The 144,179-nt window shown below is 37.2% G+C and overlaps 6 protein-coding genes and 6 pseudogenes across 8 annotated transcripts in view; 6 read left to right on the forward strand and 6 right to left on the reverse strand.

The window, feature by feature from the left end:
* Window positions 1-8,383: 8,383 nt before the first annotated feature.
* LOC122360372 lies at window positions 8,384-11,613 on the forward strand (annotated as a pseudogene).
* A 119-nt stretch (window positions 11,614-11,732) lies between these two features.
* LOC122360373 lies at window positions 11,733-17,961 on the forward strand (annotated as a pseudogene).
* A 12,127-nt stretch (window positions 17,962-30,088) lies between these two features.
* On the reverse strand, window positions 30,089-33,815 carry LOC122360888 (annotated as a pseudogene).
* Window positions 33,816-35,264: 1,449 nt separating this feature from the next.
* LOC122360267 lies at window positions 35,265-37,679 on the reverse strand (annotated as a pseudogene).
* An 18,850-nt stretch (window positions 37,680-56,529) lies between these two features.
* On the reverse strand, window positions 56,530-60,057 carry LOC122360682 (annotated as a pseudogene).
* A 12,363-nt stretch (window positions 60,058-72,420) lies between these two features.
* Window positions 72,421-76,453, reverse strand: tmem176l.4 (transmembrane protein 176l.4). 2 transcript variants are annotated; one of them, XM_043261497.1, is made up of 7 exons: window positions 76,339-76,453; window positions 75,741-75,968; window positions 74,674-74,790; window positions 74,509-74,565; window positions 73,189-73,395; window positions 72,829-72,948; window positions 72,421-72,744 (listed from the first exon to the last, which is right to left on the reverse strand). In XM_043261497.1, the coding sequence occupies exons 2-7, from the start codon at window positions 75,912-75,914 to the stop codon at window positions 72,682-72,684; spliced, it is 738 nt and encodes a 245-aa protein (XP_043117432.1). In that variant the 5' UTR covers window positions 75,915-75,968; window positions 76,339-76,453; the 3' UTR covers window positions 72,421-72,681. The 2 variants fall into 2 exon arrangements, with proteins under 2 accessions (XP_043117432.1, XP_043117431.1); XM_043261496.1 differs by having other exon boundaries at window positions 76,350-76,450.
* Window positions 76,454-77,900: 1,447 nt separating this feature from the next.
* On the forward strand, window positions 77,901-83,217 carry ubqln4 (ubiquilin 4). The gene is given in 13 exon segments (XM_043261995.1): window positions 77,901-78,077; window positions 78,608-78,759; window positions 78,870-79,030; window positions 79,547-79,809; window positions 79,976-80,134; window positions 80,314-80,536; window positions 80,754-80,893; window positions 80,989-81,072; window positions 81,163-81,201; window positions 81,203-81,288; window positions 81,765-81,972; window positions 82,620-82,714; window positions 82,716-83,217. Coding segments are annotated over 13 exon segments (1,809 nt in total). The 5' UTR covers window positions 77,901-77,930; the 3' UTR covers window positions 82,768-83,217.
* A 1,872-nt stretch (window positions 83,218-85,089) lies between these two features.
* lamtor2 (late endosomal/lysosomal adaptor, MAPK and MTOR activator 2) lies at window positions 85,090-86,796 on the forward strand. Its single transcript, XM_043260192.1, has 4 exons — window positions 85,090-85,269; window positions 85,889-86,051; window positions 86,273-86,362; window positions 86,453-86,796. The coding sequence occupies exons 1-4, from the start codon at window positions 85,202-85,204 to the stop codon at window positions 86,507-86,509; spliced, it is 378 nt and encodes a 125-aa protein (XP_043116127.1). The 5' UTR covers window positions 85,090-85,201; the 3' UTR covers window positions 86,510-86,796.
* Window positions 86,797-87,865: 1,069 nt separating this feature from the next.
* Window positions 87,866-92,744, forward strand: rab25b (RAB25, member RAS oncogene family b). The gene is made up of 5 exons (XM_043261720.1): window positions 87,866-88,125; window positions 89,922-90,115; window positions 90,668-90,887; window positions 91,609-91,689; window positions 91,839-92,744. The coding sequence occupies exons 1-5, from the start codon at window positions 88,089-88,091 to the stop codon at window positions 91,964-91,966; spliced, it is 660 nt and encodes a 219-aa protein (XP_043117655.1). The 5' UTR covers window positions 87,866-88,088; the 3' UTR covers window positions 91,967-92,744.
* A 979-nt stretch (window positions 92,745-93,723) lies between these two features.
* On the forward strand, window positions 93,724-101,138 carry LOC122360487 (annotated as a pseudogene).
* A 7,628-nt stretch (window positions 101,139-108,766) lies between these two features.
* Window positions 108,767-115,444, reverse strand: mex3a (mex-3 RNA binding family member A). Its single transcript, XM_043261984.1, has 2 exons — window positions 114,777-115,444; window positions 108,767-111,954 (listed from the first exon to the last, which is right to left on the reverse strand). The coding sequence occupies exons 1-2, from the start codon at window positions 115,186-115,188 to the stop codon at window positions 110,828-110,830; spliced, it is 1,539 nt and encodes a 512-aa protein (XP_043117919.1). The 5' UTR covers window positions 115,189-115,444; the 3' UTR covers window positions 108,767-110,827.
* Window positions 115,445-142,134: 26,690 nt separating this feature from the next.
* zmp:0000000881 (leucine-rich repeat receptor-like protein kinase PXC2) overlaps window positions 142,135-144,179 on the reverse strand; it is a 4,568-nt gene continuing 2,523 nt past the window's right edge. For both annotated transcript variants that reach the window (XM_043260134.1, XM_043260133.1), the window contains exons 4-5: window positions 143,714-143,821; window positions 142,135-143,499 (exon numbers count right to left, since the gene is read on the reverse strand). In XM_043260134.1, coding sequence (XP_043116069.1) covers window positions 142,756-143,499; window positions 143,714-143,821 — 852 coding nt within the window. In that variant the 3' untranslated portion in view covers window positions 142,135-142,755. The remainder of the gene's footprint in view (window positions 143,500-143,713; window positions 143,822-144,179) is intronic.

Consider the following 144,179-nt stretch of genomic DNA (forward strand, 5'->3'; position numbering starts at 1 on the left):
ACATTTTGCAACTGCATCGCTTTGTTCATTATCATGTCTTGAAAAAATCATTTGTTCAGGTAGCTATTAGCTATCGGACTAAATAAATTTAAAATAGATTATTTTAACAATTTCTTTTCCTTTATGTACATTTATGTAAATTTTAAATGAAAAAAAACTGTTTAGAACTGTTTTGGACTGGTTTTGCTTGTAAACAATGCCTGATCTGTGTATACTTCTCTAAGACACTAGGACAAGATGACTTTTTCACCAGAGAAAGCAATATTATACAGGACTTATATTTTAGCTGGAAGCAATAGTTTGAAGTTAAATAGTTAAGTTAAAGTTAAGTTGGCTTTACAGCACGTTACCCGATGGACTGGAGTGATGTGGATTATTGTGATGTTTATATCGGCTGTTTTGGACTGTCACTCTGACGGCACCCATTCACTGTAGAGTCAATTGGCGAGCAAGGGATGCAATGCAAAACTTCTGATGAAGAAACAAACCGAGGGTGAGCACATTTTTTGCAATTTTCCTCTTTGGGTGAACTTTTCCTTTAAACGCATTAAACACTGTGTAAATTCAACCGCCATGTTTTCAAACTAAATGTTGACTATTTGTGCTTTATTACTGTGCATGTTCGCCTAATGTTATAATGTAGCTGATTGTCTATTTGAAAGCGTTCCCTTTAAACACAGTTTAGGCAGCAACCGTGCTTAATGTTGTGAAGTAATAAAATGCTTTGAAGTAATAAAAACTGTAGTAATACGAATGCATAGTATCGCAAAGAAAAGCGTTTCCCCATTTAGCCTGCATGATAATAACACGCATAGCTGTCAGTATCTGTTCCTCATCGGCCATAAAAAAAGCCCACGGCAAGACGTCTCAGGAAATGAATGCATGTCTTGCACAGCAGAGTGCGCATGATGTTAGACTAAAATAAACCCTTTAAAAATTCATGTCGGTTCAAGCTGAACTTAAACACCGCCAAGATACAACTGAGGTACATTGTTGACTGATTTAGCTGTTTTTCGAGATTATACCTAATAATAAATCTAATTTCATTTTCCTGTTTTGTATGAGATGTTTCGCATTAACGTGACTTACAAGCGATTGTTGACATTCATTGCTATTAACTCTCTGAAGTGGACACATATAGCACTCAAAGCCACGTCTAATTAAATTACTGCTTTTGTACGTAAGTCAGCAGTTTCTGGCCAGGGGCTGCAGAAATAGAGGGTGAGTAACCTTTTGCTGTTAATATACAGACGACGAGCGCCAGAGTGCTGTGATCAGCTCTCCAGATCCACTCATTAAGATCACTGAAGAGCGGAAAGAGGGAGCAATCCATCATTTAACACTCACAAAAGGGCCTTAAGTTAGAATGTGATTCTATTTTATGCTGCCGCTACAAAAATTATGTGTTTTTTTGGAAGGAAATCATAGGTTAGCTAATCAAAGACTCACGTTTTACTGTCTGGGACAAAAAAATAATAATAATAATAATTTATTGCATTCAAGATTTATTGCATTTCCATTCATTTTTACCATACAGTAAATAAATTGGGGTTAAAGTGCTCATGAAAATAAACAAACTTACAAAAACAAAAAAGGTTAAATTGTAATTGGAAATTGTTACATTTAAGAACTTTTCGTCCCATAGAGCTCTGAAAATAATGTTAATCAAAAACTATTGATTTATACCAGTGCTATTTTAGTATGGTATTATATTTTTCTTGATATTTTGAATAAATATATTATTATATTTGCTGCTTTCATATTAATTCTAGGTCAGGTTTTACTAATTTTGTTGTGTTTTGCCATTATTTGTTTTTTATTGTTTGTTAATTTTTTTCATGTCTTTATAGTTTTTATTTTTAGTTACTTTACTTTTACTTTTAGTTATTTTAGTACTTCTAATTAAGCTAAACAAAAATGTTGGCTAAGGAATATTTTATGTCATTTCAAGTAATGTGATTTTTCATGAGGAAAGCCCAGGTTTATTGCAAAATATTCAATATATATAAATACACAAGTACTTAAAGTACCCTACTTTGCTTAAGATTTAGGAAGGCATGTTTGCTTCTATATTATTTTGCAAATTTGAAGCTTTAATGTGAAGCTTCCAGTTATTTTACATATACAAAATATTGATCCATGTGGCCTCCATCTCTGACAATTATTATTACTATTAATTTAGTCTGTTACTGAATCAAAACATATGCATTTTATTTTCATATGACGTAGTGACAATACGGTTGAAATACTTTACTTTTTGCAATGAATAAAAATAAATATTGTTGTAGTTACGCACATTGTGCTGGCAGATGGCGCCAAAAACACTAATGATGTTTGATTTTACTAAACACTGCATAGTGAAGCACGGGACAAAAAGCTTCAAAGTCTTGCTATAGTTTTTTCTGTAGTTAACTCTATACTTTAACAGATACTTCACTACAAACTGCTCCTGGCTTTGTTGTTATATATTGAAAATAAAGGCCCTACCTTCTCCAGGAAAGTCAATATCAATATTTAATAAACCAATAAGTGATTTTATGAAGCCCAACATTATAGTACTGCCAGGGGCGGTGGATCAATCCCAGGATACCTCGCTCTGGCTGCATCTGCCAATCACAGCCTGAGCTAATGACATTACCTATTCATCAGAGTGGACCATCGACCGGCCTCCTGCCTTTAAGTGGGCCGATCTGATAAAAAAGCATTAAAACATTTGTACTGTGACACACACCAGCAGCCTCTGCGCTGGATTCATCCTTCTGATGTGTCTGACTGTGCCTTTAAAACCTGTGAATGTGTCGTTTTCTTCACCGAATGGTTATGCTAACATGCATTCCTTCTCCTAAGAAGCTGTATATAAATGCTCGGTAACCTCAAGCTCTGTCTCTGAGGACACGTCAGCCCTCTGGAATCTCTTTGTGTCTCAGTGTTTTCTCTCTGGTGGTGAGATAAGCTCAACTCCTCTGCTCTGTTGACTCTAAACAGCGCGAGCGTCTCCTCAGTACTGCAGTATATCAGGCTGGCGATAAACCTCCCTCCCTTCTGCCCGATCCATTCCCACAACACTTTCAACTTTGACAGGAAGCAACTGCTTTCTTCCACGATGAGAGTGTCGCTCTCATGAAAGTAATATAGATATAAAAACACAAGGTTTGAGAAAAATGTGACTTGAGAATCTACTTGAATGAATTGCATTGAAGATATAAACCATTTTTACTGATACTCACACCAGGTCTGCAGGTTGATGCCATCTAGTGGGTCTCAGCAGATAAACACCCAACCACAGCATTACAAAATCGGTCCTCAGAAGTAGATTTCTGAAATTAATTATATATTTTGATATGGGTATATCCCATATATACCCATTATGGGTAGTCAAAAATGTTTTTTATCTTCAATGTTAGTTTTTTTACACATACATATATACATATATACACACATATATACATATATACACACACACACATATATACATATACATATATATATATATATATATATATATATATATATATATATATATATATATATATATATATATATATACACACACACACACAATTCTTCAGAATTATGACTTCTTGAAATATGAAATATTTATAGCTTCTAAACCAGCTTTCAGACTGAATATAACTTTATGAAAATAACCAGTAATATGAGCACAGTACAGTACATTTATTCATGCAAAAATCACTTGCTGTGTACACAATAAGTATTTTTGCATAATTTCATTTACTTTTATGCAACAGCAAATGATGTCCCAAAGAACAATTCTGAATATAGGTTATACTGTATTAATTGTATCAATATTTCTTGTAGTCTTCAAACTGTAAAAATACTGAAAAAACAGATAACCAAATCACGTCGAGAAGTGATTCATCACGGTTGTGCTCCCTGTGGTTATTTATTTTGGGACGCAAGTTAAGTTTAATAATCTGAATGTGAAGGGTCAAGAGCATGGGAAAGTTGATGAAGGAAATGAACATCAACGCAATGTTGAACACAGGAGGAAACTGTCGGGATTAATAAACCGTAGAATAAAATGAACATTAAAGGAACTCTCTATGTACTGCAAAGGTTTTATTTAATGAAAAATACTTTGTAACCTATGGGTCCAAATAAAAATTCATCCAGAAAGAAGGCTGGTGTGTTAAAGCTGTAAGTGATGCATTGATCTTACTTTGGCAAACACGAATACAGACAGATGAATGTTTTATCATGGATTTCTCAACTCTACCACATTTCACAACACATGCAGATGTCTCGTACTAAATGTCCCTATGATGCTCTTTTATAATATCTGTAAATCAGACTACCACAAACAAACATACTGTATGCGAAATTCGAAACCGACTAGCCTTTTGGCTAAAGTACACAGCGAAAACTTGTCTGACAGGAACTGGTTAAACAAACGGGGTCATACGGGAGGAGTGGACAGGTCTGCTGTGGATTTCTGTGAACTTTATCTCTAGACTGGTTACGGTTTATTAACGACTTATATCAGTTAAATGATAACTTTTAAATAAATTTATCCTGGGCTGACTTCCAGATGCTCTTTATCTTTTTGTTAAAGGTTTAATGTTACGGATCAAAGATACTTAAATTATTTATATATTTATACAATGAAAATTTATTTTGTGTAATGGTTGACTGGTTTGGAGGGATTTTTGACCTGATGCTTAAATACTAAGTGATATTTAAGCAGCAGGCAATGAACTATCTGCTTTTTATAGCTTCTTTCCTGACAAAACCACAAGAGTCATCTGTAAAACACAGCCTTCCTCTAGTTTTCTATCTGTCTGTTGCAGTGCTGACAGTCTAACGTTCATGCCGATACACTTTATCTCCAAAGTGACCCTGCACTGCGATAAAACCCAAACAACGCGAATGACAATAAACGTCCTTCGGGCAACAACACTGGATTCACGTAACGATTTCTGTGCAAACGGTCCGACGTTACATTTTAAATTCACCAGTATGAGTCATCCGTCTCCCTGAGCGAGAGGACAACCAGAACGAAATGACAAATTAAGGTTAAATGACAAATGATCAGAAATTAACTCCGATGGCCTTCACGGGACAAACAGCCGTTCATTAATGAAGAACTGCAAAGCGGTGACCTTCTCTTTTCATCGCTGTCTGGGTTGTAATCACATTTCCCATTTGCATAAGGTTGAGGTTTTTAAAGGGCAGAGAGAGAGAGAGAGAGAGATGCTTTAGGAAACCTGACTGAAATCAATACAGATACACTTGAGGTCGGCCAAAACACTGCTGAACAAACTCACCATTAATTGGGATGGTCAAGATGGGAACTAAACAAATTGTTTTATCTGGTTTAGTGCATCCTGCTTTTATTCAGGTACCTTAAATATATATATATATATATATATATATATATATATATATATATATACGCATATATACATGTATGTATGTAAGTGGGTGTGATAATGAACAATCATAATTATTTATTATTATTAAATTCAAAACATGTACACTTGTGAATATATATTTGGTCTTGTGTATCGTGTATAGTGGTTTTGAAGGGATATTTTAAAAAGATGCATTAGCCCAGCTATCTTTTAAAGGAAAAAAATCTGGCATTATATGAGATTTTTACTGTAGTTGCTGTCATTTCCTCTGAAGCTTGTCCAGACCAGAGGAAGCATAGATGTCCTGTATTAAAGCAGCGTTCATCCTTTGCCTGAAGCAAAATGGCATGTTTTTCCATAATTCTCTGAAAGCTCTCTGGTCACGTCCTTCGATCCGGAAGCAGCTGTTCCCTGACACTGCTTGTTAGAGAAGGAAAGGATGGGCAAAGAATTAAACTCAACACAATATCTATCTATCTATCTATCTATCTATACATTACAGCTGCAAAAAATAATATGCAACAGTTCATTTGCATTGGATATTTCCTCATTCACAGACACGGTACACCTTGTTTCCTCTACATGATAGACGTTGGCACATTTATAGTGAAGCAGGCATTGAATTCATCCCAACAAAACATTCAGAATGTACTTCAATTTGGTAGCCAAGACAAACCGCATGATTACGTCTTGATGATTCATGAAAGATCTACCTGAATGTTTCAGTTAAGAGGACAAACCTGTCTGAATAATTTCAACTTAACAGTTAATCAGCATGGCCTGCAGCTAATTCCCACATAAAATAATTCCCACAATTAACTTAAGTAGGCATACCAATACTTGTTTACTTGTAGAAAACATCTTTAAAATCATTGAAAGGTTTACACACTATCATATTTTGCTTCATGTAAATAAGAAATCTATCTGAACCAAAGTGACATCTTGTGGCTGCATACATAAGCACTTCACTACTCACAGTAACATGACAGATTCTGAACATAAGATGCCCTAACTACCACATTTCCTAGACTTTACAAATAAATGTTTAAGATGAGGATGAGATCTACAAAAAAATAAATAAGTAAAAATGAAAAATAAATAGGAAAACATCATGCGGAAAAAGCTAATCTTGTTCTGGTGACTTCTGGGGCAAGCAACACTATTAATGTTGCTCGTATCTACTTTTCAAAACCCCTGAGCATAAGCAATAAGCTCGTGCTGTGCATATATCACATCTCAGATTTTTCATTTACTTCAATTCAACGCTCGTTCATAAATATTATTGATGATAAATTCATGCACTGAACTATGCCGCCCTTTCTTGCACACCTTGCATAACTGTCAATCTCACAGATTTGTTGTTGTTGTTCAGACCAAAGCAAAAACTTAATCCACTTTTTTATAACTTTATATCATGACTCATACTAAATTCGAAATAATGCATGGGCAGGGTTGTCAGATGCAGTAAAGGCCTATTCAGAAGACACACCTTAAAACACTACAAGATTGGTTCAGTCGATCATTCAAAATTTTAATATCTAATGCCTCTAATAGCGTTTGGACAACTCGTGCTTTAGACAAAGTAAACTTTAACAAATCAAACAATATGCTTACATTATCATTCATTTTCGGCCGTTGCTATGGTATTCTGGGTTGCTTCTAAGTTAATATTAAGTGAAAACTAATAGACATATGGGAATAGAAGATTATGTGTCATTTGATTGTGCTAAGTATTGATCTTAATCTGCCACATCATACTCCATGGCCCTTTTACCGTTTCTCATGCATGTGCACCAGCGATCACACCCTGCATTACTGTGTACGTCATTGTTTATTAGCAAAACTGATTTGCATAGTGCGAGATCTAACAGTGACATGAAGATTTAAAATGCTAAAGCCAGACCCTCTGTAATCCACAACAGCCCCCCACTGTTCTTCTACAGACGAGTCAATGCATGCCAGCGTGTCCCAGCGACCGCTTCAGCACAAAGGCTCTGGGTTTGTCCGCCTGCCATGCCGCAAACAGAAGAGTCTTTCTTTGGCATGTAAAGCAGGGTGACGGAAGTGACCTAGAAGCATCGGGCCCGCAAGGGCTGTTTTAACGCTAATTTCAAAACTACCATGTTGCTCACCAAAGTCTTCTAAAACAACAACGTGAAGACTACAGTTCATTTATTTGCATATAAAAAAAAATTTATTTAACCCATTGTGACCACCATTATTTGGGCCATATAGAATTTGATATTATATGCAAATTACATATAGATATATAGTTGGCATGCAATTCTGGTAGATCAGTTAAGGTTTTTATGACAACATAAAAATCTATGTTCAAATTGCAGTGGACAAATGTGCATTGGGAATAATTATATTCTTGTTTCAAAAAGGAAACAATTCATTTTTGTCATTTAATTAATTATGCATGAAAGGGTTTACATTATATATTTAAATGTTTTTAGGCTCACCAAGGCTGTGTTTATTTGATCAATATATATATATATATATATATATATATATATATATATTATATATACATAAAAAAATTAAAATATCATGGTATATTCTTACAATTTACAAAAACAAGTTGATTTCAGTTTATTTTAAGATTTTCTTTCATGAGCATGCAGGATGTTTCAAATGGAAAGACGCTTCTAAGCATTTCTGGCACTAAACCACTACATGCTGATTATTCTCAAAGAAGGCATGTTTACAGGATGTTATCTGTCTGTGTGCCTGTCCCTCGTCTCTTCTAGTGGGCTCAGAGGAATGCTGGCAGGGGATGGAGTTAATCTGAAGGGGGAGTGCCGCAGGAGAGAGTCTATATATACATGTGGACCCTGGGAGGCTGGTGCTTTTAGTTGGACTCTGTTGGAACACTAGAGAACACCTCTGAACATTTCACCAGACTAACGGTGAGTATCCTTTTTCTGGTCTTTGACCATTTCCATTTATCATCTTTTCCTTTCTCTTTTTTTCATCTTTTTTGTAATGTTATTGGCACAGCTTCAAACACTTTATAAAGCATTGATTAAAAAGTCACAATATACAAAATTATAAATAGCTGGCCTGTGATCTACGCTTTTTGTCATGAAGAGTTGGGGAAGACACTGTGGGAATCATTGTGATGTAGATGGCAGTCAATATTGACTTAAGCACAACATCCTGGCATATTATAAGCATGTAATACTGGATGTTGTTCTAAAGTCAATATACTGACTGCCACGAAGCTCTAAGCAGGATTTGGATAGAAATAAGGGATGTGGCTCTGAACTTGAACAGTTCCTCTTTTTTAGAATCAGTTGGTTGGTTCCTTTCCTTTTTTCCACTGACTAGAACCATCAGAATTGTGTTTTCTGATACAAACCATTAGACCGAATTTCTTTTCAACTTATTTTCCTACATTTTATGAAGTCCTTTCCCTCAAATCGGACACAACCTGGAATTTTAATTTCAAAGCCGTCTTAATTATTCTTACAAAGGAGGACTTGAAACAATCAGCATCATTGTATCGTTCAGTAAGTATTGTTTTGCTCCTAATTCCATTGAGATCAGAATGCTCTTTTAAAAGATGCATTGTTGAGTCATGAATTCCAAATACGAGCTCCACATGTTTATTATTCATAATAAAAGCTACTGCATTTCCATAATTGTTCACGTAATCCACTAAACCGTTACGTGAGACATAATCGCAACAGAGCCAAATTAAGTGTTTGATGTTTGAAATATGTTCATCAAATGTCAGGTTTAGTCTTGTATTTTTATTTGTGTTTACTTTGTATGTAAAAATCTGAGTCATATGGTGTAGAATATGGTTTCACCGCAGGACAAGTGTATTGGTTACAGATTTTCTCAGATCTGGGTGTGCCTTTTTTCTGTATATTGAGTCTTGGGAAATTAGATACGAGTGTGAGATCATCTCCCTTGTGTAATCGAAGTGCCCAGAAATGTCCTGAAATGCTTAACAGCTAAAGCCGTCAAATATATTCTCCCTGCAATCCCTCCAGAAAACATCTGCTTTACTATACATCTGGGTTTAAATGCTGAATTATTCCCCAGTGAAGGGGAGTGAGCAGCTCTCCAATTCATGATGAATGTATGCTCACAACGCTAATAATAAAGCGTGCTTTAAAGCACAAAAACTTTTAGTATGTTTGCTTTATTAATTCTGACAGTAGACACCTGATCTCACGGATCTGCTTTTATTGTTGTATAATTTGCCGAGACTTAGCTGGCGGGGTATAAGGTGGAACAGGACATGCCCGAACAAGACCAGAAATGTTTCTTTTTCTTTTTTCTTTCTTCAAATGGCTCGAGGCCATGGAAAAACATGTATAAATGTACAAACACTCTGGTATTTCTACCCCTGTGGTCTGGCTGTCCAATTCATCTCAGGTTACTGTTAAGGTCCCATCCTGAGCAAACAAATATGACCCTTAGAAATGTCTGCATTGATTTTAGTATTGATTTTTATGTTGTGGCTTCCACTTTATGATACATATGCCTTGATCTGTTACAGACAAGGGTAAGAAGGATAAGACGGCCTCTCTGATTTGAACCACAATGAATCGGGTGGAAGAATGGGTTTTGGAGAACAAGGAGAAGATCGAGAAAGGAGTGGAAATCATGGGACAAGGCTGCGAAGTTTTAGCAGCCACCGTGGGACAGTTCCACCCCATCCTGGAGGCTGTGTTTTTGGCCTCGGCCGAGCTCCTCGGTAACCCAGAAGGCAAAGAGGCCAAGTTCCTTGCTGAGCAGTTCGAAAAGATCAACCAGAAACTTGAAGGTATTCGAGATGAAATCGACCAAATCGCGTTGGAGTTGCAGCGTACGACCATGAATAAGCAGAACTTTGACTACGAGGCGAAGATAATCAGTCAATACGAGAAGTTTCAAGACTTTGTCAATGCTAAGCCCAAGTTCAAGGAGAAGAAGAAGGAGAAGTTTATAACCCAGTATGAGAACACCGGTCGTGACCTGAACATTGATTCCTTGTACAATGCTGTAACTGGTGAGAATATCTCTGGAGATGCCATGTTGGACACGGTGGTGACCACAGAGCAAAGGAGCAGGAGACCAGTGGAGGAGTTCTGTGCCAGACTGAAGAAGCTATTTGTCATGGGAATTATAGCAGTCATGGGTCACACCGCCCTGAAAGAGGGAGCGGTAGGCGAGGCCATGGTGAAGAAATGGCAGGATCGCATGGAAGAAGTAGAGACACGTATGAAAGCGGCTGTGGATGACTGCATTGAGAATTTCCCTGTGCAAGCCAAGACAGATGTGGAGCGACAACTTCTGGAGCGTCAAGCCAACGTTGACCCTGAGTTCACGGGATTTATACTGGATATCCTTGCAAAGAAATATTACTGGGTTTCCTGGTCAGTCAGGGTCTTCAACCACAGTGGCATATTCTTCTGGAATTGGCTCGCTGGCAAAAAGTACCATGGAAGTGGTGGAGGTGGCAACTTTTTTGATCTTCTGACCCCAAACAACATCAGAATTGTGGTGTCTTTCAGTGCAGACCGAAACCGATTAACAAGAGCCAGATTGTAGATCAGATAGAGACGCCAAAAGTTGAAGGGGAACATGCAGTCCGTGGCTCAGACGCTTTGGAAGATGCTTCCCAACACAGTGGTTCATGCCATTAGCTGCTATAAGAAAGTAGAAGAGAAAAACAACTTCCAGCCAGAATGTTTCTACTTTGGGAGTCACAAAAAGGCATACCTGTGCATTCATTCTGAATAGACATGTGAAAGATTGAATTGGCAATCAGCCGTTTACGTATATACTTCTGGTTTAGATATTGTGTTTGTATAAAATAGCTGAACATTATAAAGCAAACGATGACTTAATTGTTACTGTGCACCTACAATGGGAAAGTATATTATTGCCGGCTCACTTTTATTTTGGCATGTCAGTGCATAAAAGAACCAAAAAAGAAATTTATGTGTAAACAAACATAAATGCGTACAGTCTTAGATAAAAAACATTGTATGTTTTGTAATTTAGAATACATTTGAAAAGAAAAACTTAAACGACCAACAGATTCATAGGATTTCACTGTTAGTCGTTAAAAGGCATTTCATTTAAACTTTAGATTGTAGTACAAGTCTTTACTGGGGGGAAAAAATGCTATAATAAGCATTCGGTTAACTAGCTATATATTCTCTGTAACCCAAGAATCATGTCCGTTTCTTGTTTATGATTGTATGTAATCACAAATAAAACATCTATGATCTAGAAATTTGTTTCAAAGTATCAACAGCCATCCCAATGGACCTTATTCAAGATGTTTTTGATTTTTATTTTTAGTAAACTTACTGTATATGCCAATCCGTCACAGCTTTGTATTCATTTGCAAGGTTAATAATATAAGTTTCTTCATGTTTTAAAAGCAATGTATAGGAGACTCATAAAAGATATCTAGATATTTTAAATGATCTCCCCTTACAAAACTATGGAACCATATTGCAAAGAAGAATGGTACATTGTAAGGCGTAAAAGATAAGTAGTAATCTGGTGTAAACCATGGTACATTTAGTGCTTTTTATAGCCTACATTTTGCACCAGACACATAAAACATAAACTACATCGTATTTTGGTGGAAGCCATGTTGCAGCTGTATATTTGGTAATGGGTAAATTCCTTCAGAGTGTAGTTGAAGGGTGTGCCACGCGCTTTAGAGAAGAACCAGCGCGTGATCAGACGCTGCGCGAGACAGATCAGCGCCAACTTTACCTTTATTTTATTCACAGCTATTTGTGATCGATTGGAAGGTGAGTTTGGTTCGTAACAGTCCGTGTTTGTTCGCCAGACGTCGGTAACGCGGCGATTTCGTTGCTCTGCGCGCTGTAGTTTCAGTTTTTGCTCACGAAAAGTTTTGGGCGTTTCTCTTCACAGCGCTGGGTCTGTCCGCCTGTGACATTTTCTCCAGACGTCGATGTGTTTTAAACACGAGTGAGTTGCGTGACGGATAGATTATCCACGCAGAAATGAGCTACTTTGCAATTTAATCGCATTCGTTACCGTTCAGGGGTTCTAGGGTTTGACTAAAACCACGGTTCAGACGAAACCAGGAAGTGCTTTTTGTGTCAATAGGCATTGTGTGAACTTTTCCAGCCTAATCATCTGAAGAAAATCCTGGTTTAACGCGTTCGGTTCTTTTCGTAAGAGGTGTCGGTGGACTTGTGGCTAATCTGCATCTTGGGAAATAAATAACGTAAAGACTGATTAACCTACCTTTGCGTCAGTGGGGTGCAGGTATAGGGTGTTATTATCGCCAAATAAACCGCGACAGGAATAGGTCATGTCTCTCTGAAGCCGTTTATTTTGTGAAATGACCGACTATCATTATGACTTTACGCTGTCTCGTGCATTATACTTAGACTTGAACGGGTAATAAATAAAAATGCAAAATAGATCAATTAAAAATATTTGTAAAAACCGCAGTTTTCTGGACGTAGGTTGCCCTGGACAATATTTACCTGTGATATTCGACTTTAATGGAGCTAAATCACAAGCATTATCCCAGTTTTATATAAAAAAAGTATATATTTTGCTTTATAATCAGGCAAACGTGCTTGTAACTTATTTTCAGCTACATCAACTGAAGCTAAAATTGTAACAACATCATTTTTTTTATCACTGAAATTGTGCTATGTTGGATTGTAACCCATAAAGAGATCAAATTTTTTTTTTTATAATGTGTGTGTTATGAATTCAGTTGAGGCTATAAGCTAATGGGCCCACTTAGTGTATTAAATTAGTCATTCATTTTGTGTGATCCATGCCAAAAGATCTTTACAACGGTCAGCATTTCAAATAGGCATACAGGTCTGTTTGGGATGATTAGTGAACACCGTGAAATTAGTGAGATTTCATCTAGGAACACTGCAGTTCTGTAGCCACTGCCCAGTGAAAAAGGGCATGGTGTGGATTTCTGGAGAGAAGCTGACTTGGTGTTTTCCTTGACTTGTTTGCATGGTTACTGAGGTGCTTTGGAAAAAAAAAAAAAGGTTCTTGCTCAGCTTGTTGAACTAGCCTGTTAATCATTTCCACACCTGTGCTGGCTCCAGCCAGAAACGTTAATGGGAAATCATCAGCTGTTTATGTGCAATTTGTCATAATCGCATCATTATATGGTATATTGTATTTAGACATCCTGTGTAACAGAAAATGTTACACCAGTCAAAAGTTTTCACACCTACTCAAAACTTTATTTTTAAAAAATGACAAGGCATTGTCTAGATCACAAGACATTAAGTCAGTCAAGTATGTCCAAACTGGTAGTGCATATGATCGTCTAGGAAGTTTTAAAATGACCTAACACACTACTTTCTTCTCTTAACAAAAAACCAAAGCTTTGTATTGGCCTATTCTGTGTTGCATCATTAACATTTGGGAAAGGGGAAATCCATTTGAACTGTTTCCAATTGAAATGTCCTCTGTCCTCTGCATTTTCATGCATTGCGTAAGTGCTCAAACATTGTTTGACAATTCCTTTAGTACATGTTTGAGCTGAATGAATGCATCAGGCCCATTTATTTCATGAATGTAGGTGTGGTTGTTGGGGGAGAGAGCATCTGTTAGCATGTGTACATACACCTGGTGTGTATTGTTGCTGCTTTTATGGCTTGTATAACACATTTCTCATTTCTTTTATCTTTTTATAGCAAGCCCACCCTGACTCGCACTGACCATTTAGAAGTTGAGGGGAAACAAGGACTAATACATGCAAGTTTCTGTCTATATACCACTCTCAGAAGACAAAGGCCTCAATTACTAAAGCTGCCTTAGTTTTCAATTAAGAAAATAGCACGTTTGTCTATTTTTGCAAAATGCAATGCATTACATGGCTAACATTTGGTATTATTATGTAAAAGCCTCCTTTAAATATGCGTGTGGTTTTGGATATTTTGTAGTAAATCACCTGCAGTATGCCCTATACAATTTGTATATTAGTAGCCTTAGTATATCAGAGCCTTTGAGGAATAGTTCACCAAAAAGAAAAAGAAAGCTGGAAATGTACTTACATATGCCTTTCAAAATGTAAATAAGTGTTTCTTTATCAGAGCAGATCTGAAGTGTAGTATTTCATCAATTGGTACAGTGAATGGGTGCCGTCAGAATGAGAGTCCAAACAGCTGATAAAAACATCACAATAATCCACAAGTAACCCACACCACTCCAGTCTAATTAGTAATTAACATCTCATGAAGCAAAAAGCTGCATGTTCATAAGTAACAACTCCATAATTAATGTTTTGACTTCAAACCGTTGTTACCGGCTGAGTCATCTGAAGCCATCTTGTCTAAGTAAGAAGAGAAATATGCACATCTCAAGCATCATATACAAGTGAAAAGAAAACAACTCTAAGCAAAAAAATGTGTGTATTTGGTGCAATGCAATGTGTTTATGCAGTTTAAGGTGCAAAAAACACATTATTTCCTACTTACTGGCATCCACTGGGGACATAATTACTGATTATCATGACTAAGGTCTATGTTTTTACGTTTAGGTTTACATTGCATCACGCCTCGTAAACATAACACCATCTCTGCATTTGTGATCGGAGAAAGCGTCAAAAAAAGCACTAACTTTGTTTTTGATTTTGAAACGTTAATCTTTGCAACCTTCCAGGATCTTATCTATGCACTAACAGCTTGTAACACTCCAAAGAGAAATTAAAAACTTTAAATTGCATAAAATTTCACTCTTTTATCAGTTGTCCCATTCTGATGGCACCCATTCACTGCACTGGATCAATTGTCGTGCTTAATTTCTTCAAATCTATTCTGACAAAGAGACTAACTCATCTACATCTGGGACATTTTTGGCTGAACTATTCCTTTAAGCTAAAAACTCTCTGAAAATAAAATAATGGTGTACTTTATATAATGCTCTTATTTTGCACAGATACATTTTTTGCTTTTGAAACTGAAAGATGGCCGATCAGCTGCAGAAACTTGTTTCACAGAAGAAGGATGTCGTCGAGACCGTCATGGAAGTGTTTGAGCAGGGCGCAGAAGTGGTGGCCAGCATCGCTGGAGATCTGTTCCCCGTGTTCTCCATCGCAGCTCCGATCGTGAAGCTGGCGCTGGATAACGTGGAAAGCAAAGAGGCCGAGTACATGAAGGAGCAGTTCCAGAAAGTGCGAGATCGCCTGGAAGTCGTTTCTGAAGAAGTCCAGCAGATAAACCAGGAGATCAAGAAGAGCGGCATAGATGCAACCTACTTCTCCGTGGAGGAGAACCTGACCAACCAATTCCGCAAATTCATGGACGTCCTGAACGCCAAACCTAAATTCAGAGAAGTCCGCAAGAAAACTTTCCTGGACCACTTCAACAGGACAGGGGGTGATAAAAACCTGCACACACTTTATAACGCCGTAACTGGAGATAACTTCTCAGGAGAGTCTGTGCTGGAAATCACTCTGAATTACGAGCAGAAGAGCCGCAGAATGGTGGAGGATTTTTGCGCTACGCTCAAGAAACTGTTCTGCATCGGTTTGATCGCCTTACTGGGACAAGCAGCATTGAAAGGCGATGACGAGGAGGAGAAGCTGCTTCAAGATTGGGCGAAAGGATGAAAGTGGTGCAGGATAAAATGAACGTCGTGATTGAAGACTGCATCAACAGCTTTCCGACGCAGGCCGAGCTGGACACCAAACGCATAGTGAGAGACCAAGCGACAAAAGCAACCAGCAACTGGCCGACTTGCTGGTAGAGCACCTGAAAAGAAATACGACTGGGTTTGCTGGTCAGTCCGCGTCTTTAACTCCCCCACCGGCCTGTTCACCAACAAGAAAGACTTCCACGGTTTGACGGGAAAGAGTCGCTTTCAGGTGCCATCGTCAGATGACAAGCTAAACGTTGTGGTCTCCTACAGCGCCTCGCCTGAACCCATCGATAAAGCCCGGATACAGAGCCTGATTTCAGAGCAGAAGAAGGTAGCGATGGCGACGCCGTTGGCTGAACTGCTTTTTGAGACTATCCCTGTTAGTGTGGTTCACACAATCAAGACCTCATGCAAAGATCTGGGCTTCTCCAGCAGCTTCTCTGAAGAGCTGCACTTCTTTGAGGAGTTCAAGAGCTTCTGTGTCTTTCTTCATTCTGCTTAAATGAAGAGGAGAAGGTAAAGATTGAGCAGATGTTGTAGAATGATATTCAATTCGACAATTATATTTAGACAACTTAGTCCCTGACTTGTGACCAAAATATTGTTCTCTCCATTTTTTCTTTTTTCATCTTTTATACTTAGTATTTCCTTTATCTCTGCTTGTTTTAAAGCTGCAAATGAACACTTTAATATATCGAATTTGTATTTGTAATATAAAAAGTGTTTAGTTCTCTCTTATTAGTGCATTTGGGGGGTGATGGTAGGGATTTTAAGACTAGGCTGGTAAAAAAATGTAGTCTCGTTGGCACTGATATGGTATGATGTGGGTAGCGCTGACATACAGCACCATTGTGCTTTGGGGCGTCCCGTGTTCGAATCCCGTTTTGAGGACCTTTCCAGAACATACCCCGTTTTTCTCTCTCCCACTTCATTCCTTGTCATGTCTGATCTGTCCTGTCACAATAAAGCCAAAAATAAACATAAAAAAAAGTAGTCTCAGGATGTTCGCCAGCAAACCGTCCACTTTCACTGATTGTATGCAAAATATTAATATATAAGAACTAATTGCTAGCTTTCATAAAGTTTCCAGGTTTTTAACATCATATAACATCACATTTTTAACATATAGTATGATTTAGCGAGAATTGCAGCACCATTTATTTCAGCCATTTTTTTCCCCCTATTTTTGCAAATCCATTATTGTGCTTTAATCTGTTTCAGATATTTCTCACCCCTAAATGGCAGGTCAAAACAAAACTTTACCAGACAGGTGTCTTTCTGTCTTTGTAAGCGGTTTTTGAATGTAATTTACAAGTGAACCAGAACGTCTGCTGAAGTTACTCCGGGAACAATTTTCACTACCGTTAAAGGTTTAGACAAAAACCTGCACAAGTGACCACTGTAGATTCTGACTGAGCACAGAGTACGCTGTTGTTTATAAACTAAATACACGTAGTTAGCAACGATGCATGTAACTGATTAAAACTGACAGTTGAGAAATGTTGAATGTTAAATAAGATTTATATTTCTAACTATATTCATCAAATAATCAATTGCTGGTAATGTTTTTTAAGCAGCAAATCCGAATATTAAAATATTTCCATAAGGATCATGTAAAAGTGGAGATGCATCAAACCTAAAAAGCTTTGCATTGCAGGGATAAATTACAGCTATTTTAAATTGTAATAATATTTTTACAATATTACTGTTTTACTGTATTTTTGATCAAATAAATGCAGCCTTGATGAGCAGAAGAGACTTCTAAAAGACTGAGCATTCAAGTTGACATGAAATCAAAATTGACATTTATTTTACAATAACAGATGTTTCCAAATGAAACCCAAAAAATCTGGCTATCAAACATAAAGCAAAAAAAACAAATCTGCATTTTGTTCAAAATAAAGTTATTGCTGAATGAAGAAGTACGCAGCCTACATTTTCTGTTGAAACTTTAATAAACAAACAATTCATAAAACAGTCTTATCGTTTTTATATATCTGTGTTTACGTGTCTGTGTGTTTAACATCATCACTGTTCAAATTCTCATGGTCGAGATACAGAATCCCCTACCACCACGTTATTGGATTTGGACACTTCAAAGATTCTGTTACAGACTGTTTCAGAAGAAATCTGATAACTTGAGCTCTCGGTGAAAACATTTCCACACATGATCTCCTCTGCACGCCTTTGGAGGCAGGACTGTATTGATATTACTCAAACATTCTGCCTAAGGTTTGTTCTAACAAACTTCAGCAAAGCGCTTACGTAGATAACGCATAGAATTATCAGCATTAAAAATGTGACCAATAGAGTCATCATGACATTTGCATATCTGTGCATACTAAATAAGTGACAGTATTGTCTTACCTGTGTACTATTTATAGCCACCCCTTACACTGCACACTGCCTAATGATATGAAATATGAAATTGTAAATACATTTTTACCAAATGCATTTTTACACGACAAATTAGTCATTGCGGACAGATGCAATTTTATACGTCCTCCTTTCAGCTCCATGTTTCACTGGGCGCAGAAATAGATTTACTGAAACTCCCATCAAACCCTGTAATTATGCACAGGAGCCACAAACGCATCTATTATTATCTCAGGAATTGTCGCCTTCACGACAGCGGTCAAACACAAGCTTGGAATAGAAAACAAAAATGCCAATGCTTTGCATTTAAAAGCTAAGTCAATATTATAACTGAACACAACAGATTATGTGAATCACTGGGGTGGGGTGGGGTGGGGGTCATTAAAAAGACTAAATGTACTGTATAAGAAGGAGTTTATTTTTATTTTAAGTTGTTTTACCTGTATTTTGAATTTTGCATGACAGAAATGTCTGTGAAATTATTAGTACATTATTTATTTGCAGCGTATACAGCAAATAATTCAAAGTTGTAAGATTGTTGAAGGTTTACAAGAAAATATATTTCAGTCTTTCTACTTAAAAAAAATTAATGTGCTATTTGCCATTATAAATACAGCCCTCAACATTCGAGGTGGATCAAAAAAGTTTTGTCCTAAGACAAATACTGGTATTGTTTTGATTTTAGCATGTTTTCTAGCATCTTTGATGTTAGTTATTATGCACATTAACCCTCATTCAAAGGATGACGGCATTCAGAATTGCACAACTGTTTCATCGGTCACTAAGGAAGAAATCTGTGGCGTCTTGGTACTTTCCACAGCCAGCAGCTCCTCGTCGCTGCATCTGGGTAAATACTGCAGCAGCTGCGCTTGTGTCAGTAGTTTATTACGGCCAAAAGCCTTTAGTTTACATCACAGCTCAGCAAAACCACATCTGACGGACAAAAGCTACAAAGACACTTTCGAAATCAATAAATTCAATCCGTTTTCTTTGCAGCAAACCAACTGACAGTTGGAAAAGTGCAACTAAAACACACCAACAAACCATGATTGCTTGCTAGTAACAAGTCATTCAGTCTCTTCACAGATAATAAACAGTCGGATTTCTGTGGCGCTTAACTTAGCATGCTGCTAAGCTATCATCACATCGGCCTACTCTAGTAAGCATAAAAATACATAGCCCACACAAATATTGGGTAATGTAATAAAACTGAACTGTTACCTGTCCTATTTATTTAACTTCTCTCAATAACGTCATGAAGGTTATGAACAGTAACGTTAATAGAATGTTACGGTAACACTTTCTATGAAACCTGTATTTATAATGCATTATAAGGGCATTCTTAATGCATTATAATACATGTATAATGTCTTATAAACAACATTATAATATGTTATATCATCTTATAAATAATCATAACAACAGTTACAATACATTATAATACTTACCTATTTGTGCTTATAACTTTTATGAGAACAATGCATTATAACACCAGATGAAGCCTGCATTTATAAGACATCATAAGGGTATTCTTAATGCATTATTATGCATGCATAATGCCTTATAAACAACATTATAACGTGTCGTATCATCTGATAAATAATCATAAAAACAGTTACAATGCATCATAATACTTACCTATTTGTGCCTATAAATATTTAGTGTAACGAAGAGTGTGATGACTTATAACACACAATGAACATATTATGAGTGGTCTTTAACTGCTTAAAGTAAAGTGATGAAAACAAAGTCTTCTTTTAAACATCTAAAAAGCTTTATAACGTGGTATTAATATTTATAAGTGGTCCTTGTCTGCTTTAAGTAAAGTGAGAAATGTTAGGTATTCTTTTAAACATCCATAAGATATCATGAATGGGTTATGACACATTTGCTTTGAACTTAATTTTTTATTAGCTGTGAACATTTATATTGCAGTACATGTAACATAAAATGTGCACAAAAATCAACAAAACAATACTGTATTGTTTAAAATGTCAAGGCTTTCCAGTAAGCTAACTCTACGTAGGTCACACTGAAGTTCGCATTAACCTAATAGGAAACACTCAAATAGAAGCAAAGTAACAGCTCACCTAAAAGGCTAAACAACAGAACTGTAAACTATTTTTCTAACTCTCTGATTTGTCTTATGAGAATATGCAAAGTCACAAAATGCTTAGCTAAGCAAAAGACATGAGTGAAGCCAAACAAATGAACAGGCCACTCTAATGACATAACCCAGGCAGCCCTGTTCACATCTCCTAAAGGAAGTTTCAAAACCTGTCCATTTCTACACAACAGGACAGTTTAAGTTTACAAATAAATCAAGCAATAGGCAACAGATCTCCATCTGCTTTCATTTGAGTAATTTTTCTTTAATTTCAGTGGTCAGTGCAGAATGACATTTACCAATAAATCTGCTCAGTGTCTCTGTTTTGTCGTTCCACTGGCCCATGGTCTTCAAAACATCAGGTGCAGCCAGATGCAGCTCTGCAATAATTGCAGTTCTTGCAATTGTGTTTCTGTCCACTCAATAGCATCAAATGCAGCTTTCATGGATTTCACCTTCTAGAGTGTCAAGGTATCTGCGAATGATGCCTCTGGTGTTCCTCACTGAATAAAGAGAAATATTATTATATATTGTTACGCTACCAGTTACTTGTCAAAGGCAATTTCTATAATTCTCAAATTCTCTGCAATATTGGTTAATCTTTATCACAAAACCTAATCTTTTTAGGTATAAGTTTAATCTTCAACAGCTCTTTTCGCTGCATTTTATTTATTACTTAATTATATGGTACTGTATCTGCATTCTGAGCAGTTTTGAGGTATTGTGTTTTGCAGACCTTTGTACATAGAACCTTATATATATATATATATATATAAAGTCCCAAAATGTGCACACAAACACACACACAAAACCATCATATAATGTAAATAAGTTGTCACAGAATAAGTATATGTGAATAATGGAATTTTGTGAAAATGTCAGATAGAACCTTATAATTGCAAATTATTGGTTAATTAATGGTCATTTATCCACAATGTAACTTACTGCGTACGGTTGTGTCCAATAGCATCAGCTAGAGGTAGTGCTATTTTTTTGTGCTTGTGTTTTCTCTTCTTCACCTTGACCTCTTCAGGGAGGAGTCTGAAAGGCTTGAAGACTCATCAGAATCAATGACCTCCTCTGAACTAGAAATGGCAATCCGTGGAGATTTCTTTGATGCTTTTAGGCCTGTGTAAAATAAGTTCACGTGTTACATTATATTTGCATCCATGCATGTATATTTTCCCTGCTTAGCCAGCTACTATTCAAATTTTAAGTCATTTCAACTCAAATCATTTGGTCTCATTCACTAATAATTGAGAACTTCTCATGAAAAATCTCACAAAATGTCACAACATGTGTGTACACAAATTAATTTGTTCTTAACATTCGTCTTATCTTTTTTGAATTTGGAGTAATTCAAAAATAAGCAGCTATGTGCAAAAGGTTAGTAATTTACATAAAGCACACCCAACCCATCTCCATGTTTTCCTACATGCGGCTCTCTGTATGACAAAATGTAGCCTATATGATGAAATTTATAATGTATATGATGATATGTAAAAAGCCTTAATTTGTTTTATTTGACAATTTTATTATATAATTTTATATGTGGATTGAATACTACAATTAATACTATAAAAGTATTAAAAAATAAAGAATACTTTAATACTTTAATGTTGTGTTAAGTAGCAGTAAACAGCTTCTTAAGATGATTGTAAGGCTGTAATGGAGTAAATGTTTTTTCGTACATGTGGTTTCAGTTGTTCCTATATTTTATCGTAAAATTACAATAAGTTTTGGTGTGAAAGTTTTGGTGAATCGTGGCGTATTCTTAAAATTGTACATACAAACATTTTACACATAAATCTGTGTGTACATATGCTTAGTGAATGAGACTCAATGTTTTGTGTTCATGTATTTATTAAACAAACAGTCTTGTCATACAATGAAGCAGAGACGATAGGGCAGTTCATGGTAAATGTTTATTAATCAATATTAAAAAGAATAAGTACCTGGTTTTTCTTCTGGTTTTCTTTATCAGTTCCCTGATAAAGCTATCTTTCTTACCAACTCTTCTTGGAGGAACTGTTTATCAGTTTTCAGAATCGCAATGGTTTCATCTCTCAGGTCCCCTTTTTCTTTTTCAGCTTGAAGCTGTATTTTAAGTGTTGCAAGCTCATGTGTGTAAGTTGGAGCAGGTGTGTCTGAAAATTGACAAAATGTTACACACCATACAGCTGTTAGTTCTGGCCCTTTAATTAGATTGGCCAAACATTAATTCCAGAATGCAGATATTACATCAATGAAATGATTCAGTTTAATACATTTGCCTGGGTTTATACATCATCTCTGGTTTATACATCCCTGCCTCTGCTGAATTCTTTTTTATCCGGTGGGGATAAAAAAATCCCCGAACCAGATCTGAACCAAATGATTCGCGATACACGGTCGATTGGAACGTTTTTATTAAACTGTGATCACGTTAAATACATATTCCGTCGTATTAAAAACATTTCATACGTTTTCAAAAGCATCCCCCTCTGGTTTTTCACAAATCGCACCTGTATATATATATATATATATATATATATATATATATATATATATATATATATACATACATATATATATATATATATATATACATACATACATATATATATACATACATACATATATATATATATATATATATATATATATATATATATATATATATATATATAATATTATTTGACCTTTAACTGCATTCAACGTGCTACTGTTTGTACAGTCAGAGTTTAAGGATGGAATACTTCATTACAGGTAATCTGCTCACCGTTTTTCGTTGATGTTGAATCATCACCGGTGATATTGTCAGGGGAATTAACGTTAGTATCTTTCCGCACCGCTTTCGGCTCATATCTGTCGTAAAATCAATTATAAATGTTAAAAAAACAACAACAACAACAAAAACGTATGTATATCCATGCCTAAATCTATATGGATAAAAACGTTTTAGCTATTTTACAAACATTATTTGGATTACCCCACTTTATATGGGCCTAGTGAGCGATTTCTACAAATACTAGCATTTAACATTTACTTGTATTATGGTGCTTATATATTGTGTTTAAAGAAACTCACTTTAATCAGTCACGATGTTCGATGATTGTCCAGATTTGTCTCGTAGAGCATGACGGGTAATGCCGCTGCGTGCGCCAGATTGTGACGTGCCCGCGTCATTCTTCCGGGTTTTGGAGTGTTCAATTTCGATTCGACTCTGATTCTTTCATGTTTTCAAGGAGCCGATTCAGGTTTAATTTTCTCAATTCTTAAGAAACAACGAGATGCAAGTTAATAGTGTAACTACTCGAAGTATCGATTATTGAAAGTATGCATGAAAACACATCATTGTCATGCATGCCAATGGAATGAATTGCCATCATCTTTTGGAGTGGTCTTGTGATTCGAAGCGGAAAAGCCGATTCTTTTGAACGGATTTGGAGTGAGCCTGCACCATGAGTTTCTGGTTGAATTAAAATGTCCAGATTAGTGCAGGAACTTTTGTGTTTAATTCGAAAACCTAAAACCCTTTCGCACAAACGAAAGATTGTGTTGTGGATGCAGAAGAAGGGTCTTTTGCACCGGAGAATGCGATGCAAATGCAAAGAAAAATGAAACTTGAAAAACAGCCACGTCGAGATGGATATCATTGGTAAGTTACATGTTTTTCAAATTGCTAAAATATGTATGCAGACTAGTACTTTTTGGGATTTGTTAGTATGATTCTGATTTTCACCAGGGTTTGCAGACGATGCCGCAGGAGTTACGACAGTTCGTAAGAATACAATTTTCTACCAGTCCCGCAGATCATTGCAGAACCATGTAGAATTCATCTACAGGTATGTAACTTTCTGCAGTGTGAATTTGCTTTTAAATTGTAACATATTTCGATATCACGTTAGCATGTGCAGGGTTACGATGCATTAGCCAACATGTTAATACTGAAATGAATAGAAATATTTGGTAATTTAGTTGTTATAGCATAAATGACAAATATTGGGGTAAGATGGCCCTTATTGGGGTATGTTAGCCCCTACTTGGGACAAGAAACCCCTGGATAAACTTTACGGAATGTCTAAATGACTTTTGATTTGATTTTTAATTATTATTAATATTTATGTATTTTAAAGGTGTCTTTTAATGTTGCAAAAAACAGTCATCGGAAAGGTAAAATTATTATGCACTATGCTAGGTTTCTTTTCATTTATTTTTTAACAGATAGTAGTACAAATTACTTTTTTCCACCTAGAGGTAAACATACTATACATACTACAGTATATGTAATTAAAATGTCTAAAATCTAAAATCTGTAGTACATACATACTCAGAATATATCTGATTTAGTTGACAGATAAACAAGAGGAATAAAAACGGTGTGACAAGTGACATAAGTAGCCTATATATGCTGAGTTTCAGTTAAAGGGGTCATATGATGCAGTTTCAAATTTTTCTTTTCCAATCAGAGGACACCTCGCATTTTAGAAAGATGAGCTTCGCAAAAATCTACCCGTTTCTGAAAGGTGGGGCTTAGAAAAGTAGCAATAATGTACAGTATGAGGAAAATAATTTATTTAATTTATTTATAAACCACATAAGCACATTAGATTACACAAATACACAAAATAATGTTCTATTTAGCAATGTCATATGAAACCTTAAATTTTTGTGACATACTTAATTTGTTCACAGAAAGGACACTCAAATGTCTAAATTTCTCTGTCAAAAAATAACCACCAAATATGGAATCTTGAGATTCAGACCTTTCTGACAATATGTATTTTGTCAACATTCTGAAGAAATTTTGATTCTAAAAGACTGTAATACTTTTTGCTGGGGGTGTTCCAGCCCCCTTTCCTTGTTGGGCCTTTAGAATCGTCCTAACCTTCCCCCTCCGTTACTGTGCTCCTTGGGTACAAATATATGCATCGTTACTCTCTTACACTCCCTATATATATATATATTTACCTTTTTCATTTATTTTCCTCAGTTGTGTAGTTTTCACATTGAAAACTTACATCAGCAAAACATAATTTTAACATTTCTTTTGGTTTTCCTCAGTTTTCCAAGGTCTAAGAATGAGACCGATAGACCTGATGGAGGATGGTGTGGCTTCAAGCAGCAGAACTTTATCTCGAATGACTGTAGTAGTGAGAAAGGTACTGTATAAAGGAATAATGAAATTATGATTACAATAAATTTTTGGCTTGGCTTTACGCAGAAAAATTGACTTCCTTGCAATTTGTCTTGAATTATGATGGTAACAATTAAAATTAAATGCTAGTTTGCCACAAATACCTAGGTTTGTGAAGGCTTTAAATAGAAAGTATGGTCTATCCCAAAACCTAGTGAGCTGCACTGCTTCCACCTACCAACATGCTTTATGACACCGTGTCTACACCAGACGCCATCGTTGTCTCATAGCATCACACTGCACCGCAACAGATAAAATAGATAAACAGTCCAGTGTAGACAATATTACAGATTAGAATGGGTCCTATTGTCTTTTGAAGTGTTGCTTTGCATGTTATTAAAGGTCCAGAGGACCTCTTTTTAAATTAAAGGTTTAAATCATAAAGGAATAACACTTAAGAAAAAAATATAGTATACCAGATAAAAATATCACTTTATTTACTCATTTATTTACTTATATACTGAACTGAAAATAGCAAAACTAATATGGAAATATGCTTTTGCAAACATAACTTGTATCTCAGTAACTACCCTTATTTGATTCTCTACATACTGTGTGCATGTTGCTAGATGTCAGTTTATGTCCAGCTCAAAATCACTGACTATAAAGTTATATAAAGTTTTGTTCACAGTGCATTCTGGGATTTCCTACCTGAAACAGACATGTAATTTTTTTTTTTTTTTTTACTAAGGTCTGCATACGGGCAGTAAAGAAACTTGGCACCTAGGACAAATGAAAGTTGAGGTCATCACTGCTTTGTCCTCATAGATGAGAGCAAATTTTCACATAAGAGAAAGGTGCTGCAAATTCATCAGCAATCAATAAGTCTGTTGTAGTGGCAATTTGCAAGAATATTTAGAGGATTTAGGTTGCAGCAATTTTACAGTTGTACATTTGGACAATGTGTTAAACAATTAGTGTGATCTAACTCAATGAAGATTAGATGTATGTGTGATAAAAACTGTGTAGTACTGATTTCTACCATTTGTTTTACAGTACAACGTGGCAGATTTGGTTCTGCTTGGCGACGCAACAAAAAATGGGTTTTAGGCATACTAGAAGTTGAGCAGACAAGAAGAAAACCCATTCTCAAAGTGGTAAGAAGACGGGTCAAAAATGAACTCTTGCCAAATATTTTGAAGCATGTCCGGAGAGGCTCCAGTATAATTACTGATGAATGGCGAGCTTATCGCAGGGCTTTGACACAGGCAGGCTATGACCATCACACAGTGTGCCACAAGAGGAATTTTGTTGATCCAGTAACAAGAGCACATACACAACATTTGGAGCGTGCCTGGAAGACGTACAAAATGGATATATGGCGCCACCGTGGCAACAGGACAACTAAACTTTTGAAAGAGCACCTCAAGGTCATTGAATGGGAATACTGGCTTGCCAGGAACCATCCCCTCACACATTCTTGGCCGCCTTATACATGACATTAGAAAATACAACTTACATGAATGTAGTTAACCAGCCTGTAAAGAAACAGAACTTTGTGCACCGCCAACTGTTTATAACTCTTTATATTGGTTAATTAAATGTATGTGGTAAAACCTTGTAATTTTACAGTTTTAATGAATAAAACATGATTTGCATTGAAATATATTGTTTCTTTGTACTTTTCCACATTACTTTGATGTTACACATGAACATGATGTTTGATGTTCTTATAATGACTTCATGATATCTTATGGATGTTTATAAGAATACCCAACATTTCTCACTTTACTTAAAGCAGACAAGGACCTCTTATAAATGATAATACCATGTTTATAAAAGTACCTAACTTTTGTCACTTTACTTAAAGCAGACAAGGACTACTTATAAATATTAATACCACGTTTATAAAAGTACCTAACATTTCTCACTTTACTTAAAGCAGACAAGGACCACTTATAAATATTAATACCACGTTATAAAGCTTTTTAGATGTTTAAAAGAAGACTTTGTTTTCATCACTTTACTTTAAGCAGTTAAAGACCACTCATAATATGTTCATTGTGTGTTATAAGTCATCACACTCTTCGTTACACTAAATATTTATAGGCACAAATAGGTAAGTATTATGTCAGTATTATGTATTATATTTATCAGATGATACGACACGTTATAATGTTGTTTATAAGGCATTATGCATGCATAATAATGCATTAAGAATACCCTTATGATGTCTTATAAATGCAGGCTTCATCTGGTGTTATAATGCATTGTTCTCATAAAAGTTATAAGCACAAATAGGTAAGTATTATAATGTATTGTAACTGTTGTTATGATTATTTATAAGATGATATAACATATTATAATGTTGTTTATAAGACATTATACATGTATTATAATGCATTAAGAATGCCCTTATAATGCATTATAAATACAGGCTTCATAGAAAGTGTTACCGAATGTTCCTTTAAAGTTGTCTTTAATGTTATCAAAGTGTTCGCACAAAAACGTTAATTTATTACATTGTGGACGTGGAATATGTTTTAGTGTTGCTCTAATGTTTTCCAAGCGTCACTAGTTACTATTTTTCAGTGATACAAAGTAAAGCTTTTATAATGTTTGCAAAATCTATCAAATGTATGTTGTAGCATTCACATAACCATGAAGAAAAGTCTTAAATTACAGATTTTTTTTTCTTCAAGTATTCAGATACATTATTTTTATAACCTTATGGGAACGTTGGGGGAAAAAAGCATAGCTTAGAGTTAGAATGGAATAGAGCTACAGTTTTTTGCCTCTGTGTTTATTTAAAAAATGAATGCGTGCAGTTACTTTTTTGCCTTCAACTTCCTTTGGACTTTTGGTTCTCTGGTTTTATTCCTGTGTAGTCTTGCATCATGAGGCTTAGTAGGCTTAGTAAGCGTGACTTGTCGTTTTTAGGCTTTAATCCAACTCCACTGGCGAGGGCCTCAATATGACCTCTAGTGAAAGAACAACAGCAGGCCGCAGTATAAAAAGTTACATTCAAGGTTAATTTGACTCAAATAAGTGAGGTGATATTTTAAATAACAATAATATTTTTAAAATTTGCCTATTAGCAAAAGTCTTTCCTCTAGAAGAGCACCCAGCTTATCACAAAGAAAGTGCATTTTACCCAACCTCAGGAGGAGCATGAACTTCATCTCCTTGTAAATAGCTAAAGAAATTCTTTTAATCAGACCAAAATGGCTTTTCCATGAATATGATTTGGCCACAGTGCTTCGCATTGAGTCCGGCCCCATCAGGTGACCTCAGGAACGCAGAAAAACATCACGTGCGTCGGGACGGTTCAAGCGTGAGATGCAAAAATACATTGTGCAACCATTTATTCACTCAATGTTACCTTGGTTCCTCCTTAATGCAGTCTCCATTGAAATAATTTCATTTTGGGCCAATTTCAGCCTGAAAAAGATCCAATAAATGTTTATTAGGTGAGTGGCTCCAGTAACTCACAAGCTCACCCAACAGGATTGGATGCTGATGTGGAAAATCCTCAGTATACCGAGGTTCTTCCTGGTCTGACAAGCTGAAAATAAAAAGGATAAATGTCTCCATAACAGAGTAAGCTTGGTTTTTCTTGAGAGGAACCCGTGGCTCTTAGATCTGGAAATGACTGAACTCAAGGTAATATAATGTAGCATTTGGCATTTAATAATAAAAAAATGGCTTAATATGTAATCACTCTAAAAAAAAAAAGTGGTTCAGTGGTTCTTTGGAGATGTTAAGCTGCTACATAGCACTTTAATTTATAAAGAACTGGTAGAGCACTTGACTGGTTCTTCAACAGGTTTTTCATTGGTTCTTTGGGGTGGTAAAGGGCACCACTGCCATATAAAGAAACCATTAAGCCAGCCATCACATTTTTTAACTGTGTTTGCACTCGGATGGATACTTGCTTTTTATTTAATAGACAATAAATAAAATGTCTCTGTAGCGCCTACACTATTTCTGTGTTTATAATTGCTGTATAGTCCAAACGGTGACTCTTCTGGCACAAATGACAGATCAACTGAAAAGATGGCTTATGAAATCTTCTATCTTTACGCAAACCTTCAGCAACTTAAACTCCATCTGTACTGTACAAACAAGATCACAGAGCACACGGACAGTACAAATCATCGTATCATCACATACCTGTCAGAGTATCAGACAGATGTGAATAAACCGAACAATGCCACAGCGAGGATAAATGCCTTTGTATGCATATGAAAACACTTTGAAGCTCTGACTCTTGATGACTGTTTCAGCTGCTTTAAATTAGTGAACCCCCTGCGGGGAACAAAAGTGGCACTCGGCGCGTCGTCATCACTGTAATCACACTGAAGCTCAACCGCAGACACACCTGTGGAAAAAATACAAAAAATCTAAAAACATGTTTGTGACTGGTCAAGACAACTGACCTCCCAGTAACATTTTAACATAATTTCAACTCTTGTAAAAAGAAGGACAGTGAGACGAAAATTATAGCATAAAAAGTTTATTTCATGATGCTTTATAAGGTCATGTGACGCTATTCGCGATGCTATATAAGGTGCTGTAATCTTATCAGTGTCAGAAGTGACAGCAAACTTAGGTAAATGTAACCCTAGCCATCAAACGTTGCTTACATATACACCTGGCAACTCCACAGATATCTAGACAAAGAGAAAGAAAGATTGCATATGTAGATAATTATCTTATATGTTCTGAAATTGCGTTTTCATTTAAATGTTTAGAGTTTTTAGTGGTAATTGTGGTAATTCTTCCTCCTTTTGATAACACAACATTCTGTATGTAACTTTCAAAAACAAACGGTTTGCATAAAATCAAGCATCTTAACGCCATCTGGTGGAGGAACAGTGCAAATAGACACAGAATAAATCAAAAGACTTTGGGTATGCTTAAAAATAAGAAATTACTTTTACTACATTCAGGGTCAATAACATAAAGGTTAAGTCTTAAATTGTAGAACTTGGTTCACTCAAAAATGAAAATGTGCTTAAAGTTTAATCACCCAATGGCCGTTGAAGATGTACACGGGTATTCTTCATGGTGAAGATTTACTTGTATTTTGGCGGAAGCTACGGTTTAAAGTTAATATGTCTCGATGGATTTGTTTATTACACACGTGCAGCTGTTCACTTATCGAGACATTCATTGATGGACTGGACTGGAGTGGTGTGGATTACTGTGATGTTTTTATCAGCTGTTTGGACGGCACCCATTCACTCCAGAGGATCCACTGGGGAGCAAGCGCTAAGAAAAAAGTCTTGGATAGCCTGAGGGTGACTAAATGCTTAAATCATTTCTGGGTGTACTGTTGCTTTAAATGTCAGATTGGGGGTAAAAACCTGGTAAGAAGATAAATCATTTCAACTTTTACATTTCAGACCACAGTCAGGAAGTGCTATATTATATATAAAATGTAGGGAAGGTGCTGAAGTGCTTTGTTTACTAGCAGTAACAAACGTTTACAGAAAACGTGATGATGATGAAAAATCATTGTGGCATATTTTGCATCTTTAACATGCGGCACCAGCGGCGGCGTCTTCCAGCAGCGGCTTGTCAAGTTCTGGATCCTCCACCGACTGAAAAACCACAACAGACAATCATGAACACAGAAGAGTCCTCTGATCACGGTGGGTTTGACTGATTGATTGTTGTAATAGTGATGATGATGATGATGATGATGATGATGATACAGTACCTTTTCATCTTCCTCCTTCTTGCACAAAGCTTTCCCGGTCAAAACGCAGAAACTGATGCTCACGCAGATCTGAAGGACCGACAGCACTATCATCATGATATCTAGTCCTCCGAGGATCATCTAGAGGTGGGTAAAGATCACAGTGTCATTTGAGGAAAGTAATGGTCGATAAGGCCTATATTAAATACAGTACAAACATCCACTGTAATTCAATCTGAAATACAATTCAAGAGCCCTTTCAAGAACACACACACACACACACACACACACATCAAGAACAATACATACACAAATATATATATATATATATTTAAAAAAATACACACACATATATAACATATATATATACATATATATATACAATAAATAATAATAATTATTATATATATATATATATATATATATATATATATATATATATATATATATATATATATATATATATATATATATATATATATATATATATATATACACAAATAAAATATATAATAAATAAATATATATATATATATATTTAAAAAAGTATATATTACAAATAGTCATTTTAACCCACACAATCTAATAAATATATATATATATTATATATAAGTGTATATATATAGTATATATGTATATTAATATATATAGTATAAAAAAGTATATAATTACAAATAGTCATTTTAACCCACACAATCTAATAAATAAAATTAAATAAATAAAGATTACCTGATTGCGGTATTTGTACTCCATACAGATCTCAGTCCGTCTCTTCTGTTCAGGGAAGGCGTTACATCAGAGTTGTAAAGCGAGTTATAGCGGTGTCACAATATAGATGATTTCCGGTGGCCAGGTCCGCGCCGAACACATCACTATAGCTGTGATAGCCAGTCCAGCACTGACGACATTCAGAATCGCTGCGATGACCAGCTGTAAAACAAACCGTATAAACCGGCGACGCTCATCTTCGAAAAAGAGCGATCGTTTATTTAGATAGACACTTACTAGGACAGGACTGGGAAACTTGGCTGCAAGAACAGTCACGATTCGATTATAAGGATCTAAAAAAGATTTTAAAAAAATTAAACCTCAGTCATTGAAATGAAGAGTGCAAATGAGGTTTTTGACCCATCAGGAAAATCAAAACAATTAAAAAGTCCTAAACGCTAAGAAAACTTATATCAATACAATAACACAACATTTATTTGTTAATATGATCTATGCTCTTCATAAAAAATATAATTTTTTATGTTTTTGTGCCAATTCCTCAGATAATTTAAAATCAAACCATTCTACTAACAGAAAAAATTAATTAAATTAAAATTCATACACTCACATGTAAACAGTAAGGAAAATATTTTAGGTTTGTCCGTTTTTTTTTGCGTTTCTAAATTATAATTAACAAACGACACACGAATGCATTTAACGGCAAATTTCTCAATGATCATTCTTTCAAATTTGGTAATTATGCATTTAACATGTAGACTCGCCCATTCATCTTAAGAGTTTAGAAAAATACACAGAAGACTACAAATTCTTACCACTCCACCGATCCAGAACACAAGCCCGGATTCAGTCATGTTGTTCCAGATCCCAGAGCTTTTAACCAAAATCCCAAACACAAGATTGACGACTCCGAATATTATCTGCATAACCTATGGCATAAAAAAAAAAAAAAAAAGTTTTTTTTGTTCGTACATCAAAATGATAATGCAACTTAAAAATGACATTGCAATGTTTAATTCACCCCAAGAGCTGTGTTTGTGTTCCTCAGCTTCTTTTTCAGGCCCTGAGACACAGAATACACCGGACTGCAGCAGAGGAAACTCAAAACCTGACACAAAACGGGCCATTTGCTCTTCGGGTCCGAGGCGATGGCGATGACCGTCAAGCCTTCCCCTTGAGACACCGTCAGAGACATGCTGCAAACTTCAGCCTTCCTGCAGAAAGTCAAGCAAACTACTATTCCGGTGCATCACAGCCGGTAGAGATGCACCAAGACATCAAATCAAACTCTGGATATTGCGAAACGGAAAAAAAGACACCCAACAGTTAACAAACAGCGAGCCTATAAACTTAAAAGTCGACACATAACTATTCAGTTGCGACATTAAACGCACGTGACAGCATGCATTAAATCTGCATAAACTTAACAGGAGAATAGTTTGTAGAATAGTTTGGATAATTAATAGAGCGTCGATGGCGGACGTTTTCCTTTCGGCCAAAACAGAGAAAACCGAAGAGAACTAAACGTCTAAGTTTATATTTTATGCCGAGTTTATATTTTGGCAGTATTTCGCATTTCGGAAAGCTCTTAAGAAACGATTCTGACTTACCCTTCGGCTAACAGTACAGTGTGCAGTCGCTAGAGTTCAGAAAAACATCAAAAGTTTAAGAGCAGAGAAAGGAGCTATCGGTTCTGGGAAGCTGGAGGCCCAAAGCATCGGCGTCGGTTCGGTCTTTTGTTTCGGATATTTTCGAAGAATCGTTTAAAAGAATCATTTTTGAATCGGTTCGAGCAAAAGTGACTCGGTGAGCCGTCTTTACACGGTCTGCCTGATAGCAAAGAATTCCTGCATAATACCTTTTAGTGCAAACAAAAACCGTTACAGCTAAGAGATGTACATTCGTTTCAGCTCTGTGAATGCAGATTATACAGGGCTGGATGTCACGCGCGCGCGATGACGCAAGGGAATCGCTGAATCGATTTTGTGAACCGGTTCTTTAAAATTAACTATTTAAAAAAAAAAAAACCTTTTCCCATCATAAGGCGGAGCTGTTTTCCCGACATTGTTACGTACTTGAGCTCAAGCTTTTATGTGGCAAGATAGTAAAGAAAGATAGTAATTATTTATAAAAGGGCAAGGAAAAAAATTTAACTTCATGATTATGGTAGTACAGATGGTGACATTGTTTACAAATGAAAAAAATGGAATGCTACTACAAGCAAAATAGCTTTTTATTATTATTATTATAATTATTATGAATGTTCAGTAAACCCTATACACACGAGATCATCTCTAAAAGCTTTGTCCAGCTGTACACCCTATGCTTGTTTTTCAAATAACTACATATATATAATTTTTCCCCCTTGTTTTCAAGCTTTATTTTTAGCCTGTATTTAGGTAGGCCTGTGCCACTTGAATAGTTCAAAACAGCATAACCAACTCTATACTGTATGTCTATATAGACATTATGTTCAAAAATGAGCAAGCTTTACTCTGATAAACACTGTCTCCGATTTATACATAGATAAAAATTACTTAATTTTCTTGAGAGCTTTAGGGAAAGTTGTAATTTGGTATAATCCATGCTTAATTTTTGTATTTTTCCCAGACAGTAGCGTATCTCAGCCTTTAGCTGATCCTCTAGAATCCAAGCCTGATGTTTTGCTGTGAATCCTCCATTAAGGGCCAAGCTCTCATCAGTGAACAGTGATGTTAAAAAATTTACTTTTCGTTGTCCAGAGTTTGCATCTACCCCATTTAGCATATAAATATACAATAATTTGGTATGTTATTCTTACAGCAGCATTCAAGACACAAGACAGGAACTCCCATCTTCTTATATATAATATGCACAAGTGGGGTTTTTTCCTACCTCAGTGTTTTTCCCCTCAGGAACAGTTCCACAAGGATTTTTCTACAGCACCTGACTTGTATGTGATATAAGCCTATATTATATATAGGTCATATATATAATCATATATATGGTCTTACAAGCCACCTGGTAGTAAAATCATGCAAACGTTTCAGATATAAGTTATAGCCCTTATTTTTTGTATACATGTTATATAGTGTTGAGGCAAGACTATATACAGTGTGTATAAAGATGTAGACAGTGGAATTTATTTAAAGGAAAAGGCAATAATTAAAAATGTAGCTTGATCATTATGGTATTTGAGATATAATTTATGAATGAGAATGACAAAATGTAATTCCATTGCAAGCAAAAAGAATAGCTTTTTATTTTCATGTTTTTATATTTAGCACGCGGGAGAGAACATCTCTAAAAGCTCTGGTCATGTTCGCGCGGCTTGATTTTCAAACAACTAAATTAAAAAGCATGTAAGAAACAGAATTAGTCAGAAGCTCAGCACATCCGCTTCATAATCACATTAGAAATTGAACTCAGTGACCTTTCTGATCAAATCCAGGCCTGGAAAGTCCATGGCTATCACCCCAAAACAAGGCTTGGGATTGGTTTTCTTGGATTCTTCATCGAGATGATTATACAGCCACAAGTTGATATCCTTTGCCAAGCTTTTGGGGTTCTTATCTAGCCTATATCTAGGTAGGCCTGTGCCACTTGAATAGTTCAAAACAACATAACCAGCTCTATACTCTTCATCTTTACTGACATTCAGATGCGTAATAATTTTTTTTTTCCTTTTTTCAACATCAGTCACTATATAATCGTTACGTCCATCATTATGTCCATCGGCTGGGCGGCATTTTTCTTGACAAACACAATCTTTCCTCTCACTTCACCAATGCTTGGTATTGCTTCTTCAGTCCAGCTTTCGGGATAATTTTTAGCCATCTCTTTAACTAAATGTGTAACTTTTTCCTTAAAAAAGAACAGGTTTAACTCTGACCAACACTGTTTCGAGTTATATTTGGATAAAAAATTCTTAATTATCTCAATTGCATTTAAGTAAATTTGCGTATTGGTAAACAGGTCCGTGCATAATTAGCAATTCTTTCCCGAGTGGAAATACTCTGAAGTCAAAGTAGCGTATCCCTGCCTTTAGCTGATTCTCCAGAGACCAAGCCTGACATTCTGCCATGATTCCTCCAAAAAGGGCCGAGCTGTCATTAGTACCAGGTATAGTGATGTCAGAAATTAACTTGCTATCATCCAGACTTTCCATCCAGCCTACTGAATAATTTGCAGGGAGATGGAGATTTTGATTGTCATTGAAGGCCTGTTGCTGAATACTGTTGTGCAGTCTGTGGAATCAGAATCAGAACGTCAGATCAGCCTGTAAATACATAAATGTCTATATTATATATTGTGTTTTTGCTATTTTGTCCATTTGTATATTATTCCGTTTATTATATGTGTCCGGTCTTGTCGCTCTCATTTTGTTGCACTCTTCAAAAAATCCTTTTTGTGTAATGCATGTGTAAACACACCTGGCAATAGAGATAATTCTGATTCTGATTCTGAACAAAAATGTATTGCTCGAATGCACTGCATGTTGCTTTGGATGTGTCAAATAAATACATGCTAAGGAACTTTATCTAAACGTAATCAGGTTACTATTAAATGCGCATATGTGGAGATGTTGACATTAGTCAGAATTAATTTTACGTGCAATCCTAATTCATTTTACAGCATTAAAGTTGTAAAAATGAAGTGTGCACATGGAGTGAGCCTCAGCTACAGGGGCATAAAGACATCATGCTATCATCACCCTGCCCAAAGGAACATTTTTCCAAATTATTATTGTTATATTTTTATGTGAAACAAAGAGACTGAAAGCATAAAGGCACAGATGTGAACGCTTACAAAAATAGCTTTATATTAAATTCTTTATTCAGCCCTTGATCGACATTCAATACAAATAAATAGCACTCCCTTTGCTGTAGTCTTCTTTCTTAATGATAACTTTAGCGTATGCATGTGCAATTCGGCATTTTATACTCACAGCAGCATCAAGACACACAGCATTTTTCCAGGAACTCCCATCTTCTTCATTGCCTGAGGTTAGCGAGAAATGAAACAACACATTAGTACAAAACTGCATTTGCAAAGAGCTGGAAATACATTACAGAGGCAACATGGACGCGTTTCCATTCCACATTTTTGACAGCTACAAATTTGAACAAAAATAATTAGATAGATAAAATAAAATGTAGACTTCTCTTGGGGGCCCTCTGGTGAACACGGGGGTCCTAACAGTCCCTTACTATGCTTATTTTGTGAGAAACACATATAGTCTGGAATAGAGTTATTTTATTTTTTACATCAACACAGTTTTTAGCAACTATTTTTGTATTTTCAGCTGTGATTTTATTTGAAAATAATGGCGTGGGCTTTTGTAATTGTTTAGTTTTTCCTCTTTTTACATATTAGCCTACTATATACGTTTAATGTGTGTTTATTTATTAAATGGAGTTGCCCCTATCAATATTCAGCGACTACCAAAATGTCCCTAGCAATAATTTCGATAACAAAAATTAAACCTGTTTGTGTTTTTGTCATTTCTGACTCATCTGAAACATCGTAGCATTGTTAACACCCAGAAATTAAATATGTTAGAAAACACACATTTAATACATAATCTTCCGGCCTAGAATAAAGTCACTATGAACATTGGTAATAATTTGGGACAAATATATGATATTACGGAAAAGCATGGCTCTTTGGTCCCCACCAATATCAAAAGCAAACCTTCAGAATTCACTTAAACTTTGTTTATGCGAAACATTAAACATTTACAGATATTATTGTTCACAATTTCATCTTTAAAATGAGGCATAAGTATAAAAATAAATGCATGAGCAAATCAAATCAGGTCACTTTTATTTACATAGTGCTTTGTACAATAGCAAGCAATGATAAAAAAAAAATCAAGCAATGATGACAAAGCGCCAATGGTGCCTTAAATCATTTACGATGTATCCGTATTAGTTAAATTATTATTAAAAAATGTGTTCGATTGAAAGGAGAAAAGTCATTAAACCCAGGATGGCTTGGGGTGATTTTAACAAATAAAACATAACGGTGATGAACCTGTGAACCTCATAATCGGGTGCATTAACAACATAACTACGAAATTCAATTCTTAATGAGTAAGTGAGGAATTATTACTCATTGACAGCAAACTAGTTTGCACTCATGGCCTATAGCCGCAAACACTCGCAATGATAACCACAAAAAGTCCAACAAAAATAAAGCATGAAAAAGTCTTTCCCTTTACTAATAAAAACTGCCTGGTTTCAGTGGATACAGCAAATATTGATTCATGTAGTCCCACGTACGCCTGGAAAACTCCACATCGGGTTTAGAAAGGGAGAAGATGCAGGGGGGAAGACTTTGGGTTATTGGTAAACCGTTGAAGAAACAGCATGTGCTCGCGTCCCAGTCTTGTGTGTAGTTTCTGTTGTCTTTTTGTTTTAATTTCGAGTCCAATAAACACCCATGGCCACCTGTGTTCGAGTCTTTACCTGAAGTTATATCCTGTGTGAATGTTTGCTACATGTGACATTCACGGTCCCCAAAGATTTTCTAATTCAGAAATTCTTTAAGTAATTTAAAAAGCATTGTCATTCATGTCCAGTGACCACTTAGCATGTATCTGTCAACCATTTTGAATCAACAAGCGGCGGATCTCAAAGCAAGCGGCTCTTTTCTTACTCTTAAATGCAGAAGTGTTTATTTTTTCCCCCTCCGCAAGGCTTTTTCTCTTGAATTCTCTTTAAAGTCATGTGTCAATATAATACTGAAAATAATTTTATCAAATAAATCTTTAATTTTCCATAGGGTTCCATAGAAAAGGTAATCGACGGTAACATCGAAAAGCAGCGAATCAATCACAAACCGACTCTCATACAAATAAAGAGAAAGGCATTTTGTAGTACATTTGGAAAAGTTTACACACGTTCAGTATTTTTTGAAGGTTTGTTAAATGAATCAATCTCAGCTGTGAAATGTATGTCTGTAGGGCTATTCCATGATTTAAAAAAAAAAAGATAAACTACATGGAAACGGCGTATGGTGCAGGAATTCATAACAGCAATAGTCTTTTAAAATCTTTTAAAAGAAAATTAAAAGAAAGCATCATGAAAACGGGGGTCCGTTCTTCGTATCCTGCTAAATACATCTGAGATGATTTGAAAGACGCCAGATCTTCTAATCCTGATAACTGGATTAATTTGGTTCTTCAAACAAATTAGCGTATTGAATTAAAATATCTGGATTAAGTTGCCTAGGATTACTGCACGTTCCCTTCAAAAAGGGAAGATACTACGAAACCACGATCATGTCTGTCATATAAAAAAAAAAAACCTGACAAAAAAAACTTTCTAGACGTTTATAAGGAAACAAATGTACATAAATGGTATAATAGAGAACTGTGAAGCTGATGGCAGTTCTATGAAACTGCTTTGTTTATCCACCATTTTTGCTGCCTCTCCGCTATTGAGTTCAGGGCGAGATTTTGATTGTCGTGATTGTGGAAAATGTCACCATTGTTTGTCATTCATGCTGCATTGAGAATTCATGAGCACTTGCAGAAGAAGACGATCCTCTCAAAATGGCTTAAATTCACATTAACCGTAGATAAAGTAACTGCGCTCCGTTTTTATTTAATTTAAATGTTTTTAATGATTCCCATTTATTTATATTCACAATTTCTGGTATTCGAGCATGCTTTAATGCTGTAATAAGCAATGCATTTAATTTTCTGTATGAAACAGATTTGTTACGCAGCAGCATTAATCAAAGTTTCTTAAGGGTAAAGATCGTGTTATCTTTATCTCCCGCGCTCCGTAATATCTGTCACCACAAAGTAATGCACGGCTCAGATTAACTATAGCATGTGCGTAAGACTCCAATGCAGTTATAAAGTCATTGTTTTATCATGAATAAACCCGGCTGCGTCTATAGTCGGCTATTAGATTGCACAGCATTATTATATTAATTTTCAATACTTTTCATTTTTAATTACTGTCCCTGGATCAGTAGGATACTCTAAAGTAGCGGTGGCTGGGACACATTTGAAGCATTATTTTTGCTTAAAAAAGGTGTGATTAATCCCGTTTACGTAAAATAAGCCTACTTAGAAGAACCAAACAATACAAGATCAGGTGAAATCATCGATAAATCCAGCTAACCGAGTTAGCGACGTACGAAGAACGGACCCCGGGTGGAGGATGCTGAAGTCATTTATTTAAAAAAAAGTCTAGTCTAAAAGTTCCCTTTTTCCAGTGTTTTTAAGGAAAAGGCAAGACTGAAGATGTACCTTGCACATGACTATTTTACTGTAGTGACATTATTTCACTATTTAAATGATGGGCAATGGCATTCCATTGCAAGTAAAAAAAATATCTTTGTAAATCTGTGTGTTTATCTTTATCTGTGTCATGCAGCACCGGCAGTGTCTTCTTCCAGCAGCGGCTTGCAAAGTTCAGTCACAGACTGCAAAACCACAAACAGAGAGCAGTTCAGTGCGATGATGATCACGGTGGATTTGAAAGACCGATTTTTTTTACAATAGTGCTGATGATACAGTACCTTTTCATCTTCGTCCTCCTTCTTGAACAAAGCTTTCCCGGTCAAAACACAGAAACCGACGCTCACGCAGATCTGAAGGACCGACAGCGCTATCATCATGATATCTAGTCCTCCGAGGACCATCTAGGAGGTGGAAAAGTATCAGCGTACGCTTAAATAATAATGAAACGTGCAAGGAGAAAGTTAAATAAATCGTATCATTACCTGACTGAGATTCTTGTAGTAAAAACAGGACTCGAAGCTACTCTTTTTATGGCTGAGCAAGTCATTATTAGGTGAATAATAATGCTGTTCTGTGTAACAGCTTAAATTGCTTCCCATTGCTAGGTCCATTGAATAAAACCCAGCTGCTGTGAAAGCCAGCGCAGCACTGACTACATTCAGAATCACTGCGATGACCAGCTGTAAAACACAAACAATATAAATTAGTGTTGCTTAATGAATGAATGAATGAATAAAATGTGACCCTGGACCCCAAAACCATCTTAAGTAGCAGGGGTATATTTGTAGTAATAGCCAAAAATACATTGTATGGGAACATATTTAGTAATTTTCTTTTGATTAGTAATATGCTTTAAAGGGCAATTTTTTGCACCTCAGATTCCAGATACTCAAATACTTGCATATCAAAACATCCATCAATGAAAAGCTCATTTATGCAGCTTTCGGACGATGCATAAATCTCATTTTAAACCACTTGAGGCAAATGAGGGTTTTGTGGTCACAAATCAAAAAAAACCCTCTTGATTCACACCTACCAGCGCAGGATGGGAAACCTTCACTGCAACAACGCACATGATTCCAACAAGAAGGAACTAAAAATCAAAGCATACAAATAAATGCACGTGCTTGTTTAAACTGAAAGTGTAAACGCAAAGCACCATTATTCCGGCTCATTCTGATTATGATATGAAAATAATTATTAAAAATGCAACAGGTGTAGGGTATTCTCAAAGCAAAATCAGTGTCATAAATGATTAACTTTTTGAATGATGATATTGCGTGAACTAGATTAAAAGCATAATGGTGAGAATGATTAACAAGTCTTACCACACCGCCGATCCAAAAAGAAAAGATGAAGCCAAAACATCCCATGGTGATATTCATAACACCAATCATTATCTGCACAGTCTACGAAACAGGAGAACAATATTTGCCCTGGGTTTCAGATAATAATACATTAGTAAAAAACATTTCTTAATGCTGCTGATATAAAAAAAAATTAAATTGGACTCACCCCAAGTGCTGTGTGAAGGTCTGTTAGCTTATCTTTCATTTTCTGAAAAAAAAAAAAAAAACAATTGTACAAATCATAAAAGCACTCAGAATCTGAATCACAATAAGGAGCTTTTGTTCTTTAGGTTTTACACAAAACGTGTATTATTGTTGTTATCAGTCATTTAAACATCCGACGGCACCCATTCACTGCACTGAATCCTCCCAAAACGCTTAACTTCTTCAAATCTGGTCTGATCAAATAGAAACAAAATAGAAAGCAAAACTTAAATAGGCTAGAAATGCGCTCTCCTCCGGGTCATCCAAGATGCAGTTGAATCTTGAGTATATTTCTAGCCAATATGAGTATATTTCTAGCCGATTAAAATGTCTGAGTGAACTATTTTCGGGTGATAAGCGGTAAGTCAGTCCCTCACCTCAGGAGATTCAAGAGTCATGCTGCAGCTGGGACTAAGCGCAGGCAAATACTGGCTTATTCCACTTCTAGACGCTGGAGTTGTTTTTCATCTAACTGGAAAACACAGACAAACATAAACGCACAGAGAAACGGTCCGAAACCGTCACAATCACACTGAAAACAAAATAGCAATAAACGCTGCAGGGGGTGTAGCTAACAACAAGTTCCGTCGCCACTAACCTAAATACTTAGTAGTTCCGCTACTTTTAAAACATTGTAGCTTTTCCAGAAACGAAACGCTTTTATCAACAAGTAACGGTTTAAAGCAACCGAACGCTACATTCTTCATACTTTCGGACGAGTCACGAGCCTCTTCTTCTGACTAACGTTACATCACAAACTTTTTTTTTTTTTTTACCGCCATCTGTTGTTACTTTTGATATCACACATCTCACGCGTTACAGTCTGTCGACCGACAAGAGGTCGTCTGATTATTTAGCAAAAGATGTAAAGCCACTATCGTCTATAATTCATGCAAAACAAATATTAAAAAGCCCACGTCGAAACCTAAAGCACACGCAGGAGGTATTTAAACTGATCGATTTATCAGCATTGAACTTTATATAAATGCCTGTTTATTTTGTTCTTGCATCGAGGTCGGATAGTTTACACTTTTTGGCATAGAAATTACTTGGCTTAACTGAATTTAATCATGATTGCATTACAATATGTTGTCTTAAACCCCACATATCTTGCTTATAATTTAATTATATTGAACGTTTTTATTTTTTACAATTATTCATCAAGAATTATTCAGTTACCTGCAAATTAAACATATAATAATATAGGTTCATAATAATAATAATAATAATAATGATGAAAAAACGTTATTTGATGCAGCTATAGCTACTTTTTTGATAGTAACTTTTTCAGAAGGGTACGCAGCTTGTTGAGCTGCAGTTTTATAGTAGCTTCCCCAAACACTGAGGATAACAATACAGTGTTCACACCAACAGACGATAACGTTCCGTCTATTATAAGCACAACACTGTACCTTCTCGCTCCCGCTCTTCATGTGCAATGATTTTATAGTCAAAATAAAGAAAATGACGACCACACAGAGCTGAAGAACCGACAACACCTAGAAAAGAAAAGAAAAAGATCAGGGCATGCTTTTTTCGAATTGCACGTAAGAACGGTTCATTTTAACACACGTTAATTGAATAAGCCTGGGACATCATACAGCACAAGTTCATTTTACGGCAGGATTTAGAATCGTAAATAAAAACTGAATAAGTTAAGTCTTACCACATGGTTGATAGAAGTGACAGCAATAAAGAAAATGATGCCGATGCAACCCAACACGCGTTTCATGACTTCAACTCCCTTCTGTGCTCTCTATGAAATAACAGAACAATACCTGCTGATAACTGACGGACCTCCGGCTTTTAAACTCTATGTGCAAAATGTAATGATATCGAGATTTCAATCAGTGCAAGTCTCTCACTCACCCCAGTAACTTTCTGGGCGTCCGTCGGCCTCTCCTTCATGCCCTCAGATGGAAAACGCTCCGGGCCGTGGCACAGAGCACGCAGGATCTGACACAGTACGGGCCACTTGCTCTTTGGGTTTGAGGTGATGGTGATGACCACCATGCCCTCTCCCTGAGACACCTTCAGAGACATGCTGAAGATGGGAGCGAGGGATGGACTTCGACCTTAAACAAGATTTTAAAAAAAAGTTCGTGCATCAGAAAATCACAGTGACGCAAGTTAAAATAGTTTTCCTTTTCCACGTTCAAACATGTGCATAATTATTAAAGCGACGTTTCTCGTCGACTGCATCAACGTTTCTAACAGGAAGTGAACGTTCACTTGTGTATGTTTACTTTGCAATAAAAGCAAATTGCTGCAATTCTAGTCAGACCTTTTTACTTCTAAAATCGCTCTTACATTTTCGCTTTACTCACCTTATGGGTAGCCTATTTGTGTGTGTTTTACAGTCCGGACTGTAAGTCGACTCCTTCCTGATGTGTTGAAGGTGGAGCCGTTTTGTCACTGCCCTGATTCCCGTCAACGATTAGGTCTCATATTTCCTCGTTTTACTTGAAATTTTCATAACGCAAGCAGGCTATGGTGCGCATTTTGTTCTCTCGGCGCGGTTGATAAGCATTAAGCCGTAATGTAGCCTATGAAACAGACGCGGCGCTTTTTTCAATGAAGCTCGGCGCTGTTAAAAAAAGTCACATGACGGAAGCTTCACTTTTCGTCGTTTGAGTGTTTCACGTGGAGTCTAAACTTTCCGGTTATGTTGCCTGTGGTTGTTTTTTGCAATAACTAGTTAGACTGTGAAGAGTGTAGGCAACTGTACTTTTTTGGACCTCTGAGTGGGGTTTTATAGCTTCCTAAGCTAACCACTAACATTTTTTTAACCCCAATTTTTGTTTACCTCGTCGATGCAAACGTTTCTTGTGTGAACGTAAAGCGACATGTTTTCCACCCACCTACTAAAAAATGTTCTTCCATTTAGGTACATTATATTCATTTAATATCCTAGCTTTATTGCTGTTGTAAGTCTCGCCGGCAGGTGGCGTTGTTGCAGAGGCTGCAATCTCCAAAACCTGGAGTTATTTTAAAAGAAGACCTATAAACCCACACAACCTTTTGCTCATGTTTTTCATTTTAAGTAGGCTACTCATTTAGATATAGGCATCTTGTAAGAAACAGGCATACTGTAAGATTAACTGGGTTATCGTCAGCTAATTTATACGTTTTAGGACAAGAGAATATGTTTTGAAGAAGGATCCTTATGGTAATTCTTCTCTAGTATACAATAAAAGATAGTGAGGTTTAAACCAACATGTAGTTAACTTTCATTGAGTAGTGCAAATTAAAAAGCGAACATTATTACCCAAAATAATCACAACTTTCAACATTCATTTTCATTGTAACTATAGACATAGTTGACAAGAGTGATGTAGAAATATTCACCACTGGTGATTTATCTATAAAATCTATATTTATCTATTATAAATTTCACAGTAAATCTCATTTTCAGCAGTAAGAAAAAATACATTTTACCCCAGTTTAATATTTTATTACAAATATTTTTTTATATTTGGTGTACACTTTACTCAAGTGTAAAAATATTATATATTGAATATTGTAAAAACTGGTATTAATAACTACGGTCGGGATATACTAAGGGCACATAGTGAAAATTTGTAGTATTCAGTTGCGGTAGTCGGTTCCCTGCACAATTATATGCTTAACTAATTAATTTTTTTGTTCATGCAGCACCAGCAGCGGCGTCTTCCAGCATCGCCTTGTTCTGGTTCCTCCACCGACTGCAAAACCACAAAAAGAAAAAAAACACCTTTGGCGATCACAGTGGATTTGACTAATTGATTGATTGTTGTAGTAATGCTGGCAATACAGTACCTTTACGTCGTCATTCTTCATGGACATTTTTACAGTAAAAACATAGAAAATCATGGTCACACAGAGCTGAAGAACCAACAGTGCTATCATCATGATACGTAGTCCTCGTATGATCATCTAAGCGAGTAAAGATATTTTAAAATAAAAAAAAAACAAAACTTTTTTTTTTTGAGTTAACTACCAAAATATTTGCAGTAGCTTGTCTTACACTATATAAACAAATTTTGGTGTTTTGTTTCTTTGCTGTAAAAGGCAAATCACTGTAACCAGACTGTAAATAACTGTAGGAGTTGCATTTTAGAGTTACAATACTATTTTCCATCATCAGGTCGAGGTCATCAGGTCACTGACTAATCAAAATCACTGTGATGACCAGCTGTAAAACACAGACAGTATTTAAAACAAAACAAAGCAGATGAAAACTGAACCAGAAATAGCATAAACAGAGATATAATTGAAGACATGGCTTTCATAGACACTTACCAGACAAGTAGTAGGAAGTTTAGCATGAAGAACACACAATATTCCAACTATTAGATACTAGGAGGCAAAATAAAACATGTGCATTTAACATGTCAAATAAAATCAACAAGTCTTACCACACAACCAAGCCAAAAGGGTTCCAAGGATTATGTTTGCATACTATAAAACTTAAGCTATGAAAACAAACTCCCCACCGTAATACTGATGACACTAATTATAATTTGCACAGTCTATGGGACAAGACAAATATATTTTTATGCCACAAGCTGTCGGTAATTAAAAAAAAAAAAAAAAAAAAAAGAATCTATAGTTATGTATAGAATGTAAACAGCTACAAGTACTGAAAGCTTGGGACATTTCAAAAATATTTAGTTAACACTTTAAATGGCCAAAACAATAATAAAAAAAATCAGTTTGTGATTTGTTTTTGGATTGAATTTAATTTGTATACCATTGCACTAATGACTTTTGAGGATCCAAATGCATAAATAATGCATAATTTTCAGCACACCATCTTTAAAATAAAGGGTCTTTAAAAGGTTCTTCACAGCGATGTCATAGAAAAAACATTTTGATTCCACAAAGATTCATTCAGACAAAGGTTCTTTAAAGAGCCATCTCTATATCTTTTTATAATCTGAAAATCCTTCTTTGCCCACAAAGAACCATTTGTGAAACAAAAATTTGTCAGATGTTAACGGTTCATGGAACCATTAAGACAAAAAGTTTCTTCTAGGGCATTGTGAAGCACCTTTATCTCTAAAGAGTGTGTTTTAAAAACATAAATCTTATCTTTTTAAATGTTCAAATCAAATCTGTTGAACACATTCTAAAATCAGAAGGCCTGAAAATATCAAAAAGGTATTTTTACAATTAATTTAAGTGTCTGACTCACCTCAAGAGCTGTGAGAACGTGCATGAACTTCCTTTTCATAGACACAGGACTACAGCAGAGAGAAGCCAGAATCTGACACAGTATGGGCCATTTGCTCTTTGGGTTTGGAGTGACAGTGATGACCGTCAAACCTTCACCTCGAGACCAGAGACATGCTGCAGATGGAAGTGATGGACTTCAACCTTCTCCAAACAAGAGAAACGACTAAGGCTCGTATACCAGAGAATCTCAGTGGCTCAAATGGTATTATGTAAATTCATAACATCTTGTTTCTCTTCACAAACAAGTTCTAGAACATGTGTGATTATTAAGCAGCTGACTGCGGTTCACACATCAACTGAAATGTTATTTTGCAAAGATGTTTGTGTTTGCTAAAAAGTTTGAGTTTTGCCACACAATTACCTTTTAAACCTTTCTTATTTTTAAAAGAAGGTGAATTTTTAAGAAATCAGTGAATCACATGTTTCCCTTTAGATCCTCTTGAAATTGAAAGAACCTGTGTCTATAGTCAGGATGTAACTGAAGACATAGCAAACACTTCATGTTTTACTTTGTATGCAGGAACTTCAAACTCAAGTTGCCATTCTGGTTGTTTGAATTGTGAAGAGTGTAGTCTACAGGTGCATCTCAATAGATTAGAAAGTTGTGCCTAAGTTAATTTTTTTCAGTAATTCAACTATCTCAGCAAATTAAAATACTTTAGAAGACCAATAAAACAAACAAAACATTTTTAGTGAATTGTTGGCCTTCTGGAAAGTATGTTTCCTCCTCTACAATACAGTTTCAGGTTTGGTGATTTTGCTGGCCAGTCAAACACACCAACACCATGTTCATTTAACCAATTTTATTGCTTTTGGCTATGTGAGCAGGTGCCAAATCCTGATGGAAAATGAAATCAGCATCTTCAAAAAGCGTGCTTCAAAATGTCTTGGTAAACAGGTGCAGTGATGTTAGTTTAAAAAAAAATACAATAGACCTGCAGATGACATTGCAAGCAACTTGGGCTATGAGCTTCTCCACCCTTCCTCCAGACCTTTTGAAATACAAAACTTTGGACTATTGTCCAGTTCTTCTTCTCCATAGCCCAGGTAATACACCTCTGATGTTTTCTGTGGTTCAGGAGTGGCTTAACAAGAGGAATATGACAACGGTAGCCAAATTTCTGGTGGCTCTTGATCCCAGCTTCAGTCCATTCTTTGTGAAGTTCACTCATATTCTTGAATCGATTTTGCTTGACAATCCTCATAAGGCACTCAACTCCACTCAACTTTCTGTTAACATGCGTGGATACAACACTCTGTGAACAGACAGCTTCTTTGGCAATGAATGTTTGTGGTTTACCATCCTTATGAAAGGTGTCAGTGATTGTCTTCTGGACAACCGTCAGATCATCAGTGTTCCCCAATGATTGTGTAGCCTAGTAAACCAAACTGAGAAACCATTTAAAAGGCTCAGGAAACTTTTGCAGGCGTTTTAGGTTGATTAGCTACGTTTTCACAAGCTCATCACGTTTTCACAAGCTCATCAAAACAAGAGTGGTAAGTGAATCCTTACGGTGAGTAAATGGCTTCTCCCTGCATTGTCACTTGCACCGTCTGTCACATGTATAGTTTATCCTTCTCTGTTAGCGATCAGGGATTCACGTGTGATAAATGCAGGGAAATAGCTAGGCTGACAGAGAAGGTTTTAGAATTAGAGACACGCATCCAAACTTTAATTGAGGACAGTAAGAATGCGAGGGCTGTAGATACTTCTTTGGATGCGACTAGTACAGTGAATCATGTACATTGTTCGGTTCCAGTTTCAGAGCCCCTGCAGCAGGGCAATTGGGTGACCGTGAGGCGGGTTAGTCGCGGGTCAAAACACCGCTCTTCCGTTCCGATTAGAACATCAAACAGGTTCTCCCCACTCAGTGACGCACCCACTGAGAAACCTGATCAAAGTGCTCTAGTAATTGGCGATTCTATTGTACGGAACGTGAAAATAGAGACACCAGCCACCGTAGTCCAATGCTTACCGGGAGTGTCTGACATCTTGTCAAATTTAAAAGTGCTGGCTAATGCTAAACGTAAATTTTGTAAGATTGTTATTCACGTCGACGCTAATGATGTTCGACTTCGCCAGTCGGAGATCACTAAAAATAATATTAAAGAGGTGTGTGAATTTGCAAGCACGATGTCGGACAATGTAATATGCTCCGGTCCCCTCCCTGCTTAACGGGGTGATGAGATTCACAGCAGACTGCTGGGTCTCAATGGCTGGATGTCTAAGTGGTGCCCGCAGAACAACATAGGCTTTATAGACAATTGGATGAGTTTCTGGGGCAGACCTGACCTGTTGAAAAGAGATGGTGTTCATCCCTCCTGGGGTGGTGCTGCTCTTCTATCTAGAAATATGGCATATAGTCTTATAGCTCCAACATGACCAACTAGTGCCTAGGTCAGGAAGCAGACAGACTGGCTAAACCGACCGTCTGCTAGCTGCTTCACGTCACAAAAGGCAGTTAATTCTCAGCACATTGAGACTCTTTCACCTAGATATCACACTATAGAGACTGTGTCTGTTCCCCGAATTAGAATATGCAGAGAACGTCCAAACCTAATCAAAAGCAATAATTTAATTAATGTCCAACAAATTAAAACTACCTATAATTCAAATAAGCAAACGATAAAACTTGGCTCGCTAAATATTAGATCACTTTCCACAAAAGCCCTTTATAAATATGATTTGATCAAAGATCAGAAGCTAGATTTGCTTTGTTTGACAGAAACCTCGCTAAAACCAGATGATTATATTACGCTAAATGAATCTACCCCCCAAAATTATTTCTATAAAAATGAGCCACGTTTAAAAGGTAGAGGGGGAGGGGTTGCTACAATTTATAACAATATTCTTAGTACTTCTCAGAGGGCAGGCTTTAAGTATAACTCATTTAAAGTTTTGGTGCTGCATATAACATTATCTACAGAATCATGTGCTAGTGATAAATCTTCTGTTATGTTTGTACTGGCTACTGTATACAGGCCACCAGGACACAGCACAGATTTCATTAAAGAATTTGCAGATTTTCTAACTGAGTTAGTACTGGCCGCAGATAAAGTCTTAATTGTTGGCGATTTTAATATCCATGTTGATAATGAAAAAGACTCATTAGGATCAGCTTTCTTAGACATTTTGAACTCCGTTGGGGTTAGACAACACGTCTCTGGACCTACTCATTGTAGAAATCATACTCTAGATCTAATACTGTCACATGGAATGAATGTTAAAATGGTTGAAGTACTGCAGCAAAGTGATGACATTTCAGATCACTATCTAGTCTTGTGTGAACTCTGTATAGTTAAACCTGTAAACTCTGCACCTTATTACAAGTATGGTAGAACCATCACTTCCACCACAAAAGATAGCTTTCTAAATAACCTTCCTGACTTATCTCAATTCCTTAGCTCATCCAATACGACTTAAAAACTTGATGATATAACAGAAACTATGCACTCTCTTTTTTCTAGCACTTTAGATACAGTTGCTCCTTTGCACTTAAAAAAGATAAAAGAAAACAATCTGACTCCATGGTATAATGAAAACACAGGCACCCTAAAGAGAGCAGCCCGGAAAATGGAGCGCAGGTGGAGAAAAACTAAATTAGAAGTATTTCATACTGCCTGGCGGGAGAGTATGCTGTCATACAGAAAAGCATTAAAAATTGCAAGATCTGATTATTTTTCATCCCTTTTAGAAGAAAACAAACACAACCCCCCGTATTTATTTAGTACAGTAACTAAATTAACAAAAAATAATATTGCTAATATTGCCCAAGAGTATAGCTGCAATGAGTTCATGAATTTCTTTACTTCTAAGATTGATACCATCAGAGATAAAATTGTAACTATGCAGCCGTCAACTACAGTTTCACATCAGATAGTGAGCTTTAGAACCCCTGAGGAAAAAATTACACTCTTTCTCTACTATAGGAGAAGAAGACTTGTACAAACTTGTTAAATCATCTAAACCAGCAACATGTATGTTAGACCCTGTTCCATCTAAACTATTAAAAGATTTGCTTCCAGAAGTCATAGATCCTATTTTGAACATTATTAATTCATCATTGTCATTAGGATATGTTCCCAAAACCTTCAAACTGGCTGTAGTTAAGCCTCTTATTAAGAAACCACATCTTGATCCCAAAGACTTAGTAAGTTACAGACCAATCTCTAATCTCCCTTTTCTGTCAAAGATACTAGAAAAGGTAGTATCCTCACAACTGTATTCCTTTTTAGAAAAAAATGGTGTCTGTGAGGATTTCCAATCAAGTTTTAGACCGTACCATAGTACTGAGACTGCTCTCATTAGAGTTACTAATGACCTGCTTTTATCATCTGATCGTGGTTTTATCTCGTTATTAGTGCTATTAGATCTTTGCGCTGCATTCGATACAATCGATCACAACATTCTCTTGGATAGACTAGAAAACTATGTTGGCATTAGAGGAAGCGCCTTAGCATGGTTTAAATCATATCTATCTGACCGCTATCAGTTTGTAGCAATAAATGAGGAGGTATCATATCGCTCAAAAGTGAAATATGGAGTTCCTCAAGGCTCAGTGCTAGGACCGTTACTTTTCAACCTGTACATGTTACCTCTGGGAGATATTATCAGGAGTCATGGTGTTAGCTTTCACTGCTATGCTGATGATACTCAGCTCTATATTTCAGCGCAGCCTGTTGATACACACCAAATTGAGAATCTAACAGAATGCATAGTCAATATACAAAGCTGGATGATGAGTAACTTCTTAATGCTAAATTATGAAAAAACAGAGGTGCTAATAATTGGACCTAAAAACCCCACATATAATAATCTAGAACACTGTCTAACACTTGATGGCTGCTCTGTTAATTCTTCATCATCAGTTAGGAACCTAGGTGTGCTGTTTGACAGCAATCTTTCCTTCGAAAATCATGTTTCTAGCATCTGTAAAACTGCGTTTTTCCATCTTAAAAATATATTTAAATTACGACCTATGCTTTCAACCTCTAATGCAGAAATATTAATTCATGCATTTATGACCTCAAGGTTAGATTATTGTAATGCTTTATTGGGTGGTTGTTCTGCACGCTTAATAAACAAACTTCAGCTAGTCCAAAACGCAGCAGCCAGAGTCCTTACTAGAACTAGGAAGTATGATCATATTAGCCCGGTTCTGTCAACACTGCACTGGCTCCCTATCAAACATCGGATAGACTTTGAAATCTTATTAATTACCTATAAAGCCCTGAATGGTTTAGCTCCTCAATACTTGAGCAAGCTCTTATCACATTATAGTCCTGCACGTCCGCTGCGTTCTCAAAACTCTGGCCATTTGATAATACCTAGAATATCAAAATCAACTGCGGGCGGCAGATCCTTTTCCTATCTAGCACCTAAACTCTGGAACAATCTGCCTAACTCTGTTCGGGAAGCAGACACACTCTGCCAGTTTAAATCTAGATTAAAGACACATCTTTTTAACTTAGCCTACACATAACACACCAACACACTTTTATTACCCAAATCCGTTAAAGGATTTTTAGGCTGCATTACTTAGATTTGCTGGAACCGGGAACACTACTCCTACAATACGATGTACTTGTGACATCGTAAAAAGAATGGCGTCTACGCTAATATTAGTCCTGTCTCTTTCTCAATCTGTTTTCACAGTTTGTATCCAGACTAGATGGTGGATCAGCACACAGAGATTATGTTCATCAGAGACCAGAACACCTAGATGCGCCCCGTGGACCAATCACCAGATCCTGATGAAGACACACACACACACTAAGTCATTTACACTACCTGACACAGTTGCGTTTAAAATTGAACTGGAAGTTAAGTGCTGGGCGTCCGGTCAGAGGAGAACTGACCCCAACTGTGTCTGGTTTCTCCCAAGGTTTTTTTTTCTCCATTCTGCATGGGGTTTTGTTTCCTTGCCGCTGTCGCCTCTGGCTTGCTTGGTTGGGGACACTTAACTTCTAGTGATTATCGTTGAATTGACTACAGAGACCGTCTCTGCATTTAATAAGAAATTGGTCACTCTCGTCATTATACATCCCTGTCATTATTCTGTACAGTGCTTTGATGCAACCTGTGTTGTTAAAAGCGCTATATAAATAAAAATGATTGATTGATTAGCTGATTGGCGTGTCGTTCTGATTCTTGTTGAAATAGTGAATTGGTGAGTTTTTGTTAAAAGTGAGCCAAAATCATCACATTAAAAGAACCAAAGACTCAAACTACTTCAGTCTGTGTGCACTGAATTTATTTAATACAGGAGTCTCATAATTTGAGTTGAATTACTTTTTCACAACATTCTAATTTATTGAGATGCACCTGTACATTAATATATTTATATGAAGTTTTCAAATAAGCTTAAATTACTTGATTAGCTGAGTCAGGTGTGTTTGATTGGGATTGCATCACTCTGTCCAGGAACTGAGTATTCACTGGTACTTGCAGCATTATTTTGTCATGCAGCGCCGGCAGTTGTGTTTTGGTCAACTGTTCCTTTAATGGTTATTGTAAATTCTACAATTGAGGAGATAGCACTCGCTTGTAAATGAGTAAAACATGGAAAAAATACACAAACAGATGGCTAATGCCAAAGTGTTCTAGTCATTTATTTAAAATAAAAGCAGCCACAGCAAAATTCAGTAGGTTAATGAAATGTAACTCTAATATATAAAAATCAATTTGAAATAAGTGTTTCGCATAGTGACATGCCAATAAAAAAATTTGACATTTTTTTAATGGTACATTCACCGAGGAATCAGAGAGGGAAAAAAAGTTTCCAACCCTTTGGTTCAAAGGTTAGCACAAACACAAGTACAAATTTGGAAAGGTGGTGGCGCTACAGAGATTTCCAGTGATTAGTGAGGTTAAAATGTTCTCCATCTCTATGCCAAATGTCACAACTTTTTATCATATGGTTCAATGGGCTGCCCTTGACTTCCAGATCAGAATAAGAACAACGGATACAATAGATGTCTATGCTCATTGGGTGTATTTAAGAGCATTAACGGATACAATCAACCTTTAGTGACTGGACTATAATTAAACATTTAATTCAATTTACACAGTGTTACAAATGGAGATCTGCTTTAAATCACAACATGCTTTTGTGTCTCTCTAACATGCATCACCGGCATCGTCCAGGAGCCGCTTGTGAAGATCTGCATCCTCCACCAACTGCAAACAATAATAAACACACACAGAGCAGTTCTCTAAAACTCTCATGATCATCATTTGACTGATATATTGTTGTAACAGTGCAGTCGATACTGTACCTTTATATCTTCAGGTTTCTTTAGCAAAACTTTTCTAGTCAAAACACAAAAAACCGATGGTCACACAGAGCAGAAGGACCACCAAGATAATCATCATGATTTCCAGTCCCCTGAAGATGATCTACAGGTGGATAAAGAGCGGATTGTCAAGTCACCCTAAAGTCTGTAAGACATATACATTGGTGCTTTTTGTAAAGGAACTACTAATATACATTTGGAAGAAGATTTAACATCCAGTGCATATAATGCACCATCTAAAGATAATAAAAAGATAATCGTTACCTGATTCTTGTATGACAGACAGATCTCTTTTTTTTCCACTTCCTTCATCGTTAGGTGAATGATAATTGCAGAGCCCTCTATATTCATTATAATCATTTGCAAGATCCACTGAATACACCACAACAGTTATGACAGCCAATGCTATATTGACTCCATTCAGGATCATCCCCATTATTGGCTATAAAATGCAAACAGTATATATATAATAACTGTGTGTGTGGAAAAAACTTTGGGACCTGTCAAAAACACAAATGCCTTTGATAGACACTTACCAGAGAAGAAGTGGGAAAATTAGCTGCAAGAATACATACGATTCCGGATAAAAGGACCTATAATAAACAAGAGCAAACATAATACATGTGCAACCAAAGTTTTTTTTCCTTCCGATTAAAAAAAAAAAGAATTATGCTTTTTGACATTGCTTTTTGACATTGCCCACACTTACAGTATATATGTTGAAAATATCTACATTCATGTGTTTTTTCTTCTATATATTTATGCATGTGTTTGCATATATTTATGTATGTTTTTATGCTTATATAGCCTATACATAATAAATATACAGAACACACACACACACACACACACACATATATTATGTAAACAAAAACTTTACATTGGATGTAATTAAGCATGATTAATTGCAGTTATTGTATGTTTAGTATTTTCTCCGTCAAATTTGATGTTTTGTAATATTAATATCTTGATATCATTTCTGCCCTGGAATACTTTTTTGTAGGTGTTTCAAAACATTTATTAATTCTATCTAAAGCATTCAAAAAACACAAGACCTGAAAGACATTTTCCAATTAATGTAAATGTCTGACTCACTCCAAAAGCTGTGTGGACGTCCTTCAGCTTCCCTTTCATACCCTGAGATACAGAGCACACTGGACTGTAGCACAGAAAGCCCAGAATCTGACACTTAAATTATTGTTCAGCAATATTATTATTAAGCAATGTTGTTAATAATATTAAATGTTATGCTATTTACATTCCACAATGTTGAAAATCCTACAAAATAAAGGGTTTCAGGGTCAATCAGTGAGTGAGAATGTGCACACCTACTGCAATGACAGCAGGAGATACATTTTTATGTAATACTTAATAAATATATACGATCATGGCAGGTTTCCAACAGTTTCAGTGCATCTTTTGTATTATATTAATTTGCATATAATTTTATATTAACGTTTGCAACTACAAACTGGATCTAAAGGTTGCAGCTTAGTCTTAATGATTTTTTTGAGGATCCAAATACATAAATTGCATGCCATGTTCTCAACACATTAGGCGTTTTAAAAAACATTTTAATGCATCTCACTGCATCTTAACCTAATTGTGAAAATTATATTAAGCATCTTAAATCTTAGCTTTTTTATTTTAATGTTTAAATCAAACCAACTCAAAAAGGTTTTAGTAAATCAGAAGGCCCGAAAAATCAAAATATCAAAAATGTGTCTTGTAAATGTGTGAACATTCATATCCTCAGATGCAAAACACACTAGACTGCAAACAGGCTTGTAACAACTTTTTATTTATTAGAAATAGAAACTGAAATTATTAAATTGCATAAGTATTCATACCCCTATCTGGCATATACTATACAGTTAAACCAATAGACATGAAGAATACACCAATAGATTTGCAGAAGGCCACTTAAGTGGTTGATAGTGGTCTTATATCAATATAACATTTTTCTAATGTCATTAAAGGCACAACTCATCCCCAAATACAAACTGAAACTTTCGTTTTGTGGACATTGTATTATCAAAATAACAATTTTCCAGAGGCTACAGCATTGTGTATCCTATTGAGTTTTGAATGGCCTTTCCAGACTATAAAAGTAATTAAAAAAAAAAAAAGAATCTTCTTCACTTATTAGTAAAGTGTGTGTATATCAGAGACATAAGTTATGTGTGAAATAATTTTTAAAAACTGCTGCTCTTTCAACTTTATTTGCAACCAGTTGGTAACTCTATGCATGTATACATTTTTCATTAGTTTTCAACAGTTTTTCATTGTTGTACAAAGGAACACTTAGTAGAGAAGCTTAAAAAAAACATTAAAAGATGAAAAGGGTTGATGCCAGTGCTGAAGTCATTTATTTTTATATAAGTAGCCCCAAAGAACACAACAAAAAATTAACAAAGTAATAAAAAAGTAACACCCGCTATTGTAAACGAAGAAAGATCAACGATGACACTTTTGTAAAAGGAAAAAACAAATCTAATTTAGCAGTGTTGTGAATGGAGCTGATCTGCTTTAAACCATTTCACTCCGATACTGAGACACAAAATGCCATTGCATTACAGAGAGTAGGTTTGATTATTTTTGTGTGTTTATCTCGTCACACGGCACCAGCGGCGGCGTCTTCCAGCAGCGGCTTGTCAAGTTCTGGATCCTCCACCGACTGAAAAACCCCAAACAGACAATCATGAACACAGAAGAGTCCTCTGATCACGGTGGGTTTGACTGATTGATTGTTTTAAAGTACCTTTTCATCTTCCTCCTTCTTGCACAAAGCTTTCCCGGTCAACACGCAGAAACTGATGCTCACGCAGATCTGAAGGACCGACAGCACTATCATCATGATATCTAGTCCTCTGAGGACCATCTAGAGTGTGGTAAAAAGAGTAGAGCGTCAACTTAATAAAAAAAGGAAAATCATCTATTAAGCCCTTTAAGACATTTACAATAAATGAATAAAACAGCAGCTGCCCTTTATGCTTTCCCTCAGAAACCGGCTTTTTGCAAAAGTTCTTAAAATGTGGGTATGTTTGGAAGACGATTCGATCTGCTGTAGCTAGTCTTACATTGGCTAAAGACAAGAAAGATAATCATTACCTTGGTAACATTCCTGTAGTACAGACACAGCTCTCTTCTCCGATTTCCTTCAGGACCATAAGCATAGACGTTGTAATTTTCACAGCTGTACCTTGTATGCATATTTGCCATGTCCACTGTGTACAGTACAACAGCTGTGATAGCGAATGCAGCACTGACTATATTTAGAATGATCCCATTTCTCAGCTGTAAAAAAAAAAAAAAAAATTTAATAATATTATATATAATTTTATATATATGTGTGTGTGTGTGTGTGTATATATATATATATATATATATATATATATATATATGTATATGTGTGTGTGTGTGTGTGTGTGTGTGTATATGTCACGTCTTTTGACTTTTTATTGTTTTTGTCGTGTGCCATGTGTTCCGTTTAACCTACTTTTAGTTAACTGTCTTCAGCTGTGTATAGTTAATTTAGTCATTTACCCGGTGTATTTAAGTCCTGTGATTTCAGTTTTGTTTGTCCGATCTCGATCTATTTCTATTTGCGTGTGGCTTTATTTTACCTTTATGCTAGTTGTGTGCTCTCCTGCTTACCACACCCACATGATATATATATATATATATATATATATATATATATATATATATATATATATATATATATATATATATATATATATATATATATATATATATATATATATATATACAAACCAGCAGAAACACAAATGCCTTTAATAGACACTTACCAGACAAGAAGAGGAAAACTTCGCCATGAGGATGCATACGATTCCAATTACAATGGACTATAATAATAATAATAATACAAAATGAGCATATCAGTACTTTTTAACCGGCATTGCACAATATTAATTGATTTCTAAACATAATAATTATCAAAATAAGACTTGTCGTACCACACTACCAATCCAAAAGGGCACGTTGGCCATCGATACACGTTCAAGTAAAACCCGAGACTTATGAACACAATCCCCACAACAATATTGAGGACGCCAATTATCATGTGCACAACCTATGGAACAAAAGAACAATACGGTTAAGAACATTCCAGTTTTGTGCTCTCATTTTGCTGTCAGTGTGGACAAACATATAAACGAGTATTTGCTCAATGTTTTCAAAATACTTCTTTTCTAGTTGTATAATTAGTCAGATATTCCAAAACGAACACTATTAGCTAATCCAAAACCTGCACATAATGTTTCTGTACGGAGCTCCTTATAGGCGACATAGTTACTAAGGGAAAAATGAGAGGAAATACGGTATTTCAGCAGTTTTGCTTTTTCTCTCAAACCTTTTCCTCCCCCCAAGACACTTTGCGCTTGCTTATCCACCGATATGCATTCCTCTTACGCCATGTTCTTTCCGTCACAAAAGAATGAAAGCTTGTTTTTGCCATGGAAAAAAAGAAAAATAAAAGTAATAGAGACTCCTTATCTTACAATTCTGAGTTTATACCTCATAATCTTTCTCAAAATGGTCAACTCTGACTTTCTGTTTTTGTTTACAAATAAAAATAATGAACTGCCAAATTTGTCTTACAATACTTACAAGACTCGCGTTTTTTTTTTCTCCTTGCATCTAGGTTTTTAACGTAAAAAATGGTAATTTTGACTTTTGTCTCACAGTTCGTAATTTTCCAAATGCAAGATTTTCCAACTTTTTATTTTCATCTTGTTTTATCATTTTTCATTTTTATCCTGTGGTGGAAACAAAGCAAAGCTTCTTGGGTGAACGCACAGGTGAATAAATGCAAAGTTTCTTAGTGAAAAACAACATTTTACTAAAACCATGTCCCTTAGGGGGGGCTCCATAAGTTTATGAAAATAATAATAAATTCTACTAACATTATGAAACGTAAAAACATTGTATGCAAAAAAAAACTAAACAATCCAAAGTGCCTGAAAATATGTATTTCGGAATTAATGTAAATGTCTGACTCACTCCAAAAGCTGTGTGGACGTCCTTCAGCTTCCCTTTCATACCCTGAGATACAGAGCACACTGGACTGTAGCACAGAAAGCCCAGAATCTGACACAGTACGGGCCATTTGCTCTTTGGGTTTGAGGTGACGCTGATGACCGTCAGTCCTTCACCCTGAGACACCGTCACGGTCATGACGAAGATGGGAGCGATGGACTCAAACCTTCCAGTAGATAACAATGGCCAAACCTGTTTGTTAAAAGCATGAAATAATAAGAACAGCAAATTATTATTATTAGGAAAATCTGTTTTCAAGTGCGTACCATAACAGAAGCAGGGGAAAAAAAGAACTTTTGGGTTTTTGGGTGATAGCACACAAATGTAATATTCTACACAGCATGCTTGATTATCAAAACAGCATTGCTGACTTAAGTTTTGCCGCCTACATAAAAGTTTTACGTAGGTGCCTACTTGAAATAACAATACAAAAAATCTAGTTTCCTATAAGGAAGTTTTGGTGGCAGCCTGTTTGTTCAGTTGTTCACCACATTTTATACTTTCTGCTCTTTATCATTTTTGATTTACGAGTATATTAAATTACTGAAAGAAATCTTGAGGAATACCACGTTACCTTTAACTCACCTTTCGTGGCTCGTCTGAGGCTCAGTGCAGAGGAGAGGAAATTTCACGACGCTTTTGGAGAATTTTTTTTTTTTTTTTTTTGAAGGAGGAGTTTAAATTTTTCCCTGCAGTGACTTCCTTGTGAACTGTAAACAAGTATAACAGGTATTTTGTTAACGAATTCGTGTGCTGTTTAGTAGGCCTGCTCGAAGACGTGAGACCTTAACAATAAGAAATGCTTCTTGCCTTCACTCCACGACGTTGAAAATCCTGTGAACGAAAGATTTTCAAAGAACCTAAGGTTTCTGTAAATGATTGTGTCACATCTCTGGACTCTTTTTGTTATTGTTTTTGTCTCGTGCCATGTGCTCCCTGTGCCCTGCCTTCCCTCCATGTTAATTATATCATTTTCTTCAGCTGTGTCTTGTTCATTTAGTTAATTTCCTCGTGTATTTAGTCCTGTGTGTTTTGAGTTCACGTTGTCCGATCGTCAATGTCCCTACGTGATTTCTGTCCTGCCTGCTTGCCTGCTTGCCTGCTTGCCTGCCTGCCTGCCTGCCTGCCTGCCTGCCTGCCTGCCTGCCTATTTCATCCCTACGTAGATTAAAACACTTTATTTTCATTTATACTCGTTGTTTGCTCTCGTGCTTACCACACACGTGACAGTACGATCTGACCACAAAAGTAAATAGCGGCGTATTTCCCTTTTATTTTTTTTGTTGTCAACGATTCCCCTTATGACGACCCCAACTTCCTCATCCTCCTGCTGGAGCAGGAGGATCGCTCTCTCAAGGGCTATACAAAGGACTTCCTCGCCCTCGTGAACGACTTGCGCTACCCGGACAGCTTCCTCTGCTCGATCCATTTCCCAGGACTAAACACCACCACACGAGCGAAGCTGTCCGGAGACGGCCCTCGAGAGAGCATCGCCGCTTACATCGAGTGGGTGCTGGTGTCCTGCAAATCGTCAATGACTGTTGCGCTGGAGGACAACGACACCAGCCCCACTCAGGATCCAGAGCCCAGCTCATCCCTGTGGGATAATTTATGTAGTGAAGCTACATAATAATGTTCCACAGTTGGAGTCCCCGATACTGTTTCGGTCCAGCAGGGGGCACTGTGGGGGAGAACAATAAAGGAGGGCTAAGTTGAAAGTCATGAAGAGTTTGTGTGCTGTTTTACTCACATTATACACTAGATAACACGACATGGTGTCAGAGTACGATACTCTAAGAGGCTTGCAGAAGTTTTTTTGAAGCGCTGGTGAAGTTATAAGTTGTAAGTGAAGTCGCGAAGTCATGGAGCAAGCGGCAAGAAGTCAACAAGCTCCAGGTGATGCAACAGCTGGGGGGGGAGAGAGCTGCCCACGCCGGGCCTGTGTGCTACATTTAGCATCCAGCCACCTGAGCCATTCAACTTCACCAAACCCCACGAATGGGAAAAATGGATTAGACGGTTTGAACGTTTCCGTCAGGCCAGCAATCTTCACACTTCCTTGCAAGACAATCAAATAAATACTCTCATGTACTGTATGGGCGATGAAGTGGATGATATTTTAAAAGGATTAAATTTGACAAACGAACACATGCAGCAATACGACACAGTGAAGGAGGGGTTTCACACATTCTTTGTAAAGAAAAATGTCATCTACGAAAGGGCACGCTTTAATATGAGAAAACAAGGGGAAAACGAGTCGGTCGACTCTTTCGTGACTGCATTGTTTTCCTTGGCAGAGCACTGCAAATATGGACCATTGCATGACGAACTCATCAGGGACAGGTTAGTCGTTGGTTTGAATGATTTACGTCTGTCAGAGCGAATGCAGCTAGATAAAGATCTAACGCTGGAAAAAGCTATTGACATGGCAAGACAGACCGAAGCAGTTAAGCAGCAGCAGAGTAACCTGCGTGGTGAATGTGCTGCTAAAACACATGGCTCTGTAGACAGAATCATAAGCAGAAACAAACCATCTCACAACAGGCAAAGAGTTAAAAGCGGCCATGGAGCTAAAGAAAAATTTAAACAGTCACAGTCAAGATGCCATAAGTGTGGAAAAAGCCTATTTCACCCAAAAGCACATTGCCCTGCAAATACAGTACTGTGTCATGCCTGTGGGAAAAAGGGTCACTACCAAAAAGTTTGTGTTTCATCCAGAAAGGTGAACGAGATCCAAGAACAGGACCCTGGAATATTTTTAGGCACTGTTATCGCGGAAGGGGACCCCTGGCTAATTGATATCAAAATTAAAGATTGTGAGGTGCAGTTCAAAATTGACACAGGTGCTGATGTCACTGTTATGCCAGACCACATGTTCCGTGACATTTTTAAGGACGGTAAGAAACCTGCACTCCAGAGAGTGACTAAGCCCCTACTTGGACCTGGGTGTGCACCGCTTAATGTGATTGGAGTTTCAAACATGCTACTTCAGAAAGGTGACAAGCATATACTAGAGGAAGTGTATGTTGTTAAGAGTCTGCATTCAGCACTGCTAGGCAGACCTGCCATCACCAAACTGGGACTTGTCACACGTGTTGATGACAAAAGCATACACACTTTGCAAGAACGTTATCCAAAGTTGTGCAGTGGGCTAGGACTGTTACAGAGATCGTACACTATTAAACTGAGCCCTGGAGCTGTCCCATATTCGCTCAAAACTCCACGGCGCATCCCTCTTCCACTCATGCCAAAAGTTAAAAAGGAACTACAACGCATGGAGAGTTTGGGGGTCATAAGCAGGGTTGAAGAACCGACTGAGTGGTGTGCAGGCATTGTTGTAGTGCCTAAAAAAGTCAGGCGTCGACTTAACAAAGCTAAATGAATCGGTGTGAAGGGAAAAATACATTCTTCCCTCTGTTGAACAGACCCTCGGACTGTTAGCGGGAGCTACTGTTTTTAGTAAGCTCGATGCAAACATGGGATTTTGGCAAATCCCTCTAGCTGAGCAGTCCGCCAAGCTGACAACTTTCATAACACCGTTTGGGCGGTACTACTTCAATCGACTGCCCTTTGGTATCGCATCGGCACCTGAACAGTTCCAAAATCGTATGGTAACTGAAGTCACTGAGGGTCTGGATGGAGTGGTCTGTCACATGGACGATGTAGTTGTGTGTGGGCATTCTCAAGAGGAGCATGATACACGCCTTCACGCGGTACTGCAAAAGATGGAAAATGCTGGCGTTACCCTCAACTTAGACAAATGTGCCTTATCACAGCATGAAGTCAAGTTTCTCTGACATATTATCTCAGACTCAGGAGTGTAACCAGACCCAGCTAAGACTGTTGCCGTTCAAAAGATGCCTGAGCCACCAAACATCAGCGAGCTCAGGAGCTTTCTTGGGATGATCAACCAGCTGGGAAAATTTATCCCCCATCTGGCTGAAAAAGATAAACCCCTCAGGGATCTTCTGTCCAAGAAAAACAGTTGGTTCTGGGGGGAAGCACAAGTCAAAGCTTTTCAAGATCTGAAAAAAGACTTGTCATCTGCACCAGTACTGACTCTGTACGATGCAAATAAGCCAATCAAAGTATCCGCAGATGCATCATCGTATGGACTGGGTGCAGTCCTACTGCAATGAGAGGGTAACGACTGGAGGCCTGTTGCCTATGCATCGCGGTCTTTAACCCCTGTTGAGCAAAGATATGCGCAGGTAGAAAAGGAGGCCCTTGGGCTGACCTGGGCATGTGAGAGATTTCGTGACTTTTTGATTGGCCAACACTTTTTGATGGAAACTGACCATAAACCCTTACTGAGTCTTTTAGGTGGTCAAGAACTGGACGCCTTACCTCCCCGCATCCAAAGCTTCCGGATGAGATTGATGCGTTATTCATACGAGATGTCACATGTTCCTGGGAAGAGCCTCTGGACTGCAGACACTGCTGTCAAAGAGAACACGGATGATGAGCTCATGGAGAGCACTAACATTTATGTGGACAATATTGTGGAGCATCTCCCGGCAAGCCAATCATTCCTGGACAACCTGAGAGAACTCCTCAAATCAGACAGTGTGTGCACAAATGTCATGAGAATGTGTCAAGAGGGTGGCCCGAGTCTGGTCGTTGCACTGGGGCTGAGAAACTCTACTGGTCTGAACGAGCTTACCTGTCAGTCCACGATGGTCTTCTTCTAAAAGGTACAAGACTTGTTATTCCCTCTGCATTTGCGAAATGATGTCTCTCGCAAGGCTGCACGAAGGACACCAAGGAGTGGCTAAATGCAGGGAACGCACGGCAGAGTGTGTGGTGGCCAGGACTTAATCAGCAATTGAACAAGCTGGTCTTGAAATGCCACGCCTGCATCAAAGAGCGCACCAATCACACTGAACCGTTGATCCCAACAGAGTTTCCTGAGAGGCCCTGGCAAAGCTGGGGACAGATCTGTTTGTCTTGGAAAAGGAAAACATATCTTTTAGTTGTGGATTACTACTCTCTGTATATGTTGAGGTGGCAAACCTTTCACTCACCAGCTCTGCAGATGTCATTATGCACCTGAAATCTATTTTCGCACGTCACGGCATTCCAGAGACTGTAGTGAGCGACAATGGGCCACAATTTTCATCCAGCACTTTCACAGAATTCGCAGCTACTTACGGATTCAAACATGTTACCAGCAGTCCAAAGCATCCATGTAGCAATGGAGAGGCTGAACGGGCTGTACATACTATAAAACAACTTTAAAAAAAAACACAAGATCCTTACTTTGCTTTACTGTCGTACAGATCAACTCAGCCCAGCTGCTAATGGGACGCCGTCCTCGAACCACTGTGCCAACTCTTCCCAGTTTGCTGGATCCTTCCTTACCTGATGGCACCACTGTACGTGCTCGGGAAAATGAGAAAAGAAGTGCAGATATGAGATGTTTCAATAAACGCCATCGGGTGCAAGACCTCCATAAGCTCTCACATGGTGATCAGGTGTGGGTCACGGATCAAAAGGTGTCAGGAACTGTGGTGAGAGAACATTTCATGCCACATTCTTATCAGGTGGATGTGCCTCAAGGTGCTGTTCGTAGGAACCGTCATTTCCTTATTCCTATGAATACAAAGGAGGGTGATTGTGACACAATAGTTGGTTCCCAGTTGACCAAGAATATCACAGAGACAAAAACACCTTTGACACCTCAAACATGTCCTGCCAGTCCCAAAGGAGCAGTAACCAGAACCAAATCTGGGAGAGCAGTTGTGAAACCGAAAAGGCTGGATTTATAGTAATTTTGTTGTAGTCTTTAAAGACAGTTTTCACAGTGACAGGAGCCCCCGAAGAAGAGGGGGAGAGTTAAAACAGTTGTTGTAATGTGAAAAAAAAACAAGAGGTGTAATTGGTGGTAATATGTTGTTCATAACCTCAGATGTGAACACTTTTTAAGGCAGTGTTCATCATTATAAAACATGTTGGTTTACATTGTTGTGCTGTGTTCTAAGGATCTCTGGTAAGAGCAAAATACCAGTTATTTTTTGTTTCATTGTTTTCTCTGTGTTAAAAAGGGAGATGTGGGATAATCTATGTAGTGAAGCTACATATTAATGTTCCACAGTTGGAGTCCCCGATACTGTTTCGGTCCAGCAGGGGGCACTGTGGGGGAGAACAAAGGAGGGTTAAGTTGAAAGTAATGAAGAGTTTGTGTGCTGTTTTACTTACATTATACACTAGATAACACGACAATCCCTTCACGAGTACGTCAGACCAGGTGCGTGAGCCAGCAACAGAGCTCGCCGCAGGGGAGACAGCCGACTGCAATGAGAGCACGGAGTGGAGCTCCGCCCACTGCACATCGGTTGAGGATGAGTTGATCATCCACCTGGGGCTGCTGGATCTACAAGAGGAGCTGGACGATGGACATAGACTGGGCACCTCCCCTGTATCCTGAGTCCGTAAGCCCGCTGGTTCCGCCCAGCCGTCCCGTAAGCCTGCTGGTTCCACCCAGCCGTCCCGTAAGCCCGCTGGTTCCGCCCAGCCGTCCCGTATACCTGCCTCAAGGGTGCACCCAAGAGACTGTTCCCCGTGTGCTCCGTCCCGTTCCAGTGCCCGCGCCACGTGCGCTCCGTCCCGTTCCAGTGCCCGCGCCACGTGCGCTCCCTCCAGTGCCCACGCCTTGTGCGCTTCCAGTTTTCCCACCCTCCCACACTGGTCATACCACGTCGATGGATCCCAGCAGCCCCTGTGCTCATCCTCAGCTCACCAACTGCTCCCTCGCCTCGCCGCCCTGCCTCCGAGTCCCGGACTCCATCTCGGCTCGTAGACCCGTTGGCTCCCCATGGGCTCCTAGCTCCCTCATCTCCACCGTGGTCCATCGTCCCTCCAGCTCCGCCTTGGTCTGTTGTCGACCATCCGTTGCTTCGGGATTCCTCTCCTCCGGCTTCGCCTCGTCCCTCCATCCCACCGGCTCAGTCAGGCTCCTCCTTCCCTCCCGCTTCACCTCAGTCCTCTGTCGCTCTGGCTCCGCAGCGTCCTTCCTGTCCCCCGTCTCCGCATCATTTGCCGAAGCCTGCGGCGTCGCCTTGGACCTCCAGCGCCTCGGCGTCACCCTGGCTCTTCGGCTCTCCGCCTCCGCATCAGTCTTCTTCACCACCTGCTCCACCGTTGTTCGACCCCATGGAGTCGATGGCTGTTCCTCCTCCATGGCACCTCTCTCCGTCGGCTCCACCGTGGACCACCATAGCTGAGCTCTGGATCTCCTCCTGCTCCGGACTCCTCCTGTCTCCTCCCTGGCTCCTCCCTCCATCTGTTCCTCCCTGGACTCCAGGTTGTCTGCCCCCTCCTGGGGGCCGTCCTCCACTGAAGATCCTGTATCCCCAGTTCCTAGTCATTTTGTTTTTGTTGATGTTACTCTTTAGGTGCGAGGACGCACCTTCCGGGGTGCCCTGCCTTCCCTCCATGTTAATTATATCATTTTCTTCAGCTGTGTCTTGTTAATTTAGTTAATTTCCTCGTGTATTTAGTCCTGTGTGTTTTGAGTTTACGTTGTCCGATCGTCAATGTCCCTACGTGATTTCTGTCCTGCCTGCCTGCATTTATATTGTTTATTTCATCCCTACGTAGATTAAAACGCTTTATTTTCATTTATACTCGTTGTTTGCTCTCGTGCTTACCACACATGACAGATTGATTTCTGTAGGCATGTAAACAGCGCCGTCTATCTGCATATTGGAATTACAGGAGTAAGAGGTTTATATAATGCGTACATTTAGACCTCGTTGCACAGACAGGGATAGGGTGAAACCAGGATTAGGCAATAGTTTCATTAGAACAGTAAAGTGGGTTTTTTTTTTGTTGTTTTTTTAAATAAAAATGCTGCATTTTGATTTTTACATTTATAAACAACAACCTTGACAAATCAGCCAGTGCGATTTTCTTGCTTTTTAGATTTTAATCTCGTCTATGAAAACAGGAGGTATTTTTTTTAAAGGTTAAAGTAGCTTTAATATGCACTACTACATTTGGCAATGAAAGCCTTAAGACGCTATTGTCATGTGTTTTCGCAATTAATTAGTTTAATTAGTTAGTTAGTTAATTAATTAATTAGTTTTTATTTAAATAGTTTTTTTTTTGGCAAATTGCAAGCTTTTACAACTAATTTAAAAACATGATTACTATAGTTAAATGTAAATTGTGGTAACTACTAATGAACCATAATTTTGATACACTAACCATAGTTTAACCAAAGTAATTGTTGTAAAGCTATAGTTATACAAATGGAAATCAATACGGCAAAAAATATATATAAATAAATAAATAAATATATATATATATATATAGTTACTACAAGTTTATTATAAAACCATGCAAACTTACTGTTAGTTTGGTTATCGCACATGCATTAGACCTAAATATTTTTCGTTCATTTTTTTTGCTTTGCCTTCTTTAGCGTCAACAAAATGTTCTTCCTGGCACAATAAAATGTGAGAATCTTAAACTGTATATATTGGAAAGATTTTGTGTTTTTCTCGCTCTTTCGAGAATACAAAAAGTGATGTCAATCTCACTCCACACTGCCAGAGGGCGCTGTGGAACATTGCTGTGTTTTTGTAGTATTGTTAATAATCTAAAGAAACTATAAACTCACCTTGAGTGGCTCGTCTTTGAGTCTCGGTCCAGATAAGTGGAGATGATTTTTAAGGTGGAGTTTAAATTTTTCCCAGCACTTCCTCTGTAAACAGGTATAACAGGAATGTTGCTCATGATTAAATTATTGTTCAGCAATATTATTATTAAGCAATGTTGTTAATAATATTAAATGTTATGCTATTTACATTCCACAATGTTGAAAATCCTACAAAATAAAGGGTTTCAGGGTCAATCAGTGAGTAAGAATGTGCACACCTACTGCAATGACAGCAGGAGATACATTTTTACTTAATAAATATATACGATCATGGCAGGTTTCCAACAGTTTCAGTGCATCTTTTGTATTAACTTAATTTGCATATAATTTTATATTAACGTTTGCAACTACAAACTGGATCTAAAGGTTGCAGCTTAGTCCTAATGATTTTTTTGAGGATCCAAATACATAAATTGCATGCCATGTTCTCAACACATTATGCGTTTTAAAAAACATTTTAATGCATCTCACTGCATCTTAACCTAATTGTGAAAATTATATTAAGCATCTTAAATCTTAGCTTTTTTATTTTAATGTTTAAATCAAACCAACTCAAAAAGGTTTTAGTAAATCAGAAGGCCCGAAAAATCAAAATATCAAAAATGTATTTTGTGGCAGTCTTGTAAATGTGTGAACATTCATATCCTCAGATGCAAAACACACTAGACTGCAAACAGGCTTGTAACAACTTTTTATTTATTAGAAACAGAAACTGAAATTATTAAATTGCATAAGTATTCATACCCCTATCTGGCATATACTATACAGTTAAACCAATAGACATGAAGAATACACCAATAGATTTGCAGAAGGCCACTTAAGTGGTTGATAGTGGTCTTAGATCAATATAAAATTTTTCTGAATGTCATTAAAGGCACAACTCATCCCCAAATACAAACTGAGACTTTCATTTTGTGGACATTGTATTATCAAAATAGCAATTTTATCTTATTTTTCCAGAGGCTAGAGCATTGTGCATCCTATTGAGTTTTGAATGGCCTTTCCAGACTATAAAAGTAATAAAATAAGATTCATTCATTCATTCAGAAGATTCATTCTTCTTCTTATTAGTAAAAGTGTGTATATCAGAGACATAAGTTATGTGTGAAATAATTTTTAAAAACTGCTGCTCTTTCAACTTTATTTGCAACCAGTTGGTAACTCTATGCATGTATACATTTTTCATTAGTTTTCAACAGTTTTTCATTGTTGTACAAAGGAACTGTCACGTTCCCCGGACTCTGTGTTTATGTTTTCGTTTCGTGCCATGTGCTCCCTGTGCCCTGCCTTCCCTCTGTGTTAATTATGTTATTGTCATCAGCTGTGTCTCGTCAATTACCCTGTGTATTTAAGTCCTGTGTTTTGAGTTCTGTTGGTCCGAGCGTCAAGGTCCCTACCCGATGTCCGTACCTGTATCTACCTGCCTGCCTGCCTGCCTGTTCTACCTGCCTGTTCTACCTGCCTGTTCTACCTGCCTGTTCTACCTGCCTGTTCTACCTGCCTGCCTTTTTTTGTATCTTTATTTAACCATTTCAAGATTAAATCCTTTTATTTTCATTTAATCTCGTTGTGTGCTCTCGTGCTTACCACACAACCGTGACAGAACGCTTCGGACCCACAAAAGTAAATAGCGCGTATTTTCCCCTTATTTTTTTTTTTTTTTTGCCATGTTTGCCCAGTTCAAAGACCCAAACTTCCTCATCCGCCTGCTGGAGCAGGGGGATTGCTCTCTCGAGGACTATACAGAACTATTCCTCGAACTGGCCAACGACTCCGCTACCCGGACTGCTCTCTGCTCGAACTCTATTTCCGCGGACTTAACACCTCCAGCCAAGCGCAGCTGTCCGGGAGCGGTCCTCGAGAGAGCCTCGCCGCATACGTCGAGTGGGTGCTGGTGTCCTGCAAATCAACCATGATGGTTGCGCCTGAGGACAACGACACCAGCCCCACTCCAGATCCAGAGCCTAGCCCATCCCTTCACCGCATGGTCGGAGCCCAGCCTGAGCCCACCGCTGACACGGGGCGGAGTCGAGCGTGACCACGGACCCATCGTCACAGAGGCGACAGAGCCGTGGAGCGTAACAGGACCCGAGCCGATATCGTCAGACCAGGTGCGCGAGCCAGCAACGGAGCTCCCCGCGGTGGAGACAGCCGTCTGTCAGGAGCGCGGGTGGAGCTCCGCCCACTACACATCGGCTGAGGATGAGCTGATCATCCACCTGGGGCTGCTGGATCTGCAAAGGGAGCTGGATGATGTGGATTTGGACTTGGACTTAGACTGGGCACCTCCCTGTATCCTGAGTTCCTGTTCCCGTTCAGCTACCCAGTAAGCCCGCTGGTTCCGCCCAGCCGTCCCGTTAGCCGCTGGTTCCGCCCAGCCGTCCCGTTAGCCCGCTGGTTCCGCCCAGCCGCCCCGTTAGCCCGCTGGTTCCGCCCCAGCCGTCCCGTTAGCCCGCTGGTTCCGCCCAGCCGTCCCGTTAGCCCGCTGGTTCTGCCCAGCCGCCCCGTTAGCCCGCTGGTTCCGCCCAGTCGCCCCGTTCCAGTGCCCGCGCCACGCGGCGCTCTGTCCCGTTCCAGTGCCCGCGCCACGCGGCGCTCTGTCCCGTTCCAGTGCCCGCGCCACGGCGCTCTGTCCTCCGTTCAGTGCCCGCGCCACGCGGCGCTCTGTCCCGTTCAGTGCCCGCGCGCACGCGCGCGCTCTGTCCCGTTCAGTGCCCGCGCCACGTGCGCTCTGTCCCGTTCCAGTGCCCGCGCCACGTGCGCTCTGTCCGTTCAGTGCCCGCGCCACGCGCGCCTGTCCCGTTCAGTGCGCGCGCACGTGCGCTCTGTCCCGTTCCAGTGCCCGCGCCACGCGTGCGCTCTGTCCCGTTCCAGTGCCCGCGCCACGTGCGCTCTGTCCCGTTCAGTGCCCGCGCCCGTGCGCTCCGTCCCGTTCCTGTGCCCGCGCCCGCGCGCGCTCCGTCCCGTTCCTGTGCCCGCGCCCGTGCGCTCCGTCCCGTTCCTGTGCCCGCGCGCCCGTCGCGCTTCCTCCAGTGCCGCCTCAAGTTCTCCCACCTCCCACCCTTGCCATACCATATCGATGGATCCCAGCAGCCCCGCGCTCATCCTCTGCTCACCATCCGGAGCTCGCCCGCAGGTCTGCCGGTCTCCATCGCCGCCGAGTGGGCGATCCCTCGCCTCACCGTCCTGCCTCCGAGACCCAGACTCCTCCTCGGCCCGTGACCCGTCGGCTCCCCTGGGCTCCTAGCTCCCTCCTCTACACCGTGGTCCGTCAGTCCACCAGCTCCACCAGGCTCCATCGTCCCTCCGGCTCCGCCTTGGTCTGTCGTCGACCATCCGTCGCCTCTGGATTCCTCTCCTCCGGCTTTGCCTCGTCCCTCCATCCCACCGGCTCTGTCAGGCTCCTCCTTCCCTCCGGCTTCACCTCAGTCCTCAGTCGCTCTGGCTCCGCCGCGTCCTTCCCGTCCCCCGTCTCCGTGTCCAGTCGCCGAAGCCTGCGCGCGCCGCTTTGACCTCCAGCGCTCGGCGTCACCTGGCTCTTGGCTCTCCGTCTCCACCTCGGTCTCCTCCTCCACCTGCTCCGCCACCGTCGGTCGGCCCCATGGAGTCGATGGCTGCTCCTCCTCCATGGCTCCTCCCTCCGTCGGCTCCACCTTGGACCACCATAGCTGGGCTCTGGATCTCCTCCTGCTCCGGACTCCTCCTGTCTCCTTCCTGGCTCCTCCCTCCGTCGGCCCCACCGTGGGACCACCATAGCTGGGCTCTGGATCTCCTCCTGCTCCGGACTCCTCCTGTCTCCTCCCCTGGCTCCTCCCTCCGTCTACACCTCCTTGGACCCTTCTGCCTTCTGCCTGCCCACTCCTGGGATCCGTCCTCCACCACAACCTCCTCCCAAGACCCGGTATCCCCAAATCTTAGTCATTTTGGTTTTTGTTTGTTTTTGTTTGTTACCCTTTAGGTGCGAGGACGCACCTTCCGGGAGGGGGGGGTAATGTCACGTTCCCCGGACTCTGTGTTTATGTTTTCGTTTCGTGCCATGTGCTCCCTGTGCCCTGCCTTCCCTCTGTGTTAATTATGTTATTGTCATCAGCTGTGTCTCGTCAATTACCCTGTGTATTTAAGTCCTGTGTTTTGAGTTCTGTTGGTCCGAGCGTCAAGGTCCCTACCCGATGTCCGTACCTGTATCTACCTGCCTGCCTGTCTGTTCTACCTGCCTGTTCTACCTGCCTGCCTTTTTGTATCTTTATTTAACCATTTCAAGATTAAATCCTTTTATTTTCATTTAATCTCGTTGTGTGCTCTCGTGCTTACCACACAACCGTGACAGGAACACTTAGTAGAGAAGCTTAAAAAAACATTAAAAGATAAAAAGGGTTGATGCCAAAGTGCTGAAGTAATTTATTTTTAGCCCCAAAGAGCACAACAAAAAATTAAGAAAGTAATAAAAAGCAACACCCGCTATTGTAAATGAAGAAAGATCAACGATGACACTTTTGTAAAAGGAAAAAACAAATCTAATTTAGCAGTGTTGTGAATGGAGCTGATCTGCTTTAAACCATTTCACTCCGATACTGAGACACAAAATGCCATTGCATTACAGAGAGTAGGTTTGATTATTTTTGTGTGTTTATCTCGTCACACGGCACCAGCGGCGGCGTCTTCCAGCAGCGGCTTGTCAAGTTCTGGATCCTCCACCGACTGAAAAACCCCAAACAGACAATCATGAACACAGAAGAGTCCTCTGATCACGGTGGGTTTGACTGATTGATTGTTTTAAAGTACCTTTTCATCTTCCTCCTTCTTGCACAAAGCTTTCCCGGTCAACACGCAGAAACTGATGCTCACGCAGATCTGAAGGACCGACAGCACTATCATCATGATATCTAGTCCTCTGAGGACCATCTAGAGGTGGGTAAAGAGTAGAGCGTCAACTTAATAAAAAAAGGAAAATCATCTATTAAGCCCTTTAAGACATTTACAATAAATGAATAAAACAGCAGCTGCCCTTTATGCTTTCCCTCAGAAACCGGCTTTGCGTGCTGCTTTTTGTAAAAGATCTTAAAATGTGGGTATGTTTGGAAGACGATTCGATCTGCTGTAGCTAGTCTTACATTGGCTAAAGACAAGAAAGATAATCATTACCTCGGTGACATTCCTGTAGTACAGACACAGCTCTCTTCTCCGATTTTCTTCAGGATCATAACCATAGACGTTGTAACTTGAATAGCCATAACTGCGGCTTTCACAGCTGTACCTTGTATGCATATTTGTCACGTCCACTGTGTACAGTACAACAGCTGTGATAGCGAATGCAGCACTGACTATATTCAGAATGATCCCAATTGTCAGCTGTAAAAATAAATAAATAAAATAAATAATATTATATATAATTTATATATATATGTGTGTGTGTGTGTATATGTATATATATATATATATATATATGTGTGTGTGTGTATATGTATATATATATATATATGTGTGTGTGTATTGTGTGGAGGAGGAGCCAGCGACAGACACAGTGGGCGTGGCGTCAGGCCTCGGAGAGGCTTTTATTGACAAAATAATAATAATACAAAATAAAGTGTCCATGGGAAAAGTGTCCAAATAAAAGGGGATCTGGTGTCCTCGTCGTGCCGCGGGGGAAAGTGAAGGTTGAGGCCGTGTTCCAGGGGAAGAGGTCCAGGTAAGGGCGGAGTCCGGCGGTCGCACGCGCTCCTTTTTCTGGCCCGGGCGCGAGGGGCGGCGGCTTCTTCCGCGGCGTCTCCGTCGTTTCGTTGCTCCGGCGGCAGAGTGGGATGAGCTGTGTGCTCACAGCCTGGACTACGGGGGTCCCACGACGCGCTTCTCGGACGGCGGGTGAGGTCCATCACGCACCCTTCCTGGACCCACGAGGACACCAGCGTGCATGCACGGGGAAGAGACCGGTCTCCGAGGAGAGACGCGGTCAGGTATTTAACGGCGACGGTGACAAGGCTAATCCCCTTCAGGTGCGCCTCGTCACACGCCGCCAGACCTGACCGATACCACGCCCTCCTCTCGAACACACCCACTCCCGTCGGGAGCCTGGTGAAGGGCGGCGAATAAAGGACGGGGTGATGGTGACAATAAAGAGGAGGGGCAGCCGACTCGTCACATATATATATATGTATGTGTGTGTGTGTGTGTGTGTGTGTGTATATATGTCACGTCTTTGGACTTTTTTATTGTTTTTGTCGTGTGCCATGTGTTCCGTTTAACCTACTTTTAGTTAACTGTCTTCAGCTGTGTATAGTTAATTTAGTCATTTACCCGGTGTATTTAAGTCCTGTGATTTCAGTTCTGTTTGTCCGATCTCGTCTTTATTTGCGTGTGGCTTTATTTTACCTTTATGCTAGTTGTGTGCTCTCCTGCTTACCACACCCGTGACATATATATATATACAAACCAACAGAAACACAAATGCCTTTAATAGACACTTACCAGACAAGAAGAGGGAAACTTCACCATGAGGATGCATACGATTCCAATTACAATGGACTATAATAATAATAAAACAAAATGAGCATATCAGTACTTTTTAACCAGCATTGCACAATATTAATTGATTTCTAAACATAATAATTATCAAAATAAGACTTGTCGTACCACACTACCAATCCAAAAGGGCCCGTTGGCCATCATATACACGTTCCAGTAAAACCCGAGACTTATGAACACAATCCCCACAACAATATTGAGGACGCCAATTATCATGTGCACAACCTATGGAACAAAAGAACAATACGGTTAAGAACATTCCAGTTTGCTGTCAGTGTGGACAAACAAATAAACGAGTATTTGCGCAATGTTTTCAAAATGCTTCTTTTGTAGCTGTATAATTAGCCGTATATTCCAAAACGAACACTATTAGCTAATCCAAAACCTGCACATAACGTTTCTGTACGGAGCTCCTTATAGGCGACATAGTTACTAAGGGAAAAATGAGAGGAAATACGGTATTTCAGCAGTTTTGCTTTTTCTCTCAAACCTTTTCCTCCCCCCAAGACACTTTGCGCTTGCTTATCCACCGACATGCATTCCTCTTATGCCATGTTCTTTTTTCAAAAAAGAAGGAAAGCTTGTTTTTGCCATGGAAAAAAAGAAAAATAAAAGTAATAGAGACTCATTATCTTACAATTCTGAGTTTATACCTCATAATCTTTCTCAAAATAGTCAACTCTAACTTTTTGTTTTTGTTTACAAATAAAAATAATGAATTGCCAAATTTGTCTTACAATTGTTGCAAGACTCGCGTTTTTTTTTTTCTCCTTGCATCTAGGTTTTTAACGTAAAAAACGGTAATTTTGACTTTTGTCTAACAGTTTGTAATTTTCCAAATGCAAGATTTTCCAACTTTTTATTTTCATCTTGTTTTATCATTTTTCACTTTTATCCTGTGGTGGAAACAGTGCAAAGCTTCTTGGGTGAACGCACAGGGAAGTGAATAAATGCAAAGTTTCTTAGTGAAAAACGACAGTTATCGAGTGAATGCGAAAGCATTGGCATGAACTTTTTTTCCCATTTGACCAAAACCATGTCCCTTAAATTTATGAAAATAATAAAAAATTCTACTAACATTGTGAAACGTGAAAACGTTGTATGCAAAAAAACAACCCAAAGTGCCTGAAAATATCAGAAATGTATTTCGTAATTAATGTAAATGTCTGACTCACTCCAAAAGCTGTGTGGACGTCCTTCAGCTTCCCTTTCATACCCTGAGATACAGAGCACACTGGACTGTAGCACAGAAAGCCCAGAATCTGACACAGTACGGGCCATTTGCTCTTTGGGTTTGAGGTGACGCTGATGACCGTCAGTCCTTCACCCTGAGACACCGTCACGGTCATGACGAAGATGGGAGCGATGGACTCGAACCTTCCAGTAGATAACAATGGCCAAACCTGTTTGTTAAAAGCATGAAATAACAAGAACAGCAAATTATTATTATTAGGAAAATCTGTTCACAAGTGCGTACCATAACAGAAGCAGGGGAAAAAAAGAACTTTAACTGTTTTTTTGGTGATAGCACACAAATGTAATATTCTACACAGCATGCTTGATTATCAAAACAGAAGTTTTGCCACTTACATAAAAGTTTTACGTAGGTGCCACATGAAATAACAAAGCAAAAATCCAGTTTCCTATAAGGAAGTTGTGGTGGCAGCCTGTTTGTTCAGTTGTTCACCACATTTTATACTTTCTGCTCTTTATCATTTTTGATTTACGAGTATATTAAATTACTGAAATGAATCTTGAGGAATACCACGTTACCTTTAACTCACCTTTCGTGGCTCGTCTGAGGCTCAGTGCAGAGGAGAGGAAATTTCACGACGCTTTTGGGGAATTTTTTTTTTTTTTTTTTTTTTTGAAGGAGGAGTTTTAATTTTTCCTGCAGTGACTTCCTTGTGAACTGTAAACAAGTATAACAGGTATTTTGTTAACGAATTCGTGCGCCGTTTAGTAGGCCTGCTCGAAGACGTGAGACCTTAACAATAAGAAATGAAGCTTGCCTTCACTCCACGACGTTGAAAATCGTGTGAAAGAAAGATTTTAAAGGTTTCTGTAAATGATTGATTACTGTAGACATGCAAACAGCGCCGTCTATCTGCATACTGGAATTACAGGAGTAAGAGGTTTATATAATGCGTACATTTAGACCTCGTTGCACAGACAGGGATAGGGGTGAAACCAGGATTAGGCAATAGTTTCATTAGAACAGTAAAGTTTTTTTTTTTTTTTTTTTTTTTTTTTTTTATAGAAATCCTGCATATTGATTTTTACATTTATAAACAACGGCCCTGACAAATCAGCCAGTGCGATTTGCTTGCATTTTAGATTTAAATCTCGTCTATGAAAACAGGAGGTATTTTTTTAAAAAAGGTTGAAGTAGCTTTAATATGCACTACTACATTTGGCAATGAAAGCGTGAAGAAGCTACTGTCATGTGTTTTCGGAATTATTAAGTTTAATTAGTTAATTAATTAATTCGTTTTTATTTGTAAGAAACTATCAGGAGTAGCCTACTGTTTGTGTGCATATTATTTTATGTAGGACTACCTGCACCACAACGGATAAAAACAAATGTAAATAAACAAAATTTGCATTTATTGCTACTCGTTTGGTTCACAAACTTTTGTAAGGATAAATTTATTAAAAGTTCATGCATGTAGTTCAGAAGCTTAATGTTATTATATATTAACAAATAATGTTGTAATATATATATATATATATATATATATATATATATATATATATATATATATATATATATATATATATATATATATATATATTATTATTATTATTTTACAAATTGCAACTAATTAAAAACATGATTACTATAGTTAAATTGTGCTAACTACTAATGAACCATCATTTTAATACACTAATCATAGTTTAACCAAAGTAATTGTTCTAAAACTATAGTTATACAAATGGAAATCAATATATATATATATATATATATATATATATATATATATATATATATATATATATATATATATATAGTTACTACAAGTTTACAAAACATGAAAAAATATGGTTAATATCTGTTCAACTTACTGGGAGGATCAACTTCCTGTTAGTTTGATTATCGCACATGCATTAAACCTAAATGTTTTTCTTTCATTTTTTTCTTTGCCTTCTTCAGCGTATTCTTGTCCTGGCAAAACAAAATATGAGAAACCTAAACTGTATATATTGGAAACATTGGGTGTCTTTCTCGCTCGTTCGAGAAAAAAAAAAGTGATGTCGATGTCACTCCACACTGCCAGGGGGCGCTGTGGAACAATCGGGGTCTGCAGCGCTTTTCCCCGCTGCTTGTTGGTGCGATGATGTAATGAAGTAAAAGAAGAGTAAAGATGGCGGAGAATAGCGGCACGGATCCTGCCGTGGAGACGAACACTGAGGAAAATGCCGCCGCTAGCGCGACTATCATTAAGGTCACCGTCAAAACACCGAAGGATAAAGAAGAAATAGCCATCGCCGAGGATTCATCTGTCGCACAGGTGATGTTTTTCGCGGTTTCTTCTTGTTTGTTTCACCCGGGCGTTCTTACACCAGCGGCTAACAGCTTTAGCCGGAGAGCTAACGTTTGACGACGAACACTCCAAAGCCGAAAATCGTCGCAGGGGATGTTTATAATGACTTCTTCTCTTGTTATTACTGACGTTAGATGATTTTGACCGTCTTATTCGTAGTTTTCGGTCTTTTAAGACGCTTGTAAAGTGAGGTTTACTAACTCGCTGCTCACGTTAAAGAAACGGCCTGCTCAGGTAGAAGGTTCTAGTCTGTCATCTTTGGTCGCGCTCTTTCTGTTTTGCTTTGTATCGTTGACTTTAAGAATATGTAGATAAATCGAGTAACGCATTAGATGGCATTCCTTGTAAAGGTGGTGCTAGCGCTGTCTATGTTAGTTCATTCGACCAGTTGCTGGTTAATGTTGATGTTTACGAGATCCGGTTTAATAAAAGACACTGTGTTGTTGCACAAAAGTGAGATTGTATTGATCTAAATCGCGTTTTGTCCTCTTTAACAGTTTAAAGAGGAAATCTCCAAAAGATTTAAGGCGAAGCAGGACCAGTTGGTTCTGATATTCGCCGGTAAGATCCTGAAAGACGGAGATACGCTTGGCCAGCATGGCATTAAAGACGGACTCACGGTTCACCTGGTCATCAAAACCGCACAAAAGTAAGAGGACCTGCTTTTAAGGTCAAAACATAACTGGCATTTTTATATGCAAAGCCACGATGTGCCGTAGGATATGTGTGGTTGACGTTTAGAGGGTTTTGTGTTTGTAGGACTTCAGGTGGTGGTAGTTCGCAGACTTCTGCCTCTTCTGGCCCTGGACCATCGCAGGGCAACACTGCTGGAACCGCTAACTCCAGCCCACCCGGCAACCTGGGCACACCCCAGGGAACTGGGCCATCCCCAACCCCAACACAGCCACCCAATATACTAGGTGAGTAATGTTTTTGAGGTTGTTTATGAGATATCAGCCCGTTGTTCCTGTTTTAAGTGTAATTCCATAATCTTGTTGGTGGTTCGGGTCGCAGCCAGTTTTGTTTTTGTTAACTACAACTATCAACGTTTTTTTTTTTGCCTAATTTAGGTAAAATATAAATATTAGAGGAAAAAATGTAAAAAAACCTAAATAAATGTTGCCTTTGCAGCTAACGTAAAAAAGTATTAAACACAAACTGAAACGGTTGAGAGAAAATAATTAGTATTAACAAATCTAATGAATAAAAATGCTAATAAGCAACATATACCTTAAAATCAAATACAGCATATTTAAATGTTTATTTACTGTGTCAAAGTTGGAGTTTATTGCCAATCCATAATGTAATTTTACAATATTTTATGTGGCTTTAATTGTTTAAAAGACCAATGTCTATAGTATTGTGTGCTTTTTAAGAAAGTTTTGTTATCTTGTTTTCGCTTTTGTTTTACGCTGCTTCTCATTGTGTGTTTTCAGCTGGGTTTGGTGACCTGTCAGGCCTGGCTAACCTCGGCATGGGGTCCGCCAACTTCATGGAGCTTCAGCAGCAGATGCAGCGACAGCTCATGTCCAACCCTGAGATGCTGTCTCAGATCATGGAGAACCCGCTTGTGCAGAGCATGATGTCCAACCCTGACCTGATGAGGCAAATGATAGTGGCTAACCCACAGATGCAGCAACTGATGGAGCGCAACCCGGAGATTTCACACATGCTTAACAACCCAGAACTCATGAGACAGGTAGGTTATTGGACATGTACGATAATTAAACGCTTAAGGTAGTACGCCATTATAGTTCGTCTTCAGTATGCTCTTTATTCTGACTTGCATATACCGAAAAGAGAAGAAAATTGCGTTATTTCAGGAAATCGTTTGTTTTTATTAAATTGCTTTTTTGCTTGTCAAGACAATGGAGTTGGCACGAAACCCAGCCATGATGCAAGAGATGATGCGTAACCAGGACAGGGCGCTTAGCAACCTTGAGAGTATTCCCGGGGGTTACAATGCTCTTCGGAGGATGTACACCGATATTCAAGAGCCCATGTTTAGTGCTGCACGTGAACAGGTCAGATTAATTTATTGATTTAAAAAAAAAAACATATTTGTTATTTCATAAAGAATTATAAAAATGTTGTTTTCATAAAAAAAAAATATGTATGTTGTTAAATTGGACAAATTCGCTGCCATGTCTTAATACTCTTATGTAATGGCAACATTAAATGTTACATTGCATCATCTGAACAGTTTGGAAATAACCCCTTCTCGGCATTGGGTGGAAATGCTGATAACTCCGGAACACCGCCTTCCAGGACAGAAAACCGAGAGCCTCTGCCAAATCCCTGGGGGCCCCCTGACACCGCTGCCGCCACCACCACTGGGACAGCTACCACCACCAGCTCCACCACAAGCTCAACCACACCCAGTGTGTCCAACCCACTGGGCATCAGCTCCCCTAGCCTTGGAAACGGTAATAATCTTTTAAGATTGGAGTTTATTTTAAAACCAGGCCCATACGTTTTAAGTTGTAGTAGATTTTACAAGCAGATAATCAGAGCACAGTTATAGCAGGCAATATATTTGTATTTAAAATATAAAAATATTTTTGCAGGTAAAGTGCTGTATAAAAGGGTTTACATCTCAGATAGATTGTATCTGTCTTTCTAATTATTGTGGTTTATTTTTAGGTATGTTCAACAGTCCTGGCATGCAAAGCTTAATGCAACAGATCTCTGAGAACCCTCAGCTTATGCAGAACATGCTTTCTGCTCCTTATATGCGCACCATGATGCAGTCCCTGGCCCAGAATCCTGATATTGCCTCACAGGTACAAAGATCATTATTCCCAAAGGTTATGATTCTTACAACTTTTAATTTACTATAATGAGCTCTTATTAATATGTAACCTTAACCCTTTTTCAGGTGTTGATGAACAACCCTCTCTTTGCCGGAAATCCACAGCTGCAAGAGCAAATGAGACAGCAGTTACCTGTATTTCTACAGCAGGTGTGTCCATTTGGCGTTGTTGGACATTATCTGTGGGGTAAAGGTTTAATTTGCTTTTATTTGCTAACTGACTTGTTTTCGCAGATGCAGATGCAGAACCCAGAAGCCCTTTCTGTTATGACAAATCCTCTCAGCCATGCGAGCCCTAATGCAGATCCAGGAGGGACTGCAAACCCTTCAAACCGAAGCCCTGGCCTCATGCCCGGTAAACCTCCAGTTTCAAAGTTATAAAAAAAAATTTATTTATATATATATATATATATATATATATATATATATATATATATATAGCTTATTTTTTTAATGCATTTTTGTTTCAAAGTAATGTTTTTAATTTTCATACTTTTGAATATCAACATGATTTTAACAAACATATTAAGTAAGTGTTGATATTAGAATGGATAGTTTGAAGTATATTTAAATATTAGAAGTTGAGTTTTATATCGCTTAGCTACTTTGTTGTCTACAGGGTGAAAAACCCTAAAGAACACATCCTCTTTCTACTAGTTATTTCCTTCTTGGCTTTGTCCTCAAGTAAATGCAGCTTCCTCTAGTTTAGAGCAGATATGCTTTTTAAAAGCACCTTTTATTCCAGTATTTTATTCCATGTTATTTGATGGGTTCCATAATGTAAACAAACATTGTGGCAATATCTGCACGTTGCCAATTAAATGTGCCTTGTCTCTTTCTAGTCTGATACCTGGTGGGATGGCTGCTGGTATCCCTGGTGCCCCACTGCCCACAGGGGTGAATGTGACCCCTGAGAACCCCTCCGCCCCTCAAGCCAGGGCCCCGCCCCTGTCCCCACCCCAGCCCCACCCCGCTGCTGGAACAAACACTGCCCAGCAGCAGCTCATGCAACAGATGCTACAGATGTTTGCTGGAGGGAATGCATCGGTAATTTTTTTTTTTTTTTTTAGCCTATTGTTAATAATATTATTGGTGTTTCCCATTAATTACATGTTTTCTAGCTGCCTGCTACAGTCTAATTTGTCCTGGCACAATTTCATAATGAAACAACTATTTTTAAGTTCTCGTAGTAACTCAATGTGAAAATGTGTTTTGTGTTGTTCCTTTGGCAGAGCATCTGTCAAGTGAGTTAAAATCAAATGCGCAATATGTGATGGTGCAAAAGGCTGTGATTTAATTAAGTGTATTGTATGTTGCGCTAAGCGTTTTTAAAGGTGCACAGTTTGCTCACGGTCCACATTTTTCACATTTCTGTAGACGGATGATTACAGTGTAACCCTTTTTCTCAGAAACAGCAGGTTTACGCAAATAACAGCTTGAGGGTTTCACTCTCATAATGGAAGAAATTAAAACAGAACTAATTTTCCCAAGTAAACGATTGTTGTTTAGCATCTCTAAAACTGAAAAGACGCATGCAAGTGCATCAGTGCGGAAACTTCTTACTCCATTGAGGTTAGACACTGAAAACGGACCGAGCAGACTTTAAAATGCGCAACATTTTGAAAGCTACATCACCAAATCCTCTGGGAAGTATGCTGTGTATATTTGATTGTGCTACTTTTTTTCGCTTTGCAGACTCAGACTCGGAAGTGCGTTTCCAGCAACAGCTGGAGCAGCTGAGTGCCATGGGCTTCATCAACAGGGAAGCCAACCTTCAGGCCCTTATCGCCACCGGGCGACATCAATGCCGCCATCGAAAGACTGCTCGGCTCTCAGCCTTCCTAATTCCATCAACTGAGAGCGTGCGAAGGGAGACAAGAAGCAAACATAGTCCTCATCACATAAAATCTGACGAGCCCCAAATAGACAGGATTCCAATTACTCAATCTTTTTTTTTTTTTTTTTTTTTTTTTTTTCTTCTTTTTTTTTTTTTTTTTTTTTTTTTTTTTTTTTTTTTTTTTTTTTTGGCTTTGATCAGTCAGTCTCTGAATCAAAAAGAAATGAGGGTTTCAAATTTGAAAAAACCAAACCAACCAGAATCTCTGTGGAATGACATCACACTAACCCCTCATCACTAGTAAGATGGGACAAAGCTTACATTTGCTTGAACCAAGTTTGAGTTACCATTCCTTACAATTAGAACACACTCACCTGAGGCACTACTCAGTGGTTAGGGGAATAAAATCCATACGCTTGAATTCCGAGGCCCAGGGGGATTCTTGTCTTCTGTGAAAATGCTTGGTTTCCTTAATTTCTCTCTTTCTCCTAATTCATGCCTGATCAAACCAGTATTTATTGCAGAAACGTAGAGCTTTCCTTTACTCCCTTTCCGCCCTCTTCAGTTGACGTTGATTTTTGAGGCGTTCCTTGACATTTTGATGTGTTAATCGAAATCTAATAGACATGATCATGTTGGAGCACTATAACACCTTGACTCTGATCGCTTACACTTCAGCTATTTTAGAAAGGAATGAGTTTTGGAGATGAGGTTTGGAAAAGATATTCGGTCATCTCTTTAGTCGTTTGCCTTTGTGAGAGTGTACATGAATTGACAGTAAAGGCTTGTCATATGGGTAAGGTTGTAACAAAGCATCAATAAAATATTTCTCAGCTTAACAAGCAGTGGCGAACGCAGACACCATTTGTTTCGATCATATCTTAATGCTTTGACAAATATTCTAGTGCCTGGATCACACTTGTATTGTGTACTGGATACATCATCCTCAAGTTAAAAAAACAAAACAACGGGTTACAGCATGATAGTAATGATTAGTTTCTGTCAGTGCTAACCAACAGCTGTCTAATGGAACTAACAGTTTTATTGTAAATTTAAAATGTTTAATTTTTTTCTTTTTTTTTGCTGCACGTCCATAATCCACTCTCTATTCTACTTGAATTACATTACATTACAGAAAACAACATTCATTGCGGTTTGTAGTTTCTTCTAGCATCTGGTTTTGTCTTAAATCCAATGTTTTTGATCTTTACGATGTTGGGCTGCATGACACCTTGCCATTCTAATTTTTAAGTCCAAAATTAATGCAGTGATCATTCTCTTATAACGCAATATTTTTAATTATTGTCTAACGTGGAGGTCACACAAGTCAGTTGTTCTTGATGCGTTATGTAAAGCGTTTAATTTCACTAATCTTTAGTCATTATGGTTGTTTTAGGTAGATAACTTACCTTACTTAAAATAAATATAATTTCTTTACTTGACACGAGAACTGAAAATCTGAAATTTTCCAGGATTGGAAACATGTTGAATCTTTTATTGAGTTTAGGTTTTTACGTAGCTTCATTCAAACATTGGACATCCAAATCAAGGTTCAAAAAAAGGTGAAGCAAGGCTTCATCGAACAGATTTAGCTTTGAGTTAATTTTTTAAATGTCTTTTTTCTTGGTGTAAAGAATATATCAATAATTCAAAGATTTTTTGCATTAGTGCATTGGAAAGGTTCTGTGCATGTTAAAGGTTCTTCATGGAACCAATAAAGAATATGTTTAAGAGTGCATATGTTCGGTATATTAAACTGGTTGTGACCATGAAGTTATTCATAAAGATATTTTTCAATAATAATACCCTTAAATTTTTGCACTGACCTCCAAAAAAGAAAGTCAAAACAAAAGAAAAGAATGTTAAGTGTCGGTTTATATATATATATATATATATATATATATATATATATATATATATATATATATATATATATATATATATATATATATGCATGCATAAAATTAACCACTTAACAGTTTAAGAAAAGTTAAGAGTGAACGTTATCAACTCAATACTTTTTATGATGTAGAATCCGATAAAACAATGACTGCCATTATTTTTTCCATAATTAATTTATTGCCTTCATATAAGGGAGGGGGACTTCAGCTGGTTTCGTTTTTTTGTTTCATTAACGACCCGAAAAACAAACCATCCATGTTACGTTCAGTTTCGATTTAGGCCACGTGTTTGTAGTTTGCAGGAAGTTCCATGATACTACATTTTCCGTGAACCATCAGCGCGGAAGTTCATGGTCACCTGATGTGCATTTTGGGCTGCTGGGCCACGTTTTTGTAGTTTGTCGGCACTGCCATGATACTACATTTCCCATAAACCATCAGCGCGGAAGTTAGAAGTCAGCTGATGTTCTTGGTCAGCTAGAAGTTCTTGCTATAATTCCGCGGAAATTTTATTAGTATTATTGCCGTTTTCTATTAAATTATGTTGCGTCCTAAAGCATTAACACAAGTACTCAGTCAAGCAAACACCAGTGGCGTACAAAGCACGCTGTGAGTATATAAAATACAGTCTTTGTTCTTATAAGTAGCTTTAGCTGGAAGATGAATTGGTAAACAATAACGTACGTTTATGTTATTAACATATTTTCTGGAGTAAGGTATTTTGGAGCGCTTGGAATTTGTTTAATGCATGTTAATTCATTAACAATGTCATATTTATACAGTAGCTTTAAACGTGATTTGACTTAAGCCATATTTGGAAATATCGGAATATCTTTGTCATTTGATTAAATATCAAATGAAATCCCATTATTTAAAATAAATATCTCTCTGCCTCTCTCTCTCTCTCTCACACACACACACACACACACACACACACACACACCACTTTAAAGCACTAACGTGGCGCAAAAATCAGTTTGTTTAATGTTTATCCGTGTGAACATGCATCCACACCAAAATATCAGTTTACTTTTAATGAACTGGTGTATATTTAGCAAAAAGTCATAAAGAAAATTAAAAGCAGTTCAGAGAAATGTTCTAATATTGGTTTTAGTTTTTTTTTTTTTGGCCACTTAGTGGTTTATGAATTTATATTCAATTCACGTAGGCCTAAATGCTTTTTAAAAATGAATGATGTATTTTTTCGTGTGTTTGTTTTTTATTTTAGGCTGTTGAATAATGAAGGCTCTCTACTGGCGTATTCTGGATATGGGGACACCGATGCAAGAGTCACTGCAGCCATTGCCAGCAATATCTGGGCGGCTTACGACAAAAACGGACACCAGGCCTTTAACGAGGACAAACTGAAATTCATCCTGATGGATTGTATGGTAGGAATGTTCGCTGTACAGTCGGGGCAAAGTAAATGATTGTGAATGCTAATCTTTGATATATGCAATTAAGACAATAAAGAATATGTCTGCATTTACCATACGTGTGCTTTTTTTGACATTACGCCATGCCGGAAATAACAACGGCTGATGAACTACTGTATTGTTATACAATCATTTTTTCCTTTTTATGATGCGCTGCATTTTCTCTGTCATTGCAGGAGGGCAGGGTGGCCATTACACGTGTGGCAAACTTGTTGCTTTGCATGTATGCCAAGGAGACAGTGGGCTTTGGGATGCTTAAAGCCAAGGTGAGATTTGGTGTATATGTTATATACGTATGATAAGTTACTCTGTTCATAAAAATACATAAATCAAAGTAACTGTGTTTATGTTCGCAGGCTGAAGCTTTAGTGCAGTACCTCGAGGAACCGCTAACACAAGTGGCAGCGTCGTAGGATGTGCTTTTGTATATTTGTGTACATTGTAACAGAAACTTCTGCAGATCTCGGCCTTCATAATATATTATCTATGGCTTTATTTATTTGCATACTCTGTGTGATTGCTATATCAAATTGCGTGGCTATTAGACCCACAGTATAAACATGCATAAACGTTAACAATTACATCTGAACAGCATTTTCCCTTTTTATGATCTTTTCTTTACGTCTCAGGATTTTTGCAGTCAGTGATCCGGCTGTGTCTAGTGTCAAAAACATGAAATGAAATAAATTTCTTTTTGTTACATGTTTTTGTTTTGCCTTTTAAGACGCAAGAAATAGGTTGTCATTAATTATGTCTAGAGTAATATTCATTGAACCAAAATAATACGATGTATAAAAACATTATCTGAAGATAAAAAATCACGTTGTTAATCTGGGTTTCAGCATTTTGCAATAAATGCAAATTAAGGCGATTAAAATATCCTTAATCGGAGCAGAAAGTCTTGAATTCAGAAACTCTTGGCATTAAATGCACGAAATTAAAAACAAATATCTTGTATTTTTGACTTGTTTTCCTATACAAATATTTAAACATCATTAGAATTAATTAAGATGCTAAAAGTACTGTTTTTTTTAAAGAAAACTAACACAAGTTTATGCTTAACGCAAGAACAAATATGTCAGTATGAAAGACTTTTCCCCTTTGAATTAAGTTGTAGATATTTGTTCTAATTTAATTCATAAATACTCATTTTGATCCATTTCTTATGAAGCAAGATTTCGTATGAGGTCTTTTTGTTTCTAAAATAAATAAATCTTGGTTTAAGAATCTTTAGGCATTCAAATTGGAAAACAGGCAAAAAAAAAACTGCTAAAGAACATCACTTTTTTTGTAGCATGAGCAGAAGATACAGTAAAAGTTATTTCTGTGCTGTAATGGTTAGGAGACTTCAACTTAAACTTAAAATAATTTATATTTTTTATATATATAAAATGTATTTGTTTATTTAGAGACCACGATGATGTTTTGCCTTCCAATCTATTTATTCCTTATATTTTGTTCACTTGGTCTTGAAATATCTAAAACCTGCAGAAACAGAAACTGTATAATATTTGTGTTCAAACAATGATTAACCGTGAAACCCAAAACATGCATCATGGGAGGGCTCCTCCATGACAAATACCTTCCTGATCTTGGGAGAAACTGCTTGAAAAAGCGATTGGTTGCATACGGTGTGTATGTCACCGTTTCATTGGCTGAACAGGTGCACTAATGCACCCAGTTTCATGTGACTGCACCTGCGCTCGCCCTACCTGTCTGACCTGACTTGAGCGCACCAAAAGTCGCCCACCTTCCCAGGTACGGCACATTTGATAGCGGAACTGCCAGGCTAAATAACAAGGCTAGTTCCTTGTACAAACAGCTGAACTGTCCACCATAAACGGTGGGGTGCTTCTCAACGTTTCTCCATTTCAGGTCAGCCATTGTATCACGGAGAGGAGGATCTTTCCTTCTCCGTTTTCCTTGAAATTGGTTGGGATTTTGACTCATGCAGCAATAATCTAGATCAGTGAAGGAAGATCTGCTTACAACATGGGGTCTGAAGAGGCCTACAACTTTGTTTTCAAAGGTAAGGACTTATTTGATTGAGCTGTCATGCATGTTGAACTCTTTTAGTTTCGTGATCTGCAAGCATTCGTTTTCGCTGTAGTAGTTGTAGAGTAATGGTTGGTCTATATAGTCATTAAAAAATGGTTATAGAGAAATATATAAAGCAGCTGGGTTTAGAGTAACTTGTGCAATTCAGTTGCTTCTTTTGTAAAGCTCTCGGTCCTATAGGTTGGCTGGAATCTGATTTCCATGACAACAAGGTTTTGTTTACACAAGATTACTCAGTTAAGTTAGTCAGTACGGGAGGGGAAATAGTATCTGTTAAAGCCCATTGTGAAACTATGATCTGCTAGAGCAGCCCTAAACGACGCCAAACCACAACGACTGCTTAAAATTAGCTGCATTATTTTTTAGGTTTCGAAACAGTGGAACTGAAGCAATAAGAACAGGAAGTCTTTAAAGAGTAACCATTTAAAACGTATAAATGCCGAGCTTTAATATATTTATCACGCGTGCTGATGGTTTAATAGGAAATCACGCACAGGGTTTTGGTGAAGACGGTTTCTTCATCTGGACAGAGTTGGGGAAATGCAGCGCTCGTTTGCCAGTGAGTGCATAACAGCTGATAAAAACATCGCCATAATCCACACCACTCCAGTCCATCAGTTAATGTCTCGTGAAAAGCTACGCGCTTGTTTGAAATCGTTATAATTTTTTACTACAAACAGGTGCTAAAATGTGAGTCCTCTATTCTTAATATTGTCTCGTCTGAATCAAATAAGAAATGTGAACAGATCATTCATCGTTTCTAGTAGAAAGCAGCAGCAGCAGCAGTCCTAGACGTATTTGGGTGGATTTTTGTTGTGAAAGAACAAAAGTAGATTGATCTTTTTCAGAAAAAGGGTTATTATGGATTACGGGCTCTTATTTTAGCCAGAAGGGAAGGTTTAGTGTTAAAACGCCTTGAAGTATTTGTTTTTGCATGCTGCTTTTCACTTCACAAGATGACAGCTGATGTTGTGTGGATTACTGTAATGGTTTTTATCGGCTGTTTGGACTCTCATTTTGACGGCACCCATTCACTGAAGAGGATCCATTGGCGAGCAAGTAATGCAATGCTAAAATTTCTCCAAATGTGTTGCGATTAGGATCCAAACTCATCTACATCTTGGATAGTCTGCAAATATCTACTTTTGGGTGAACGATTCCTTTAATATTTTTATAGGCTTCTGCTGTAACCTTGTACGTTTCCTGTCCTTCTCGTGCAGTTTTTACGTTTATAATTGCCATTTTTCCTAACATAATACGTGAATTAACTCCAATCCCAGAAATGCCAAAATAATCCCTCATGGGTGGAGTGTTGATGTTATTCCTGACATGTTTAAGACATTTTTGTTTACAATGCAATTAGTTGGTTCATCCAGTGTTGCTTTGTTTTGACAGTAGACTATGAGGATCAGACTCGTTTCTGTTTCAGGTTTTAATGAACAACAAGCCTGGACAATTTCGTAATAAGGTTGCAGATTTGTAGTTGCGTAGTACGTGTTTTGCCTCCTAATGTTGCACACAAAAGTCCAAGACAACGAACATGACATTTTGACAAATTACATCATGAGTCCTAACTAATCATTGATTTTACACACGTTAATGTTGCTTAATACACCAAGCAGTGAATCATGAGATCTTTCACAAACGCCAAGGGAACTCTTTTACGCCCCCCTTCTTCACAGGAGCATTCGTGGTTGTTGTTTCCAAATGATTGGCATGGGTCTGGCTTTTATAGACTCATTTGCGCTCGTATGCATGTTGTTGCAGTGGTTCTTATTGGAGAGTCTGGCGTTGGCAAGAGCAACTTGCTGTCACGGTTCACCAAGAATGAGTTTAATCACGACAGCCGGACGACCATCGGGGTGGAGTTCAGCACCAGAACTGTGCAGTTAAACGGCCTCACCATCAAAGCTCAGATCTGGGACACAGCCGGACTGGAGCGGTGCGGGCCATCACTTCGCGTGAGTTTAACACGACATAACATCGAAGAAATGGAGGCGCTGAACAAGCAAATATTCAGTGTCACGTGATCCTTCAGCTGATTTGCTGCTCAAGAAACGGTTCTTATTATTGTCATGAATAAATAGTATAAATGGTTTTAGTATACGTTAGTATTCATGTTTTATAAGCCTTTATGATCACTTTCAATCGGTGTAATGCAAAAATATTAAAAACTAGAAACAAAATTGACTTAAACTGTATGGACCGGGGCAGTGTGGTTAGGAGATGACGACATGAAAGACAGAATTTTAGGTGAACTGTCCCTTTAAGTAGTTCGCTCATACTCTGAATATGTTTGTATGCAAATACATTTTTAACTGTATGTAAATCGTCATTCATCTATTCTTTAGCAAGTTAGAATTGTTTAGAAAATGTAACACATCACGTTTCACCACCCATTGCTCACCTGTTGTTCTAAACCATCTTCGTTACGTAATCTTGCTTATGACATAATGTTTTATGACAGTGTTCTGTTCATTTTAAAAAAAAAGGAAGCGAATGGAGTCGTCTGATTTGATCTGTTTTTCCTGTATCGCAGATATTACCGAGGAGCGGTCGGAGCTCTGCTAGTCTATGACATTTCAAAGCACTTGACATATGAAAGTGCTGAGCGCTGGCTGAAGGAGCTCTACGATCACGCAGATCCTCATATCGTAGTGATGCTTGTGGGCAACAAATCGGACCTGGCAGCAGTGCGGTCTGTCCCAACAGAGGACGCCAAGGACTTTGCAGGTCATTACTGAGGACTTGCGCAAAAACTCACAGAGAGACTCAAAAGGCTTCACGACAGCCCTTCAAAATACAAGTTCGGCCTAAATTTAAGAAATTATGACAAATAATATTTCACAGTAGCATTTACATCTCCAAGTAGTAATATTAGCAACAACACCATTAATAATAATAATACAATTTATTAAAATATGCAGAAACTCAAAGGATTTCATTACAAGCCGCCACATGGATTACTACTACTGTTGTTTTCTATTTTTATTAATGTACTCCTTAAAGTAGCAGTAGTAGTACTAATAATACAATTTATTAAACATTACTTTTAAGGAATATTAAAATGCATCATTCATGTTTTAATTAGAAACAAATATAAATTTATTTTATACATTTTTAGAAGTTGCTACATTTTGTTTGACTACTTTTTAAAGATAAATAGTTTTAATATTTAATTTGATTACCACCGCACATTTATGTTTGACGTTACAGTCATTACGACAGTCACATAAAACCTATAGAAATGTCCAGTCAGGCAAAGAAAAAACACCTTGACTCTAAAGAAACTCAACAAAAAAGTAATCAGGCGCAATTATTATTATTACTATTAATATGAAAGAATTTTAACGTTGTTTTATCCATAGCACATCGGTCAGTACATGCTTCTCTTAGTGTGTGTATTATTATATGATTTAGCGAAATCTTGATATTCATATTATTGTTTTTATAGAAAAGAATGGTCTTCTATTCATGGAAACCTCTGCTTTGGAGTCAGTAAACGTCGAGGCGGCGTTCAACACCGTGCTTACAGGTACCTATTGTTTATTCTGAACACATCATACCGTATTTACATGTACTTTACATGTGTTCCTTGCCCTCTGGGATTCTCCTCTTCAGTCAGGCTTGAAATAGTGTAAGCACTTCATTATCATAATAATGCTGTCATTATCTGATTTTCAGAAATCCACAAAAAGGTGAGCAGCAAAGAAGTGACCCGAGGCTCTATCAATGCCGTGACATTGTCCCAGCCTAAAGCAGCAGCAGACGACGCACAAGACGAAAAGAAGGCCTGCTGTAAAAACCTGTGAAAGAACATCCCAGAACTTCACGAGGGTCCTAAAGGAGCTGCGAATTCAGCTTCTGCAGTAGAGATAGGATTGTGAAAGAACGAGTATGATAAAAATGATAAAAAGCAAATCCATCGCACTGACTGACATAGCCATATTTGTATTGTTAAATATTATGTAACAAGTAAAATACATTTTAATGTTTATCAGGCTTGACCAAAAAAAATCATGTCGATTTTAATTAATTTGAATGTTTTCCCTAAATGTCCCCTTTCAGTTTTTCTTTGTAGTATTTATGAAATGTCATGCCAAATTATTATTATTTTTTCCTTTACACTTGCATTCATTCAACAGACTTTTTTTTTTTAATCCAAAGAGACTTTTAAATGTAGCATACAACAAGCTATTCATCTCACTCAAGTTATTAAAAATTGACAGATTAACTTTATCGCTTTAATTAGTGTAAAATGGAAGAAAGGAAAAAAAAAAAAAAGATATTTTTCGGTTTGCATGTTCATCCTCACTGTTCGGTTTTTAATTTGATTTGTTCAACACACCTAATGAAGACAATAAGCCACACACGTGTGGTTAAGAAAATAATTTGTAATATTCAAGACTAATCAGCGCTAATTTAATATTTTGTAGCATAGCATTTAAAAGTGTTGATTTGTATCCTCATGAATGAATACCGGTGCTGCAGGTATTATCAGTTGCTGCTCTTAACATGACATAAAGAAAATATATACATATATATGTCATTTTCCATTAAGAATTAAAGCAGAAATATGCATGAAAAATGCCTGAATTGTTGTTGTTGTTGTTTTACAATGAACCTCAAGTCCAGTTTGCAAACAATAAAACATTTATCGATGTTTATGAATCACCATTATTTAATATAAACTCAACAATAAATATGAATCAAGGATGAGCTTTCAATTAATTACTTGGAATATTAATTGATTTGACCCGTTTGAACTGGAACTAGCTCTTTGCAGTCATTAATTATGATTATTTATAGTAATTGTGAAATACATAACTATACATAAAAATTCTTAATTGGAAGCATGCTCAACAAGGCTGCATTTATTTGGCTAAAATTACCATAAAAACAATATCGAGAAATATTAATTCCAATTTTTCATAGTAATTTTAATCAAATAAATGCATGGCGATCATGAGACTACTACTATATGTACTAGTCGCACGTTTTTATTTTTAAAGATTTTTTTGTAAGACGTTTTTAAAAGAATATATATCAAATAAAATTAATATTCAGATACTGATTACTAATCATCTAATATGGGTAATTTACACATCTACTTTTAATTTAATTTTAAATTCAGTAATTAAAATGGAATTAAATGGCATTTTCAGTTCAGTCACTGAATGGTGCACAGCCCTTAGCCCTTCCTCCTCACGGCCTCCTACGTGGCATTTTCATGTCCCATCATCCTCTGTAAAGCATGAGTGAAGTCACGCTGTGGAATGTGGAAGAGCTCATCTAGAAATATACCTGTTACTCCATGCATTCGTTTACGCTGTCTTTTTCTAAAGCATACCTCGTTTGATTCTAGCTCATATTTTTATTCCAATACGTATTCGTTATCATTACAATGTGTTTATGTATTACCTGACAACTACAAAAGACACACCTGCGACTACACACCTGTACGGAAGCCAGTCGAGCATTTCATTGGGCTACAGAGGTCGTAGCCGTGTGATAGACAGCACAGTCGGCCAATAAGAACATCGGAAGGGCGGGGCTACATCGTAGCACAATGACGTAAGCGTTTGCCTTAAGATGAGACAGCAGGGCGAAACTTGGTTGACGTAGCCCAGCAACATCGTATCAAAGTTGATTAGCTGTAGTTTTGGCTAACTCGGGTCCTATTTTTCTCAACGATTACTTAACATACAACAGCCCGCAAAGGGAAACACGTTGTGTATTTTTATTGTTTAAAAATAGTCTTTAACGCACGAGCGCGTAGTAATGAAGCGCTCGTGATCAACCGATGCGCCTCATAAACAAAGTTTCTTTGACGTCGCAGTAAATATAATAGCACTTTGCGGTTTTCCAGAAGAGCGTAACGTCTATCTGAAAACACGGACTCGTTAATAAGCCGGTAAGAAGATTAAAGCCATGACGGGTAGAGAGGACGAGTATGACTATCTCTTTAAAGGTGAGCACCACGTTAGCTTACCGCATTTCCATACTTTACAGCGATCTCCTGCTTGTCGTCTTCATGTGTTGCTCGTCTCCCTTTTCTTTTTCTGTCCTAAAACACAAGGGACGTGATTTGCGGCTGTTTCAAGAGTCGGTCGGTCGCTTGGACCAGCAAAAAACCAGCTGGTCGCACTGCTTTTGGCCGGACGAGCTGGTTTTTGGGTCATGGTGGCGGGTCAAGCAGCTAGTTATCATCTTAGGTCAGGCAGAAGCAAATGTCATTTTCATTTTACAAAACACAGGTACCGTCTTAATATGGATGTTTCAACAGGGCGAATGCATAATCAGGTCAAAAGGTGTAGAAATTCTGCATTTTAATAACTTAAAGTGCTGTTTTTGGCTGATTATGTAATATAACAACATGACTAGTTTCTCCTAATGCGTCTTGTTTATGTTCTAATTTTTTTTATTATCGCCTTTAGGTTTCAAGACAAAAAAAGAAGTCTTTTGTGTGGAAATTGATTTTTCGAGTATTCATTCTATAGTGTCAGCAATATAAGCACAGTTAAACCGGTATGACCTGTATAAATCAGGTCTTTCTCAGGATGGGTTCGCATTCAGGTTTTAAAACCTCTCCTTTGATTATAATGAATCAATGACTCAGATCATTCATTTGTTCTATTTTGATATATAACCAATTATTTGAGATTTGAAGGAGATCAGATGTCAAAGTTTGAGAATTTTCTTTAGTAATTGTCGCCTGAAGTGAATGCCAATGATGTTATTTTTTTGCTAATCTGACCTCTTTGATGTCTGCGGTGGTTACGGTCATGAATTTGACCCCTTCCATTAGTCAAAGTTCTGCCCTTGACCTCCATGTGTTTAAGCTGTCCGTGGACCTTTTTCAGTTCGACCATGAATTAATCCGAGCTGTTCAATCACCGCTCTCCTCTGCTCTTGTCTGTCCACCAAAAAAAGCAGACGTCTTTGCCAAAGTGCATTCCTGTGTGTCTAACTCTGATATTATTAGCCGAGGCGTCTGTTATAGATTTAATTCTTTCATGTTGAGGAGCTGGCAACCTTAACCCAATTTATTTCAGGTTTAGGTTGAATGAAAATTTTAATTGTGATTTGTTTAATCCCCTTCAAGTCAAGTATTCCAAGTCACACAACATATTTGTGTCATGAATAGACGGGAAATTTAAGTAATGAAATAATGATCTTTCTCTCCGCAAAAGCTTTGAAAAGGTATTCGCTTTCACGTTTGAAAAATCGAAATAAATAAATGTTTTTACACGAAAGTGTTCCTCTTATCTCTTACAGCGTGACCACCTGGGCTGCGCTGATTTACTAATAAAAAGAAAAGAAAAAAAAACAATTTTCTTATTTAAATTTTTTGAGTCTCAAGATTGCATTGTGAAATATTAAAACTTATATTCCAAAAAAAAGTAGCTTTTTTTTTTTTTTTTTGATGCAAAGTTTCATTTTCAGCAGCTATTACTCCAGCCTTTACGGTACGATCTTTTAGAAATCGTTCTGTAACATTTCAAGAAACATTTATTATTAGCAATTTTAAAAGCCTTATATTTATGTGGAAAACGTTATGCATGCTCTTAGGATGATTTTCTGAATATAAAGTTCAAAACACGTATTATTTGAAATAAAAATATTTTGTCATATTATGAATGTCTTTGTCAATTTCATGCATCCTTGCTGAATAAAAGTGTTAATTTCTAAACGTATTGTACTGACCCTAAACTGCCTGAACGGTAGTGTAGCTGTAAGCGTAATATCTGCCTGTGTCAGACGTTCCCAGTATTTCGTAAGTCAACCTGTGTGGGTAAAAAAAAAAAAAAAAAAGGGAGTTGCTCTTCAGTCGTGCCCTTTTCAATCATTGTCGAAAGCTTTGTGGAAACACACCCTTTGTGTGTGAAATATTCAAATGTAATTGCTGTTGTGCGGTGAAGGGAGGCCGGTTCCTGCAAGCGCACTAATGGAATCTGCTTGAAAGCGCTCTCGCAGTGTCATGCGCGTCTCCAGGACAATAGCAAACACAATAGCGCTTTAAAAGCACCATAAAATAGAGGCGGTTGATCTAATGCACCCTTGTCCTCTTCATCCGCAGTGGTTCTGATCGGGGACTCGGGTGTGGGCAAGAGTAACCTGCTCTCTCGCTTCACCCGCAATGAGTTCAACCTGAGAGCAAGAGCACCATCGGGTGGAGTTTGCCACCGCGCAGCATCCACGTGGAGGGCAAGACCGTCAAGGCCCAGATCTGGGATACGGCTGGACAGGAGAGATACAGGGCCATCACGTCGGCGTGAGTGTCTTCAAAGCCTATTAAGACATCAGCTAATTTAAGAAATCAAATAGTTCTGTGCACCATTTACATAGAGTGCAATTAATACATTTAGGTATAAAATAACAATTTAATAAATTAAGCATAATAAAAAAACTACAATTCATGCATAATCATTAGGGAAATTAACATTCTTATTGGTTTTTTTTTCCTGAGCACATTTCATCAATTTCAAGTCAGTCAGTCAGGCATAATAACTTCTTTTAATTTTTTATATAGTCATTTAGAACTCATTTATAGTTGTAACTAAAAGTTGAAATTGTGTATGTGTGTATATATATATATATATATTTTTCAGAAATGCAGGTTTTCTTTTACCAGTAAGTTGTTAGGATTGATGTAACTTGAAATTTTAATAATATGCTTGGAATTTGTTTTTTTTTAAATTAACACCCACTTAACCAAACGTACTGTGCCTGGTAAGATATGTGTAAAAAAATTAAATAAATGTTTGTAAACTAGAATAACAACCATGTGCTTTTATGATGAATAAATTACGCAAAAATAATACTATATTATGTTAAAATTACTGAAAGCGACTGACACTGGAAACCTCACGCATTCGGGTTAAAAATGTAAGGAGAAAATTGTGCCATATTTCTAATCATTTAAGATTGCTTTTTAATGGGAGGATGTAGACTCCCGTCGTTTGGCCACTAATGATGTACACTCAAATAAGATAACAACTTTTAATAGTAGTTGTTTTATTATTCGGCACCTTAGAATAAATGTGTTATTTGTGGGTCCTTTAGTTTCTGAATAATGAATGCACCTTTCAGACGTGTGTGTGTGTGTGTGTGTGTGTGTGTGTGTGTGTGTGTGTTCACAGGTATTACAGAGGTGCCGTAGGAGCCCTGCTGGTGTATGACATTGCCAAGCATCTGACCTATGAGAACGCCGAACGCTGGCTGAAAGAGCTGCAGGATCATGCTGACAGCAATATTGTCATCATGTTAGTAGGGAACAAAAGTGACCTGCGCCATCTGAGGGCCGTTCCGATGGATGAAGCCAAAGCCTTTGCAGGTTAGCGCTGTGAGGACTTTATTAGTTAGTGTGTGAACTGTAATTGCTTCTATAGAGTTTCTTGAAGTGATGTTTTTGGCAAATCAAGGAGAATGACACACAAAAACACTATATAAAACTGGGAAAGTTACATGAACAAATCTAAAGGAGTCAGGGTAACCCTTTACAATAAGGTTCATTACTTAACTGTATTAGTAAGCATGATCTGACGATGAACAATACTTCTTCAGCATTTAGTAACCTTTTATTAATGTTATTTTCAGCATATTGTACTGCATTATTAAAAGTTTGTTAACATTTAGTTAATGCACTGTGAACTAACATAATGAATAACTTTTTTTTATTATTTTTTATTTTTTATTTACAAATGTTAACAAAGGTTGATAAAGAGTGTGAAAGAAGTAATGTTAACAAATGGCACCTTTATTGTGAAGTGTCACCGGAGTCAGAATACTAATTATTTCACTGTAAAAATAAGCCACTTTTAATATGCCACTTTTTTTTTTTTTTTTTTTTTTTTTTGAAGTTGAGAGTTAAGCAGATAATTGTTAAACCACCGAAGGTCATTTGGAATACCTTTTAAAGGTCACGGAGGTGCTGGGGCTGTTGGCTGAGGTGTTTAAGTTACAGGTCGTGTTGCTGATTGGTCAGTTTTAATGTCTCAGATTTGAATCGTATGGTCAGGAATTAATGTTTGTATGGTTCAGTTGCTATGTCGTAACCTTTTAAAGCAGTACTTTTAATAAAATGATTGGGCATCAAGTAAACTATTTTTAGTGCCCTGCCGTTAATTTTTTTTTTTTGTCATCTTGAGTATTGAATGCAGGAATGATTTTGTTTTATAGAGCATACTACTTGTGTAGCTCAGAAATGGTGTTTTCTAGCTGTGCTTTGTTTTGTTTATGATAATGTATTTGGGAAGCTATATTCATTTAAAAAGTCTTTTTATATTTTTGTGTTTGTGTTTTACAGAGAAGCATGGACTTTCTTTTCTGGAGACCTCAGCGCTGGACTCCTCTAATGTTGAGCTTGCCTTTCAGACCATTCTCACAGGTCAGTCCTGAGCAAATCATTTACGAGGGTGAACGTCATAAAGCTTCTGGAGCTGAATCTCATGAAAACTGTGAGGAACATGTACCAGTCATTTTTATATTAAGAACATTCTCATTCTCATTATTATAATGACTATAGTATTTAAATAGCAAAGTATGTATGCATAATTTAGTGTATAGAACATGTTTCAAAAGTGAATTTTTAATTTTAGAGAGAAATGTGATCTTCTTGTTTTATTAGCTGGACATGACATTCCATTCTGCTCAACATATTTAATCTAAATCTATGCTGTTTTAAGCATAATATGCATAATATAATATGCATAAAAAGTACAATACACCAACAAAAAAAATTCTCAGGCAAAACTTTACTTTCCAAAAAGTAAACAAAATTGTTGATTATTATTATATATTGTTCGTTTATGATTTATTACAGAACAAACAAGATTTTTTCCTCTTGAAATTACTAATAAAAAAGGCAACCAAAATCATAAAGGAAGTTCATCCGGAACTCACAGCTGTCATATCATTTATTCAGATCATGCAAATGACGACAATATTTGTTTGAGCTATTCTTAAATATTTGAAAAACGGTTATGTGAAAAAGCCAATTCTCACTTGCCATACATTAAAAAAATCACCCCCCAAAAGACCAGAGAAAAACGTTTTAGGAAAAAAAATGTTTTTGATGTCTTTACATGTAGTACTATGTCCTTTTTGGGACTACATTTCTTTAAATTAATTTAAACACATGAATGAACATACATGTATCAAATACATTTTTAGTTAAGATATTTTGTTTACCAACTTTGCGTAAAGTTCAACTATGTTATAACATTTTTCTTTCTGCAAAATATGTATAAAAAGGTCAACAGGTTTTCTCATTATAAACAGTGTATCTTTAAACTAAATCTAATTTGCATATTAATGTGTTTTTGTGCCAATATATCATGAAAAAGAAGTGCAATAATGGGAGTAATTATTAACAAGATTTTTATAAAAATATATTTCATAGAATACTGAAATATAATTTCTTTCCCTGTGCATTTTAAACATTAATAAACATGCTTTTATTCCCGGTGTCCTCATATGAGGACATGTATAAAATCAACATCCTGGTTTGTAACAAAGTCATATGAACAGTGACATTTTCCGGAGAGGTTGATTTATGATACACAATTTAAAAATTTAGAGATAAAATATTTTGAAATTATATATATATATATATATATATATATATATATATATATATATATATATATATATATATATATAATATTTTATTTTTTATTATTTATTTTGTATTTTTTTTTATATAAAGAGTTTCATTAAATTTCAGACATTTTTGAGGCAAGGAACAGGAGTGATCATGGTGAAGCATGCAATCATTTGGTATCTCTGAAAAGCCCTGCTTCTCTAAATTCACTAAAATTATAATGTCCTCCTATGAAGTTACATAATATCATTATTTTGCCATATTACAGTAATGAGAGTTTGGGGTTAAGAGAATATGCTTAATTAAAAATGACCTAAAGATTTGACACATTTTCTCACATCCTTTCTCTTTCCCTCTTGTTTCGAGAAGCTCTAGCGTTTTTGTATGTTATTGCGTATAACCTCTAGATGGCATCAAACTCCACGCGACAGACATCCTCTGCTTTTCCTGTGAATGAATGAAAACTGTGTTTTGAGGTCAAACTTTGAAAGTTTGCTACGCCAAAATAGTGATTTGCTTTTTTTTTTTGCAGTTTATTTACATTTTATTTGTGGGTTTGGGAAACGCCTCTCTTCAGCCACACCGTGTTAGACAGTTACACTGTTCATTTCTACGTGTCGTGATGAACGCTAGCTGCTGTTGCACTGTCAGTAAACGCACCTGAAAGATCACCCTCCATCATGCCCATCTCTGAACCCTGCCTGTTTCTCACACAGAAATCTACCGTATCGTGTCCCAGAGGCAGATGTCAGGGCGCGGTGATGACGGCTTCTCCCCCAGCTCAAAAGTGGTTCCCATTACCGTGCAGCCCACACAGAATTCGGGCAAGCAGGGCGCCTGCTGTCAGAATAACTGAGCTGCCGCAGCGCCACCATGGGATCCGTGGAAAATCGGCAACTTTGTTGGGCTGGGCTGCAAGGTTGACCCGTGTTCCCTGCGCACAATGTGATTAATGTATGTAACGGACTTGCTTAGCTATGCCCAGAGTAAGTGAGTAGTAATCTTCAAAATTGGAGAACAAGAGATGTTGAAATTGAACGGATTAAGGATTTTCTCAGAACTGAGAGGCCATGCTTCTTGTTTCAGACTAATTAGAAATGAGCAGTTAACTGGGACGCTCAGACGTGGCTGCTCTTTTTTTTTTTTTTATTATTATTCCCGCACTTTTTGCTACAGACGGTCTGCTTACAAACAATGGGCTGAGGAACAAGGAAAAAGTGCTTAGAGTGCATAACGCTTCTTTTGAGTATCTCTTAAATGGTTTTTGATCACACTTGTGAAATCATATATATTTTTTTCCTTCCTTTAGCGTGCCAGCACAGAAGTAGTCTGACATCTTTTCCATGCATCTCGACACCTGAGAAATTCAAACTGTGGTCATCATATAACCGCTTTTTCGCTCAACTCTTACATCGAACAGCATCTCTTGTATTTATTGAATGCAAATATGATCTTGTTATTCTATGGTGGGAATTTTTTTCCTTTCTTTTTTGTCATGCTTTTATCCATCAGTAGATTATCGATCGGAATTTCTCAAGGGTTTCTCCTTCCAGTCATGGCACTCATTTGTACAAGCGCTGGGAGTGTTTTCTGTGGACAGAGTCGTGTTAATAGGTTAAGTTAATGGCCGTGTGTGCTGTAGTGTAATAAGAATATAGTGTGTTCAGATTTAGGGTTTGGGAAGCGCTGACTAGTTCTTAAATGATCTGATTATTTCTATGACACTCGATTCGGTTAACGGTTCTTGAACTTGTGTTTTCTACATCTCTGATATTTATGCATAATAAAATATGCACAATAGAACAACTTAAAATTTTTGTTGTCGTGATGATGCATCTTATTTATTCTTAGCAGTGCATTCAAATCAGCATATTTTTTGTTTACAAACATTTTAAAGTATGAAAACACAACATCTGTGACCCACCCGGGCCACAAAAATGGCTTTAAGTCACCGGGGTGTATTTGTAGCAATTTTTAAAGGAAAATAAATAAATAAATAAATAAAGATCAAGTTCCATGAAGATATTTTGTAAGTAACCTACCATAAATACATTAAAACTTTTCTAATTAGTAATATGCATTCCTAAGAATGTCATTTAGACTCTTTTCTCAATATATTTGCATCCCCAGACTCCAAATAGTTGCATCTCGGTCAAATATTGTCTCCTATCCTAAAAGACATATATATTAATGGAAAGCTTTACTTAGCTTTCAGATTATGTATAAATTGTGGACACATATACTTGTCACTTGTGTGACAATTTATTATTATTTTATGATTTAGTCCATTTTCAAACATCCTCCTCCTTTTTTTTTTTTCTTTAAATGACTAAAAATGAATTAAGCTACCAGAATCGTGAAGAAATACTTTATCCAATCATATTATCATTTTGGCTAACAATGTTTGAACTATATTTCTTTGAATCCCTACGATTCCCACCCCTGCTTAGGAGTCCAGGCCCGGGTCAGATGTTTTTTTCTTTTTAATGCTTATCTCTTTATTATGATGGAAATTTGCACGATTAGTTTTATATAGCTGGTTTCTGGGTGTTGTCTTTGCCTAAAAGCTTTTTTTTTTTCTGCTTGGAAAATGAGCGGCAGGTGGGATGCAGTTCACTAAGAGGAGCTTCTATGATTGGGTACATTGACCATATTATATTGCAAGGCAGGGGAACTGATGGCTTGTGATGTACTGCTGAGGTTTTCTTACTGGAAGTGAATTCCTCGCTGGCCACCCTTGTTATCTGCTACATGTAACCCGAAGAGCAGCGGGTCTCTCGAGATCTCACTCCCTGTCCTGGCTTTTCTATCTTCTGCAGATTTTGTTGCGATTTTTATCTTTGCATACGCGTTCTGTGGCGTTCGGATGCTCCTCGCCCCAGTTTGGGACAGCTGGGGTCGTGTTTTCAGCTTTATGTCTCGTCATTTGTTTAAAGACGCGAGGTGCTTCCCTAAATGCCTTGCCTGTTAGATTTATGCTAATGCCATCAATCTGTTATGCTGAATATCAGCCGTTTAGCTGGAGTCGTTGATAATTACTGCTTTGGGAAGATTCTGTCATCGTGCCTGTTCTTTTCCCAGTGGGACTCCTGAACAAAGACTCTGAACGCTGCAAATAGGTTTCTACGTTTTCACTGATCATGAATGTTTATTAGCCGTTGTTTTTTTTTTTTTTAAAGCTTGGGTGAATATATTTTACGTACACACTTGAAAACTTGTGCATTTTACAGGGTTCCCACATCTTTTGACTTCCGCATGACCTTTCCAGTCTTTCCTGAACACTGGATAAGGAAAATTCATCGTATAGAGATTGCACCCACAAAGAGCAATTTCTAGTTGATGAAATATTTATGAGCTTTTTGAAATGTTATTAATTTCCATGACTTTTCCAGGCGATTTTAAAATTCCGTGACCGTGGGAACCCGTGAACGCTTCTGTTTTTAAACTTTTTTGGGTGATTTTTATCCTTTTTTTTTTTTTTTTTTTCCTCAACTTGTGGAATTTGCTGTGTATTTTAATAACGTATATATATATATATAAATAAAAAGATTTTGTTTTCAAATCATCAGGTGTGCGAGCAACAAAATTCAGGGTAGCGGTGACGGATTATTCAGTTTGTTTTATTAGAAACATTTACAATACAATTTCTGGAAAATAACCAAAAAATCAAAACTAGTATGGCATAGATACATTGATCGAATATCAAAATGAAAGTCACAAAGAACATGTTCTAAGGAAAAAACCTGCAGTTTTGCGTGCCCGTGTAGACACGATACTGAATTATGAAATCAAACGACTCGTGGAGTATCGGCTAGCCTCGTCTATGATATGGCAAACCCCTCGTTTATCGACAATAAATTGAACACTAGTACCAGGAGATGCTTGACCAAACTAATGCACTAAGACCACTATGAGAGCTGAATGAAACACTTCTACTGTGCTGGAAGCTACCAAATACAGACTGTCGGACCGGAGTAACTCATCCCAAGCGAGGTCACGTCAGTGACCGTCCTAAACCCCCCCCACCCCATGTTCCTGTCTGACTGAAATTGAAACCACTACACAACTATCATTGCCACCACAGAGCCAAAACAAAGTCGAGATGCGTGTTCACCATGAAGTACTGAGACTATGCTTCTGCATGTAATCTTGTAAACAATATTCACCGCTTTGACATGTTTGAGACACTCTCGGTAATAACGAAACGCAGGCATCAGCCCTTGAGTGTAGTTTGTACATGAGCCAAAACGGGTTGATAGAAGTTACATGCAAATAACGGTATTACTGTGAATGTGCTCGAAATCTGCATTCTGTTCACATATCTGCAAACAAATATGATAACGGAACATCTGATTTGCAGAAAAAGTGTTTGTTTGTTTTTTTTTTTTTTTTTTGTCTTTTTTACGTTTTGTCATGCATATTTTTTTTTTTTTTTTTAATCGGAACGACGTTACATGTAGTTGATTTTTGCTCGAGTTATTACTACTGTATGCGTGTACTATGCACAGTCATTTTTCTGTTTCACCCTGTTATACTTCAGCCTGTTATCACTTCGTAACGATTGCATTTAAAACCAAAGCAATTTAATATATTAAAAAAAAAAAAAAAAAAAGGAAGGGACCCTTTATTCACTCAGCTATGAGGTGTTAAAAGGACGAGTACACAACACTTCTGAGCGCTTCTGGTATGCAAAAACGCGGTATTGAGGCACAAAGTTGAAGTGACTAAAATACCCCCGAATGCTATAAAATATTTCTGCCGTTATCCCATTGTTAATGCACACGTTACGTATCTGACGTTTTAAAATATAAGCCTTTGAAACCCCACCCCGCTCGTTTTTTTTTTTTTTCTGCTGTCAGAAGTGTGGATTTTTCTAACTTTCATAAATAAAAATTCTATAGTTTTAATCATTTTAGTAGAAATCAACTTCATGCGTTTTAGAAATATATTAACTTTTTAATTTATTAATTAAAAACAAAACGTCTTGAAGTTACTTATAAATATGTTTGCTTCATTAAAGATATTCATAAATAACATCCAGATACTGACCTCTTCCTCTATGAAATAATAATGCATGTTAGCAAAATAGAATCTTACGAAAGAGCTATAAGACATTTTAAGTTCCCTTTTAAGTTGCTTTGTATAAATGCTGTGAGGAAGAACCTAAACGGATATGGTGGTATATCTCTAGCCATGAAATTCAACTTAAAGCTCACTTTCGATAAAGAAACAAAAGGCAAAATTAGACATTGGTTGGGTGGCCATTTTTACATTCAAATACATTATTTGCCCTTTGTACTATACTGAAAGGCATTATAATTGCTTAAGTGCATCACGTATATGTTCTCTGGTGATTCTATGGAATGGACGCCGCAGCGGTTATAGATAAATACGTGCAGCTTCGCTATCTGCTATGTCAGAACATAGAAGGGTATATATACTGTTTGCCTAAAAAAAAAAAAAACTCGGAAAATATCGACAAGGCTAAAAATGCAAATATATTCGTTATGGGAATGCAAGGTACAGTTCGCTCAAAAGTTTGCAACCCCTAGAGGAATTTTTAATTGCATTTAATTTTATTTTTAGTACATCCCTTAGGCAGTTTTCTGAAATGAGGCGAGACACTTCAGATGACAACACTGTTTGTTTGTTGTTGTTGTTGTTGTTTTTTTTTCATGCACTGGTCAATTTTGATATTCTAGGCATTGCGTAATGCGTATCTTCAGACTAATGGAAAGAAAAATATGTATTGTATTGCACTTAATCTATTTGTATCTGTAGATGTCAATTGTAATATCCTTTTCTCAAAATTAGTTTTTTTTTTACTCCTTTTATGTTACATTATATTCTGAGCTGTATTATAGATGGATTTGATAGTTTATCATTCACCTTGTTCTATAATATTTTCTTAAAAACATGGTGAAAATGAATAGTTTAGGATTAAAAAAAAAAACACCACCGTTCTATAAAATATTTTTACTCTAATATATAACAATAATTTTTAATCTGCCGTTATCCAGTGTTTCCATTTATGTTCTGGAAATGTATGCAAATGCGTATTTTAATAGGATAATGTCTCATTTGCATATTTCGACGCAACATTTCAAAAAAACTCCAAAAATCCAATCGGCTGAGAAATATATTAGTTAATCTATTTTTTTCACTCTGTTCACCTGGAGTGTCTCGCCTTAATATTCCACAAGAAAAAAATAGTTCGCATGGCCTCGTTTAAATTCATGCGTTTTCTCCTCGAGCCTCAATGACAGTTTATATCTTATGTGATTAGTTTCGAGTCTCTGGCTTGTCCTCTGTGCTGAAGCGGCCCACTGTTCTTGACAAACATCCTCTAAGTTCTTTGGTTTCCCAGCGTGCTCTACACATTTGAGTTCTTCCCCACAGAGGCTATACGATGTTGATCTCCAGCTCCGACGCTCGGGACAATCGAGGGACTCGTGCAGCTTTCACAAAAGGCTGCAAACAATCATTGACACTCGAGGAGAAAACGCAGCGTTGCGAACTGAAGGTGTGCGAACTTCTGAACGGAATAAATAATTTCGTATGTGGCGTCTTCAGGGCGGTACTAAAAATAAAAAGACTTCCAAAAAAAAAAAAAAAAAAAAAATGCTTAGCACCTTCTAAACAGACTCTGCTTGGGGTGTGTAAACATATGAGCATTTATCTGGTATTTGTGCATTAGAAACTTTATGTTGGGTAAGAGAAATATGTTTGGAAAAATAAACTAGTGTCATTGTACAGCGTTACATTAAACACCAGCTGTAGTCCTCGCTAAAAATCTCTGTAGTACAAGTGGCTCTGTTATATTTTATCTACACAGGCTGTTCAAAGGTTAATAATGCTCTGTAAAATAATTTCCCAGCATGCACAACCAAAAAGAAGCAAGAGAAGCTGTTGAACTGCAACTATTTAACAACACCACATAATTACTAAAAAAAAAGAAAAAGCAGAAACGGAAACGATTCACAGTGGTTCTTAATATTAAGCTACGCGTTAAACAACACATTCTTGTTAAACCTGTCAGACTCCAAACCGGTCCACTTTTCTTTGTGAATCTGTAGTCGTAGGTTGTGACCACTCCCCCTTCTCGATCAGAATGGCTTTTTGCACGGGCAGTTATTATTTTGGATTAGGCATAATAATAGTGCCCTCGTCATTCTGAAATTATAAAGGAACTTGCCAGTTGAAATTATCTGAATGGCGATTAGACCGTTCTGATATGCGTTTTTAAAATATATTTGTATTTCTTCTTCTGAGCTGCTCTCGCATGCAGTAAATCCTGTCAATAGGGCGTGTAGATATTTATTATTTCTGTTGTGTCGTAACTGTATGCATCAGTATAGGCAAAGCAAACGCTGTACAAACTAACCTAAATGAATTCTTTCCCCTATTGATTGTGATAACCCTAATTTTTGGTTATGTACTTTTTCTGAAGAGCTTTCAGATTTTGGGGCATCAGTGACATCACGCTTTATTTCGTTTCCATTGGGATGACGCCTTTACGCAATATTACAAACTAGCAAGTAGGCTATTAGAGACTATTACAATATTTTCAGAATTGCTTATATAGTGAAATATACTTAACGATATGCCTATGGTAGTCAGTCTTTATTATATATCTCCCTAAATGTCAATAAATATAGTCTTATTCCTATCAAATAAATAATACTCGAAAAAGGTTTTGCTGTGATTGGCTGTATAAAGTCTTTAACAGTTAAAATGTCTCCCTTTCAAAGCCTGTACTGAATAATATCTCGCTCTGAATACCTCCACAGCACCTCCTCCATCGATCCAGGCTACATTCTTTGAAGTATATCATCGTCGCTCTATTAGAAGTTGCGATGTTTGGTTAAGAAACAAAACTTTTGAAGTGCTGCATTTTCTAATTGGGAAAGTCGTTACTGCTTTTGTTTTGTTCTCACAAAGGGCTTTAATTGGGTAAATACAATGTGCATGGCTTTAAACAATTCTTAGGGTTATCAACCATTTAGAAGCGTTTTTCTAACAGTGCATTTTTTTTGGATAAAGATTAACTTGTTTTATTAAGACGGTTATTGCTTGTTTCCTGCATACGCTGACCTAGTGACCTTAAAAGAGGCAGGAGAACAAAATGCGGTATACAGACAGACAGCTGTTGTTCTCAGTCGGATTGTAAAATCGAGCTATTGAAGTTTGCATAATTGAATCTATTTTTTTTTTTTTTTTTTTTTTTTTAAATATATGTGTGTATATATACGACCGAAATGCATAAGCATTCATTCCTGCAATGGACGAACATCTGTCCCTGATCAGTGCTGGGGATTTGAAGAACTAGAAATGTAAGAAAGGTAAGAAAATACCATCGTATCGTTGTCCCTTCGTTTTAAAGTAAATTAAGATGCTACTCCTAATAACTGCGACGCTTAGAAATACCGCCAAGTGACTTGTTCGAAATACGCTATCCGTGCAAATACAACCAACTAACCCAAAATATAACCTAAGTGCAATAATGACCATAACCATTTGAGTTTGCTGTCGAGAAATGCACATGCTTTTCGATTGCAAATGCTGTTTGCCTGCTTCAAAATAAGGTGCTTTTAAGAGCTTTAATTTGTTAAGCCTTTTTCGGTTCTGTATCTCAAAATCTGAGAGTTACTTAAAGGGACATGAAAAATATTTAATTTCAACAAAGTACCTTATTACACCAACGCTAACAAAACAAGGCGCTAATGCGGCCGTAATACGTGAATTCAGATGAGGCAAACGACTAAGTATAAACTGCTGTAACAGTCAAAAGTTTTTCAGAACTAATATTTAAGAAGCTAATGGCTCAAAGGTAAATCGTTATAGTAAGTTAAATACAATCACAAGCTTACCCTAGCATATCTTCTAACACGGCGCACATGTGGCAATGGCGCAGAGAGGCTCGATGGGGGAAAAACTGACCCATTTCAAACCGAGTACATTTTCGGTGGCTCCACTCTTTTGTAGTGGCCTTCCAGTGAAAGGGGGAAAAAGAGAAAAAAAAAAAGACAGTTTCTCAACCTTCGAACACTCTAATCCCCTATCCCGAAATCCCCCAGCCTGCAATGAGACGGGCAGTGGGTGTGTAATTCGATTCAGCATGAGCGGCCACCAAATTGGGCGTTTCCCCCCCTGCTTTCTTGTCAATTACAATTGTCTGATTTCATTGTGGAGTTCAAGGTTGTTCTCCGATTGGCTGCTCGTGACCGTACGCTGGCAGGCCCGTCTCGAGGGGGTCACGGCAGGATGTCCCGCTCATGAAGGAAGACTCCATGGAAACTTCGACGGCCTGCCTCTTGTGCACATTAAACGAGAAATCTCAGAAGAAAAAATGCTTTGGGTCTATCTAGTCACACTCTCTCAACTCAGAAGGGCCAGCTTTTCTCTTTGAAATGAAATCTGCTCTTGGATTTTTTTTTTCTTCTTTCCACCCAACGGCAGGACAAAAGAGGCCCCCGTTTCTCCCCAATGGGAATACCAGAACGGGAGCGAGCGAGCGATCAACAGGAGGGGCCCCAGCTGCACCTAGTTTAGCCCCCCGTGCGGCGTCTCCGTCCTCATTCACGCCACTGTACGCCGCCCCTCCTTCCTACGGCAGTTGCTTTGCACCTGGACTCTGATGTATGGCTAATTATCGGCTCCTCCTAGGGCAGGCCATGTCGGGGCGCTCCGGGGATTGTACCACCACTGCGACAAAACAATATACTCACTGGGAGGAGCTCGGTCGTCATTACAGCGAATGAGCGCTTCGTGGAATTGGAGCACAGTCCTCCCCGACAAACCGGACCCTCGGAAAATAAAAAAACTTAATCTAGAGTACGATATGCAACACCTGCCTCAGTGCAGACGGACAGTCGGAGGACGCTTTGCAACTCGGGAACGGGTGATTTACATTGTACTGTAGCTCGGAGTCTTGCTTGCTTTTGTCTATTTGGTCTATTCAGGATCAGATTACAGACCCCCTCCCCTCAATCGCCCCCTCTTTTTTTTTTTTTTTCCTACTTCATCTTATGCCTTATGTTCAGCGTTTTACTAAATAATGCGTAAAAGGAAAAAAAAAAATCATAAACGTACTGAGTGCAGGAAAGAGAATAAAAAAACGTTACTGAAAGAACCCGGGAAGTCCTCTTGAAAACAACGCTGGATGAGTTCCAAGGTTTTTTTTTGAGCTGACCAATCAGTTTGCTCAAATAGTTTTTCCTTTCTTTTTTTTCTTTCGTATTGTACCTAATAAGACCATTTTAGATACATCACATAATAGGCTCACTGGTGCAGAAACAAAACAAAACGAAACGAAAAAGAAACTCCCTGTTTTACTCGTCAATTACCCGTTCGATTATTGATTTGCAAAGCAGATACTACATCGGTAATTGTGATGATCTGAATTTAAAGCCATCAGGTCGTATATATCAGCCCCTATTTCTATACCATCTATTTCGCATAGACATCTAGAAATGTAATGTTTTTTTGACAATCACTTTACATCAGTTTTAAGGTGCAAAGATTTAAGATTCTAGTTTGCCTTAAAAAAAAGAATACTCGCTCATTTGCAGAAGATGCTGGGATGTAAAACTATACTCCAATCTTAGGAAATAAACTCGTAATGATATTTTTTTCATATAGTAATATACCTCCCCAGCAAAGGAAAAGTGTAAAATGTTCACATTATTTCTTCTGTTACTGTCCACACGCAGCATGTGGAAAAAAACAGCACCAGTAAAAAATTAAATAAAATAAAGCAAAACAAACCAAGATGCTAAGAACTACGTTCTTTCCATTTTTAAAAAAACTTTTATAAAATATATATGTATATATGTGTACATATAAAAGAAAAATCTGAAAATACTTCTTCCTCTTTTTTTTTTTTTTTAGTAAACCAAGCAGTGTGTTCTAAAATATCTGCTTGTTTTGGTTTTGTGTTTTCTGAAAAATAAAAAAAGTGAATACTGACCAAAAGAAAACAAAACAAGATTAAAAGTGAACTGATTCTACAGAGTAAAAACGAACCACAAAAAAAAAAAAAAAAAAAAAGTAAAGATAAGTCGACTTCTTAAGAGAATATCCGGATAGCCTGTGTAACCAGGGTGTGGCAGACAGGACACTCCGGATGGTTTAGCTCACAAATTCGGATGGCGCACTCCATGCAGAAGAGGTTATGACCACACGGGACCAGAGCAGCGGTCACTTTACTTTCAAAACAGGTCATGCAGTCCCGGGCTATGGCGGGCGGAGAATCCGGCACGGGGAGACGTCCGGTGAACGCGGCGGTGACGGCGGTGGGCTCGCTGTGGGCACGGCGTGCCTGGGCGTGAGGAGACCCCACCGCGTTGGAGTTTCCGGTGCCGCACGGTTCGGGCAGTCCTGGCGACAGTCTGGTCAGAGGAAGAGGCAGGCCTCCAAAGCTTTTGGAGCGCTGCTGGGCGTAGTAAGCCACCTGTTTGGGATAGTCGGGATCGCCCCAGCTTTGAGTGCCTTCGGATCCGAAGTAGGAGCATGGCTTGTCCCCACTGCTGTGGTTGGTAAAGTCACCTTTACTGTAAATCCCGCCGCCGCCTCCACCTCCTCCTCCTCCTCCTCCACTGCCACTTCCGACCATGGCGTCTGAGAAATTCTGGCGGTAGCTGCTGGCAAGCGGCTTGCGCGGGGCCCCCTGTAGCCCCCACACCTGCTGCAGGCGGCTCTCCAGACCCCCGTTGCCGCTGTCAGGTCCCAAGCAGTCGTTCTCATTGTTGTGGTCATGCAGGCCACCCGTGCGGAAGGCGATGTGCGCCTCGATTTCTTCCCTCGCCCGCTCGGCGTTTCCGGGGGAGCCGGTGATCTCAAAGACGGGGTCGCGGTCGCGGCTCGGAGTCACGATGTAAGTGCACGTTTGCTGCTGTATGCGCTTTATAGTCGAGCCTTTCGGCCCGACCACCAGACCCACGACACGGTAGGGCACCCGCACCTGTATGGTGGTCTGGCCAGGGAGCGGCGCAGGAGGCGAGCCGCTGAAAGAGACGCCCAGCTTGTTCCTGGAGGCCCGCAGCATGGAAAAGTGCTCCGCAGCTGAGATGATTTCACGTCTGGCCAGGGCCACGTCCTCTTTGCGGCCGGTGATGAGGAAGACTGGTTCTTCGCCTCGGACGGGGGTCTTGATGTAGGTGTTTGTCTTTGCGCGCAAAGCTTTGATTTTGCAACCTGTTGAGTGGAGAAGGAGTATTATAGTAGTAGTAGTATTAAAATCTGTCAGATAATACTTGTTTGTTTCCAGGTCAAAAGGTCACCCATGCACAGAATCTGCAGAAGAAGAACTCGTTCACAAAGTTCTTCCTGTGTTGAGTGTAATTTAAACATTTTGAATCATTTGATTGCTTTTTCAGTTCTCATTAAAAGCTAGTACTGTTCACTCTATTAAACACAATTTAATATGTTAGAACTTACCATGTTTTATCAGTTTACCTTGCTTAAATATACAAAATTCTGCAGATTCATTGCACAAGTCAGCAGATTCAATCTGGGCCTGCCCATGCTTTTTTTTTTATTTATTACAACCTATACACAAAGTATACCAAAATACCATGAGACCAATGAGCATTATTGGATGTTCTTGCACAATATATATATATATATATATATATATATATATATATATATATATATATATATATATATACACACACACACACACACACACAAATGGGCGTTGTTTTGCTATTTTTATTTTTTAAAAAGTTAAATCGTACTTTTTTGTTTTTTTTTTACAAAATAAATTAAAACAACTTTTGATTATAAAATGAAAAGTCTTGCAATTTTGTGCAAAATATATGAAAATATTTTTAAGGATAAAAATAAGAATTATTTAGCAATTTGTTGTATTTGATTACGCCCACTGAACCTTATTCATAAACAGAATAAATACGTGTTAATCTTTGTTTGTCACTTTCGTTTATAAAACTATTGATTGAACGACGTACACTGAAATTTCTTCTGCTCATTTTTAATGAATGAGGCCCAAAGTGAATTTGGAAATAACTGCTCGCTCTTCTCTGCTGTGGTAAATGTACGAATCCATTAAAGCGATGTTTTTTTTCCCCCCTACATTACACCGTCTGCGTTACGCTATTGTTTTGCCGTTTCATTCGTTACGTAGAAAAAAGTATTTAGCATAATAAATCCCATTCAAATGCTCCACTCAGTGTTGACGTATCCTATTAGGATGCAGGATCAAATCTGTAAATAAAAATCGCTGTTGTCTGAATGACGCCTCCTCTACAACAGTGCCATGTGCTAACTGTCAGTTACAGCTACTGCGATGTTCAACGCGGAAACCCGAATTAAAACGTTTCGGATGTCATTTCCCAGCTATTCTGCAGAAGGAGTTGACTCGAGGACAAAGCGAGCGTGCAGAATTCCCCTTAAAGTTATTGTTGAGGGATGAATTCATGACGAGGTGTGGTGCTCCACAGCATCTGCCTCGTGTTCGGCACCAGAGTATTTATTAGCACCTCAGTGGTGTCTTATCAAGAGTGGGGTGGCTTTCTCCGCCCAGGGGCCTGTTCGGTGGATAGATCTCTGCACACTGGTTTCATGCCTCATTGTGTACGGCAGAAGCTAAAAAAATAACCTGGATGGACTGTCTAGCACTGACAGCAGGGAGCACAGATTCCCTCCTGCCGCTGAATCGTCCCTTTCGCTGCAGGAGCACATCTCCTAACAGGCATGGCAGCCACTGCAGGTGAACAAAGCACTGGAGCCTCACAGCTCCAAATTCCAGCTAATGGTGATAACAAGGATACCTAAGTGTGCTGCCTTTTTTTTCCGCCGTCACCCCGGCTTGTTATTATGAGGCCAAATGCGTCTATCTGTTTGCAGAAAACTGCGATTAAATTAACCTAATAAAGGCCAAACGAATGTCACAGGATGCGGCCGTACTATCGGCGACTAATGAGGTAAAGCCCCCCATTTCGAATCCTCTTAATCAGCAATTTCCAAGCCACGCGCTCGCCGCATCCCAAGTTTAGCCCCATTTAGATTCTGAAAGCACGCAGGCCACTTTACAACTCAACAAAGTCGTCATGTGCGGGGGAAGCCGCTCGCTGGGACGTTTATTAGAGCATATTTCATCCGGGTGAGATATTATGCTCTTAATGAATGGACGGCAGAGGCTTCCTGACCCCCTGCTTTGAGTGCAGGGCTGTTGCACTGGTAGACGGGGCGTGACTCTAATAGTGTCTTTATAGTCTGTCTCTCCAGGACCAAACGCAACACAGCTTTCAGGGATGCTGGAAATGTATCACAAAGTGACTTCTCGAGACAACAGGGTCACCAAAGCGAACACGCAGCTGCCTTCCCAACTTGCTCCAAATATCACCGCACACGCACACAAAAGGCAACTTTTCCGCCAAGTCACGTTTATATAGCTCTGCCCTCAACGCGCACGAGGACTTTTACTTCTTTGTCTGGCCACGCCGTCGGGATTTCGGCACTTTTAGACGCTCGCGAGACGTTCGGGCATCGGCGGCGGGCTAAAGTTACCCGACAAGCGCTCTTTGTCTGAGGTAGCCTGACGAAAACAACGTGGTGCTGCATATGAAAGCCCCCAGGAACTACAGAGGCGCGCGAAGGAGCGACTGACACAATGTATCCAGTCAACAAAGACCGTTGACTGTTACATTGTATCCAGCGAGCGCACACGCGTTCCGTTTTCTGTTTCAAAACCAGAATTACGCGCGCTCAGACGACAAAGGGAAAGCAGCGTGCTGACATTGAAGGCGTGGATGTGGAATAACGCCTTTGTTCTCGTACCCGCTCACAAGTTTGCTCAAAGCTAAGAGGAAATGCCCGTGTACATGCCATCTACGCGCTGAGACGGAGTGCCGAATTGTGGCTAAAACAAGACACGTTAAAAGCATCACCACTCCCTTTTTCTTTGTCAAGACAGCTCCACACTTAGTTTGAGCCGCGCACCCTGGAGAACAACGAGTTGGAAAGCATGTGAAAGTGCGCATCGTTGTATTTACCTTGCCTCCCCACTATTTCGGCCACATGTTCGGAGCTTGGCACGGGGACGCACTCCGTTATGTTGCAGCCCCGTCCTTTGGTTTCGGTGGGCGAGCTCTCGTACAGGGCGCACAACTTGTTCTTCCCTTGTAACATCCCCGAATCGGCTGGGATGTGATTGTGATGGTTATTGTTACTCCTGTCTTGAACTCCTCCACCACCGCCACCTCCACCCGCAGGAGCCCCGTCCTCGCCCTCTCCAAGACCCAGCAGCGACAGTTGGCCCAGCGCAACTCTAAGGGCACGGGAATCGTCCTCCTCCTCCTCGGGTGGCACCAGGAGACCTTCGCTGCCGAAGCCGGAGCCGGCCAAATCCCCGCCGTAGCCCCCATTTTTCTCCATGATCCCTGCTAGAACCAGCAAGCTAGGCATGGCTAACAAAAGAGTGTGAGACAAAGACACTGGTAAGAGACTGGAGAAACAGCACCCTCGCCGCCACCCCGCCCCCTCCTGGTCCTAGTCCCCCCTTTGCGCTAGTCCCTCCCACAGACCAGCCCCCTCTCCGGTTCCGAAACGCGCAAGGCGAACGGGACACAAGGATGTCTGCGCCGAGAGGGGCCAGGCCAAGCGTTGCTCCACCCCGTCTGGTTCGCTCAGTCCCCGCCTATGGCAAGCCGCGCTGCATGTATTCCTCAGAATCGATCTATTTTTATGTCATTGGTACTCTGACCGAGAGGCGTGTTTGTTTGTTTTTATTTCTTACTAAATTATACTGCGTTATTTATTTGATTTTTTACAATAACGATAAACTAAATTTGAATCAAATCAATAATAATAATATTGTAATTGCTTATAAAATTTCGTATTTAAAAATATTTAACTACAAAATTTAATTTCAAATATTCTTAAAATATAAAATGTATATTTAAATATGTTTCATATCTCGTATGCAAAAAAATCATGGAAACCGATTATTTTCTAAGTAACTATAAAATAAATTGTAATCGAATTAATAGAATATTCATTGATATTTTTAATGTTGCTATTATAAAATTACTTCAAATATTTGCCCAAAATATAAAAAATATGCACTAAGCGTGTTTTAATACCATGTTATTATGTTATTTATTATTAGTAATGTCTACATCTAATCTATACATTTTATAATTACAAAATATAAAAAAATTAAGTTTAAAATAAAAAAAATGTACTGTAATGATAAAGTAAAATACTGTTTTAATTCTACCTTGTAATAAAAATATAATAACATAAAAATAACATGCATTACATATTTTAGTATTATTATTTAGTAGTATTATTGTTTTATTATTTAAATGTATTATTAGTGGTAATTTCTGGGACATTTAACAACACGATTAACCCGATTGATGGATTGGTCGTGTGGTGTAATTTAATTATGAGTCATAAAAATATGAATATGAACCCAGAATAGCAACTTTACACAAAAAGATGACGCTTGTATTAAGAAGATTGCTTATTTTTTTTATTAGCCTATTTTATATATCCTTTTATTTTTCAAGCCTGAAAAAAAAAATTGGTAATAGCTTACATAACAACACTAAAATGATCGCTATTTTTAGTGTCGTTGTTGGACAGCGCATTTATTTTTTTTCTAAAATGGATAAGATACTAGTGCAAAATAATAAATGTTCAAGCAGCTTGCCATGCCCTGCCTCGCTGAGACAGAGTCACCGTCCATCCATCTATCTATCCATCCACCCTTCTATCCATCCCGTTGCATTTCAGACTCCTTTGTAGCAACCAACAACTCACTTCTGACGAATAATCCGAAACGCGGTTATTATGCCGTAAATATCGGGCTACAAGCGTCACAGTTCATTGCATTGTGTTGTGAGGAGAGGCGTGCCAGAATGATCACACATGTGCGCCCGCAACAACACCATCCAGCTGCCGCGCCGCGTCTCAACAACAGCTCTACTGTTGCGATGTTTGATCGGCGGAGTGTCATAACGTGCCCGAAAATACGCGCCGAGTGTCGAGGAACCGAAACATCTGGCCCCGATATCTCCCCAAACCGAAAGAGTTAAACTGACATAATTTGGGGGTCCGCCCACCCTGTTTGCCGTTTGGTTGCAGCGGGTCACCGAGTTGTTGTTTGGACTACCGTTGCGCATGGAGCGCTGTTACACTGAGAGGCGCTGAGAAGAAGAGACGCGGGGAGTTATCAGACAGACGTTGCAGGATCTGCACTGCACATTTGTGGTAGAGAGAGAGAGAGAGAGAGAGAGAGAGAGAGAGGAGCGAGCACGTGTCTAGCAACATCGCAGGCAAACCTTGAACAAAGAGCATTCGTGTTTCCACCTCAGACGACACTGTCCTCATGATGCCACGCCTGGCGGCAAAGATGAAATCTGGAACAACAACAACAGCCACAACAGCAGCAGCAGCAATTATACTAATACCAACACTACTAACAATCTGATATGTTCTAGTTAGAATGCTAGAACCCATACCAAATGTTGATATTTTAAATAGCATTAAAAACAATACATGTTATTTTAAAAATGATTTATATTAAGCAAATAGTAGATACACTTTTTTTAACCAACTAATATATATATATATATATATATATATATATATATATATATATATATATATATATATATATATATATATATATATATATATTTTTATATATATATATATATATTTTATATTTTTAATATGTAAAATTTAAATGTAGGCTTATTATTAAACTCAGTTGAAGCATAAACATATAAAATACATAATAATAATAATAATAAAAGTATATATGTGTATGTATGTGTGTGTGTGTACTTAAAATTGATTACTAAAAACTACTACTAAATTAATTTATTCAGAATATGTTGACCTGGGGCACGTTGTCATACTATGTTAGGAAATTCAAACTATGTGAGTCACAATGAAACCTATTTAATAGCATTTTTCTTGGCTTGCTAGTTAGTTAAGACCGTTTAAACACCGACGACAATCACAAAATTGTTTTGGTTAAGAAATATTTCAGTTAATATTAATTAAATGAATATTTAAAACAAACATTATTATATTACAAGTTTATACAACAGCAACGACATAATAATAGTCACCGTCATCGTCCAAACCTATTTCAGCTTCATCTGTAGAACCAGTACCGGATGTTGACGTTTTAAATGTATTTAATAGTATAATACCTTTCTAATTGTCTAACTGTAACCGAAAACTGTAATTATTTTAATTTTGAAAATCAGATTCTGGACCGACACACGTTTATAGTAAACTAAAAAGCCTTTGAACATAAAAATACACATTTTAAGAAATGCACGTACAATCAAATCATTTTGATCACGCATTGGCTTTAAAGTGGGGCATGTTGTCACACTACATGGGCTAATTCACAGTGGAAGCTATTAATTAGACTATAGATTAGTTAGGGTTAGAAAAACAGTTTAAACACTAATAATAAAACTATGGTGTGCGTATGTAAGTAAATATTATTACAACTACAAATAATAGCCACAAATATATAATTTGGATTAAAAGCAGGTATATGCTTACAAATGCATGCAATGCATCAATTTTGAAAAATTTAAATTGTGGTTGTGACCCCATGAGAGTGTGGCGTAGTAACATACCGACTACACAAAATCTCATATTTCTTCACCAAACTTAACTGATTTCTTATGAAATGCTTCTCGTGGCTGGTGTAGAGGCGATTTGTGTACACACCGTCTCTTCTCATTTGCATCTGCAGTTTTTCCGCTTGTTTTGATTGGTCAGCCCGGACAGCTGGACACTTGAAGTTGCATCAGCACGAGTCGATCGGATGGCGGCACTATGAGATGCACATGACGGGTCTTTCTCACATATTCTGGATCGGTGCCAGCGCCTCAGTGACAGTCAGTATGTCCAAAAGGTCATTTGCCTCCATTAATGGTCTCCACTGGGAGCCCAAGGCCCAAATCAATATCAACTATGGATAACGGATCATGTTTCCCTGCCTGCTCCGTCTGTCTGTGGGCCTGGGTCCTTTGTTCGTAAAGTCCCCCTTTTGTCTTTCAGCTCGTTCACTTTGCTCGTTTCCGTCGAGTCTGCTTGTAGTCAATGGAAGCGCCTCTTAAAGTCTGTGCGGAGCATTTTCTTTCCTGGCAGAGCCATTATGTTTTCATATACCCATATACTCATATTGTACTCGCTACACTCCACATTCTGTAAATAATGACCTAATATGACATCATCCAGCGGCGTTTGTCAGCACACACACGCATGCTGTAGTGTGGTGTCACATGACAACGCCACCAATCAGTCGGCATTAGTACCATAAGCTCAATTAATACACAACAGGATTATAATACAATAAAATAATTCTTTCACATATGTTATTCAAATGTCACGCTCGAACAAACGATCATTTATGTAATTTAAGTATTAGTGAATCACACTTAAGCAGGATTATTTTATTGTCGGAATCCATATTAAGTGTGATTTAATTAAGACTTAATTAATACTGAGTTATAATATATAGTTATATTATATGTAGATGATATTATACTATTATATATGGTTCACGTGATTAGTAAAGTTTGTAAATAACATTAATAGCTGTAATAATAATAATACTATGAATAATAAGAGCATGCCAAAAACTACTAAATAATAAAAAAAAGACCCACTTCCGTATTTTATCTAATATTTGTCAATGCATTGCTGTTTTTCAGCATTTTCTGGAAATCAGTATTAAGGGTGTTTGATTTAAAGCTAATTAACGCATAATATAATACAATATAAATTATATGATAATATCAATACAATATTAATTGGTCACATTTAATACTGACTGATTGGTATTGGTATTATTTATTTGCAAATAATGAAAGAAAATAATACTTCAATAACAAGTGCTGATATTCTCTTGCTTTATTATTTATGTTTGAAGAGATATTATTATCAATGGCCATCACTCAGGTCTTTCTGCTATTGAGCTCTATGACTGTACTGACCCTTCCCCCTCCTCTCCCTCTCTCTCTCTCTCTCTCTCTCTCTCTCTCTCCCTCTCTCTCTCACACACACAAACACTTGGGGTTTACATTGAGTGTAAATGCTTCTCCGAGCTGGGAATATGAGTCAGGTGAGTATGACCTCATCTCTTTTTCCTGTGCTATGAGGTAATGTATCTCTCCGGCTCTCTTTCTGCCCCGTGAGCCAATCATCAGAGGTGCTTTACCGACGACACACCCCGGCGATGATTCAGATTCTCGGTGTCACATGACCCTCACACCCTCAGGTGATCTCACTGTAGGGCCGGATCATCGCCAGCAGAACCGCTGCACACTGCAACACAATAAATGTAACGAAATGAAAAATCAGGCTCGACTCGGATGTGCTAGCCTTCTTTTTGGCATCGATTGAACGAATCGAAGAAATAATTATATTTCCAGTTAAAATGACCCACAAGATATCAGTTCAGACTAGATTTATGTATATAACTTGTGGATGTATCTATCACCGACATAATTATTTGCTATGTTTTAAATGTTAAGTTTAGGGGCCCTATATGTTTCACGAGGCTTTAAATCAAACGTTTTTAAGATCCAAGTATGACTTGTAGTACAAAGAAGGGGTTTGTGTCGCACAGGTGTAACACGTGCTCTTGAGGTTAAAGGGTTAAAGGGTTAAAGGGCAGACGCTCGCGTTTCTTTCGCCCGATGCCATCGCCTTTATCTATTTTGACACGCACGTGAAATTCCCATCGGTTGTTCACGCATAAACGCGACGACAATCACTTCTATATCTGCGATGACAATCAGCACATCTTTCACGGGAGTGCACTTTAAACAAAGTGGTTTCCCTGGATTTCACAAAGCGTTCACACACACCCTCTGCCGGTCGGAAAAACACACTGCAAATACATTGCACAGCAGAATGGAGTTTACTGCAAAATTGTTAGTGCTAATTTATTGTAACATTTAAACTATATCTAATCATATTGCACATTATTTATGGTCGGACACCGATAGCGTTCAATAAACAAATTAATTAACACGTTATATATTATACAGTACACATGTAAGGCAGTACCAGCGACAGTGAAGAACATTGTTTCTGTCAGAAATAAATTCACATTGCATGTACGCTATCGAAATAAGGAGTTCATGTAAAGTGGCTTAACTGTGTTTATATAAATGGAAAAGTTAAATTTTTTAGTGAAGGTGCATAAAGAAAAGTCATTGATCGATTCTTTTATTAAATAACATAGAAAAACATAGAAACAATAACTCTTTCTGTGTGTGTGTGTGTGTGTGTGAGTGTGTCTACAATTAAACCAACCTGGCTGCAATTGAAAGAGCACTTTATAACATTTTATGACTGTTATAACTGAACATTTATTACCTGAACACACACTCAGAACTACAAACAGCAAATAACTGCACTTTCATTTAAACATTGTTTAAAGAGAAACATCTGAAACAAAGCTGACAATCAAACGCCTTACATTTCAATCAAATTATTGAAAATCAACTTATTAATCATAGATTGCAACTTTTGTTTTTTAGGGACAATATAATACAGTTGATCAGCTCTTCATATTAGCAGGTAACAAACAGTACGAAAGTGTTTTTAAATAGCACTTTACAATACAAGAGGAATAAGAATTATTACAAAGAATAAGAAAAAGAATATGATTATTACAATGAACAACAACACTAATTTATTTAACCTATTCCACTCACCTGACACTGATCATAATCAGTTAATATAAATGCACTGGAAGAATCTGTTTAATATTTTTGTCTGAATCTCAAGGAAATCTCAAGCATATCCCTGTGTCGCTGTGTATGCATTCACTTTCCAAAACGAGGCCGAATTGTTGAATGAAGTTGTTTTCCTACTGAACCGCTGCTGTCAGATGGACTATTCTGACAATGTCTTTTATGCTTTTCCGGACCTTGAAAGTCTTGGACAGTTGCATCCAAAATATCTTCGATTGTGTCCCAAAGACAAACAAAGCTTTTACGAGTTTGGAACGACACGGGGGTAACTGATTAGTGACTTTTTATTTTGGGGTGGAGTAACCTTATATTAGTTATTATTTCCCCCAGGCTTTCTGTAGCTTATCGTGGTTTTTATTTTTGTCTAATTTGCTCCAGAGATATATTCCACCAAAAGCATGACGGTATTACCGTAGCACAAAATGGCAAGTTGTGGATAACAGTAAAAAAGCATTAGAAATCATGTCTCACAGCCAGGAAAAGCTTCTTTTACTCACCGTGATGTTGTCAGGTTTGAGGTTCTGGTGGATGATGTTCTTGCTTTGCATATAAGACCTTCACACATGCCTCGGATAATGGTGATCATCAGCTGAGAGAGAAAATAACAAAACCGATCAGCACTGCTTGGACGGATAAAAATCAAACTATGTAATTGTGCAAGGAGATAAATGTTTTTGGCACTGTAGCTCGTCATTGCAAGTTATTATTTGTTACTGTAGCTTGTAGCTTTCTGAATTATTAGGTGGTAATGTACTAAATATTTTTATCTACTATTGTGATTTTTCAGCTGTTCTTAATGACTATTTTATTAGTTTGTGGAGCACATTTATACACAAATATTTATATATATATATATATATATATATATATATATATATATATATATATATATATATATTTTATTTTATTTATTTTTTTTTAATTATTTTTTTAATTAAACACGATTTAATTTCAGCTTTTGTTTGACGATGTTTGACTCTGTTTTAGTTTACATTTGTAACTATTAAATGTAAAAAAATAGATCAGTTTAAGTTTGTATTTTTAGTACAAACGACAGGTTAAAGTGTCTCATTTATTTGTAAAATTATATTCAAATCAGTAATAAGCAGAAAAAAACATTATATATATATATATATATATATATATATATATATATATATATAATTGTATATATATAATTGTATATATATTATTGTATTTATATAAATAAATATAGTTATTATTGCATATATAAAATATATAAAAGCATATATAAAAATACTAACCAGTATATATTTTTCTCTTTCTGAATTTCTTGTTCAGATACAGAATTGAAAGGCACTTTCTTAAAAGCTGCATGGTTTTTTCTATAGGTTACTTCACACACCTTTCCTTTAGCATTAAGTAGCAGCTGAAGATGCCATCTGGAAAAACAACCAAAACCTAAATTAATTAATTGTTAAACTGTTTGATTGTAACTAATTTCACATGGTTTTATTTATTCTTATCAGTGTTCCAACTAAATAATGCATATATTTTTATGTGCATAACAAAATGGTTCTCAGCAGGAAGTCATAATTATGTCTCACTTTAGAAACTCTATGTTCTTAATAAATCAATTGCGTTTCAAAGTGTCGTGTTGCGTTTAGTGTTTGATTAAATCATTTTAACATCTAAACTGACTCCAGTATACTACTCCAAGCACTAGTTGCAGGAAAAGTGTAAAAAATGTGTTTCCCACATAGGATTTTAAATGATAGAAATCAAATGATTGAACAGAACAGAAAAATGATGAGCGATTCCACCTGATTCTACCATAACCGTATACAGTTTAAGCATCAAGATGTATTTATATTTATTTATGTAAATGTAATGAAATGTAAAAACTGATTTTCCAAGCTATTAAAATAAAAAATGTAATGTTAACTATAATCAGATTCAGATTGGAGTCTGTGAATTGTAATTTTTCGTCCTCTCCAGGTTTTGAAACGAATTCAGACGTAAAACCCCACACTCGATCCCCAAAAGATCAACAACATCACTAGAAGTGAAAAAGAAAGGGAAAACGTACAATACAGAAGAGTTTAATAATGCTTTAAATAACCTGACTAAGATCTATTCATTAAAAACGCTCATTTAAAAATCTATTAAAATGAAAATTAAAACATATTTGTAATTGTAATATGTATATATAACCTACCAGTCAAACGTTTTTGAACATTAAGATTTTTTTTTTTTTTTGTAGAAATATTTTTGCTATGTAAAACAACCGCTTTCTATTTGAATATATTGCAAAATGTAATTGATTGCTGTGATCAAAGCTGTATTTTCAGCATCATTACTCCAGTCTCGTCACATGATCCTTCAGAAATCATTCTGATGTGGTGTTTTGCTGCTCAAGAAACAATTATTGTTATTATTAATATTTAAAACATTTGATTGCATTTTTTTTCAGGATTCTTTGGTGAATAGAAGCATCCTAAGATCAGCATTTTTCTGAAATAAAAAGCTTTTTGTAACATTATACACTATATAGTTCAAAGGTCTAGTCAGTATAATTTTTTTTTTATTTGGAAAATAAATTATAGAAACTAATGCTTTTATTTAGCAAGGAGGGTTCAAATTGATCAGAAGGATTGATAAAGGATTTCTATTTCAGATCAATGCTATTCTATTCAAACCTGAAAAAGATTCTATTTAGTTGTTTTCAGCATCAACGTAATAATAAATAATGAGTAATGATGCTAAAATTTAGCATTGAATTCACAATGAATGCATATTCAAACAGAAAACTGCTATTTAAAAAAAAATAATTTAATTAAAAATGCTGCTAGGCCTACTTTGGATCAAATTCAAGTTCTTTAAAAAACATTACTGTTCAAAAACGTTTGACTGGTAGTGTATAAGCAACTTTAAATTGCATTTGAATTAACTTTAACTCTAATCTGTTATTTCTAGCTTTTAACTGGCTTAGAAAATACAAAAACAGATATACGGCTGGACATCAAGCAAAAATAATGATTCGTTTATATAATACAAACACTTTTTTATCACATCATTTCATCAGAACGGTGTCACTATATAGACAATAATATAATATTTGTTATAAAGGTTGTTAGTGATTGCAGTAAAGTTGCTAGGTGGGTGGTGGCATGCCGAGCTTAAAAATGTAGACGTTCCCAGGGCTGGAAATCACAATTTATTATTTTATTGACAATTATTCCATGTCTGTGACAATTCAGCTCTTTATATTTGGCGTCTCAGATCAACCAGCGAAGGGCCCGTTTGTTCTCATCCTCCACACGCCTCTCTGATTCTTTGTAAAGTGTATCGTGTTAAACAGTGTTCTGTTCAATCTCCAGATCAGCTTCTTTCTATAGATTTTTAGGCATCTCAGGCGCTTTTCAGCTGGTTTAGCCGTTTATCATGGCTGTATTTAATTTTCCAAACCAGAAAATTTTCAAACAATATAGTGTTTCACCACCAGAGGTCCCTGCTTTCTCATTTCTTCCTATAATTCGTCTCACACACACACACACACACACACACACACACACACACACACATTGGTTTTCCATGCTTAACGAGGACTTTCCATATAGGCAAGGTTTTTCTACCTACTGTGCAAATGGTATTCAACCTTTCTGCATTTTGAGATTTTCAGAAAGCTTCATTCTGCACGATTTTCAATATTGATATTCTGCATGCTTGTTCAAAATGAGGTCAAAATGTGCTGCTTTTACTTTTATCCTAAAAGCATATCTTGGCGTTAAAATAATTGCCATTTGTTTCAGCATAATGAGATGATCACCATGCTTTCATGCAACAAGTATGCAATGAAATATGTGATTCAGTACAATCTTTATACTTTGGTGGAATATTATGAAACATCCAGAAATGATACTGGTTGCCGGAAGCAAACGCTTTTACTCCCTTTTTGACGTGGAGGAAGATCAAATCTGTGGGTATGTACAGCACGAACTAAACCCCGAGACATTTAATATGTTCGATGGATTTCAAGAACAAGAAGGGCGACATTTTTTACAAAAGAACCTTTCCTGTAAGTACTGCTTGAAGTTTAATTGAAAGCTAAACACAATGTAAAATGCCAATAATATAAAAAGTAATATAAAATGACTGTAATATAAAAAGCACTCTCTTAGTCTTAGTAACCTAAGAACTCTCAAGGAAGTCATTTTTTTATTTGTTAAAGATGGCTTGTGATAAAGACATGAGAACAAACCTTGTATGCATTTTATTCATATCATTCAGATGAATTAACACAATGATTTAAATACTGCCTTTTTACAGGAATTCACAGAAGATACTGAAAAAAGATGTTGGTTGTTCTGTCAATGACTACAGTTTACTTAAATAAACCCTATAGGTTATAGGTTGGGGTGCAACATTAAAAGTAAAGCATTTCATTTAACATTTAGTTTATGGACTGAAAATATAAATGAATGGGTAAAAAGAAATTTAGATGAACAGAACTGACGCAAATGGTGTAAACCAGAGATTAAAGATTTTTTTTGTGCAAATATTTTTTGGAGATCTCACAGAAGGAGATCTGCGCAGAAAATATCAAGGTTTTGAGAGATAATAAATTGACCGTGATTCTGCTTACTGCATTGTGACAGACATCTGAAAAATGAGTCACTGTATGTGCTGTCACTGCAAGAAAAAAACGGGCTCCTCCACAGCAAAAAACTGATTGCTGGACATGTGGGTCGGTATAAGGGTCAAATGTGGGTCGGTATAAGGGACGATGATGCTGATGCTGAATATATGGTTGGATTAGAAGGAATACATTTACCAAAAATGAACAAAAATCTAAATGTTAAGTAAATAGATAAATATGCAGTTTTTAAAATATATATAACTTTTTTTTTTTTAAATGCATAATTGTTTTCATCGGCAAGAACCGGAACCGGTCTGTCGGAGAGATAATGGACCTTATAATGAAAATAATAATAATACCAACTGCAATATAAAATATTCTACTGCCAAAAGTAACGCGAGCAATAATAAAACTTCATATTAATGTTTTCCATCATTCGGATGAATATGCCATTTCCATCGGTCTTCCGATGTTCAGTTTTGACATATATTGAATAAATGGTGTTATTGGTGAATTAATTAAATGACTTAATTAATATCAAGTAGCAACTGGCATAAATAATGAAATAAAAATAGAAAAATGAGTAGAAATACATGGGATGAAATAGCAACTTCTTGTGTAACGTTCATATATATTGCATTCATAGTGATTTCATGCATTTTGTTTAAAACGTGTGTTAACTATTTGTAACTTGTGGCACTACCATAATGAGTTTTATTCATGATGACACACTAGTAATGACAATAATATATTTGTTGTTTAATTTATGCCATTTTTATTCATGTATTCTTGTACCTCTCTAGTTAATAGGTTTCAATACTATACTATATACATATAATATAGTATTTTAAAATATAGAGCCTTAGAGATGACAAAATGAGCACAATGTTTACCATTTAATGTACTATAGCCTAGCCATAGATAATGTAGGTAATAAAACCAAAGGTCACATGAGTATTTTGGTATTTGCAGTCATATCATATGCTGTAGCATTAAATAGATAAAAGTGACAAAAAGCCATTGACCCGTGCCATTTATTAATCCATTTATATTAGCAGAAAACATTAAGTACGAAGCCTGGTTTACATTATAAATAATAGTTTAGCATTCAAACATTTAATTGGATTCGTGCCTAATGAGAGTTGCGTAAAAAAAAACAATGACATTTGCTTTCATTTAGCTTTAAATTAAGTCCTTTTGACTGGCATTTTAATCTAATAACTGTTTGCTGCTTTTGTACTGAATTAATAATTCAATTCATCTGTGTTTTTTTTGGAAGTTATGTCTAATTAAAGGTATTGTTTGTTGTTTGAGTGCGTGCTTCGGTAAGCTATAGATTCTGGTTGCATCACATTCGACCGTGTGTGTGTATCTTTAGGTTGGGCTTTCGTGTCCATAGCCTCTTAAATGATTTAAAGAAATAATAAAAGAACTGGTGGTGTAAAGGGATAAAAATGACTACCTATCATTACTACCTCATTATTACTCTTATTAGACTCAAAAACATTAATGCATTATTTTATCGCGACATTACTTGAGAGGGAACCCATCATAATTATTTAACTACTTTCAAAAAGTCAAGAGAAGATGATCACAGCTTGTGTCTGGATGGAGAGTGATATTTAACGATTTAAAGCAAACCATCTGACCTCGCCTGCAGTGTGTTTCCAGTCTGTCCAGTTTGTAGATGCACGTCACAGTGGGGCGAGTTTAAAGGGAAAGAGAAACACGAAACAGATATTTCTCAAAAGACATAGGGCGTCTACTCCATGCTTGTCCTCGAACGTTCATCAGCGCTTGTGTGGACACGTGCATATGATTAACTCTCGAAAGATTTGATCATGCTAAGATTTTAGCATGGTAATGGTTATGACAATGTTGATGTATTTGGTCTTGGCAGAACAGATGTTGGTTATTGCTGTTGTTGTACAGCAGATGCGTATAGGGATACTGTGCTGTTAGTATTTAAGACATACTGCTGCTGCACAAATAAATAACCCTCTGACAAAGCTGGAAGAAGAAAACAAAAATATGCATGCTGCTGCTATACAATAATATGCTTAAACCCATCCCTATAAGGCGGGAGAAATATAAGAGATAGATCTCACTCGTACTAATTCATATGTTTTTGTATTTTATTCAATTCGTATGAATTAGAGCAAAGTTAAATTTCAGATTTAATGGCAAAATGTTAACACATTATGGATTTCAACTTAGAGAAACCACTGAAAATGCACAAGTAAAGTAAGAGAAAGTTAATAGACAGCATGGTGGTCTAATTAAAATCATCATAATTGGTTGCATTCTGTATTTGAAGACAAAACATGACACGCATACATTTTTAAAATCTTTTTTAAGTGGCTTTTAATTATATTTATAAACGATTTCCTCTGCTTCAGCAAATCTGCCGTCCCTCATGACTACACGTTGCATTGTCTTCGTGCCACTCTGAGCGTCGTAGTGCCGTCGAGTCACTGTCCCATCTGTCGGCACGGTCCATCCCTGGACGCCGCTGTTACTGTTTAAAGCAACCAACGAATTGCTCAACTAAGAGAAAATATAATGCAAAACTGTGTTTATGCCCACACTCATCCTCTAGTAAAATTTAACTGAACTTCAGTTCAACTATTTGTTTTACTATTTTCAAATATTTTTACTGTAGTACATTGTGTGTGTAGCTAAGTCAACATTTTATTTAGTTTTTTGATCTTGATATACTATACCATCTACAAATGAAATAAAGGTTATTGAAAATGTAATATAGTAAAATATAAATAAAATATATAAAATTCAAAACCTTAATAAAACGATTGTTACTTCCTTATTCTTACCAGAGAAGGAAAGTGCTCTTCTTCATCGTCACACTTGCATTTATACCTAACGTTTCAAAAAGGAGTTACGTTAGAAGTTATTCGTTGATAGAGTTTACAGTATTTTACATCATTTAGTTAGAATTTCTTTTCTTAATAATTACAATCAGGCAGTTAATAAAATAAAATGTTATTGCGACTTTTTATCTCACAATTCTGACTTTTTTTCCTTACTTTTTTCAATCATAAACAGAGCTTTGTATGCCACTTTCCACTTTACATCTCGCAATTGCGACTTTAGAACTCGCAATTATGAATTGTGAGATAAAAAAAGTCGCAATAAACTTTTTCTTAAATTTTATATTCAGTGGCTGAAACGGGCTTCCGTAGGAAAATGGCCTACAAAGCGCACACCTCGTGGTTTCCTGTGGTGCTTTGCCAGGAAAAAAGTGTCGCAAATAAGAGAAAAAAACTGAATTCTGACTTTATAACTCCCAATTCTGACTTTATAACTCGCATTTCTGACTTTATATCTCGCAATTCTGAGAGGAAGAAGTCAGAATTGTGAGATAAAAAGTCGCAATAACCTTTTTTTATTCAGGGGCGGAAACGGGCTTCCATAGAGAACAGACTATAAAAACTACAGCGTCAAACGAACTACAGTCGCGCGCAGACCAGATCCATTTGTTTCCGCAATGTTCAGACATTTTGGATTTTGAAAAGCCTGTTGACTTCTACCGTCAGTCTAAGTGGTGATCGAAATAAAAACTAAAATTAGCTTCTCTATTATTTTGTTTTTAAAGTAGAAGTGAACGTAAAATGCGCACGTCTCTTTTTTTTTTTCAACTAGATTAGTTAAAAGCGATGGAGAGTGAGGCAAACGGGAAACACTCAAACGAACTAAAAGCTGCTTGCTGCCGAATTGCTGCAAATGTAAAAGCTAAAGTAAAACGCGCAATGTGTCTACAGGCTAGTTAAAACCGAAAGAAAGCAAGGAAAAGATTGAAAACTCAAACGAACCGGTTTTGTCTCACGTCAATTAACCTGTGAGGAAATGAGCTCACCGTCACAACCCTAATATCATTCACAGTAAAACACATTAAAAGTCTATAACTCATCTGAAGTGAAAACATACGGTAATGATCCATGGTAGTTTTTCTTCAACCCACATTTATTACAGGATCTTGTTGCCTAGTGGTTTGGTAAGAAAAGAACACGTGATGCCCTTCATTATAAAAATTGCACAATCACTACCATATTACTTATATTTTAAATAAAACCAAATTGCCTCCCTGATGCATAAAAAACGTCTCATTGATTTATCTAGAAACCTAGGTATTTATTTATACATGTTTATTTCAAGCAATATAAAGAACAGTGAAATGTGTGTCTTTGGATCCTTACCATATTCTTTGCTGATCTTCAGTGCTGTACACTTTGCGACTCTCTTTCTGAACTGATTAGTTTCCCACAGATCTCTGTGAGTCTCAGGTGATAACAGCTCCTCCCATCCGTCAGCAGGAATGTTTCCGAGGAAGCTCAAGAAAGATAAATAAAGGACAAGAATGAGAAACCCGTGTTTGTTGCCTGCACAACGGTGTTTTAAAAGCACGTCTCTTATAAGAGCTTGTAAGTGTTATGCATTACTTCAGAATTTTACAGAATTCCACCCAAAAAGGCTCTTCAGCCAATTCCTGGATAATCGGATTAATCTAAATGCGGTGCAGCGAAAATCTGTGAAAAATAAAGCATGTTTTTAATGGATGAGACAGAGAAAGGCAGTCACATAATCAGCATTTACGATAAAACTGTTTTTAAACATTTCGTAACACTTTATTTGGTGTGAGGTGACATTTCTGCCCACTCAGACACCATGCTGTAGATCATGTCTGCTAACTGTGATGGCTGTCAGTGCTACTGTCCTGTTTTTAAACATTTCTCAAAAAGGCACAGTTCATGAGCAATTGAATGTAAGACGGATGAACTGCACCCACTGCTAGTAAACCAGAAAGGAAAAGCAGTTTCTGGTCAAAACTAAGATGCATGACTAAGATTACATATTTAAACATGTCTCTGTCAGTCAACCAAGTTTTTAAGCTATAAGAATGTTATGGTTTTCTTTTCCATAAGACAAGGCCAATTTATCAGCATGTTTACCAGAAGCCTATTAAGGACTTATATATATATATATACACACACACACACACACACACACACACACATATATATATATATATATATATATATATATATATATACTTACATATACAATACATATACAATAGAGGCATTAAAAAAATATGTCTATTTAATATAGCATACGCAACCAGCCTTCTGCTGCATGGAAAAATATTTCTTATAGAAAATGTGAGAAGAGTTAGAGGTAGTTTTTCTGACAGGGTCGGCAATTTAAAAGCACACTCAAAGCGCGCTGTGTCTGCTTTGCTAACACTAAACTAACTCAAGCACCTCATCGTGATTTGTTTGCACAGAGTAAAGATTGGAATCAAAAAATAAGTCTTATCAGAACCACGTGTTATCGTTTTATCTTGCCTAAATTGCGAAATTAGCAGGCCTGCAATAATAGCTACACCTCAAATATGTTTTTGCACTTTCATGGGTCGTGTTTTATCCTAAGTAAAACTAACCATGGTATTGTTAGGTGTTAGTTTTAGCTTTGTAATGTTTCATTTTGGCCACTAGATGTCCTTATAGTGTCTTTCTAATCTGTTGTTTTCACATGCTGTTGTTCAGGGCTGTGTGTTCAAGCAGATCGCTTGCTCTGCTTCTTTGCTCGGTTGTTCTTGCCTGCTGTCTGCTCTAGTTTCAAGAACTTTTCTTTGAAAGCCGTTTTACTTTGTTCATTTTTGCTGGCCGATTCATTCCTTTCACCTCCTTTCGGATCCTTCGTTTTGTTTTGTCTGGCCTTCATTGAGAAAATGATTTTCGTTCCCCTTTGCTCTATTTCGTTCATTAAATTCTCAATTTAAGTTCATTTAAGAACGTGTCTGACCATTCGGTTCAGCTGCTAGACTTTGGTTCCAGTCCTGTTCTTGACGATTAGGCCTATGGTAAAACTATAGTAACCCTGAATTTATGTGAGTCAGGTTTATCCTGTTTTTTCTACTGAGTCTGATTGTGCATTGTCTGTTTCTTTTATTTTATGTCCACCTACACCAATGTAACGAGATGTATCTTTCCTGGCACTCACAATAAGACCGAGGGCGAGTTTGCTGCCCTTTCTATCACAGCCAAAAACCAACATTTGAAACTGCCCGTCATGCACCCAGATGCCATAAATGCGCTCTCTGTATTGTCTGTCTCTCCTCTGTCTTTGCTCCTCATCCTGATCAGTCTGTCTCCCGTTCTGGTCACGCCTCGGTCCCAGGGTCTACAACACGGACCTGGCCCTCCATCCCTCCCCGTTCCGCCTCCGCTCATCCACTCTCCTGGACTGTGCTGGGTTTGAAGCGTCTGGAAGCCTCTCCTGTGATTACACCTCTGCGGTCAATCAGCACATGCTACTTAAGCCTTGGACGTCCTCTCGCTCAAAGCAGTATTGTCTAGCATTCATCCCTCTCCTAGCTGCACTTCTGAGCCATTTCTAGTTGCCTAGTCTTGTCTGTTTTACAAATATCTTCACTACTAATTTAATAGGACGGGTACAGGGACCAGAAGTGATTTTTAGCTTTAGTTGATCATTTATAGGTGGCGTGAATGATAGAGACGATGTGGATAGTTACAAAAAATATAATAAAATGTAATATAAACGATTTGCTAGGCATGTGGGTCGGTATAAGGGTCAGTTATGCTGAATGTGTATTTGGACTGGAAGGAATAAATTTAACAAAAATGAACAAACATCTACATTTTGAACGGTTTATAAAGTATATGTCAACATTATTGTTTTCATCATCGGTCAGAACCTCGGACTGTCAAGAAGATAATGGACATATCATTCAGATTCCTACTCTAATGGTGAAACAATATGCACATAATGTAATGCATATAATATATACCCCCCAAAAGGGTTTTAGGTTTTTGCATCTGATCTCAAGATATCTTTGTGATCTGGTCTGAATATAAAAATAAAAAGACACAAAACACTATGGGGCATGACTCTGTAGGGGTCTCTATTTTCTTGTTTTTGAGAGATCAGGCATACTAAAAAATTCCAAACCTTCCCATTTCATCCTAGTTTGGGTTAAATAGATAGAAATGGTCTCATTTTACACCGAAGACCTTCAATTTAAAAACATGGGTGGGATGATTCAGAAGTGTTATTGTATATTCACACGATTCAGCGTGATCCAACTGTGTACGGAGCAAGAGGCTAGCGCTGTCCATTTCATTTCGGAACGACATTTTAATCCAAACATTTAGTCTTGACCGCATCTCTACACCTAAACCTAACCTTACCCATGAAAAATGATTCAAATCAGAGGAAGTGATGGATGAATGACACTGACGCACCAAACACTGATTGCTGAAACTATGATTATGATTGTTATAATGTTCTTAAAATCATCATTTCAGTTGTGTTGCCGTCAGATAGCGCTCTGATTTCATCAAAAATATGTTTTTTGGGTTTTGTGAGTTTAGAACAACATGAGGGTTAGTAGTTAATGACTAACCTTTTAAACCAACGCTGATCACAATCAACCGATATAGAGCTAAATACATTAAACGTACTTAAATTATGTTTTCATCTTGTCATCATCACAGATCACTTCATCATTTTAATATCCATCATTCCAGCTAATACAGACCGGCTTATACACGACTTCAGTGTCATCTTCTGTTATGTGACACATGCCTGTTTTGTGTTAATTGTGGTCATTTACCATCATGACTTGCCACACGAACACAACAAACGTATCGGTGAATTTCCAAAACTAGGATTCTTGAGTGTCTCTTAAATAGCTATACAATTGTGTGAGCGATGGCTACACTGTCAGAAAACAAAAATGTGTCTCATTGAGGGCATACTGCCCCAGTGACGAGCTGTTTTTGCACTTTTTTCTTCTAAAAGCGTGCTTGTCTCTGTATTTTTCCGCGGTGCAGTAACACCCACAATTCCTTACTCTCTCTGAGCCAGTTATGAAAGCCCACGTTTGTGACCGAGACACTTTGCAATGATTGCCATCTGATAATCATGATAGTATGTATCGATAGGAAACCAAATATTTTCTATTTGTCGCTCAAAATGAAAAGATTGTCGTGTTTTTATGCTACCAGTTTGCATTGAAAAACCATTTCAAATTCATATAGAACTCATTTTGTGATATTTTAAAAAGCGTTATGCTTTTGATTTGAATATTTATCCAATATTCCTAATTAGACATGTTTTAAACATTTTATAATTAAACTATATTAAAACCAAAACCAGTGTATCTGTATAAAAGGCATTTGTTTTGTTTTAAATGATTTGTCTGATTAGAAAGTATGAAAAAAGTATGAAAAAAAAAAAAAAAAAAAAAAAAAATATATATATATATATATATATATATATATATATATATATATATATATATATATATATATATATATATATATATATAATTATTTTTAAGACAGAAAGAGAAACCTAAACCTTGGCATCACTGATGTTCATTTTCTTGCTGGGCGTAACATCTGGTTAACAAAGCAGGATTTACAAGAAAGTTTAAACCCTAATTACTGGAAAAGAACAAAAACGTTGTCTTTCTTGTCTCTTTGATATGACAATAATCCAGTATGTGCCATTGGCATACATCATCTCACTGACGACTAATGCCTTCCTTTTATTATCCATATTTGTATTTCATGTTTCCTTTTTTTGTAATGAGCATCAGTAGTGCTAATTTACAGAAATATATACTATTTGAAATTAACTTGGCTATTAAAGTTTTATAGGTTTGCAGAAATAAACAAGATTATCAAAATCACTGATTAGATTTAAATGTGATTTGGAAATAGCGAATAGCACGCTAAATAAAAACCAAAACTTGTTTCTATTTGTTTCAGCTCGTTTCTAACAGTGTCTAATGATTTGCATGAATTAAGAATCTAATCGCTAATTTTTTACACGCCATAGAACAGTTTGCCTAATAATGTTTTCAAACATAATTGATACGTTGCAGATTTTTCTATAAAATCATTAATTATTGACTAAACCATTGTGTAACTGAGACAGTATCGATTCTCTTCAGCACTGCGTTTGCAATCGTGAAAACTTGAATCAGGCATGAATATGACTGATGTGAGCTAATCACCAACCAGCATCAGTAAAAGCAACAAAATAGACTACAGAGAAGCATGACTGATATTAGATTACATCTAAATCTACGTCTGGGTTTAAAATGCGAGTCTCTTTCAGACAGCATAGTTCTCTGACAATAGCAATGTGTCATTACAGACATCATTTTCCAGAACAACACAGGCAGAACATTTTGATCGTAACACCACAAGAACGCTTGGAATGTGCTAAATTGTCATTAGTGCAGATGTCCTGTAGTTTTAAAATCGAATCTGTGTGTTTGGACATACCTTTGGTAGGATTACTGTCATGTTTTTTATTTTATTTTATTTTATTTAATTTAATTTTATTTTATTTTATTTTATTTTATTTTTATTTTATTTTATTTTATTTTATTTTATTTTATTTTATTTTATTTTATTTTATTTTTCTGACCTGTGCATTTAGTCATTTTTGTTTCATACTAATTTCAGTAGTATGTTTGTACATTCCTGTTCCGCATGTATGTACTTATTATATTACAATAACTGGGCACATACACCAAAACTCAAATTTAAGACATGTAGCTACCATATATTATACTTAGGTACCTCATATAAGTACATGTAAGTGAATGTACTGTAAAGTATAGTGAAAACCTAATTTCTCTAACTCTGACATCAATATATATATATATATATATATATATATATATATATATATATATATATATATATATATATATATATATATATATATATATAAAATAAATATAATATACATAATAAAAAAAAAAAAAAAAAAAATATATATATATATATATATATATATATATATATATATATATATATATATATATATATATATATATATATATATAAATGAAAAAAAAAAAAAATATAGAAATATAAATTCATACTGTTATTGTCCCAAATAAATATCATCATATTCATTTTGACTGTAATCTAATCTTAAAATCTGTTAATTTTCCTAGGTCTTACGAAGGCAAGCATACACATATATTATGTTGCAATAGCTATTCTGTAGTTATATATGTATTATTATGTTGATTTTCATTTAACACTACTGTTAGCTTCATGATGCTGTCAATTTACATATCACCCCAATTTTGATGAGGATGTCCAGAAATACACATACGCACACTACTGTGTTTCAAGACCATTTATTGATTTTCACCTCCGATTGTGATAAAATCGCCGAGGACAATCGGTTACCCAACAAAGAAAGCAGAGTGGAAGAATCAGCAGTTAAACACAGAGATTAGGCAATAATTCAGGGAGACGGCTGAACCACTGAGTAATCTCAGTGAGATTATTTATACTTGACTTCTTCAGCATACAGGAGATTGCCGTTCTGAAAGACAATTGTTTGTTTCCGAGCACCCTTTCCTGAATCGGGCAAATAGCGAGTCATCTCAGTTTTATTATTTGTATAGAAAGGTATGCTGTTCTGGAATGGCGTGGATGGGAACATCATATTCATCTGAAGGAACAAAACAAGGAGGTTAGCTATAAATCATTACTGATTATTCCTATAAGCATTACTGTCTGTGGTTATAGTACAGTAGTGACGTTTAGTAACTAAAGGGCTATTATTGTTTGTAAAGAAATCATTGGGAATGTTTCAACCCCATTACCTGTGGACAAGGCATCCCACCGAAAGGCATATTACCGTTACAGAAATATGGCTGCGGTCCGTACCTTTCATTTATGAACAAGTCATGTTAATCGTCTAGTCTACATTGCATAATTTATTTTTTTAGCTAATACATGTATACTAACCCATAAGGCATCATAGCACCCATCATATTCATGGGATTCATCATCCCCCATGGTCCGCCGAAGTTCATCGTTGGAGCGGCTGAGAACCAATAGAAGTCATTTCAAACACTTTACTATTAAATTATTAGCCAGAAATAACAAAATGATGCTTTTAATGTATCTTGAGCACACTCGACCGGTGCATAAATCCTGCAGTATTTAGGAATTAAGTTAGATGCCCAAATGGTGATATACAAGATTTAAAATACATTTATTTAAGCAGAAATATTAAATAGTGTTTTTATAATATGCAGAAACATGCATTTTACACGAGACCTTTAAATTAGATTTCCTTACCAAAGACTGCAATGTTCACGCGGCTCTTCAAAGCAATGAAAGTGATTCTGCCTGAGCACCAGACATCTATAAGTCCAAGGACATCTCCACCCACTAATAGCATATATAGTTCTCGGGCAACCAAGAAAGAAACTGAAAGCAGCTATTATGTTTGTTCAGAGCATCGTCGAAAATCCACATTCTTTTTGAATCTAAAGGACCGAAAACAGTGCTAGGGGACGAGAAAGACGAATTAGACAGATTAAAAACGACAAGCCAATCAATACTCAAAACAGGGTCTCCTGCATACATTTCAGACGCTATGGAATCAAACGTAAAGGCATTTTACCTAGTAAGAATCAACAAGCACGGAAATTGGAGATACTGCTAACACTGCGTTCGAAATCATGTTAAAAAAGAAAAATCGATGAAAATATGCCATGATGTAAAAGCCTGTGAAATGAGGCTAAACGTCTACCAGTTTTCAAAGACTGTTTTTTTTTATTTCATTCTTAAGTATTATAGAAATCGCAGTTAGGTTAATTGCAATAGCGAGTTTATTGACAAAAGAAACAGAATGACTGAAAATAGACGACATATCAAAATAAGAGATTGCTGGATATCTGCTCGACAGCAATTTTTTTTGTACTTTATACACTTAAAATATACATGCACCATTTTTCCATTGCGCTTTTTAAGTAAATCCAACTTTAAACAACTTTATATAATTACAGTTTTTTTTACAGGCTTCAAAAAGACCAAAATCAGCTCAGTTTTTCTCAGTGGCTTTGGTGCATTCCTCAGATCAGAAATCAAATTTTCAAAACAACTTTAGTTAACTCTAGTCACTTGCGCAGATCACAAAACATTTCTCATTCTTTTGAACAAGTTGCACTTGCTTTGCTACATTCATGGTTAATGATTAAATACACAATGCACTTAAATACAATGCACTATAAATACACAATTACACTTATATTTTATATTTTATACTTATTTTATTTTTATTCTTCTTATTTATATATATATATATATATATATATATATATATATATATATATATATATATATATATATATATATATATATATATATATATATATATATATATATTTTTTTTTTTTTTTTTCTATTCCGACCCTGGACCCTGGGTTGTAAAAAACATTTCACTGCATGTCGTACCATGTATGTACTGTATGTGTATGTGACAAATAAAATTTGAATTTGAATTTGATTTGAAATTTTGAATACAAAATGGTTGATCTAGTGATCATGAACTATCAACTATTTCTTTTTTATATAAATTCGGCATTAATTGTTCATCTGAATCTTGACTACTAATGAAGAAAATACAGATCAGCCAATGAAAAATAGTTCTCTGTAAAAGGTAAACTAAAAGGTACATCTCATCAACCTTCTCAAAAAATGTGAATATTGTTAAAACTTTACCAAGCTTTTTGGTAACTTATTTCAACCAAGTGTTGAGTGCAGAAATGAACATGCTTTAAAGAAACTGAACGTTTCTGCTTTGCAGATACTTCTTTTTGGTTGATTTTAGGACATATTCCAATATTTGGAGATACTAGATTTATGTAGATACTAGTCTTTTATGAGCTCTAATCATCAAAATTGAAGCAAAGAACTTTTTAAATGTTTTACTTTTCATGTAATGAATCTACAATATATATGAAAGTTCCACTTTTTGAAATAAGTTATATCCTTAGTAAATGTGCAAAATATATTCATGGGACATAAACTTTACTCAATATCCTAATGGTTAAAAAATAAATTAAATAATGATTTTGATCCATACAGTGAATTATTGGCTATTGCTACAAATATACCCATGCTATTTATGACTATTGTGCTGTTATGATACATAGGTACATGTATCTATGTTAACTGTTGTTATTCTCATGCATAATCTAGATTATGAGCTATACGAAATGTTTGTGTGTGTGTGAGAGAGATTTCATATCAGCTAAATGGATGCACAACAATATTAATTAAGGCCAGACACATGGCTTTTAAATTAGAAACAGAATAAACGTTAGCCGTAAACAAATATGCACGACAGTGTTTGATGAACATTTATTACTATTGACCAAAAAAAGCCAAATCATTGAGGACAAAAAGTAACAAATACACGATTCGTTTCAGTTAATGACTTTGCAGAGATTGGAAAAATGATAATTAAAATGACAGATTACAGCCTTTAATGAATGATTCTCTAGAGAGGGGCGAAAGTATAGATCTTTATATTGATTTATGGGAATTCTGATAGTAATTGATTCATTTAAAGCCAGCGGAAAGCAGAGTGGAAAAAAATCTACATTTTGAATAGGCATAGAGATTAAACAACCCTTCATTCATATTTCGGTAGAGTACGCTTTTGTGCATTAGATCCTGAAGATTCATATTTTGTGTTTTCGGCGTAGACGATTTGGCCATTCTGTAGGACAAGTTTTTGCCTGCGAGGACCTTTTCCTGAATTAGGATAATAGCGAGTCACTTCGCCGTTTCTCGGAAGAGAAGGTGCGCCGCCCTTGAAGAAGTTTGATGGAAGGTGCATATTTGCTTGCATCTGGCCAAAAATAAAAAAATGAATAATTTGCAGAAAAACACGGCGAGAACGTGCAGAAAATATTCATTACCTGTGCAAGAATAATTGCATTTGAAGGCTCCTCGTCATCCGAATCATCGCTGATAGGTCCTGCAAGCCTTTCATTGAAATAATTACGCAAATAAATTAAAAAATAATAGATGAGTGCATCTGAATGACAAATTGATCATCATTCTAGAGAAAGGATTTTGCTACATTTAATAATTGTCCCTTGCAATTGATTAAAATACCATTTAATAAAAGTGCATACAATGTACCTTTCCAAGAGATTAATATCTCTACTGGTGCAAATATACCTACCCAGAAGGTATTATCTGGTTATACGGATTCATGTCCCAGTTATAGTTCATTGTTGGAGATGTTTTACAGCGGCAAGCGAATGCTACAACTGTGAGACACGAGCAAAATCATTTCAAAATCGTCTTCTACTGCATGCATATGTTTTGAGTTAACTTTGTATTTAAAACTTTATATTTATAGGTGTATGTGACTGTTGTTGCTGTGAATATTATGTTGCGCCAATGTGTCAGTAGTAATGCAATATATAAGGTTTTTAATATATGTTGCTAGGCGCAGTCGTTTCACAATACCAGAAATATGCACAAAATGTACTTTATGTAAGATTCATTAAATGATATGCGATGTGATGTTTGCTTACCAAAGTCTTTGCCTAGTTTTCAAGCAGCTCTTCAAAGTAGTGAAGGTGAGCTATCAGAGATCTATTTAAGCACTTTCTCTCCACCCACAGAAGAAACTGAAAGAATTAGCTGTCAGTATTATCTGAATTAATCAGCTGAATAGCATGTATATATATATATGTATGTATAATAAAAAAAACTGTCTTGTTTGTAAAAACATAAGGTCACAAAAACATAAAAGGTCACAATTTATTTTTGAAGACCAAAGGATGAAAGTATACACACACACACACACACACACACACACACACACACACACACACACACACACACATATACATATATATATATATATATATATATATATATATATATATATATATATATATAGTATATAAATACATGTATATGCGATGTATCCTTCTTCATTTGCATGTTTTATGCAATTGATATAAGAAATTAATTAATTTAATATTACATTTTAGTAAAACAAAACAAAAAAAATCTATAGACTTTAGTCTACTCTTAGTCATTGCAACTTAATCAGGTAATTGCAATATGTAATTTTTTATGTAAAATGAGGATTTGCTTTGGTGGATTGTACTGTTGTTTAACAACATACCGATCATTCATCTGAAAAAAACCTTTCCAAACCACAGTCAGCACGACATCTAACTTGACCTGTTCATTTCCTTTAAAAGATCTTAAGAGCATCACATTCGCTAACCTGCCCGTCCTGTTTTCATTATGCTGTCAATCACAGCTGTGAGGAATAAAAAACAACACCATTGAAGCCAACATTCCATACTTCTATTGTTCGCAAAACTCACAAACAAACAAAAAAAATCATGATGATCAAAACACATGGGTGTCCACATTTGACTTAATTTACGGTTCATTTATCATGCCAAATTTCTCTAAACCATTTGAGTGCGGCGTCAAATTTTAGCATCATTTTAAAAGTAATAAAAAAATCATAAAAAAAAACTAGATAATGTTTTCCATAATTCATGCATGAAAGAGTTTTAACTCATCAGTTCTTTATTTCACTGCAAACCATAGGATCAATCGATATCTATGTTGATGCTTGAGAGGGCAAAGCGATTAAGCATAATATCAGTTCATATAATATCAATACAAACTGAATAAAATTCAGGGGATATATTTGTGTTTCAAATCACAATCGAAACAGCCGGTCGATATCAGCCTGCAGGTTATGTTTAAAACCTCCAAGCTCCCAATCAAACTTTCCAACTTTCATCGACAGGTTCTTCCAGCATAGGCTTTTTTTAACATTTAACAAAACATTTTTTTTTCGAGCGCCAAATACCTGTAACTCCCAACGAATTTTGGTCTGGTCTGATCGCTACAGCAAAAATTCTTTCTCTCAAATAAAGTGAAAAAAGTGTCTTGTAAGCTGATCAATTTATCTTGTCGAGAAATGTACATGTGTTTAGAAAGAGCTAATGTCTTTGTTTTGTCTGAATGCTTTATTTATGATTTATTTTGGTCATGTCAATGTTCCTTTGTTAAGTTAAAGATTTTTCCAGATCTTTCACAACAAATACTTTGACTCAGACCCTACAAGAGAACATATTCCTTTTTATTATAAATAATTTTTTTTTTTATTAAATTTTATATTCACAAATGCAAATTCTCAAATTGTAAACCTGTCTCGGTGGTCTTTTTAATTTGATTTTTAAACATGCATTATCTCCCCGATACAGCAATAATAATACAAACTGTGGTATCTACTGTTCTATTGTAATATCTTCTACTATTCTAAACAAAAATCAAAACTGGGGGAAATACACAGACATACACACTTCAAAGCTACATTTACATTTGCAAAATGCAGCAAGGGCGACAACGTTTCAGGTCTTCACTCATCCAGTCCACCAGAGGGAGCCAAAATAATAGTCCAGAGAAACCTCCATTTGTATGTGTGTTATTATATAAAGTTGAAATGAATTTGAACGCATTTCAATGCGCGATATACGCCGCATTATTAATGACAGAAAAGCAGATTTTTTTTTGACATTTTAATGGTTTATACTTCAAATGAGACAAAATGAACGAAGGCTATCAGCAATGACAAAAAAAAACCTGTTTAATAAACAGTCGTGATAGTTTTTCTTTAAAAAAAGAAAAAGGAAAAAGAAAAACCATTAACCTGAGTAAAATCAAAGCGCTTGACGGTATTTTTCAAAACAAAGTCTATTCACAAAGAGTCTTTGGTTATTTGCACTTTCTCATATTTTATGATTTTCCCATCCTTTGTGATGATCTCTTTATATTCCAGAGCTCCTTTTTCCTCGATGTAGCGTTGCTGAGTCACTTTTCCAGTTTCTGGGAGAGGGCAAGGAAATGACATGAGAGACAGCTGCTTTTTTAAGGCGTCCCCTCTAACCGGTACCATCGCCTTTCCCAGATCTCTCTGCTGAGGTGGATCCTGTCGATAATATAACACAGGAGGCTTATTTACCTCCACTTTCGGAACCGGTCCTGGCAGACCCCACTTTGGGTTTTGCCTCATGTCATTCCCATGTGTCGCCGTGACATCTCTCGTCAAGTCTCTCGTGACGTCCTTTGGGCGAAAGTCTGCTGGTTGAGCTAAAGCAGCTCTCCTGATGTCTGTGATGACTCCAGCCATAGAACTTCTGTAATTGGGATTGGGTTCCACCATCCTGCACACTGGATTGCAGTATGGCTGGTCTTTTAGAGTTTCGCAGATCTTGACAGGGGACACAAATTGGGTGGGCAACCTGATCCTGGCGCAGAGTTCAGCTATGATTTTCCCCATGGCCCAAACGTCAGAGCGTTTGTCACGAATTCCGTTATTCTGCAGGATCTCTGGAGCTGAATATGCTTCATTGCCCAAGTTCACTGCAGAGCTGAGTCCATTTCTTAAGAATTTAGCCAGTCCTAGATCAATGATCACAGCGCGATGGGTCTGATGCTCCACCTGAAATTGAATGAGAAAAATTAGTTAAAGTAAGACCACACATAGGTAAAAAAGTTCTACTACAACACCTAATAAATTGAATCAAAAGACACGATAAGCATTCATCATTAAACTCATCTAAGGAGCATTATCCAAGACTGATACATCTGATACAGTAAAATACAAAAAAAATGTCGATTCTTGGTCAACTGAGAAAGATTTGTGTCCGTCTCACCATGATGTTGTCAGGTTTGAGGTCTTGGTGGACGATGTCTTTACTGTGCAGATAGAGCAAACCTTCACACATGCCAGTGATGATCGTGGCTTTCACTGCTGGAGTCAGCTGAAGAAGACAAGAAGGCATTGTTGCATTTTGGCTCCACTAATATAGTCTAAAGCATACTTTTTAAAGATGAGGTAAAGGCAAGTTCTCATGTCACGTGAGGTGTCATTTTAATGCGCGAGAGCCAGGTTTGAATTGATTTAAAGTTGATTTTAAGGTCTTAAGGTTTTAAAGTGCCCCCGTTATGGATTTTTGAAAATGAGCTGTCACGCAGTGTTTAACACAGCTCTAAGTGAATGAAAACGTCCTGCAAAGTTTTAAATCTGAAAGTGCACCGTGTATAAACTTACTGTCCCTGAAAAGAAAGAGACAACTCTGAATCTTTGAAATGAGTCCTAAGTTCATCTTGATGTCAACA

Source organism: Puntigrus tetrazona, chromosome 16 (genome assembly GCF_018831695.1).
Source record: "Puntigrus tetrazona isolate hp1 chromosome 16, ASM1883169v1, whole genome shotgun sequence".
In the NCBI taxonomy this organism is placed as follows: Eukaryota; Metazoa; Chordata; class Actinopteri; order Cypriniformes; family Cyprinidae; genus Puntigrus; species Puntigrus tetrazona.

What these genes read in the sequence shown, in the direction of transcription:
- rab25b (XM_043261720.1), top strand. Translation starts at nt 88,089, where the DNA reads ATGGGGTCTGAAGAGGCCTACAACTTTGTTTTCAAAG. An exon ending in CTACAACTTTGTTTTCAAAG is followed by an intron (nt 88,126 to 89,921) that starts GTAAGGACTTAT and finishes ATGTTGTTGCAG; the next exon opens with TGGTTCTTATTGGAGAGTCT. An exon ending in GGTGCGGGCCATCACTTCGC is followed by an intron (nt 90,116 to 90,667) that starts GTGAGTTTAACA and finishes GGAGTCGTCTGA; the next exon opens with TTTGATCTGTTTTTCCTGTA.
- lamtor2 (XM_043260192.1), top strand. Translation starts at nt 85,202, where the DNA reads ATGTTGCGTCCTAAAGCATTAACACAAGTACTCAGTCAAGCAAACACC. An exon ending in AGTGGCGTACAAAGCACGCT is followed by an intron (nt 85,270 to 85,888) that starts GTGAGTATATAA and finishes TTTTTATTTTAG; the next exon opens with GCTGTTGAATAATGAAGGCT. An exon ending in TTGGGATGCTTAAAGCCAAG is followed by an intron (nt 86,363 to 86,452) that starts GTGAGATTTGGT and finishes TTATGTTCGCAG; the next exon opens with GCTGAAGCTTTAGTGCAGTA.
- mex3a (XM_043261984.1), bottom strand. Translation starts at nt 115,188, where the DNA reads ATGCCTAGCTTGCTGGTTCTAGCAGGGATCATGGAGAAAAATGGGGGC. An exon ending in CGAAATAGTGGGGAGGCAAG is followed by an intron (nt 111,955 to 114,776) that starts GTAAATACAACG and finishes TCCACTCAACAG; the next exon opens with GTTGCAAAATCAAAGCTTTG.
- tmem176l.4 (XM_043261497.1), bottom strand. Translation starts at nt 75,914, where the DNA reads ATGACCGTGACGGTGTCTCAGGGTGAAGGACTGACGGTCATCAGCGTC. An exon ending in CCTTTTGGATTGGTAGTGTG is followed by an intron (nt 74,566 to 74,673) that starts GTACGACAAGTC and finishes TTATTATTATAG; the next exon opens with TCCATTGTAATTGGAATCGT. An exon ending in AGAAGGAGGAAGATGAAAAG is followed by an intron (nt 72,745 to 72,828) that starts GTACTTTAAAAC and finishes GGGGTTTTTCAG; the next exon opens with TCGGTGGAGGATCCAGAACT.